Here is a 144,179-nt window from a genome sequence, read left to right as displayed (position 1 = left end):
CCTCCAAGGATGTTTGGCTACTAAGAAAATGAGAAAGAAAAGAGAAAAGAAACGTATGAACAAAAGCTCTTATAACTTATAAAGTTACAGGTTACAAGATTCGATGATCCTTGTCTGAGGCTCTTCACCTCTATTTAAAGACAATAACAAGCTAAATTACAAGAGCTATTACAAAAGCAACCTATTCATTGGTTGATTACAAGGGTAAAATAGGTATTTACAAAGCTAAAAATCAAGCAAAATATCTTGGAGAACCGGTAGTGGAATAACATCAACAATGTCTCAAAACAGGGGATTCAAAGGAATTTCGCAATGTGCCTAAATCCTCATTGCGAAATTTTCGCAATGTGAAATTCACATTGCGAAATGGCAAAATTTCGCACCATGAAGAAAATCCCCTTGCGAAATTTTCGCAATGTGAAATTCACATTGCGAAATGGCAAAATTTCGCACCATGAAGAAAATCTCCTTGCGAAATTGGTCATTTGACATGATGCAGTTTCCTTCCAAAGGCCATATCTTCCTCATTTCAGCTCCAAATCATACACGGTTTGAAGTGTTGGATTCTTGACTTCCTAAGCTTTCAAATGGTATATAGCATGCAAAAAATGGACTTCGGGAAGTGCTCCAAAAGTTCAAAGGAAGACTGCAGCTGTTTTCTTCACTCTGTTTTCTTCACTCTATTTTCCTCTTCTCCATTGCTTGTGCTCGTGTTTCCACTTGAAATTCAAGCCTATAAATGTACAAAATCCTTGCTTAACTCGCCCAAGTAGCTCCTCCATCAATTGGCATGCTTGAATCGATTCATAAGCTGATAAAAATATGTAAACTTGCCACAAAATGGTTAAAACCAATTACTAAGGACCTTAATGAATTAATTGGGTTAAATGAATATGATTACTACTCAAAGGTGCTTAAAACCATTATTATTAGGTCTACAAAATAGCACTTTTTGGTAGTAATCAAAAACCTAGTGATGTCCGTTTTAATGGCCCCAAGGGTGTAACTATGGATGATAAAGAGAACGTGTATGTTGCTGACTCCTCAAATCTGGCCATCAGAAAGATAGGAGATTCAGGTGTGACAACAATTGTAGGTGGGAAATCAAATGTTGCAAGGTACGGAAATGGACCCCGTGAGGATGCAAAGTTCTCAAGAGATTTTGATGTAGTGTATGTTCGGCCTACCTGTTCTTTATTAGTTGTTGACAGAGGAAATGCTGCACTTCGATAAATCTCTCTCAACCAGGAGGATTGCGATTGCCAGAACAGTTCTATTTCTGCCGTAGATATTTTTATGGTTATTGGTGCTGTCATGGTAGGATGTGCTTCATGCTTGCTTCAGAAAGGATTTGAGCCTTCCGCTTTCTCAAAGACACAGCACTCAGAGAGCGAATTCGAAGACCAACTGATCAAGGAGTACTATCTGTGGGGATGTTTCTCTCAGAACAGAGAGGTGGTTTCAGTGAAGGTTATCCAAAATAAGCAAACTGGCCAATGTGAGGGTTATGGCTTTATTGAATTGGCTACTCGTGCCGCAGTAGAAAGGATTCTGCAAACTTCCAATGGCACATTGATGCCAAATCCTGAACAGAACTTCCGACTGAACTGGGCCACTCTTGGTGCTGGCTCTTACATTCTCTGGATGCTGGTGATGGCTTCGGCGGGTTCGGCAGTGACCGGGCTGGCACGGCTGATCATGATTGTTTGACTCTCCATCTTTCTGAATCATGGCTTGATGAACGGATGCAGACAAAGCTAGTGGAACTCCATCAACAGTGAAAGTGAGAAACTGGATTATAGGCGCATGAGGGTCCTTGGTCTTACCTTGCTATTCTCATTGGTGTAGCTCTTGATAAAGCGTTGAGAACCACCGCACTGAGGAATCCCGAGACCCATTCTCTCCCAGGCAGCTATGCATGACCACATTTTGGGCCACATGTCCTTTATTCATTTATCTGTTTATCTATTTATTTCTTTATCTTCAATTCTAAAATAATTCCCAAATTTCCCGTTTCCAAATAGTTTCTAATTTCTCGATTTTCAAATAGTTTTAACTTTTTCAAATCTTCATCCTTAGTTTTAGTTTTATTAGGCCTCAAAATATCAATTTTAATAAAATTTGCTTCCACTTTCTATTCGGCAAGCAATTTTCAAATCTTTCACGATTTTTTAAAATGTTTTAAAAATAAGCAAAGAATTAAATTCCGTAATTCCGAATAATGGTTTTATTGGAATTAATTCATGCAAAATAAAACGGGCTTTGGTGGGGGCCCCACATAGGTGATTTTATAATTGATTATTTGATTGATTGATTTAATCGCCATTCATATCTAATTTATTTTGTTCCTTGACATGCGTATAAGTATATGTACATATTCATTTGTTCACTGATCTTGCTTTCATGATAGCGCATTTGTCACTGGAGGTCCAGGTACGCACTCATTCTCATTTTGGTTATTCTCTATGCATGCTCTTATTTTCATATGTGCAAGTTTGATTTAAGTATCCGCTGATTTCCTCATTGATTGCCACGTCAGCTTCAGTCTATTAGTAGAGACCCGTCTTTAAGGGCTTAAAGGGGTGCCACAGTTTTTACCGTACCTTCCCGATAAGTAACCTGACCCCCGAACCCGATCCGGTTTTTCACAGACCACCTTTTCCAAAACTAGGAGTCACACTTAGGGTTTTTCTTTCTTATTTTGTTTACCCTTTAAAAATAAAACAAAAATAAGTGGCGACTCCAAGTCATTTTCTTAACAAATAAAAATCATTTTTCAATCTAAATCAAAATCGAGCTCGCCATCGAGTGGGAAACGCATTGAGATAGATCGAAATGCGGGGTCCACAAAATGGCGACTCCGCTTGGGATCCTTTAGAGGATCAAGCTTGAACTTAGAGTGAAGCAAACGTGACATTCGATTGGACGATCAGTGGATGCCCTTTTCTTGATTGCACATTGAGGATATTTGATGCATGCTCGGATTTTATATCCACTTGAGACTTTGACACGTCGATCGTGTTGATTGATTTATATTGATTGAGGATTCTGATGCCATGATTTCTTCTGTGTTTCATTGATATATTCGTTTGAGACTTTGACATGCTAGATTATTGATGATTGATCTTATTGCTTTGCTTAGCACATTGACTCTGATTTTGCCATGATTGTTCTGATCACTTCACATGCATACACTCACTACTATATATCACTTGACTTGACATGCTAATCCACTTGTTGGTATATTATTTTGATCATCCTTGAGCGTGTTGTCTTTGTATCTCTATCCATATGATTGTTGTATTCTCGCTTATCTTGTGTGTGTACATTGATGATATATTTGAGATCTGCTTGACTGTGTGATGCATGTCTGTCCTCCCTCTGCATGATTGCATGTCGCTTGTCTATGTGGGTCGCACTTCTATCCCCCTACCTCCAACTCTCATGGTTTCGGTCATTCCTTTCATCTCGGTTCTCACTATTGCAAGTGTGAGACCTTTTGTGTGCTTGCTCTCTGACCGAGCCAGAGATTAGGAGTAGGGTCTAGCGACGGGCTATACCGATGTATGGGAGCATTTTGGAGGCGAGCGGCACATTATTGTCGATTGGAGTCCGATCATTGAAGACCTGTATAGCCTTGAGCTAGGTTTCATGGATATTTGTGCGACCAGTGTGTTTCATCTTCTGCTTTAGCTTCTTAGGGTTTCGGATGCACCCACACCGATCACTATGCACTCTAGTTGACTATTGAGCGTTGAGAGTTTGAGAGGATTCACCATAGGAAACCCCTTGGGATGTCGAGGTAGTGCATGTGTGGATGCGATGTCCACCTTGCATGGAAGCGCCCCGTCTTTTTTTGAGGCGTGCAGAGGGTTGCGTACCGCTGGAGGGTATGATCGCTTCTGCTAGGGATATTTTAAAGTCCACCCATATCCATTTAAAGCCACCTTGACCTCATAGGTTGAGCCGTAGATCCTTCAATTAGGACTCCCTCCCTACACGTGGGTGCATCTGAGGGCCTTCAGAGCCTCTTTAGTTACAGTTCGGATCCAGTATTCCCTCTTTTTAGTCTCCAGTTGAGAGTGCTCGGAGATCGGTATGAGTTTGAGTATCGGTTGGATCACCTTTCGTCTCGTCGCTCTAGATTATGCTTTTTGCTTTACGAGTTTAGCATGTTTTCTCCCTAGGGTTTTCGTTCTCATTTCTTGGCTCGACACACCCCTTCACTTTGTTATCACTCACTCGATGCTTTGGGATATGTTCATTGATCATCTTTTTACACTGTATGCTTATCACGGGCTCAGTACCTCATCATTTATTTGATACTTGATTCAATTTTCAACCCAATGCTCATATTTTCACTACGGAAAGGTGAAAGGCGCATTTTCACATCCACACTTTTTTCGAGGGATTCGCCTTGATCACCCTATCATTTTTTCTCTTATGGAGCTCAGGTTGAAAGTTGAGTTAAAGATATATGTTTATAGACGGAGTACTGATCTCGTGATAAGGTGTTTTTCACACCTCTTTTATCTTGTATTATTGATGGGAATTCTCTAGTCACATTTGTAGCCATCACGCAGTGGACACCTTTATGACTCTAGAGTTTTCGTCATGTATCCAGATTTTGGATTGCCATCTCAGGACCATGTGTTTGCATGTTGTATTGTCATATTTTAGGTTTTCATCTCGTGTCCTTCATTCATTTTGTTTGCATTGTAGGGAGTCAGTTTAGGAGTCAGTTGAGTCTGGAGTCACCTTCTTGGAGGAGAGTTGGAGGTCGATTGATCAGATCAGATTCATATTCGAGTTCAGACAGTTCAGTTGAGATGTCGGACGAGCTAGCTTCCACACTTGCTTCCATCCAGGAGTTCATGGCTGGAGTCAGTTGACGCTTGGATCAGATAGAGAGTTCTCGCCAGGATCCCCAGCTGGTTGGCATGGTCATTGATGAGACAGTTCCTCATGCATCTCAGACAGCACAGGCTATTCCACCTAGGGTTTCACTCGGTACTCCATTCCATCTAACAGATCATTATGAGACCATTCCACCGCCTACTATCACAGTGCCGCCTCCCATGGTTTCTACTATTGAGGATACTCGATTGGCCGAGCAGGAGGCCAAGGTTGAGAGGCTTGAGTCCATGATGAGACAGATCAGATTGCAGGACGGAGGTTTGGCTTGGGATGACAGAGATGGCATACCGGCGGCTAGCTTGCCCGCCAAGTTTCGCATGCCAGACATTGAGCGTTACAATGGGATTGGTTGTCCCAAGATCCACTTGAGGCTATACAGCACGGTCATGAGAGCACATGGGATAGATGATGCGCAGTTGGTGGCCCTCTTCCCTATGTCACTTAGTGGGGCAGCTCAGAGGTGGTTTGCTTCAGTTGAGCCTTCGAGACTTCGCACCTGGGAGGACGTGGCTCGTGAGTTCCTGACTCAGTTCGCTTTCAGTGCTGATATTGATGTATCCAGACGAGAGTTGGAGGCCACTAGACAGAGGCCATAGGAGTCTATTTCTTCCTTTGTCACTCGTTGGAGGGCAAAGGTGGCTGGTATGATAGATCGGCCTAAGGAGCAGGATCAGATTGATATGGTTCTTCGGAACCTACAGCCGAGGTTCGCGAAACGTCTTGTGGGCATCCCATTTCAGGAGCTCAGGAGTTTGGTTCAGACAGCTTTCAGTGTTGAGGAGGCCATTGCTCGAGGATTATGGACAAATACTACTCCTTCCCCTGACAGTAAGGAGAAGAAGCTGATTGGACCATTCAGTAGATCTGGAGAGGTTGGTGCTATTAGCAATCAGCACCGGAGGCCTACGCATCACTCAGCTTATAGGCCTCCTACAGTCAGAGCTCCTTTCTTTCTTCCACAGTATCAGTATTAGCTGGATTATGCTCAGGAGCCTTACATTGCTCAGATTAGCGTGCAGCCACGACCACCACATCCGAGAGCCGCTACTCACCCACCGCCTAGACCATATGCACAGAGGCCCGCAAGACAGTTCACTCCGTTGGGTATGACTTTGACTAGAGCTTTTGAGAAGCTTAGAGACACTGGAGTGATAGTTCCTTTGGCACCGAGGCCTTTGCCCCATCCTATTCCTCTTCATTTTCGTTTACATGAGCACTACTTGTATCATCAGATTCCGGGGCACAATACTGAGCATTGTTCAGCACTCCATCATGCGATACAAGATTTGATCGATTCAGGGGTGGTTGACTTGGCTAGGCCAAGTGTGACCACCAATCCCCTGCCTACACATTCTACGCATGCAGTTCCTCCTCCTCCTGGTCTTCAGTAGATTGATTTGGATATTGAGGGTACTGATGGCGTATGGTGTTCTGGGACCTTCCAGGATGAGGACTTGGGTCAGTCGGCATGGGTACATTCACTTGGTAGCAGTTCAGTTCAGAGCATTTCTCATTTTGATTATGGTCATCATCAGACTCATTTCCATTTTGTTGAGTCCAGTTTTCAGTTCATCAGAGTTGTTTTTGTTTTGTTGAGTCCTGTTTTCGGTTTAGGGTCATTGTTTTTAGTTTCATGTTGAGAGTCCAGTTGTTTGTAGTCCTTTACCATTTCACACATGATGTACTCGTTGGTTCATTTAGTGATATGATATTTTATCTGAGTATTGTGGCATTTTTCTCGTGAGTGTGTTTTACACATCTTGTGTTGATGTGTGTTATGCTTTCGATATGATACATCTTTCACTTACATCACGATCACTTTGGCCTGACCTATCATGGAGGATATTGAGCCTTTTGACCTAGGATCAGGAGATCGACCTAGGGAGTTCGAGACTGTGACTCATCTCACCTTCTGATTAGAGTAGTACCATATCCATATCCACACCTTGACTCTGTGGACTTGATGACTTACCCATTTTGAGCTTGACATGACACCATCCCTTGGTACCGTTACACGACCTTACCATTCCTATTCGCCTTCGTATATTACAGTACCCTTGCCTATTTCCATCATTTCCTTGATTTGACCAGGCAGAGTCCGAGATGGCTAGACCTGAGATGAGCTCTAGACGATGATATATGGATCATGATGAGAGAGTGGTTTGACTACTTGACGATGTTGTTGAGTCATTGCACATGACTTCAGAGAGTCAGGATGATTAGAGATGATGTTTTTTTTATGAGACGATGGTGAGTGGATTATGATGATAGAGTGAGGTGATTATCAAAGGACATTGATGGTTATCATAGAGCATCAGTGGGAGCTTTCGCACGATTTCAGAGGAGTCGCCGTGACTATGTTGGATGGATGCCAGTCTTTAGTATTGACCATGTGTGATCTCGAAAGCACGATGTTCGAGGTTTTGGTCAAAGGATGGGTGGTCATCATTTCATGAGCCTATTTACTTTATCACCCTCACATATAGAGTTACCCGTTGCTAGCCCTTTGAGCCTCACATGAGCACATAGCCTTTTCTTTCATCACTTCATTTACCTATTACACCGGGTTAGGGACCCTGTAGTGCTTGCATGCTATGATTGGATACGTCATGAGTTCCAGACCTGACATATATATTTAGACATCATTCCTCACTCTTCATTGTGATATTTTCCACTTGGGCATCATTTCATCACTATTTTTCTTATATCACATATCACCACTTGTGATATTCGTTCTCTGCCTTTTCTTTCATTATTGCCTACTTGACATTATCCGTGTTTCACCTTGAGTGGTGGTTTTTCACACATCACTGCATGGAGGATTGTCACATTCTTTCCTATCATTCACCTTATGGGCAGTGGTTCAGAGATGTTATTTTAAAAGGTTGTCTTGTTGGTGAGGATTCATGTTACATCAGTACATGGGGAGAGTTTATTCATTTAGCTATGTATTTCATGGGATATCATTCACTATTGATCAGAGTATGCGCAAAAAAAAAAAAAAAAAAAAAAAAAAAAAAAAAAAAAACCAAAAACAAAGAAAAAGAAGAAAAAAAAATATAGCGCATTGTTCATTTTATCGTTCTTCATTGGGCATGTGTATGGACGTGCCGGGTTGCTTCATTGAGTTTATGTGTTAGAGAGAGTTCGTATGAGAGCTTCTTTCTGAGATTCTATCTTGGTATATTTTGGGTGAGAGTATGATTTGCCCATTCGTTTTTGTGAGAGAGACGAGCGACCTTTCTTTTGTATCTCTGGATCATTACTCTATCCATCATTCCATCTATTTCAAATGTGACCATTTTCCATGCTTTGATGCGAGTTGACCATCACTCATTTTTCTATCTTCGCGCCTTCTTTTATCCTTATTTTATTCCTCCATTTGACCTTACCTCATCGGATTTCATTATTTTCTCATCCTGCTCGATGTTCGACATGGGTTCAACATCCACACTTTATTCTTGTTTACTCGATGTGACCATTCATTTATCACCATTTTTCGTGTGGGGACCCCTAGATTCGGGACTCATGACATTTTCTATGCATTGCATTTCATGCACGAGGGGTATGGGGATTATATCATTGGGATCTTTGAGCCTAGTTTCCTTTCATTTCTTTGACCCTATAACCTTAGCCTACGTTACGTCCCGTGTCTGAAGACCACCCTGAGGCCATTACTTTACATCGTGTTTGGCAGCTCCCACGTGGGCAATACTCGAGCTTGGTTAGAGATCATTTCTCAGAGCATGATGGATGGGGAGTTGAGATGATGATTTACACTGGGTCATACCCCTCTTATTAGTGATGGATTTTCAGAGGCGACATTATCTACATTGGGGCATACCCCGCTCATCGATGACGGTTTCTTTCGGGATGGTGCCTTGCACTGAGGCATAGTCAGTTCGCTTCTTCACTTGGATTACGAGGGATTAGGAGTTGTGGGATGACCCTACACTGGGGCATAGCCATTTCAGAGGGCGTTTTTATTGGAGATACAGTCGCTCTACTCGATACTCTGCATTGGGACACACTCTACTCATCGATGGTTGGTTTTTGAGATGACGATTTATTTTGAGGCATAGCTGTCTCATTGGCGATGGACTATGGTTTATCTTGGAGCATAGTTGCCTCAGATGGTTTATACTGGGGCATAGCCAGGATGGAGAGCATTTTTCATTGGAGCATAGCCACCCTATTTGGATCCTTTACACTGGGACATGTCCATCTTTTGGAGGGAGATCAGATTGGTTCTTGACATTGGAGCACCTGACGAGTGATATGGAGATCATTGGATTATTTCATGTTGTCCTCATTGCATACTAGAGCATAGCCGCCTAGTTGGATATTTTGACATCGAGATTTGACTTTCTGTTTGTGATTACCGCTTTCGATGGGTTTTGGAGTTATCGATACCTCGGGTTTAGTCTTCTCGACATACTTGGATGATCTCGGATATCTCCCTACCTTTCATTTCATACTCAGATATTTCACCCTTGATACTTTCATACCTTCTGTCATACCGGAGCCTGACCATCACCTTCTTTTATCCTTCACATCTTACCATGGCACATGACCTCACCCCTTTCTCGATTATGAGGAGATGTAGATCAGTCCTCGTTCACCTTGGTTGTGCTTTCATATATCTTTTGGACTTTAGGTTCAACATCTTCCATGATGGCAGGGCCTGACAGATTGCTGACTTATTAGTGTTGATGCTTTCATTTTGACAGTCGGCATGTTGAGTGTTGATTTGCTTGTTTTTCGCATTTCAGGCATTGGTCATCATTGTTTTTATTCGTTAGTCATTTCTGTTTAGTCAGCATAGTATCACAATACATAGTCCTGTTTGGCATTACTTATTTGAGGTTGGACATTTTCATTACATGATGGATGGGCATATTGTGGACCCCGTATTTTTAATGATGCGTTCCCACTCGATCGGCGAGACTCGCTTTTCGTTTATTTAGGTGAAAAATATGATTTTTAGAAAAGACTTGGAGTCGCCACTTACTTTTATTTATTTTTGAAGGGGAAAACAAGTAAGAATAAAACCCCTAAATGGACTCCTGATTTTTTTGGAAAAGCTGTCTGCGAAAAACCTGAGTCTGGGTTCGGGGATCAGGTTACTTATTGGGAAGGTACGATAAAGACCGTAGCACCCCTCTAAGCCCCTAAAAAAAATGGGTCTCTACTAAATAAGGTGAACCAGACATGACAATTAACTAGAAGATCAACGGATACCAAAACGATCATAGTTCAAAAATAAGTCATGATGACGAAATGATAAACGAAGTGAGAGTGAGAGTGTACCTTAGTAGTAGGTAATAAAGCGTTGTCATGAAAACAAGGTTAGTGTACAATGACAAGTGTAAAAAAAATCTCACTCAAAACCAAATCAAAATCAAACAAAATGGAGAGCACAACTTACTTGAATTATTTTCGAAGAAAATGTTATGAATGTCGGGCCCCCACCAAAGCCCAATTTATTTTTGCTATGAATTAATTCTCATAAATTCCATTATTTTGGAATTATGAAAACTTATTCATTTCTAAATAAAAAAAATTTGAAAAAAGCAATTTTGAAAATTAAATTTGAAATTTCGGAAGTGTGGAATTTTATTTTATAAAAAAAATGAGTTTGAAAATTTTGGAAATCTCTTTGAGAATGGTATTTCAAAATAAATAAATAAATAAATAATTTAAAATAAAATTAAATAAAAAAAATGAATAAATAAATAAATTTTGAATTTTGGAAAATGGAAATTTTGAGAATGGAATTTTGAAAAATTAAATTAAAAAAAAATTGAAAATTTGGAAGGATTATTTTTTAAAAATGAAATTTCGGAAAATTAAACTTAAAAAATGAAATTTTGGAAAATAGAAATTTTTGGAAAATTGGAATTTTTGAAAATCGAAACGTGAAGATCGAAGTTTTGAAAATTATATTTTTGATGTATGAGAATAAAAAAAAAATAATGAATAAAAAGATGGTACGTAGTCGGTGGGACTCGCATCCCGAAAGTGGCCATGCAAAACGTGGTCCTGGGATGGAATATCTTATGACATAATAATAATAATAATAATAATAATAATAAAACAATCTCAACCTCACATACTTTAATACTGTTTACACATGAAATATTGAAAACTAACAACTGAATATCAGAACATGATAAAATTAATTAAGGGAAACTAATTTTGAAATAAACTTACATTATTAAAATGAAATCTAGGCTTCAAAAACAACTAAACATTAATTAAAGCCAATCTAAACTTAAATTCTTAACACACATGCTCAATTATTTTAACAAACTAAAATTTTACCTTAACCACAAATTAAATTAAAAAAAAACTATCTGAGACTAAATTTCTAACCTACAAAATTAAACTCATGATCAAATGGATAAGTTGATGACACAAACAAATAAATATGCATGCAATAACATATGAATGAAACGAAATACGAACTCAAGGAATTAAATAATTTTTATTTTTATTTTATTTTATTTTTTATTTTTTAATAAACTTACGTTAGTAAAATAAATTTGAGCTTAACAAATATTTTTATCACTAATCAAGGCAAGTTTGAGATATAATACTTAACACATAAAAATCAATCATTTCGACAAACTATAATTTTAACTAAACCTAAAGCCAATTCAAACCACCTTCAATAGATTTTTTTTTTATTTATTTATTATTTTAAACTAAATTTTTAACCCATAGGTTCAATCTCATAAATGAATAAATAAATAAATAAGTTACAAAGCATTAAATTAATAGCAAATAACTAAATAAACAATTAATAATTAAATGGATCAAAACTAAATTAAATAAAAATCAAACCATATATTTTTTTTTAAAAGTAAAACTACATAAAAAAATTATATTTTCCGAATTTAATATAATAAACCAAAAACTAACCCTAAACACAATTCTCATATTGTCATATTAAAATGAAACAAGTATATGCCGGCACTGGTAATAAAATTCAATCCACTTACCTATTATAATAATAATTCCATTAAAGAAAAATATCCAAACTTGCATTATTACATAAACCTAAATAACAATTCTAGTTTGTTTTTTTTTTTAAAACTCATGCTACTATATTCAAAATCAACACGTGCCAGAACTTGTAAAAGTCAAACCACTTACCTTTATAATAACATTTCCACTTAAAAAAATATCCACTTGCACTGTTATATGAAACACATGCTGCCTTTTATATCTAAGATCTTGTTTAGTGCTTCACTTTGCGTCCAGTCTCAAGACTGATGCTGCAACCTCAATCGAGCAATTTCTCCTTCTAGAGTCGAAATTGTTTGCTCAAGCTCCTGCTTTTCTTGCTCAGGAACAACAGTCACATCAGTATAGAGGGTCGGAACAGGAACAGTAACCGGATCGCATAATTTAGTACCCGTCGGAAAGCCATTAAGGGAATCCGGGTATGATCCTGCTGGGGAAGTTGACTTAAATGACTCCCCTACATTTTCCAAAGGCAGCGAGATCTATTCTTTCTCAGGAGAAACGAACATCTCTCAGCTACCGAACAAACCAAAACCACGAACCCCTTTACAGAGACTTTAAAATTCATGCACAAAGAACACTCCTTATACACCCAAAAATCCAAAATGAAGTAGGAATCAAGCTAAATCTGCTCTACCAAAAAAATAAAATAAAGAAATAACAACAACTGCAGATCACAACAAACAACGAGCAGAGATTTAACAGAATATCACCACTCTGAAATCTCTCATTTCCTACTAAAAACTCAATGTTACTCGAACCAACCAACCTATAAAACAAACCCTTTCAAGAAACCCCAAGATTTACACGCAAACAACACTCTTTACCCAGAAAAAAGCAATGTTCAAACTTGCCAACCAAAGCCTCACCAATTCTCTAAGCAACAGCCAATTTCTGGAAAATGGAAAATCCTCAAACTCGGATAAAGCAACAAATGAAAATCTAAAAGAATCCAATGCTAGAACCATTAATTCTCCCAGACATAAAAAAAAAACAGAGGACTCCCTCAAGAAAGTATACAGAGAGCCAGAGAGCAAAGACACAAGCAGAGTAAAAAAACAGAGGAAGACCAACAAAATATCAAGCTAATGTTAAATGTATGAAACCTCATTTCATATATTCTCCATAGGCTTGAGACAGGTAAGGAGACCTTAAGCTAGATTTACACAATATATATGAAACAGAGTCACACTAGCACCGAGCCAGTCCTCAAGAATGACAGTGAGATCAACAACAACTAAATGTAAAAAATAATCCATAAATCAACCAAGTTCAGCATGTAACCCATCTTACCCGCACCCAAATCAACAAGCAATGCAAAGCAAATAAATGAGAAAAAGAGGACAAGTATATTAATCAAAGTAAGTATGAAAACTCACGATCAGCTTACCTACGGCCGCTCATTTTCTTTGTTATGCTTTCTCCTATCCCTTGTTTTTCTGCTGGTTTTTTCTGTCTTCTCTTCCTTTGCAACTCATCCCCTCCAAGCATCGACCACTGACCCTCTTAACTCCCCATTTTTCTTTTCTAGCCGATCATTTCTTCCTCTTCAAGACTTCCCTTCTCTGCATTTTCCCGTGCCAAACTCTTCGAAAACTCCCCCTCACCGTTTTCCCAAGCTCCTCTTCATTCCATGCAGCCTGCTAACCCTTCCTTTTTTTTTTTTTTCCACCATTTTATTATTATTATTATTATTATTATTTTATGTGGCTACCCCAACTCCCAGACCTTTCCATTTGCTTATTATTATTATTATTATTATTATTATTATTATTATTTTTTAGTTAATAAAATAAGAAAATAAAAATAAAGATAAATAAAGATAAATAAAGATAAAAAAAATGAAGCTAAAATAAGATGAATAACATAATGATAAAAAGAACATACAATAGATGAATACTAATAATAATAATAAAGATAATGATACTAACAATAATCATAATACTAATAATAACAATAATAATACTAATAATATTAGTAATAATAATAATAATAATATAAGATCCCCAATCACCTGCAATTTTTTTATTTTTTTTATTTTTAGAATAAATAAGTAAATGGATAAGTGAATAAAGCAAGAAAAATAAATAAGTGCCCAAGGCACGCAACAATAATCTAAACATTAAACTATAACACAGATAAAAATAAAAAATAAAAATAGAAATGAAAATAGACAAGATGTCAAATTGACACAATCAAAATAATTGAAAATTCAACTCAAGCAATCCAAAAAATAAAAAATAAAAAAATAAAAATGTGCTAAGTGACCTAGGAGTGTACCTACCGGGCCAGGTGTATCTAAATGGGCCTAGGGTGCAAAAGTGGGCCTAAGGTGGTGCCCAATGGGTCATCAGAGAATTATTATAAAGTATCAAACGAACACGTAATAGAACATGTGCTAGTAGGACAAAATAGAGGGTCTACAAATATGCCCCTCTTCGGTAGAGATCATGAGTGTAAGGAATATGAGGGGAAACACGAGTAATGAGTGGAACGAAATGAACTATACCGAAGAACTAAGAAAGACCAGAAATTTTGTCTTAGCACATGATGCAATAAATCCCAAGATAAACCATATGCAAGGAAAGAAATACCCTGAATAAGAGGTTTATAGAAAGTGACTTTGAACGCCTATGCAAATGGTGGCTCTGAACGCCTATGAAAATGATGGCTCTGAACGCCTATGAAAATGATGGCTCTGAACGCCTATGAAAATGATGGTGGCTCTGAACGCCTATGAAAGTGGTGGCTTTGAACGCTTATGAAAGTGATGGCTCTGAACGCCTATGAAAGTGATGGCTTTGAACGCCTATGAAAATGGTGGCTCTGAACGCTTATGAAAGTGATGGCTCTGAACGCCTATGAAAATGATGGCTCTGAACGCCTATGAAAGTGGTGATGGCTCTGAACGCCTATAAAAATGATGGTGGCTCTGAACGCCTATGAAAGTGATGGCTCTGAACGCCTATGAAAATAGTGGCTCTGAACGCCTATGAAAGTGGTGATGGCTCTGAACGCCTATGAAAATGATGGTGGCTCTGAAGGCCTATGAAAGTGATGGCTCTGAACGCCTATGAAAATAGTGGCTCTGAACGCCTATGAAAGTGGTGATGGCTCTGAACACCTATGAAAATGATGGCTCTGAACACCTATGAAAATAGTGGCTCTGAACGCCTATGAAAGTGGTGATGGCTTTGAACGCCTATGAAAATGATGGCTCTGAACGCCTATGAAAGTAATGGCTCTGAACGCCTATGAAAGTGATGGCTCTGAACGCCTATGAAAATGATGGCTCTGAACGCCTATGAAAATGATGGTGGCTCTGAACGCCTATGAAAGTGGTGGCTTTGAACGCCTATGAAAGTGATGGCTCTGAACGCCTATGAAAGTGATGGCTTTGAACGCCTATGAAAATGGTGGCTCTGAACGCCTATGAAAGTGATGACTCTGAACGCCTATGAAAGTGATGGCTCTGAACGCCTATGAAAATGATGGCTCTGAACGCCTATGAAAGTGGTGATGGCTCTGAACGCCTATGAAAATGATGGTGGCTCTGAACGCCTATGAAAGTGATGGCTCTGAACGCCTATGAAAATAGTGGCTCTAAACGCCTATGAAAGTGGTGATGGCTCTGAACGCCTATGAAAATGATGGCTCTGAACGCCTATGAAAGTGATGGCTCTGAATGCCTATGAAAATAGTGGCTCTAAACGCCTATGAAAGTGGTGATGGCTCTGAACGCCTATGAAAATGATGGCTCTGAACGCCTATGAAAGTGATGGCTCTGAACGCCTATGAAAATAGTGGCTCTGAACGCCTATGAAAGTGGTGATGGCTTTGAACGCCTATGAAAATGATGACTCTGAACGCCTATGAAAATGATGGCTCTGAACGCCTATGAAAATAGTGGCTCTGAATGCCTATGAAAGTGGTGATAGCTCTGAACGCCTATAAAAATGATGGCTCTGAACGCCTATGAAAGTAATGGCTCTGAACGCCTATGAAAGTGATGGCTCTGAACGCCTATGAAAAAAATGGCTCTAAACGCCTATGAAAGTGATGGCTCTGAACGCCTATGAAAATGATGAAGAAAATTGGATAACTTCTACACAGGGGATATGCCCCAGTATAACAACCTATATAAAAAAATCAAAACCTAAGCTTGATAATCTCAAAGAAGAGGGTATGCCCCAGTATCACGGTTGCATCAAGCTGCTAAAATGTCCAATGAAACAAGCAACTGCAAACATCATAATAAGAAAGAAGCAACACCTCATGTCAAAGGTCTCGAGAAGTATATACAAGTTTCTTTATATCTCAAATAAATTCCTTGTCAACTGATCTCAAAGATAAAGCTCAACAAATGCACATCATAATTTGACAAAAGAACTACTATGGCGAAAACAAATCATCTCATAAACTCTTGACAAGGGAGTCCATTGATACTTTTTGGGTGAAATCTGGTGGGGTCCATCTCAATATCAAGCAATGTCGTATGTAGCCAATCACAATATCACAAATTATAAAACTGAAGAATGTGCTCATATAAGGAGATAAACTGGCTACGAAATCAAAAACTGATCATAGAGACATCAATCTCCCATGTAGAGTAGAGAATCATAAATACAAGGCACAAAGCCATCCATCTCATCAAAGCGAGAAATATACTCCAGTGTAACAGATGATCCTTACGTGAAGTAAGTAATTAATACAAACCATCCACCCATGCATTACTACTCCAATCAGTTCACCTCAACAAGAAAGGGATATGCCCTAGTATGACATTTGATGATCAAGTCTCAAGATAATCGAACAACATTGATTATCCCCTTTATGCACCCAACATTCAAACAAATCTTAGCATCCCAAGAGAAAAATAACACGCTCATATGATGATAACCCAAGGTACTGGGCCAAGGTGTACCAAAGTAGATGCGTAGCGTATGACAAGGGTCTATCATTACCAGTCAAGCATCTCTATAAATCATGGATGTGGGAGTCGTACAATCCAATCACAACTAGGAAAATCCCATGATGAGGGTAATATGCCCCAGTATAGGCATCTGGTGTGTCAAAGAAACAGGACTGATATCACCAGTTAAACACTATCTTCATACTCAGGTTCTGCCAAACATCATCAGACTAAGCATAAGAGGAACCAAATGTCACTCGAAGCATCTTCCATAAGGGAAAGCATAACAACACCCATATTTCAACCAATTGTTAAGACCTGCCCAACTGGAGACTGTCAAAGATAACGTTTAATCTCATGGCCTCAGGGTGGTCTTATGACACGGACCGTAATGTAGGCTTAGGTTATAGGGTAAAAGAAATGGAAGGAAACTAGGCTCAAGTATGCAATGATCAAACCCAATACCCTCGTGTGTAAGATATGATGTACAGGGTAATCTCGTGAGCCAACTAACTCGATAGCGAACAATGGAAGTGTCAATGACGAACTATAAGAGAAAATGGAAGTGGTCTTCAATGCGATGTAATGGATATGAAGAGGCTACTAAAACGAAGACATGTATCAATGGAAGAAAAGAATAAATATGGAATAATCACCATGAAAAGAGATGATCGAAAATGAATGAGAGAAGCGAGAAGATACAAGGATGATGACTAACTCATATTAGTGCAGCCAAAGAAAATCATATCACCAAAGATGGAATGGAAGTGAAGACAGTGATCTGGAGATCCTAGTGATGGGTTACCCAATCCTCACACCCAATGTATACCAACCCTGATCCATGAAGCGAAGGATCTCACAAAACTCTCACCAAACTGCTGTTACTCAGAAAACATGAGTAACGCAAGGAACGGGATGCTCTCAGATAGGCTCACATACGAGCTCAATGATAGATAACTCAATGAACAACCCTCAAACATCCATGAATGCCCAGTGGAATATGGTACCATAAACAAACTTATTGTCACAACCTTTTTTTTTTTTTTTTTTTTTTTTGCTTTTTTTTGTTTTTGTTTTTGTTTTTTTTTGTTTTTTTGTTTTTTTGTTTTTCTTTTGTTTTTTTTTGTTTTTTGTTTTTTTGCTTTTTGTGAACACTAGTATCAATAAACTAAAACCCCATTGAGCAAAGAATAGAAATGAATAAACTCTCTTCAATCCCCAATGAAAATATGAATCATACACAAACCTCCAAAAGTATGTCAACTCCGATCACTGACATGTATATAAAACCCCCACCCTAAGGTCACCTCTCAAGCTAAGGTATCCAGATCAAAGTCAATAGATGGAATGAAGGGTGTGACATGACTACCTTGATACACCAAAAAATGTGAAAAGTCATCAACTAGAGAAAATAAAGAGGATGAGACGAAGCAAGGAAAGACAAAACACGAAAGTAGATGGAAAATGAACAATAATGAAACATGATAGAAGTAGAATAGTAAAGGATGATGACAAGAAAAAAAATGAAAATAGATCATATAGTTGAAACTCACGAGACTAACCAAGTAAAACATTCATACACAACCAAGGGCCCCTATCCAGGTGATGAAAGGTAAGCAGAGCTATAAGAATGAAAGGCTTTAATGTACTCATGGGGCTCAAGGGGCTAGCAACGGGATGTATGTGAAATGGGTGCGATAAGGTATAAGGCTAATTGAAATGATGGCCACCCATCCTTTGACCATGATCTTAGACGTAATACTTTTTCAGTTAATCCACATTGGTTGGTTCCAAAAATTGGTTTCCATCTAGGTCAGTCAACATGCAGCCCCTTCTGGAGTCAGCTCTCGAATAACGTAAGGTCCACTCCAATTAGGTCTGAACTTCCCCCTAGGGTCTCCAATCAAACCTCTGAGCATCCTCAAAACCAAATCCCCCTTATGTAGTGGTCTAGGCTTGACCCTTTTCCTGAAGGCACGAGCCATTTTTCTCTGATAGGCCTGAACATGATCCGCTGCTCTCAATCTCCTCTCATCTAAAAGGTTAAGCTGATCAAATCGAGCCTGGGCCCACTCTGTCTCTGAAATCTGCTGCTCAAGAGCCACTCTTAAAGAACCCATCTCTGTCTTGATTGGCAAAACAGCCTCCATACCATACACCAAGGAGTAAGGTGTAGCTCCTGTAGGAGTGCGAAAAGAAGTACGATATGCCCATAAGGCAAAAGGAAGCTTTTCTGACCAATCCTGAGAAGTCTCGACCATCTTTCTCAGAATTCTCTTAATGTTCTTATTTGCAGCCTCTACAGCTCCATTAGTTTGTGGCCTGTATGCAGACGATCTGTGGTGTTGGATGCCATACTTCTGTAACAAAGTTTCGACTTCAGCTCTAAAGTGTGCACCCCTATCTGAAATCAACTCATGTGGAACTCCGTAGCGACAAATGATATGTGACCTGATGAAACTGGCAACTCTAGTAGATGTCAACTTCGCATATGATGCAGCTTCCACTCACTTGGTAAAATAATCAATGGCTACTAAGATGAACTCATGGCCATTGGAAGATTTCGGCGAGATCTTTCCAATGATATCAATACCCCATACTGAGAATGGCCATGGTGATGTCAAAGTATGCAACTCTGAGGGTGGTACATGAATAAGATCCCCATGCATCTGACACTCTGGGCATCTCTGAACAAACTGGCAACAATCTGTCTCCATGGTCAACCAGAAATAGCCAGCCCTCATGATCTTACGGGTTAACATGTGTCCACCCATATGCGGACCACAAACTCCTGCATGAACCTCTCTCATCACTCGATCTGCAGAGGCTCGATCCAAACATAATAGTAATATTCCATCAACTGATCGTCTGTATAAGGTCTCTCCACATATCACAAATCTAGTGGCTAACTGCCTCAATGCTCTCCGATCCTTGGCTGTCGCAGCTTCAGGGTATGTGCCAAATCTAAGAAACTGACGAATGTCATGAAACCATGGTAGGTCATCTTGGACCTCTGTTTCATCAATCAAATGACAATATGCAGGCGCAGATCTAGTCTCAATCAGTAGAGGACGAACTACCACATTAGTTGGAATATCAACTGTAGAAGCTAAGGTAGCCAAAGCATTAACAAACTGATTATGTGCTCTAAGGAGATGAATGTATTTCAACTCTTCAAATTTCTCAATCAATAACTCCAAGTAGGCATGGTATGGCTTCAACTTCGCGTCTCTGGTCTTCCAGTCACCCCGAACCTGTCTGAGCACTAGATTGGAATCACCAAGTTCATCCATCTGTGTGATGCCAAGCTCTAATGCAATCTCTAAACCGAGGATACATGCCTCATACTCAACAATGTTATTTGTGGTGGGATAGTAATCAGGGAATGTTAAACGAATAGATCTCGGGATGTGATCACCCTGGGGAGATACCAACAAAACACCTATCCCATACCCTGAATGATTAGCTGCTCCATCGAAGTACATGCGCCATCCTGATAATCTAGTCATAGCGACAAACTCCTCATCTGGAAAATCATCATCAATTGGCCTACTCTCGATTATTGGTAATGACGCTAAATGATCCGCAACAACGCTTCCCTTAATGGATTTCTGAGAGACATAATGAATATCAAATTCTGTAAGAAGCACTAACCATCTCATCAGTCTACCAACCAAAGCAGGTCTATCAAACAAGTATCTCAATGGATCAAGACGGGAAATCAAGTGTACTGAATACTCTGTCATGTAATGCCTCAACCTCCTAGTAGCCCATACTAGCGCTAAGCAAAAGCGCTCAATCATAACACATCTCATCTCATATTCCAGCATTCTCTTACTCAGATAGTAGATAGCTCGCTCCTTTCCTGAGTCATCCAGCTGAGCTAGCATACACCCCAAGGCCATGTCTGAAACTGACAAATATAAAAGAAGTGGACGCCCTGGCATAGGAGGCACTAAAACAGGAGGAGAAAACAAATACTCCTTAATCCTTTCAAACGCAAGTTGACAATCATCACTCCAAACTGTAGGCTGGTTCTTTCTCAATAGACGAAAAATAGGCTCACATATGTCTGTCAATCTGGCTATGAATCGACTGATGTACTGTAACCTACCCAGAAAACCCCTGATCTCTTTCTCAGTCCTTGGCACAGGCATGTCAAGTATGGCTTTGATCTTATCTGGGTCAACCTCTATGCCTCGCTCACTGACCATATGCCCTAACAATTTCCCAGAAGTTACTCCAAAAGTGCACTTCTTGGGATTTAGCCTCAATCTGAATTTTCGAATCCTCTCAAAAAATCTCTCTAGAGTCGCTAGGTGATCTGCTCTGCCTCGGGATTTCACAATCATATCATCGACATACACCTCAACATCCCTATGCATCATGTCATGAAATAAAGCAGTAGTTGCTCGCTGATAAGTGGCTCCGACATTCTTCAACCCAAATGGCATAACCCTGTAACAGTAAGTACCCCACTCAGTAATAAAGGCTGTCTTTTCCATATCCTCTGAAGCCATCAAAATCTGATTATACCCTGAAAACCCATCCATGAATGACAACATCGAATGGCCTGCGGTGCCGTCGACCAACAGATCAATGTGTGGGAGAGGAAAGTCATCTTTAGGGCTGGCTTTATTGAGGTCTCTAAAATCAACACAAACCCTGACTTTGCCGTCCTTTTTTGGAACAGGGACAACGTTAGACAACCACTCTGGATACTTAACCACTGATATAAATCCAACATTGAGTTGTTTTTGAATCTCTTCTTTCACCTGCAAACTCCAACGTGGGTGTAATCGCCTCAATTTCTGCTTAACTGGTCTGGCATGTGGCAAGATAGGCAGATGATGCTGAACTATAGAGGGATCAAGGCCTGGCATGTCCTCATATGACCATGCAAAGACATCCAAGTATGATCTGAGTAAATGAATAAGTCTATTCCTTTCATCTGTGGAGAAGGGTAAACCAATCTTCAGTTCTCTAGGCTGATCATCTATGCCAAAATCAACAATCTCAACATCCACTGTAGCGGGTGAAACTCTCTCATCTATGGGATCAGAGTCGTGATCAAAAGAGTCTCTACCTGAATCGGGCAGTGCAATTCCATCATTTATATCAAATATCTGTGAAGTGAGTGGATAAGGTGCAAATAACGAAACATCATCACAAGAGACAGACGAATACTCGTAAATGCTCAAATCCATAACTGAATCATTAGAAACATAGTCAAAGCGGGTGACAAATCCCGATAGAATGTCAAATGAAAGAGGTGGGTCCACAGAGTCGGACGCTCCCTCAATTGGGCCAACAGTGCCCTCATACATATCAATAGTAGGAATAACAAAAGCAGAAAGCTCAAGAGCAGGAACAGTCTGATCCTCCTCAGCAATCTCGATGACAGATACTCCAAAAAGCTCCAATGGCGAGAAAGGCTCACGCTGAACTATATCAAGGAACTGACTGATACCCAACATGTCCATCTCATCATGATACTCATCACGAGGAACTACTCCATCAGTCATATCTTCGGGCTCAATGATTACCTCATAATCAGTAACCTTATTCGGGAAGCACAAGGAGAATAAGCTGGCTCGATCTGGAGATGGTGGAAGGATCATCACAGAAGCTGACATGTCAGGGGTCGCATCATCCAACTGCATCTGATGAAACACATGTTGAAGCTCACCTAATGTACTATCATCAACACCTATCTCCTCAACACGAGGTTGAACTTCTGATCCCTTAACAAAGTAATCGGCCAAGCTGAAAGTGTAAGGACGAACAGGATAATCAAATGGGATGCCAAACAAACGAGCCCGCACCCTGTCCCTACGTAGTCGTGCCATATAACAAACATCATCCTCGGAAGGGGTAAATCCAAGTCCATAAGGAGTTTCATGATCAATAGAAGTCACAAACTCACTAGATCCATGTTGGCGTCGTCCTAACCCAAAACCAGGTAGAAATGACATGCCTCTCATCATATCAAGAACAAGGGTACTACTATGCTGGTCAAATGACATGGCCACGAAATCTCTGCAAAAATCCTGAATCTCAAGGGTCTGTACCTCATCAAATGTGAATCCCGTTAGAAAAAAATCATCATCACTATGACTGATTTGCAATACTGGCTCAGAGGATGAAATCATGTCTCTAGTAGACTGCACTGTAATAACCCGTCCGTCATGGACAAACTTCATCTTCTGATGAAGGGAAGATGGAATAGCTCCAGCCTGGTGAATCCAAGGTCGGCCCAAAAGCAGGTTAAAGGAAGCAGGAATCCTCAAAACCTGGAATAATATAGAGAATGTGGTCGGGCCGATGAGCAAATCTATAGTCAAGGTGCCCATGACCTCTCTCTGAGTGCTGTCATAAGCCCTCACTGTCTGTGTGGAGGGACCAAAATCTGAGGGTGCAAAACCGAGGGCTATAGCAGTGGCTAATGGGCAAACATTCAGGGCAGAGCCATTGTCTAACAAGACGGATGGGACTCTGTGGCCTGAACAAACAACTGTAATATAGAGAGGGCGAGTATGGTCAGAACCCTCCGGTGGTAGATCATCAGCAGAAAACACAATGCAAGTGGCCCTATCAACTGTCATCATATGAATCAATCCCTCTGGAGTAGTAGATGTCTCAACACGTATCTGACTCAAAGCTCGAATAAGTGCATCTCTATGGATGCTAGAAGTAGCCAACAAACTCCAAATGGATATCCGAGCCTGGGTGCTCTACAACTGTCTCAATATCTCATCATCCTCCCTCCTGACCTCCTCACGAGAGTCCGTACCATCAGATGGTCTGGTAACTAGAGGTGCAGCCTGGGCTATCCTCCCACTACGGATCATAACCTGTACATCAACATCCTCAGGCCATAGAATAAACGGAGCAAACATGTCCCTATGCCCAACATATGATGGTGTAAAAGGAATCAACTGTAACGGTGCTCTATCCGGGATCAAGCTGAATGGTGCAGGGATCGAAGAATCTGATGTAGCTCCTACAATCTCATAGCCATCATCTGGAACAATCATCTCAGGCAATCCATCATCCCAACTCAGCATATGTATGACATTGTCCTGAACAAAATCCATGTGATGAATACCACCAGTAGGCGGAGGCACCGAATGAGTGGTGTGAGCAGGTAAAGGGTTCGTGGTCACACTTGGCTGTCCCAAGTTAACCAGACCCTGATCTATCAAGTCCTGAATAGCATGTCTCAGAGCAGAGCAGCGGTCAGTGTCATGTCCTGGACCCTGATGGTAAGCACAGTGAAGGTCCATCCTGAACTGAGGTGGCAAAGGCTGAGGTGGTGGTCTCGGTGCTAGTGCAGTCAACAATCCTCCCTCTATGAGCTTCTGGAAAGCTCTACTCAAAGGCATTCCCAACTGGGAAAACTGTCGCATCGGTCTCGGTGCAGGTGGAGCCCTAGGCTGAGGATAATGAGCAGGTGGCCTCTGTGTGGTCTGAGTAGCATAAACTGGCTGTGGAGCTGAGTGTAGATATGTGGGAGACATAGGTCTAAAAGGAACAGGTGACCTATACTGCACATGGGGTGATGGCGGATAATAAACTCCAAAAGTCTGTCCAACTGTCTGATAATATCTAGGGGGCCTCGATTTGACTGCGCCAATGGCCCTGACGTCCCCTGGTCTCTGTCCAATAGTGGGTTTCTTCCCTTTCGAGTCTGACGGGGAAGAATCAGGCCACAAACCTCTAGCAATACCCTCCTCAATACCATATAATGCCTGCACCAAAGATCCAAAGTCCACGTGTGGGAACCCTATCAAATGTCTAGCAAATCGAGGCTGCAAGCTCTTCATAATCATGCTGATCTGATATCTCTCAGATGACCTATCAATGATCTGGGCAATCTTCTCCCTCCAACGGGAAATGAAAGATGTGACTGTCTCATCGGGCCTCTGCCTCAAGGCCTCTAACTCTCTCCGTGAGACATCTATGACAGTGTTAAATGCAAACTGTCGCAGAAACTCCTAGGCTAAATCATCCCATGTACGACGACGTGATACATCTAAAGAAGCAAACCAACGCTGGGCCGCCCCACTCAAGGACATGGGGAATAGCATAATCATCTGAGCCTCATCCAAGCCGTGGGCCCTCATAACAGTACTATATTGTCTCAAATGAATGCGCGGACATCCAATCCCTGTGTATCGCTCGATCTCTGGCATCCTAAACTTGGCCGGCAGACTGGCCACTGGTAGTCCATCAAAATCATCCCATCTCATACCTCCATCTGATACTCTCATCTGTCTCATCTTCTGCTCAAGCCTGTCCATGCGTGCATGGGTATCCTCCGAGGTCGGAACAGCCACCATGGCAGGCGGTGGGGTAACCTCAGTCTGACTCTGCAAAGTAAATGGTGTAGGCTGTGGAACTGTCTGACCAAGTGGGGGAGGTGGTGGCATCTGAGTGTCCTGTGGAGCTATCTGACTAGGCGGGAGAGGGGGCGGAATAGTGGGATCTGCACACTCTCCTGAACTGGAACCTGTTGGGCCTGCTGCCCATCCATCCTCTGACCAAGGCTAGTTATGGCCTCTTGGATCGAAGCCATAGCAGCAGCAAACTGATCAATTGTAACCACCTGCGAATCCATATCTGTCTGATCTGACTGGTCTAACACTCTAATCAATCTCCCTCTAACTCTGATCCAAGAAGCTGAACCCAGATCGAACGTATCAATATTCCTACAATAGTAGAAATACTAGATAAGATACGGTGTAAAGAAAACTCTACAAGAAACGTCTATCAACTATACAAGAAGGTATCCTGGAAGTACTCAGACTAATATCCAATTCTAAATGAATATAGAAGAGACTACTACGAAGGTAACTAAACCTATTTCTACTAACACGGCTTTGAAGGACCACAGATGCACCCACGTGTAGGAAGGGAATCATAATGGGGCCTAAGCTTAGCCTAAAAGGACAAGGTGGCTCTAAAAATAACAAGGTGGGTTAAAGGATCCCTAGCAGAAGCGATCATACCCTCCAGCGGTATGCAACCCTCTGCACGCCTCCGAAGAGACGGGGCGCTTCCATGCAAGGTGGTCATCACCTCCACACATGCACTACCTCGACATCCCAGGGGGTTTCCTATGGCTAAAGCTCTCACAACTCTCAGCACTCAATAGTCAACTAAAGTGCACAGTGAGTGGTGTGGGTGCATCCGAAAATCCTATGAACCTAAAATAGAAAACAGAAACACACTGGTCACACAAATATCCATAAATCCTAGCTCTGGGCTATACAGGTCTTCAAAGATCGGACTTCAATTAGTATCAGTGTGTCAGCTTTCTCCAGAATGCTCCCAAACATCGATATAGCCCGTCGCTAGACCCTACTCCTAACCACTAGCTCGGTCAGAGAAACAAACACACACAAGGTCTCACACTTGCAAATGTAAGAACCGAAAGGAAGGAAATGACCGAAACCAGAGGGTTGGAGGTAAGGGGATATATGTGCGACCCACACAGACAAGCAACATGCAATCACACAAGAGAAGAGCAGTCATGCAACAGGCAATCAAGCAAAGCGCAGATACATCATCCATCTCTACATACAAGCTAAACGAGAATATGAAAATCAAGACGAATAGTGACAAAGACAGCATGCTCAAAGATGATTAAGATAATATATAAGCGAGAGAATCAACACATCCAGTCAGAACATATACAACAATGAGTCTACACATATGAGGTGAACAGAACAATCATGGCAAGATCAAAGTCACTATGCTAAGACAGACAAGATAAACAATCAATGTCATCAACACGTTAATGTCCTAAATGAATATGATAGTCAAGCATAGCAAATAATCACATCAAACTCTCAATGTGCTATGAACACTTGATCATAGAAAAACACAAAGAGAAGGTATCCATCAATCGACTAATTAAACGCCATATTTGCCTCAACTTAAGTTCGAGCTTGATCTTCTATGAAACCAGAGATTCTGGGTTCGATCCCCAGCGGAGTCGCCAATTTGTGGACCCCGCATTTTTAATGATGCGTTCCCACTCGATCGGCGAGACTCGCTTTTCGTTTATTTAGGTGAAAAATATGATTTTTAGAAAAGACTTGGAGTCGCCACTTACTTTTATTTATTTTTGAAGGGGAAAACAAGTAAGAATAAAACCCCTAAATGGACTCCTGATTTTTTTGGAAAAGCTGTCTGCGAAAAACCTGAGTCTGGGTTCGGGGATCAGGTTACTTATTGGGAAGGTACGGTAAAGACCATAGCACCCCTCTAAGCCCCTAAAAAAAATGGGTCTCTACTAAATAAGGTGAACCAGACATGGCAATTAACTAGAAGATCAACGGATACCAAAACGATCATAGTTCAAAAATAAGTCATGATGATGAAATGATAAACGAAGTGAAAGTGAGAGTGTACCTTAGTAGTAGGTAATAAAGCGTTGTCATGAAAACAAGGTTAGTGTACAATGACAAGTGTAAAAAAAATCTCACTCAAAACCAAATCAAAATCAAACAAAATGGAGAGCACAACTTACTTGAATTATTTTCGAAGAAAATGTTATGAATGTCGGGCCCCCACCAAAGCCCAATTTATTTTTGCTATGAATTAATTCTCATAAATTCCATTATTTTGGAATTATGAAAACTTATTCATTTCTAAATAAAAAAAATTTGAAAAAAGCAATTTTGAAAATTAAATTTGAAATTTTGGAAGTGTGGAATTTTATTTTATAAAAAAAATGAGTTTGAAAATTTTGGAAATCTCTTTGAGAATGGTATTTCAAAATAAATAAATAAATAAATAATTTAAAATAAAATTAAATAAAAAAACGAATAAATAAATAAATTTTGAATTTTGGAAAATGGAAATTTTGAGAATGGAATTTTGAAAAATTAAATTAAAAAAAATTGAAAATTTGGAAGGATTATTTTTTAAAAATGAAATTTCGGAAAATTAAATTTTACAAATTGGAAATTTGGAAACTTGGGACTTCGAGAATGGAATTTCGGAAAATTAAACTTAAAAAATGAAATTTTGGAAAATTATTTCGAAAATAGAAAATTTTGGAAAATTGGAATTTTTGAAAATCGAAACGTGAAGATCGAAGTTTTGAAAATTATATTTTTGATGTATGAGAATAAAAAAAAAAATGAATAAAAAGATGGTACGTAGTCGGTGGGACTCGCATCCCGAAAGTGGCCATGCAAAACGTGGTCCTGGGATGGAATATCTTATGACATAATAATAATAATAATAATAATAAAACAATCTCAACCTCACATACTTTAATACTATTTACACATGAAATATTGAAAACTAACAACTGAATATCAGAACATGATAAAATTAATTAAGGGAAACTAATTTTGAAATAAACTTACATTATTAAAATGAAATCTAGGTTTCAAAAACAACTAAACATTAATTAAAGTCAATCTAAACTTAAATTCTTAACACACATGCTCAATTATTTTAACAAACTAAAATTTTACCTTAACCACAAATTAAATTAAAAAAAAACTATCTGAGACTAAATTTCTAACCTACAAAATTAAACTCATGATCAAATGGATAAGTTGATGACACAAACAAATAAATATGCATGCAATAACATATGAATGAAACGAAATACGAACTCAAGGAATTAAATAATTTTTATTTTTATTTTATTTTATTTTATTTTTTATTTTTTAATAAACTTACGTTAGTAAAATAAATTTGAGCTTAACAAATATTTTTATCACTAATCAAGGCAAGTTTGAGATATAATACTTAACACATAAAAATCAATCATTTCGACATACTATAATTTTAACTAAACCTAAAGCCAATTCAAACCACCTTCAATAGATTTTTTTTTTTTATTATTTATTTTAAACTAAATTTTTAACCCATAGGTTCAATCTCATAAATGAATAAATAAATAAATAAGTTACAAAGCATTAAATTAATAGCAAATAACTAAATAAACAATTAATAATTAAATGGATCAAAACTAAATAAAATAAAAATCAAACCATATATTTTTTTTTTAAAGTAAAACTACATAAAAAAAATTATATTTTCCGAATTTAATATAATAAACCAAAAACTAACCCTAAACACAATTCTCATATTGTCATATTAAAATGAAACAAGTATATGCCGGCACTAGTAATAAAATTCAATCCACTTACCTATTATAATAATAATTCCATTAAAGAAAAATATCCAAACTTGCATTATTACATAAACCTAAATAACAATTCTAGTTTGTTTTTTTTTTTTAAAACTCATGCTACTATATTCAAAATCAACACGTGCCAGAACTTGTAAAAGTCAAACCACTTACCTTTATAATAACATTTCCACTTAAAAAAATATCCACTTGCACTGTTATATGAAACACATGCTGCTTTTTATATCTAAGATCTTGTTTAGTGCTTCACTTTGCGTCCAGTCTCAAGACTGATGCTGCAACCTCAATCGAGCAATTTCTCCTTCTAGAGTCGAAATTGTTTGCTCAAGCTCCTGCTTTTCTTGCTCAGGAACAACAGTCACATCAGTATAGAGGGCTGGAACAGGAACAGTAACCGGATCGCATAATTTAGTACCCGTCGGAAAGCCATTAAGGGAATCCGGGTATGATCCTGCTGGGGAAGTTGACTTAAATGACTCCCCTACATTTTCTAAAGGCAGCGAGATCTATTCTTTCTCAGGAGAAACGAACATCTCTCAGCTACCGAACAAACCAAAACCACGAACCCCTTTACAGAGACTTTAAAATTCATGCACAAAGAACACTCCTTATACACCCAAAAATCCAAAATGAAGTAGGAATCAAGCTAAATCTGCTCTACCAAAAAAATAAAATAAAGAAATAACAGCAACTGCAGATCACAACAAACAACGAGCAGAGATTTAACAGAATATCACCACTCTGAAATCTCTCATTTCCTACTAAAAACTCAATGTTACTCGAACCAACCAACCTATAAAACAAACCCTTTCAAGAAACCCCAAGATTTACACGCAAACAACACTCTTTACCCAGAAAAAAGCAATGTTCAAACTTGCCAACCAAAGCCTCACCAATTCTCTAAGCAACAGCCAATTTCTGGAAAATGGAAAATCCTCAAACTCGGATAAAGCAACAAATGAAAATCTAAAAGAATCCAATGCTAGAACCATTAATTCTCCCAGACATAAAAAAAAAAACAGAGGACTCCCTCAAGAAAGTATACAGAGATCCAGAGAGTAAAGACACAAGCAGAGTAAAAAAACAGAGGAAGGCCAACAAAATATCAAGCTAATGTTAAATGTATGAAACCTCATTTGATATATTCTCCATAGGCTTGAGACAGGTAAGGAGACCTTAAGTTAGATTTACACAATATATATGAAACAGAGTCACACTAGCACTGAGCCAGTCCTCAAGAATGACAGTGAGATCAACAACAACTAAATGTAAAAAATAATCCATAAATCAACCAAGTTCAGCATGTAACCCATCTTACCCGCACCCAAATCAACAAGCAATGCAAAGCAAATAAATGAGAAAAAGAGGACAAGTATATTAATCAAAGTAAGTATGAAAACTCACGATCAGCTTACCTACGGCCGCTCATTTTCTTTGTTATGCTTTCTCCTATCCCTTGTTTTTCTGCTGGTTTTTTCTGTCTTCTCTTCCTCTGCAACTCATCCCCTCCAAGCATCGACCACTGACCCTCTTAACTCCCCATTTTTCTTTTCTAGCCGATCATTTCTTCCTCTTCAAGACTTCCCTTCTCTGCATTTTCCCGTGCCAAACTCTTCGAAAACTCCCCCTCACCGTTTTCCCAAGCTCCTCTTCATTCCATGCAGCCTGCTAACCTTTTTTTTTTTTTTTTTTTTCACCATTTTATTATTATTATTATTATTATTTTTTATGTGGCTGCCCCAACTCCCAGACCTTTCCATTTGCTTATTATTATTATTATTATTATTATTTCTTTTTTTTTCTTTTTTAGTTAATAAAATAAGAAAATAAAAATAAAGATAAAGATAAATAAAGATAAATAAATATAAAAAAAATGAAGCTAAAATAAGATGAATAACATAATGATAAAAAGAACATACAATAGATGAATACTAATAATAATAATAAAGATAATGATACTAACAATAATTATAATACTAATAATAACAATAATAATACTAATAATATTAGTAATAATAATAATAATAATATAAGATCCCCAATCACCTGCAATTTTTTTATTTTTTTTATTTTTAGAATAAATAAGTAGATGGATAAGTGAATAAAGCAAGAAAAATAAATAAGTGCCCAATGCACGCAACAATAATCTAAACATTAAACTATAACACAGATAAAAATAAAAAATAAAAATAGAAATGAAAATAGACAAGATGTCAAATTGACACAATCAAAATAATTGAAAATTCAACTCAAGCAATCCAAAAAATAAAAAATAAAAAAATAAAAATGTGCTAAGTGACCTAGGAGTGTACCTATCGGGCCAGGTGTATCTAAATGGGCCTAGGGTGCAAAAGTGGGCCTAAGGTGGTGCCCAATGGGTCATCAGAGAATTATTATAAAGTATCAAACGGACACGTAATAGAACATGTGCTAGTAGGACAAAATAGAGGGTCTACACATATCTCAGAGTACAGTAGTTTTGATGCATTTTGCTTCTCTGTCTGTTCATCATTACATATTGGGGCATACCCCATCTCCGAGAGCATTGAACCTTCGACAGGTTTCATTCACTTTTGATCTAGTTGTCGACCCCGAGAGTTGCATACTGGGGCATACCCTCCTTCTCCGAGATCATCGGACCTTTCACAGACTTCATTATCTTTCGACCTAGTTGTCGATCCTTATGAGTTGTCATACTGGGGCATATCCCCTCCCGAGTTTACTTGCATCATTATCTGGGTCATCCTTTGGTTTTGGGTCATTTGATCAGGTCATTCATCATCTTGTCATGTCAGTTTGAGTCGGGGCCGCACCTATATCGATCAGCCATCTCTTTGTCATGTCAGTTCAGTTTCTGGGACTGCACCTATACGATCGGTCATTATCGTGTCAGTTTGAGTCGGGGCCGCACCTATAAGATCGAACATCTCTTTGTCATGTCAGTTCAGTTTCTGGGACCGCACCTATACGATCGGTCATTATCGTGTCAGTTTGAGTCGGGACCGCACCTATACGATCGGTCATTATCGTGTCAGTTTGAGTCGGGGCCGCACCTATACGATCGGCCATCTCTTTGTCATGACAGTTCAGTTTATGGGACCGCACCTATACGATCGGTCATTATCGTGTCAGTTTGAGTCGGGACCGCACCTGTACGATCGACCATCTCTTTGTCATGTCAATTCAGTTTTTGGGACCGCACCTATACGATCGGTCATTATCGTGTCAGTTTGAGTCGAGGCCGCACCTATACGATCGACCATCTCTTTGTCATGTCAGTTCAGTTTCTGGGACCGCACCTATACGATCGGTTATTATCGTGTCAGTTTGAGTCGAGACCGCACCTATACGATCGGTCATCTCTTTGTCATGTCAGTTCAGTTTCTGGGACCGCACCTATACGATCGGTCATTATCGTGTCAGTTTGAGTCGAGGTCGCACCTATACAATCGGCCATCTCTTTGTCATGACAATTCAGTTTCTAGGACCGCACCTATATGATCGGTCATTATCATGTCAGTTTGAGTCAGGGCCGCACCTATATCGATCGGCCATCTCCTGTCATGTCAGTTCAGTTTCTGGGACCGCACCTATACGATCGGTCATTATCGTGTCAGTTTGAGTCGGGATCGCACCTATACGATCAACCATCTCTTTGTCATGTCAGTTCAGTTTCTAGGACCGCACCTATACGATCGGTCATTATCGTGTCAGTTTGAGTCGGGGTCGCACCTATACGATCGGCCATCTCTTTGTCATGCCAGTTCAGTTTCTGGGACCGCACCTATATGATCGGTCATTATCATGTCAGTTTGAGTCGGGGCCGCACCTATATCGATCGGCCATCTTCCTGTCATGTCAGTTCAGTTTCTGGGACCGCACCTATACGATCGGTCATTATCGTGTCAGTTTGAGTCGGGATCGCACCTATACGATCGGTCATCTCTTTGTCATGTCAGTTCAGTTTTTGGGACCGCACCTATACGATCGGTCATTATCGTGTCAGTTTGAGTCGGGGCCGCACCTATATCGATCGGCCATCTTCCTGTCATGTCCGTTCAGTTTCTGGGACCGCACCTATATCGATCGGTCATCTCCTTGTCAGTTCAGTTCGAGTTTGGACTGCACCTATATTGATTGGTCATTCATCGTGTCAGTCGAGTCGGGGCCGCACCTATATCGATCGGCCATCTTCCTATCAGTTTAGTTCGAGTCGGGACCGCACCTATATCAATCGGTCATTGTCTTGTCAATTTGAGTCGGGGCCGCACCCATATCGATCGGCCATTTCCCTATCAGTTTGTGTTTAGTTTGAGTCGGGACCGCACCCATATAGATCAGTCATTCATTCTTCCTATCAGGCCAGTTCGGCGTCCAGGCCTTTGCTTCAGTATGACATTCAGGGTCACATTTCCATTTTGGGCGTTCAGAGTCATTCTCCTCACCTGGTTACTTGATGCTTATCGCCTATTCATCATTGCTCTTCTAGACTTCCACTTCCATTGCACATGACATTAGTTCTTTGATTCTGTGACGCGTATTTTTGTCATGTCATTGGGCACCCTACACCTAGTCTTCTCATGTAGTTCACATAGGGTAGTTTCCTTTGGGCACATTCCTTCTTGTACTCCAGGGTGGTTCGACCGTTACTCATCTTTGACACCGATCTTCGAGTCATTTTTGAAGACGTCTTAGAGGGAGCTTGGATCCTTAGTGTGGCTGCAGAGGCATTTTTTAGACTTCCTTTCCTTTTAGGATTAGAGCCTCATTGTTCATCCGTTAGCCTGAGTGAGTTCGTATCTCACTGGTGTCCCCATGGGGGTCTCCTTGGTTCTTCGGTAGAGTTCACTTCATTGCACTCACTATTCACACTTGCTATTCACTTCAGTGTTCATATTCCTAACACTCGTGAACTCTACCGAAGAGGGGCATATTTGTAAACCCCCTTTTAGGTCATTCCTACCTTGCAGCCCAATTTTACCACGCGGAAGAGCCTTGGTCAGCCACATGTCAGCACCTGAGAAGCCATGAGAGAATCATAATAGTGGTTTGGGGAGCCAATCAGGAGGTGACGCGTACATAGGAATATACTTGCCGTTAGAGGAGCAGATGTTGGCAGCTGGAGGTGAGGTGCTTTTGGAGAGGTTGCCAGCTGCAGGAGAGGTGGTGTCGTCTGGCTTAGTGGAGGGAGGTACCTGGGTTGCTGGCAGGAGCTCTCTGGGCAGGCTGGTTACAGAGGGACACTAGAGAGAGAAAAAAAAAAAAAGCAGAGGGAGCGAGAGAAGAAGAGAGATTCCGAGGAGCTGCAGAGGAGTGGAGTTTAGCTTGAGAGGAGAGAGTGTTAGTCTGAGAGGAGAAAAGGTGATTTTTCTGACCGTTTAGGAGGATATTGTTTTTAGATGAGAGGTGTTCTTGAGTTTTGAGGAAGCAAAGAGGTTCGGACTCTGGAGAGGCAAACAAGTTACAGAGAAAAATCAGAGAGGAGGGGGAGAAACTGGGAATTGCAGGTTGCTTGAAGGAATGTGATTCTTGTGACTGGTGGCTTGAGAGGAAAAACAACTGAAAGCTAAAACAGAAGAAAGAGAGGGAACGTTCTCAAGTACGTTTGCTAGACCATATTTTGATTGCCATTGATGTTTTTTTTGTTGTTGTTGTGACTGTGTTGTAATATATCCGTTCCCTGTTCTTCATGTGAAGTTTGATTTAGAATGAGAATTCATCTTTTGCTCTTCTTTGTGTGTTTGAGTGATATCCTTGAATCTAGTCTCCATTTGGTTTGAATCTCGTTTCCATCTGGTTTCTTTTTCCACCCATACATAAGCCCTATGACTTCAATATAAGACTGGGCTCGGGTCATTGTTTTCCGGGGGGTTCATTTTATACTATGTTTTGGTCCTTGCTTCATTGTTGTTTACTCTCTATTCTCGGTGGTCACTGGTACGCCCGAGGAAAAGACTATTGGCTAGTACTGCTCCTAGTTTGGGTATGGGCACATTTTGTGAATCTGGGAAGATGTCGTTGCATTGCTCATGGAATCGCTGGAATATTCTGCTTAGAATGGGGATTGTCATATTCAGGGAAGCGGTGAGAGCAGAGCACAGTGCCATAACTTGAAAACCCCAATACAAGATGTCTCGGCAGGGATGAGATCATCTTGAAAGTCCAGTCCGGGGTTCTGCTATAGTCTCTTTCTGAAGCTTAGGTTTGGTGGTCTTCCTCCAAAGCACCCTATTTAGGTAATGGTCATGTTATCCAATTTGAAGATGGGTACTTGGTCGAAACTGTTATGGAAGGAAATGAGCTTGGGGTTGTTTCTCACTCAATCTGGGTGTCTGAGGATGGTGAACTCTTTGTTGTAGATGCAGTTAAGAATAACATCGTTCGGATTACTCCTCCATTGTCACAATATAGTAAAGCGAGATTGATTGCTGGTTCATTTCAGGGTCATACGGGACATGTTGATGGAAAACCTAGTGATATCCGTTTTAATGGCCCCAAGGGTGTAACTATGGATGATAAAGAGAACGTGTATGTTGCTGACTCCTCAAATCTGGCCATCAGAAAGATAGGAGATTCAGGTGTGACAATAATTGTAGGTGGGAAATCAAATGTTGCAAGGTACGGAAATGGACCCCGTGAGGATGCAAAGTTCTCAAGAAATTTTGATGTAGTGTATGTTCGGCCTACCTGTACTTTATTAGTTGTTGATAGAGGAAACGCTGCACTTCGATAAATCTCTCTCAACCAGGAGGATTGCGATTGCCAGAACAGTTCTATTTCTGCCGCAGATATTTTTATGGTTATTGGTGCTGTCATGGTAGGATGTGCTTCATGCTTGCTTCAGAAAGGATTTGAGCCTTCCGCTTTCTCAAAGACGCAGCACTCAGAGAGCGAATTCGAAGACCAACTGATCAAGGAGTACTATCTGTGGGGATGTTTCTCTCAGAACAGAGAGGTGGTTTCAGTGAAGGTTATCCAAAATAAGCAAACTGGCCAATGTGAGGGTTATGGCTTTATTGAATTGGCTACTCGTGCCGTAGCAGAAAGGATTCTGCAAACTTCCAATGGCACATTGATGCCAAATCCTGAACAGAACTTCCGACTGAACTGGGCCACTCTTGGTGCTGGCTCTTACATTCTTTGGATGCTGGTGATGGCTCCGGCGGGTTCGGCAGTGACCGGGCTGGCATGGCTGATCATGATTGTTTGACTCTCCATTTTTCTGAATCATGGCTTGATGAACGGATGCAGACAAAGCTAGTGGAACTCCATCAACAGTGAAAGTGAGAAACTGGATTATAGGCGCATGAGGGTCCTTGGTCTTACCTTGCTATTCTCATTGGTGTAGCTCTTGATAAAGCGTTGAGAACCACCGCACTGAGGAATCCCGAGACCCATTCTCTCCCTGGCAGCTATGCATGACCACCTTTTGGGCCACGTGTCATTTATTCATTTATCTGTTTATCTATTTATTTCTTTATCTTCAATTCTCAAATAATTCCCAAATTTCCCGTTTCCAAATAGTTTCTAATTTCTCGATTTTCAAATAGTTTTAACCTTTTCAAATCTTCATCCTTAGTTTTAGTTTTATTAGGCCTCAAAATATCAATTTTAATAAAATTTGCTTCCACTTTCTATTCGGCAAGCAATTTTCAAATCTTTCACGATCTTTTAAAATGTTTTAAAAATAAGCAAAGAATTAAATTCCGTAATTCCGAATAATGGTTTTATTGGAATTAATTCATGCAAAATAAAACGGGCTTTGGTGGGGGCCCCACATAGGTGATTTTATAATTGATTATTTGATTGATTGATTTAATCGCCATTCATATCTGATTTATTTTGTTCCTTGACATGCGTATAAGTATATGTACATATTCATTTGTTCACTGATCCTGCTTTCATGATAGCGCATTTGTCACTGGAGGTCCAGGTACGCACTCATTCTCATTTTGGTTATTCTCTATGCATGCTCTTATTTTCATATGTGCAAGTTTGATTTAAGTATCCACTGATTTCCTCATTGATTGCCACGTCAGCTTCAGTCTATTAGTAGAGACTCGTCTTTAGGGGCTTAGTGGGGTGCCACGGTCTTTACCGTACCTTCCCGATAAGTAACCTGACCCCCGAACCCGATCCGGTTTTTCACAGACCACCTTTTCCAAAACTAGGAGTCACACTTAGGGTTTTTCTTTCTTATTTTTTTTACCCTTTAAAAATAAAACAAAAATAAGTGGCGACTCCAAGTCATTTTCTTAACAAATAAAAATCATTTTTCAATCTTAATCAAAATCGAGCTCGCCATCGAGTGGGAAACGCATTGAGATAGATATTTTTTATTTGGTAACTATTTTCGAAAACAATTTTGAAAAATAATTTTTGAGTACAATTTTTAAAAACTGTTTTCTAATTTTTGTAGAACAAAAGTTTGCTTAGAAACTTAAAATGTTTTTAACCTATTTTTAATATTTTTAAATATTTTTAAAAAGTAATTTTTATATGTAATGTTTTATTTTTAATTATTCTACATGTTTGTATAATTATTTTTTAAAAATAGTTTTAAGAAAACAAGTAAAAACAATAGAAAACAACTAAAAGATATTATCTGAAAATACTCTATTTTTTGTTCTTAAGAACAAAAAATAAAAAATAGCTTTTGATTGTCAAACATGTTTCCTATATTTTTTGTTTTGGAGAATATAAAACTGTTCTAAAAAAACAGTTCCCAAACTGGTCTTTAATATTTAAAAATTGTTCTTGGTATGATTTTGTTTTTGAAAATTATTTCTAAATTATAAGGCCCAACCATTGCTATGAATTTTAAAAAAGAAAAAGAAAATGTTTTTAAATCAAATGGTTTTTCTTATATGACTTATTTGATGATTTATGTAGAAGTTAAAAAGAAGAAAAAAAAATAAGTGGTAGGAATGTATTTCTTTAAATAGTGGTCATTTTAAGGAAAATAATGAGGAAAATCCTTGAATATTTTTTTTTATAAAAAATTATGACGTCTAAATTTTTTTTTTTTAAAAAAATCATTTTTTACAATTTTGGTTAGGATATACGTCCTATTTTTGTTTTTCAAAATAGAAAATAATTAATAATAACTCTAATATAAAATATATCAATTCTTATACAATATTGACTTACCAAAATTTTTAATACCTTAATTTCTTAAAGCAATTTTTAAGTCATTATCTTTTAAGGTAACACTCAAAGAATTCTTGCAATTAATATAGAAATTACCAGTATTGTTTTAAAAACAAAAAAATAAGAACCAATAAGCATTTCAGGTTGTGTTTGGTTTGGAAAACATTTTCTAGTTTAAAATAAAATATATTAATTATTATATAACAATATAGACTTACCAAAATTTTTAATACCTTAAAATTTTAAAGCAATTTTAAAAGTCTGTCTTTTTAAGGTAAGTTGGGAGAGTTCTTGCATTTCATACATAAATTACCATCGTTTTCTGTTTTAAAAATAGAAAACAAGAACGATATCCAAATAAGCATTTAAGGCTGGGTTTAGAAAACATTTTCTAGTTTAAAGTAAAATAAATTAATTCTTATATAACAATATGAACTCACCAAAATTTTTAATACCTTAATTTTTTAAAGTAACTTTTAAAAGTCAATACCTTTTTAAGGTAAGACTTAGAGAGTTATTGCATTTCACATAGGAATTACCATCATTTTCTATTTTTAAAATAAAAAACAAGAATGATATATGAATTAACATTTGAGGTTGTGTTTGATTTGGAAAACATTTTCTAGTTTAAAATAAAATATATTAATTATTATATAACGATATAGACTTACAAAAAATTTTAATACCTTAAATTTTAAAAGTCGTTATCTTTTTAAGGTAAGTTCAGAAAGTTCTTGCATTTCATACAAAAATTACTTCATTTTCTGTTTTAAAAATAGAAAACAAGAATGATATCTGAATAAGCATTTAAGGTTGTGTTTGGTTTAGAAAACATTTTCTAGTTTAAAGTAAAATAAATTAATTCTTATATAATAATATAAACTCACCAAAATTTTTAATACCTTAATTTTTTAAAGCAAATTTTAAAAGTCATTATCTTTTTAAGGTAAGACTTAGAGAGTTCTTGCATTTCTTTTTTTTTTTTTCTTGAAAATGCATTGGATTGTGAAAACTGTTTTGAGAAAATTAAATTTGCAAAATCTTGTTTCATTTTGAATTTTCACTAATGTGAACAATGGCGAAAAAAGATAATTAATTTTTTTTTATATAATACACATGTTATGAGATATATTATTATAAAAAGCAAAGGTCAAGGATGGAGCACCAAACTCAATGAGGCATAAAGTCTTCTAGCAATTCTACTAAATGGATGTCTCTCTTATAACCAATTTATTACCTTGCTAATTTGCTACTCTAGCTTCCAAATGACTAATTGGGTGGTCAAAACCTCTGGTGAAACCCAAAATCCTTCTTATCCAAGGTCATATAATCCTCTCCATTCATTATCTATCAGGTCTCTTCTTGTTTATGTACCTTCCTATGTAGTCAATATCTAAGGTCAAACACTCTAAGATACATCAACCTTTATGTTGGCATCTTAGATCTAAGTTGGGTATGGTCATTGTTGAAAAGGTTTCTCATTGTTGAAACAAAGTTTCAAACTATAACCTTTAATTACAGTCTTAGTCATATAAGTTTCAACCTATCCATCTACTCCCGTGTCCCTTTTATAGACCAACTTATACCTTTATCCCTTCAAGTGCTTTTATAGGAACCCAAACTATATTTGTTAGAATACAAAGATTATAACTATCCCTTCATAGCTCCTTGCCAAAAATAAGCATAAAAACCACTTACCACTTCATCATAATTTGTGGGATATAGACTTCCTTATATGATGAGGTACTGATGTACTAGAAATCATAGAAATTGTATGTTTTTAACCCTTTGGATCTACAGTATCCTATGCAATGTGTGACTATCTTTTAGTGTATTCCAATCTATATCACTGTTTGCCTCATTCCTTATCTTATAATTTTCATCATAAATCTGGCATTTATATCAACAAACACCATTTGATGATCCTAACTATAAATGTAATGATCCTTAAAGTCCTCTTAGATATCTCATAAACTGATATACCTTTTAAGAAAAAGAGGTATTACAAAGTCTGTAAGACATATCCCTAAAAGAATCTAGGAAAAGATGAGAAACCTACCCATGATCTCACTATGTCCATTAAAGTTTGATATATTCTTTCCACCTCTCCATCATGCAATGAAGACTTGGTGCACATAACTGGGATATAATCCTATGCTCCTATGGAAAGAATCAAACTTATTAGAGATACTATTTCAATTAAATTGAAGTGACTTGATATGTACAACTATACTTTCCATGCATAAACACAAAAAGGTTCATACACATCAGTATGAACTAACTCTAAACATTCTTTAGCTCTAGTCCTTTTGACTTCATGGAAAGTGTCTCATATAGTTTCTATGATTAAGAAGTCACAAATCTAACTCTTTAAATGGTTTGTAAATTAGAGTTTAAATGAGGAAACTATGATAAATTGAAACAAACTACACATAGGGAAGTAACCCAATTCAAAATTTAAAAGAGAGTTCTTAATGGTTTTTAGCCTTTTGAAACTTAAGGAAATGCAAAAGACATAAAAGGTAATGGCTAAGTTCGAACCCTACACCCATTTTGGAACAAAGGAACCTGATTTTAAACCCAAAATATGATGGAAATAAGATAGATAGTGGTTGAGTTCGAAATGGTTAGGCAATTTTGAACTCAATTACATAATTTTGAACTTAGCATATATGGAGACATCAAGGCCACTTATGAGTTGGAAATGCATTTTGAACTCACCTCAATTTCAAAATTAGGGTTTGGTTGATGAGTTTTGACTTCAAAATCAAATTGAAATGAGTTTTAAATTCATCAATTCAATTGAAATTGAGAAAAGATAATTTAGAACTTGTAATTTTTCATATTTTTTGGACATTTACGATTTAATTTTGGAATAAGTAGCAAATTAGAAGGTGTCACATGTTCTAATGTTAGACTATGTATATTTGCTTTGTTTAAGGTTTAAAGAGTATTTCGAGGGGGAAAATGAGGGGTTAGAGACTCTATAGACCCTCCATTTTGTTCTCATAACACATGCCTTTGATCATAGTTGTTACACTTTGCCTTGTGCCTTCATGTAGTATACGAATAGGATTCTCCTTTTGCTTAGCCATTCATTGCGTTCCTTAGTGGTTTGTAAGTTACTCAACTTTGACACTAACTCTTAGGCTACTTTTGGAGACCTTTTGGAGGGAGTTCTTAGATTTGCAACATGAATTGAGTGTCATCCTAGGTTTTCCCAAAATATTAACACATTTGGAGCTTGTACGTGCTTCTTTTGGTGACCCCGAGGCCCTTTTTTTTTTTCCTTAAGCAGTCTAGGGGACTGGTTTAGCCGGTTGCAATCGGTTGAACTGATAGTTTGATTGGTTCATCATATTTTTCCTTTTTCTCCTCGTTTTAAACCTTTATTGAGTCTCGTCTCCCTTTTTTTTTAGGATTCCTAAGTGTGTTTTTAAAGAGTTTTTTAGAGCTTTAACTTGAGTTGTTGTCTCTTAGGGTTTAGGTTTAGCTTAAGAGAGTTTTAAGTGAATTTGAGCTTTAGTGGAGATGATGACAAGTGTCCAAATCTCTACCATTCCTTACCCTATAAAAGGGGGTATTCGAGGCTCATTTGAGGGGACTTCTCTCTTGGTTTTCAAGGGGAAACTATGCCTATTTTTTCAGAGGAGGAGAAGTTCTTAGAGATTTGAAGAAACCTTGCTAGGAGGAGAGGTTTTAGCTTGCTATAAGCTAAGTTCTTGCACTTATAAAGAGATTTCTTGGTAAGTATAGTTTGATTTCATTTTCTTCTTCTTATTTCAATTTTCTTTCATTCTCTTTTGCTTCTTGAGATGATATGTGTATTGGATGTGAATATTAAAGGCCACACACATTGTTGAATATTTGTTCTTCTTCTATGGAGTTTCTTCTTGTTTTCTTCACTTTGTTCATCTTGATTGCTTGATGAGATTCTTGGTCTCTTGGTTATATTGTTACTTAGTAGTTTTTCAAATTTTATTTGATTTGATTTTGATCTCTTTTGGGTATTTTTACCCTTTTTAATGCCCACTGATTAAATCTTGATATGTGTCTTATTTGGATTTAAAATCCTTGTTTTCTTTTGATTTCACTTTTGGGGATTACATTTTCTTCTTTCATTGTAATGGTTTTTTGAAAGCTTTTGTGACTGATTTTAAAATAAAATTAGGTAGCCATAAAGTGTTTGTTTATTTTCCAAATAGATTTTCTCTAGAAAATGCCCTTAGGAGCCTATTTTTACCTTTGGGTTTTTTTTTTTTGCAAATCAGATTTAAAACCCTTTTTCAAACCCCCTTTTGTTGAATTTCAAGCATTTTTCAATAGCCAATTTTATGGCCCAAATTCAAGGTTCCTTCCATGACCTTTGGTCTTACAATCATGCTTGAGAAAAATGATAGTTGCTCAATTTTATGGTCATTTTATGATTAATAATTATTGTCACTAGTTTTTGACATACATGGCTTGATTTCACAAAGGAAACGTACCTCTCCTTGCATGTTTTCATGTGCATTCAACATTTTTTTTTTCCAAACTTAAGTGTTATTTTTTTTCCATACTAATTTAAGGATTGTGAAAGAGTGAATGCCTTATAGTTGATCTATGACTCACTTCTACTTCTCATTTTTCTAAACTTGTGAATTTCATATTTTCTTGATTTTGAAAATATGAATTAATCTTACAAATCTTAATTTAATGTGATTATCTCTAGCCTTTATGAGCCTTTTCCATGTTTATTAGAGGGTTGGGATGTTGATTAAACCATGAAAATTTATTTGGTGTAATGGCAAAGGCCATATTCTTTAATTTCCAAAATTTGCTTGCTTTCTATCCCGTTTTTTACTTTCAATATGTTTTTGTAAATCTGGAATTTTCGACTTGTTCTATAATATATTTGAAGCTTGTATTATGTTCTAAAATTCTTAAATGTATCAAGGAATTTTAGTTTTTTTTTATCAAAAATGCCCTCTACAAGCTTGTTAAATAAATCAATTTTTTCAAATGTCTAGATTCTATCATATTTTTTACATTTGAAATGTTTTTGCAAATAAGTCCTAATACATGGACTTTTAATTATTATTTTTTTATATTTTTCTTGTTCTAAAATAAGTTTGTGGGCTTTAGCCTTGCTCAAAATCATTTATTAAGCTTGCGAATTAATTCTACCTTTTTATGCTTATTATGCTAACTTGATCTAGAGTCATGAAATATTCTTTGGAATCTGGACTATTTGGTGAATTTTTAGGAAATTTGGGGTTTTTAATTGTATTTTAGACATCTTGAACATGTTGTAGATTTTTTTTTTTTTTTTTTAATTTTATATCATTTCAAACCATTTTATTTAGATTTATTTTATAAATGCTTGTCGCCTATCCTGTTTTTATATCATTTGAATAACTTGTTAATTTAATTCCTTTTAGCATGCTTTTAGCCTTCTTTGACCATTGATTTGCACCATAGACATTTTATACATGTTATAAAAACCTTCCTTTGTATCATATCTCTCATTTAGTTATTTTATTTGGATTTATTTTATAACTACATGTGTTGTTGTCCAATTCTGATTTCCCTACATGTTTAGTGTACATTAATCCACTTTAATACTAGTTTAGCCATCTTTGATTCTTGATTTTGATCGTGTACATCTTGTATACATTAGGTGACTCTTGTTTTGATTCTATATCCCTTATTTTGTTTATAAACTAACCCTCTTTTCTATATGAGCTCATTGCCTTATTTTGGGGCATTTTTTAGGTAAACTTTTTTCTTACTTTGATTTATTTGTTTTCCTTGATATGCATGCTTTGATTTGAATGCTCTATTCTTCATCACCATTGCCTTTTTGTATATATATGATTTTGTTACTTGATATCCACGATCTATTAGTCAATTGTCTTAATTCTCTTTACTTGTTTAGTAGATCTCTTTAAGGCATAGAGAGGTACTACTTTATATTATCTTCTCAATAAGTAACCTGATCTCTAGACTTGGACTCAATTTTCATAGACATACTTTATTTTATTTTATTTCTTTTAAAAAAGGAGTCATTTAGGGTTTTATTTTTTATTTTTTTCCTTTAAAAAAATAAACAAAAATAAATAGTAACTTTAACCTTTTCAAAAATCAGTTTTTCATAATAAATAATCAGTCTTGTTGTAGAGTGGGGACACATGTGAAAAATGTGGGTTTACATTCTTGTTTCAATTCTTTCTTCAATAAAGTTTGTTTTTCTTCTGTTTTTCCTATTTCTATTCTATTTTCTTGGAAATGAAATATGGGGTATGAGGAGAAATCCTTCATCATGTTTAGTTAATTTTATATGATCCAGAGATTAACTTGAAGGTGAAGAACCTAAAGGATTAGTAAGAACATGGGTAAAGTTTTGATTGGTTTGATTTTGTCTTCGAGTTAAATCAATAGTACTAGATCCTCTATGTCATCACCTTAAATAAGACGTAGATAATTCGAATTGAGGTACTAGTGATTCTTGGGAATGCCTTGATCATTAGTTAACTCAGTTTGATCTTACTATTAACAAGTTAATGATCGAATATAAAGGATGAATATGAACCATTGATTAGATCAACTAAAAACTAAATTAATCAACACATTTAATAAGCTTAAGAAATCCATTTTCCTAAGTTAAATCCCAGTTTTAGGTGTGAATTTGTCTTAAGACTCAAATTTGATATCAAGTAGATTTCATCCAAAACCCTAGATTACATATGCCCTCACACTCTCTTGATGGATTTGACATAAGATTGTGAAACTTTATAGAACCTTTTCTTTTTCTTTTTTCTTTCTATTTTTTTGTTACATATTTTATGAAATATTTATTTATCTTTTCATCGATGTAAGCAAATAATTAATCTCTTTAACTTAAAACAATTAAACATATTATTGCTGGTTTTAGAGGATGACAGTCCTGATACTATAATTGGTGGTAATCGTATCTCTGACATTTCTCGATCAAGATTATCATTAATTTATATTTTTATTACAACATAGATTTATAATTAGTCGGATGTGCAAAAGTAGAGGTAATGTGTGGGGAAACAAAATGGGAAATTTAGGAGAAAGCATTTTCAAGCATTGTATTAACCATATAATTTTTCTTTTGGCCAACTATTTTGTTGTGCTGAATAAGATGTTGTGCATTTAAGTATTATACCATGATTTTTCACAAAAATAATCAAAATCATTCGAAAAGTATTCACCAGCTACTTCTGTAGCTCCTACAAATGACATCACTGCTGAGTAAGAACTCCCCTTTTTCCTTCCATTGGTCGCAGTTGGTGCCATCAAAGCAATCCTATTTTGACGTGTTTCGTGTCATACCATTCAAAGAAGTAATCTCTAATGTCATTATCGGAAGAGTCATTACGCGTAATAGCTATCAGAAAGTGTGAGAAAAAGGGGTGATAAAAGCTAGAAATATTGGGAATCAATGAACTTTTAGACTATAAGACAATTTAAAAGATTTACCAAGTTCGCAAACAAGCAGCAAAATCATTTAGTTCCAATGCCAAACAAATTTATTTCATATTTGAAGTAGTAATGTTCTTCACTTGTGCACATATTCCTGATGAATTAATATCCCTCTTGGTGGACATATATTGAAAAAACGTCCTTAAATTTGCAATCATCCCAAAAGGATGTGGAGGGAAGATTTTAAAGCTGAGAAAACTGCATCCCAACCTGCTTGTGTAGGGTGCACACTATCCCAAAAGAATGCTGAATTGGGTTTCTTGCAGACAACGTATTTGTAAGCCCCATTCTTGTCTACATCACCGCACGAGTATGCACTGTTTACACCTCTACAACACTGCTTCAGTGGATCCTTAAACTTTGAAGTCCCTAAAAAAAGAACAAGATGAACTCATTCATTCATTCATATAGATATATCAACAATAAAATGCTTTGTATTGAGGTTTAAGTTATTGAAATAATAATGTTTATACCACCAATTATGATTCTCACCTAGAAAAGATTTAGGTTAGCTTATGCCTTAAAATCATCAATCAATTTGTGTCGTGTTAATAAAGTTTTAATATAAACATGTTAATGCAATAACACAAAAATTAAATAGTCTATACATAAAGGTATACGAGATTTTAATATGATTAGATTAATCATGCCTATATTTATGATCGAGAGAGAATATTCTATTATACCATAAAGAATATTATAAAAGATAGAAAGTATACGAACCCATCTTTATCTTGTAAATTTTTCCTCTTATGAAATAAAAATTTAATATATATATATTATCATTCTCACCTAAAAAAGATTTAGGTTAGCTTATGCCTTAAAATCATCAAGCAATTTGTATTGTGTTAACAAAGTTTTAATATAAACATGTTAATGCAATAACACAAAAATTAAATAGTTTATATATAAAGGTAAGATTTTAACGTGATTAGATCAATTATACCTATATTTACACTTGAGAGAATATTTCACTATACTAGAATATTATAAAAGATAGAAAGTCCATAAACCCATCTTTTACCTTGTAAATTTTTTTCCTTGACATAAAACTTTTAACACACACATATATATATATATCCCAGACATGAATTAAGAACATTAGTGGGCACCTGGATGGTGTTCTTGACTCTTCATTGCAGCCGTAAAAGCGCTATAGATATCCACTTTTATATACACAGAATCCTTGGTTTCCTTGTTCAACTTCTGCACTGATTTCTCCAGTATTTGGTTGTGAAACTTTGAGATTGAGTTCCCAGTTACACTGCAGTTCGGATAGGAAGTTAAGGCAGATACTTGAGGCAAACATCCCAGAGGCTGTATCGCCATTATTGCCACTTTTCGCACTCCCATGCCATGAATATGTTTCATATTCAAGCTAAGCTGTCTAATAAGAGATGTGGTGAATGCTGGCAAACTCTGACATGTGCAAAAATACATATAACATCAGTGATGTCCAAATCATAGCGTACGTTGAATAGCTTATCATGACCAAGTAAATCGGGTTGAATAAAATATATGCCTCATCAAGCAGTTAGAACAATTAATCCCCACTAGGGTGAAAGTATATAGATGAAGTTCATCAAAAGTCAATTTAATATCAATGGTACTTCGGACAATCCCCACTAGGGTGAAAAAGTTCATCAAAAGTCGATTTGATATCAATGGTTTTCATATATTCGTTCAAATATATGCCAAGCATTACTTCCAACAAAAGCCACTTGATTGGTCATATCAATTCTGACCTCGTACAAAAATCATTTTAAAATGTCTATAAATAAATAAAAATAGAATTCAAATTAAACACCTACGACTTTTTAATGATTATTGATCCATATTTTAAGTTAAATATAAAAGGTTTTTATTTTTTTTCTCAAAATAGTAGTGTTTGGTAAGTTGATTTTAAAAACTGTTTTCAATGAAAAGAAAACCAAAAAAAAAAAAAAAAAATTGTTTGAACAAGTAAATTTTAGTTGTTTTTAAGAATATAAATTATTTTTATTTTATAAAAAATTCATAAATTTAATTTATGTTAATAATAAAAAAATAATAATTTTATTACCACCTTTGAATTAGAGATGATCAGGTTTTGGTAAAATATGAATATTAATGTCACAAGAAAATCATAAATATTTTTGTTAAAAAAGACATAATTTTAATAGGTAAAATATAGACATTAACATCATAATGAAAATATCTTTGTATTTGTTTTACTAAAAATGAATAATAATATTTAAAAAATAAATAAATAATAACCTTTTATATCAAACCAAGGAAAAAAAAATGGAAATCTCACTTTTAAAAATAAGTCAAAGTTTTCATTATATGTACTTGTTGAATATCCAATACCAACAGTGTTTATGATGATTACTTTTAGTTCAAGTATAAAAATAAATATAGTTAGGTGATGAGGAAAAATAGTATGGTTATTTTAGACATATTTTGGTTTATTATTATTATTATTATTATTTTTAGTATTGATTGAATCTATCTTTAATTTTAAAATTATTAGATTCCTTAATGAATCCAATAATTATGTCTCGATTTCGAGTTCATTTATCTAGACAATGAATAACTAGCATTAATTATATTGTTTTTAGTTCTAAATTATTTTTTGAAGATTAACAGACTTCATATAAATTCAACTTATCAACTCTCCCTTGATTTCAAGTCAATTGATTAATTAAGAAAATTGAAAAAATATAATTATATAAAGAGGAGAAACAATAAAGTCATTAATTAGTTTAGTATTGGAATTTTAAACTATTCTAAAAAATTTTAGGTTAATTAACAAATTCAATAAATCAAATTTCACTTAATTTGAAGTACATTTGCCTAGTGAGAAATTTAGAAAGTATAGTTATATAAAAAGCAAAAATCAATAAAGTCATTCGGGATCAATTTTGGTGTGCGAATTTCATGTGTCCACAAATTTTATGCATTAAGTCTTACTTGATTTATGATTCATTTAATTAATGTGATAATTGATAGAATTTAGAGTAAGCTCGCAATACATTTTCAAAGATAATTGAGAGGAAAATTCCTTTAATATTTTGTTCTTTTTCATTCCCAAAATCAATTACAGCTTTGAAATTTCAATTTATTAAATTAGACTATCGTATACCACTCACCTGGATGGTGCCATTTCCAGCAAGGTATGCAGCATAATCATTGCCAGCCAAGGATACCAGAGCAATGGATGACTTAAGGTCTCGTTTGGTATGGAGTTTCTCCTCAAGGACCTGTTGAAAAAGGTTGATTTGAGTAGTCATGTTTGGCGCCTTGACCAGTGTGTCAAAGACGCCGGTCCCTCCATACGCAAAATTCATTCCATGTCCTTGCACTTTTTTGCCCATTTTTCTCCATCGGTAAGGAATGGGAGACCGTATACCCATCCATGAAGCTATGATCGATTCATTTGGTCCAAACAAATAAAATAAAAATTAATTGCACGAAATAAAAATGGTAAACAACAGACGTATAAATTGTTCGAAAACCAATTTTTGAAAAAATTGGTCGAAACCAAGTTTTGTAAAAGATTAAACTATTAGGTTTTGTCACGTTGCACCTCCTCATAGACATACCCGGCGTGAGTCCCTAGGCAAACAAATCATAAACAACCTAGATACATAAACCCATAAGCAAACAAGCCACGAAAAAGCAAACAAACCCAGCATAAGGTAAGAAATGAAAATGGATTGAGAGAGAGAGAGAGAGAGAGGGAGATGAACCTATGTAATCAGTGAAGACACGGCCGTCTGAGTAGCGGCCAGTCGGCTTCCCAGGAAAAATGATCCCATATGGTTTCTTCCACGAAGTAGCTTGCCTCCCGCCGTTGCCAGTGTCGACATACGAGTCCCCGAAATCGAAAAGCTTGGTGAACCCTCCACCGGGAACATGAGCTTCTGTAAAAATTAAAGGTAGCGCCAGAAATAAGGAAAATATCAACTTCTCCATATATCTCTGTAGGAGAAGTAATAAGAACTCGAGTCTCTAAATATTATATCTATACCAGTAGAACGAGTGGAAAGAGTTAATGAAGCAAAGGAAGAGACAAAAGTAGATGAAGTGAGGTTGGTTCTCCATTAAATAGATGATTGAAAATATAGAGAAATTTAGGGTAACAGATGATCAAAGCATTTTTGGAAATATTGGAGGAGAAAGGCAACGGTGCATTGATGGTCACCTCCTCCTTGTATGGGTGGTTTGTATTTCATAGATCTAATACTAGAAAGTATTCTTAATTTCCAGTAATTAACATACACATACATTTTAGACTTAGATGATTAATATAACAAATAACTTCCATTTGATATATATAGATATATATTGAAAAAAAAATGGTTTGGCTTTAATAGGTTTAAATTCAACTCTTACATCTTTGCACTGGATTGAATAAAAACTCAGTGGATGACCATTAAATGGAGCAATGTGAAATGTGACAAGTCATGAAGTAATTAACGTTTTTCTTGTTGGACAACTTACTTTATGAAAAAAGTAGTTTCCACTTGGCCTTTGGCTTGCTAATAGTGCTAGCCGTCCCAATCCAATTAACCGCAACTAAGTGGACTAGTGGCTCATAGTTGCTAAAATTGCAACCATTTTTTCTATTGTGCAATATTTCTTATCCTTTTTGGAGTTGAATCATTGCCCTCATGTAAAAGTCTTTGTTGGAACTATACCTTATCTAAAAGTATTTATAACAACACTAAATTCAATACTTGAATCTCATTTATTTTAAAGGTTTTTACGTTTGCTAATAGTGCTAGCCGTCCCAATCCAATTAACCACAACTAAGTGGACTAGTGGCTCATAGTTGCTAAAATTGCAACCATTTTTTCTATTGTGCAATATTTCTTATCCTTTTTGGAGTTGAATCATTGCCCTCATGTAAAAGTCTTTGTTGGAACTATACCTTATCTAAAAGTATTTATAACAACACTAAATTCAATACTTGAATCTCATTTATTTTAAAGGTTTTTACATGCAAACAATGTTGTTGCCCATACAAAAAAGAAAGAAGAAGAAGAAGAAGAAGAAGAAGAAGAAGAAGAAAGTCTATTGTTTTAATGAAAGAGGTGTAACCCTAATAACCAATCTGTCGTGATTCTTCATGATAACAAAAAATCAAGAGTATGTAAGGGGGACACTTGCTACCTATCTACTCATATATATATATTTTTTTAATATTTATGAAAATTGTTTTTAAAATAAAAAATAATATTTAAGAAGAAGAAGAAGAAGAAGAAGAAGAAGAAAGTCTATTGTTTTAATGAAAGAGGTGTAACCCTAATAACCAATCTGTCATGATTCTTCATGATAACAAAAAATCAAGAGTATGTAAGGGGGACACTTGCTACCTATCTACTCATATATATATATATATATATTTTAATATTTATGAAAATTGTTTTTAAAATAAAAAATAATATTTAAGAAGAAGAAGAAGAAGAAGAAGAAAGTCTATTGTTTTAATGAAAGAGGTGTAACCCTAATAACCAATCTGTCGTGATTCTTTATGATAACAAAAAATCAAGAGTATGTAAGGGGGACACTTGCTACCTATCTACTCATATATATATTTTTAAATATTTATGAAAATTGTTTTTAAAATAAAAAATAATATTTAAAAATTATTAGACTCGTCAATAGATCTAATGCATTAAGTCTTACTTGATTTCAAGTCTACTTTCCTTGTAAAAAACATTTGGGGCCTGAAAAAAAGATTGATGTAATTGGAGTAAAGAATATGAAAGATATTGCACCCCATGAACCCATGAGTTCAATTTAAATTATTTATGAGAATATTTGACCTTTGACCATAAAAAAATTAATTAAAAAAACCCAAAATTATCATTTTTTTAATCTTTTTCTACCATTTCATATTTCTTTTTTGTAATTTTCTTTTCTTCCATTTTGTTGTTGTTGTTATTGTTATTATTATTTTCTTAATATAAATATGTCAAGGGAGCTTCCCCATTTTGGAGAAGGGATCAGCAGTTGGACTCTCTTTTCCTAGAACTTATACTAAGGGTGTAATACCTAGCATTAATGAATTAAATAGGCAATAATGATTATCTTAGTACTTAACTTTAAATGTGCTTAATTAGATGTTAAAACTAGTTTAGTGTTAATCTTGTTTAATTATGAATTAAGTGGAATTAGTTAATGACTTAAGTATGATTATTACGTTCTTAGGGGTTGATTAGAGTTATGAAAATCTAAAGGACTAATGGGCAGCTGTAGGTTTATTAGCATGATTATGAGGAGCTTGCAGCTTTGATTTGCTAGGCATTTGATGGGATTCCCACACGTGGAGTTTGGATCTTTGGTGTAGGCTATGGTATTAAGGAGGGTATTGCTAGAGGATTGTGGCTTAAGTCTTCCCATTCAAACTCGAAGGGGAAGAAAACAACTATTGGACAGAGATTAGGGGACGTAAGTGCCATCAGTGCCACCAGACCGAGGCCCCCTAGATATTATCAAATAGTTGGGCAGACTTCTGGAGTTTATTACCTATCATCACCCTATATGCAGTATAGGCCACTTGTTCCTTCTAGACCTATGTCTCCCACATATCTTCACCTAGATCCACGCCCAGTTTATGCTACTCATGCCACACAGAGGCCACCCACTCATTATCCCCAGCCTAGGGCTCCACCTGCATAAAGATAGATGTGGCAGTTTTCCCAATTGGGAATGCCTTTGAATCGATCTTTCCAAAAGCTCGTAAAGAGAGGATTGTTGATTGCATTAGCACTGAGACCACCACCTCAGCCTATGCTACCTCAGTTCAGGATGGACCTTCACTATGCTTACCATCAAGATCCAGGACATGACACTGATCGCTGCTCTGCTCTGAGACATGCTATGCAAGACTTGATAGATCAGGGTCTAGTTAACTTAGGGCAATCAAGTGTGACCACAAACCCTTTACCTGCTCACACCACACATTCAATGTTTTCGCCTACTGGTGGTATTCATCACATGGATTTTGTTCAGGATGACGTCATACACATGGTGAGTTGGGATGATGGATTGCCTGAGATGATTGTTTCAGACGATGGCTATGAGATTGTAGGAGTTACATAAGATTTTTTTATCCCTGCACCATTCAGTTTGATCCCGGATAGAATGCCATTATAATTGATTCCTTCTATGCCATCAGAAGTCGGGCATGGGAACACGTTTGCTCCGTTTATTCTATGACCTAAGGATGTTGATGTGGATGTATAGGTTATGACTTGTAGTAGGAGGATAGCTCGGGCTACACCTCCAGTTACTAGACCATTTGGTGGTACGAACTCTCGCGAGGAGGTCAGGAAGAAGGATGATGAGATCTTGATACAACTGCAGAGCACCCAGGCTCGGATATCCATTTGGAGTTTATTGGCCACTTCTAGTACCCATAGAGATGCACTTATTCGAGCCTTAAGTCAGATACATGTTGAGACCTCTACTAATCTAGAAGGATTGATTCATATGATGATAGACGATAAGGTCACCTACATTGTGTTTTCTACTGATGATTTACCACTAGAGGGTTCTGACCATACTCGTCATCTCTATATTTCAGTTGTTTGTTCAGGCCACAGAGTCTCGTTTGTGCTGTTGGACAATGGCTTTGCCTTGAATGTTTGTCCATTAGCCACTGTTATAGTCATTGGCTTTGCACCCTTAGATTTTGGTCCATCCATAAAGATAGTGAGAGCTTATGAAAGCACTTAGAGGAAGGTCACGGGCACCTTAACTATAGATTTTTTGATCGATCCAACCATATTCTCTATATTAATCCAGGTTTTGAGGGTTCCTGCATCCTTTAACCTGCTTTTGGGACAACCTTGGATTCACCAGGCTGGAGCTATTCCATCTTCCCTTCATCAGAAGGTGAAATTTATCCATGATGGGCAGATTATTACAGTGTAGTCTACTAGATACATGATTTCATCTTCTGAGCCGGTATTGTACATTAGTCATAGTGATGATGATCTTCTTTTGATAGGATTCACATTCGATGAGGTACAGACCCTTAAGATTCAAGATTTTTGTAGAGATTTCGTAGCCATGTCATTTGACCAACATAGTAGTACCCTTGTTCTTGATATGATGAAAGACATGTCCTTTCTATTTGGCTTTGGGTTAGGACAACGCCAGCATGGATTTAGTGAGTTTGTGACTACTATTGATCATGATACTCCTTTTGGACTTAGATTCACCCCTTTAGAGGATGATGTTCGTTATATGGCACGACTACGTAGGAATAAGGTGAGGGCTTGATTGTCTGACATCCCATTTTATTATCCTGTTCGCCCTTACACTTTCAATTTGGTCGATTACTTTGTTAAGGGATCAGAGATTCAGCCTCGTGTCGAGGAGATAGGTGTTAAGGATAGTATATTTGATGAGCTTCAACATATGCTCCTTCAGATGCAAATGGGTGATGAGACCCTTGGCGTGTCAGCTTTTATGACGATCGCTCCACCATCTCCGGATCGAGCCAGCTTATTCTCCTTGTGCTTCCCAGATGAGACTACTGATTATGGGGTAGTCATTGAGCTTGCATATATGATTGATGGAGTAGTTCCTCATGATGAGCATCGTGATGAGATGGATATGTTGGGTATCAGTCAGTTCCTTGATGTAGTTCAGTGCCAGCCTTTCTTGCCATTAGAGCTTTTTGGAGTATCTGTCATCAAGATTGCTAAAGAGGATCAGACTGTTCCTACTCCTAAGCTTCCCGCTTTTATTATTCCTACTATTGATATGTATGAGGGCACTATTGGCCTAGTTGAGCGAGCGTCCAACTCTATGGACTCACCTCTTTCATTTGATATTCTATCGGGATTTGTCACCCGTTCTGACTATGTTTCTGATGATTTGGTTATGGATTTAAGCATTTACGAGTATTCATCTTTCTTTTGTGATGATATTTTGTTACTTGCACTTTATTTCCGGCTAATGTGATAGTTCGTTCCTTGCTGACTGAGACTAGATCTGCGCCTGCTTAACGTCACTGGATTGATGAGACAGAAGTCCAGGATGACCTACCATGGTTTCATGACATTCATTAGTTTCTCAAATCTGGCACATACCCTGAGGTTATGACAACCAAGGATCGGAGAGCATTGAGTCAATTAGCCACTAGATTTTTTATATGTGGAAAGACTTTATACAAATGATCGGTTGATGGTATGCTTCTCTTATGTGTTGGATTGAGCCTCTACAGATCGAGTGATAAGAGAGGTTCATGCAGGAGTTTGTGGTCTGCATATGGGTGGACACATGTTAACGCGTAAGATTATGAGATTGGGATACTTCTGGTTGACTATGGAGACTGATTGTTGTCAATATGTTCAGAAATGCCTAATGTCAGATGCATGGAGATCTTATTCATGTACCACCCTTAGAGTTGCATGCTTTGACATCGCTATGGCCATTCTCAGTATGGGGTATTGATATCATTAGAAAGATCTCACCGAAATCTTCCAATGGCCATGAGTTCATCTTAGTAGCCATAGATTATTTTACTAAGTGGGTAGAGGCTGCATCATATGCAAAGTTGACATCTGCTAGAGTTGTCAATTTCATCAGGTCACATATTATATGTCATTATGGAGCTCCTCATGAGTTGATTTCAGATAGGGGAGCACACTTTAGAGCTGAAATTGAAACTTTGTTGCATAAATATGACATTCAACATCATAAATCATCTGCATACAGGCTGCAGACTAATGGAGCGGTAGAGGCTGCAAATAATAATATAAAAAGGATTATGGGAAAGATGGTTTAGACTTCTCGAGATTGGTCAGAGAAGCTTCATTTTGCTTTATGGGCATACCATACTTCTTTTCGCACTTCTACAAGAGCTACACCTTACTCTTTAGTGTACGGTATGAAGGTTCTTTGCCCGTTGAGATAGAAATGGGTTCATTGAGAGTGGCCCTTGAGTAGCAGGTTTCTGAGACAGAGTGGGCTTAAGCTCGATTTGATCAGTTTAACCTTTTGGACGAAAGAAGGTTGAGAGTTGCAGACCATATTTAGGCTTACCATAGGAAGATGGCTTGTGCTTTCAAGAAACAAGTTAGGCCTAGACCATTACAGAAAAGAGATTTGGTTTTGAGGATTCTTAGAGGTCTGATTAGAGACCCTAGGGGGAAGTTTAGGCCTAGTTAAAGTGGACCTTATGTTATTCAAGAGCTGACTCTAAAATGGGCTCCATGGTTGATTGATCTAAATGGAAACCAATTTTTAAAGCCAACCAACGTGGATCAGCTGAAGAATATTACATTTAAGTTAGCCTATATTTTATCACACCCATTTCATGTACAACCCGTTGCTAACTCCTTAAGCCTCATGAGTAAATTATAATTTTTCTTTCTTATAGCTTTACTTACCTTTCATCACCAGGGTAGGGGTCCTTGGTTGTGTATGCATGTTTTACTTGGATAGTCTCGTGAATTTCAACTCTTTGATCTATTTTCTTTTGCTTGTTACCATCCTCTTACTATTCCACTTTTTTTATGTTTTATTATTGTTCATTTTCCTTATATTTTCATGTTTTGTCTTCTTTTGCTCTGTCTCACTCTCCTTATTTCCTCTAATCGATGACTTTTCACATTTTTAGTGCATCAAGGTAGTCATGTCACACCCTTCATTCCACCCATTGACTTTGATCTGGATACCTTAGCTTGAGAGGTGACCTCAGGGTTGGGGCTTTATATACATGTCAGTGATTAGAGTCGGCATACTTCTAGGGTTTACGTATGATTCATATTTTCATTGGTGATTGAGGAAATTTTATTCATTTCTATTCTTTGCTTAATGGAGTTTCGGTTCGTTGGTACTAGTGTTTTGATAAATAAATAAAAAAAAGTGCAATGATAAGTTTGTTTATAGTAGTGTATTCCACTGAGCATTCATTGATATTTGAGGGTTGTTCATTAGGTTATCTATCATTGAGCTCATATGTGAGCCTTTTGAGAGCATCCCACTCCTTGTGATACTTATGTTTTTAGAGTGACAACAGTTTAGTGAGAGTTTTATGAGATTCTTCGCTTCATGGATCAGGGTTGATATACATTGGATGTGAGGATTGAGTAACCCATCACTAAGGCTTTGGATCACTATTTTCACTACCTGGTGATATGATTTTCTTTGGTTGCACTAATATGAGTTGGTCATCATTCTCTGCACCTTCTTGTTTCTCTCATTCGTTTGCCATCATCTCTTTTCATGCTGGTTATTCCATATTTATTTCTTTCTTACATTGATACAAGTCTTTGATTTATTAGCCTCTACATATCCATTGCATATTGCATTGACAACCTAACCACTTCTTTTTTCTATTATATTTTATCATTGACATTTTCATTGTTTGCTATCGAGTTTGTTGGCTCACGAGATTATTCTGCACATTACATCTTATACACGAGGGTATTGGGTTTGATCATTGGGTACTTGAACTTAGTTTCTCTTCATTTCTTTCACCCTATTACCTTAAGCCTACATTACGGTCCGTGTCATAAGACCACCCTAAGGCCATGAGATTAGATGTTATCTTCAACGGTCTTCAGTTGGGCAGGTCTTAGCAATTGGTTGAAATATGGGTGTTGTGTTTTCCCTTATGGAAGATGCTTTGAGTGACATTTGGTTCCTCTTCTGCTTAGTCTGATGATGTTTGGCTGAACCTGAGTATGGAGATAGTATTCAATTGGTGATATTAGTTCCATCTCTTTGACACACCAGATGCCTATACTGGGGCATATTACCCTCATCATGGGATTTTCTTAGTTGTCATTGGTTTGTACGACTCCCACATCCATGATTTGTGGGGATGCTTGATTGGTAATGATAGACCTTTGTCATATGCTATGCATCTACTCTGTTACACCTTGGCCCAATACTTTGGGTCATCATTATATGGGCGTGTTATCTTTCCCTTGGGATGCTATGATTTATTTGACTGTTAGATGCACAAATGGATAATCGATGTTGTTCGTTCCTCCTGAGATTTTCACATTAGGTGCCATATTGGGGCATATCCCTCTCTCATTGAGGATATATAATTGGGTCAGTAGTGCATGGGCGGATGGTCAATATTGATTACTTCATGTGAAAATCATTTGCTATGCTAGGGCATATTTCTCTCCTTGACGAGATGAATAGTTTTATGCCTTGCATTTATGATTCCCTATTCTAACCATGATCATTTATTACTTTCGTAGCTAGTTCACCTCTTGATTTGAGCATACTCTTCAGGATTATCATCATTTGTGATGTCATAATCAGCTTCATATGATTTTGCTTCAGACTATACAGATCACATCAGGTTCCATGCAGAAAGCGTTGATGGATTCATTAGATGAGTATTTCTAAGATGATTTGTTTTCGCAATAGTCGTTCTTTTGTCAAACTGTGATGTACATTTGTTGAGCTTAATGTTTGAGATTAGTTGACAAGGAATTTATTTGAGATATAAAGAGATTTATGTTTATACTTCTTGAGACCTTTATCATGATGTGTTGTTTCTTTCTCATTACGATATTTGTAGTTGCTTGTTTCATTTGACATTTTAGCAGCTTGATGCACCTTTGATATTGGGGCATACCCCCTTCTTTGAGATTATCAAGCTTAGGTTAGAATATGTTATTACCAAGTTTAGGTTTTGATTTTTATAGGTCATCACACTGGGTCATATCCCTAGTGTAGAGATTATCAAATTTTTCTTCACCACTCTCATAAGCGTTTAGAGCCACCACTTCCATAGGCGTTTAGAGCCACCACTTCCATAGGCGTTCAGAGCCACCGGTTGCATAGGCATTCAGAGCCACCATTTCCATAGGCGTTCAGAGCCCCCATTTCATAGTCATTCAGAGCCATCATTTCAATAAGCATTCAAAGCCACCATTTCCATAGGCGTTTAGAGTCATCATTTGCATAGGCGTTCAGAGCCACCACTTCCATAGGCATTCAGAGCCACCACTTCCATAGGAGTTTAGAGCCACCACTTCCATAGGCGTTTAGAGCCATCATTTCCATAGGCGTTCAAAGCCATTATTTTCATAGGCATTCAGAGCCACCATTTCCATAGGCGTTCAAAGCCATTATTTTCGTAGGCATTCAGAGCCATCATTTCCATAGGCGTTTAGAGCCATCATTTCCATAGGTGTTCAGACCCACCATTTGCATAGGCGTTTAGAGCCACCATTTGCATAAGCGTTCAGAGCCATCCTTTCCATAGGCATTCAGATCCACCACTCCCATTGGCATTCAAAGCCACCACTCCTATTGGCATTCAGAGCCACCATTTTCATAGGCGTTCAGAGCCATCACTCTCATAAGCGCTCAGAGCCACTTTCTCTGTTAGGCTTTCAAACCATTCTTTTTCTCATTCTTAGCATTCAAACTCATAGTTTCCTAGTGTTTAAATATGATAGTCTTCATTCTTTGTCATCATCATTCCATTGCATTTGTCATGTTGGTCAGCCCATTACTTTGGTTTCCTATAAACTCTTATTTAGGGTATTTCTTTCCTTGTGATTGGTCTATCTTGCGACTTATCATGTCATGTGGTTAGAAGTTCTTCAGTATAGTTCACTTCATTCCACTCATTACTCGTATTTCTACTCGCATTCCTTACACTCATGATCTCTAACGAAGATGGGCATATTTGTAGACCCTTCATTTTGTCCTCTTGGCACATACCTTGATTAAGTACTCTTTCTATACTTTATAGCAGTTCTTGGAAGCCTATTGTTACTCACATATCTTACCTCTTTAAGTCATTTTGGATACTAGATACACATTTATGACAATTTGTTTAGACTTATTTAGGCCCATTAGGCACACTTGGCCCATTTAGCTACGCCTAGTTGGTTATGGCTTGCTCCAGCACCCCTAAGTCATTTGTATGGCTTACATGGCTTATGTGGCTTGCATGGCTTACGTAGCTTGCATGATCTTCTTTGTGAATATGTGTCACGTACTTATATTTATTTATTCATTTTCTTATTTACTTTTTTTTAGTCATTATTTATTTTTGTTATTATCACTATTAGGATTGCTTTTGTTGTTGTTGTTATTATTATTATTATTATTACTTTTTTTAATTTTATTTTCATTCTTTTTTAAAAATGTTTTTATTTTAGTATTTACTTATTTATTTAGGTAAAAATAAAATAAAAATCGTGCATCATGGATTCACTATTAGAACTACACCTTAGTTAGGCCTCACCAATTGCCTAAGTTCTTTTGGGGTCCCACCTTTGCATGGCCATGCATGACCATTTGGGTGTAGATCATCTTCTCCATATGCATGCAATCAACTAGGCATGGGCGCTAGAATTTGAAAGATGATGAAAGAGAAAGGGAAATAGAGAATTAGAAAAGGATATGTTGGGACTTGGGGAAATGAAAAGGGATTTGAACTACATAGGAAAAGGGGGAGGTCAGATTTTCAAAGGGTTTCTGCATGGGGAAAAGATGGGATTTTAAAAAGAAAGAAAAAAAAATAAAGGATGGGCTAGTTTTAGGGAATGAAGATTTAGATTTGAGGAAAGAAAAAAAATGCAAAAGGATTTTTTTTTTTTTTTTTTTTATAGTGGAAGAAGATGTTTGAAGAAAGAAAAATGGATTCTCTGGTTGGAAATAGAGAAAAAAACTAGAGGTAGAGAAGCAAAAGAGATGAAGCTTGACCGATTTTGCTAATTTTTGGAGAAGGTGGGTCTCACTTGAAGTCAAGCTAACACTGCTTGGGAGGAGAATCTCCAGGTTCTTTTGAGAAGGCGTGTGAGTTAGGGAATTGGAGATTTAGAAAACTGGTGGCATGTTGAGAGATCAACAACATCACCACTCTTAAAGAGCAGTCATTTCCATATAAGTGGAAGGCGAACACACCTTGCTCTGGGAGGAGCTTTCCAAGTAAGATTACTCTGAGTTTCATTTCTTCCTTGTTTTCAATACCATTTTATTTCATTTTCTTCATATTTATGAGTTTTATCTTATTGATTTGGTGTGGACATCAAGAGTTGTTTGGTTGCTTTGACTAAATCTAATTGTCTACATACATGCTTTGTTCTGGTCACATTTTGGATTCTTTGATTTCCCTTGTAAATATTTGGATTTATCTTTAGGTTTGGTATTTGATAATCATATTATTGCTCTCAGTTTATATACCCATTCTTGATCTGTTGTTTAGGCATGAAATATAACTTTTGTTAGTCCATTTTGTTTTACCCATTTCTGCCCTGTTTTTGTTGCTCTCCTCTACTTCTAGTTCATGCCATTGGGCCTACCAAGTGTTACATCTAGTCAAAATCTAGTTTTCATAGAGAAAGGGAACTGCAAAACTGTACATGAGTTAGTGAAGGAGTTGGAGAAGTAAGCTCAACTTGTTGAAGTCAATATTGATACCAAAGATATTCCTCTTGTGTCTGTGGGAAATAAAAAGTTCATTGGGTTCAAGATTGTTGATGTAATTGATTGAGCTGAGCTAGACGGTCTCCTGTTTGTTGAGTCATCCTTCTTTCTTGAAATAATTGTTGATGTTAAAGATGGAACAAAGATTGATTAAAGATATACCTTCCCATTGTTTGTTACAAACCCTGAGAAACTGATTGTTTAACTTGAGAATGCAAGAGTGTTGGACATAAATCAAAATATTTCAATGATAAAGAGCTCAATTCTTTTGTTAGAAAAGAATACTGAGAGATCCTCTGTTTATGATTGCTAAAGATGTCACTGGAGAAACTTTAGCCATTCTTGAAGTGAACAAGCAGCGGGAAAAGTGGTGCTATTATCCATTATGGGCACACAACAGCTCTAAATGGTAAAACCTTTGAGGATGGAGATGTGGCATTGCTTGACATGGGAGCTATATATCATTTTCATGGCTCACAACACTGTAATATCTATAATGAAGCCTAGAGTTAATTAGACAAATATGTACAAAGCTACAACAGATGAGGGAGCCACTAGCTTTTCTAGTTCAAGACATGCTGGTGATGATTTGCTCCCAAAATGAGAGCCAATACAGTGGCACAAGTAGTGGCCTTCAAGACTGGACTGGTTACACTTATTGTAGATTTACAATTGCGATGGAATGGTTGCGGGGTGGAGAAGTCTGAGTATTTCCTTGGCCTATGTTTCTAAAATCTGAAGAAGTGAAGGGATCTACTACTCTTGGAAACTCGAAATTATTGTTTAGGCATGCCAGTCATACTCGTAGTTGTTGAGCTTCTTACTCTCAATTCATGTGGTTGGATTTTGACAACCCACAAAGCCTATATTTCTCCACATAAATTCTATTGGAAAATGGAATGAGAAGATGGAGATTGTCAAAACTGACATAGCGACACGACATATGGTTGGGCGACAATACTTCTATCAATTGAAGCAACAAAATACATCATTATCATTGATATTTGATTTTCAGGTTGTAATTTTGTTGAGTTAAAGCTTGAACAGTCCTTGCTACTCAAAGGGACTAGGGAATTGCATGCATTGAATGTCCAAATCTTCCTTAAGACTCACTGAATTGATTATGCACTAGAGCTTTAACTAACGCACCAATAGATCTCCACCATGATTGCATCCATGGATTTTACACAGTAGGCTGCCACTCAAAAAGCCCCTCCATGCACAGATTTTTGCACCACCAGATTTTGTGAGAAATATCCACCACGCACTACTAGGATGAGAATAAGGCTACCACTTTGAACCTCCACTACACATTGGTTTATTTTTTTTTTTTCTAGAAAAAAAAAGGTTGTCACTTTAAAAATATGGCACCACTAGATTTTGTGAAAGACATCCACATGTTTTGATGGAATTTGGAGGACAACCATACCATGAAAAGAAGATGATTGCACCGAGATTGAGGGGGTCACTTTCAGAGATCCAAGAAGCTCAAACTCTACCAATTTCGAGCATGACACTATCTGCTCGTGTTTCCAATTCAACTTATTCGATTGGCTCTAGTGATCATTTAGTTGTGGGAGCTACATTGCTTGATGGGTCAATGCTCGAGAATTCACCTCAAATTTTGGCGCCATAAGCTTGAAAATGGCTCACGTGCATGAAGTTCCTGCATGTGCAACTTTCCCATCCAAGGATACGTGGCCCTTTTGTGTCCTTGCCTACTGTTGGGAGCCATGTGGTTTACTTTCCTCAAGGTCATAGTAAGCAAGTTGCTGCCACAACTAACAAAGAGGTCGATGGGCACATACCTAATTATCTAAGCTTGCCACTGTAGTTGATCTACCAATTTCACAATGTCACAATGCATGCAGATGTGAAAACGGATGAAGTGTATGCACAAATGACTTTGCAGCCATTTACACCATAAGAGCAAAATGGCACATTTCTTCCTATGGAGTTGGGTATCCCAAGCAAGCAACCCACCAATTACTTTTGCAAGACTCTCACAACAAGTAATACTAGTACCCACGAAGGGTTCTCTATTCCTCGTCGCACAGTTGAGAAAGTCTTCCCTCCATTGGATTTCTCTCAGCATCCTCTCCACTCCGGGTCCATATGCGCATGGCCATATGGCCACCCCCAGAGTATTACCCTAAAGGGCCATGTGTTTGGTCATCTTAATCCTTTATCTTTTAATGTTAAAATTTTAATTTTTATAACAATTATATTCTTAAATTTTTTTCCAAAATTCCAATTTTTAAATTTAATTTTCAAAACTTCCATTTTCAAATAATTTCCCAAAATTCCAATTTTCAAATTTAATTTTAAAAAATTCCATTCTCAAATAATTTTTCAAATTTCCCATTTTCAAATTTAATTTCCAAAACTTCCATTTTCAAATAATTGTCCAAAATTCCGATTTTCAAAACTTCCATTATCAAATAATTCTTTAAAATTCCAATTTTCAAATAATTTTCAAAACTTCAATTTCCAAATTTAATCTTCAAAACTTCAAAACTTCAATTTCCAAATTTAATCTTCGAAGCTTCAATTTTTAAATAATTTTCAAAACTCCAATTTCTAAATTTTCAAAACTCCAATTTTCAAATAATTTTCAAAACTCCAATTGATCAAATAATTTTAATTCCACTCCAATTTTCAAATATTTTTTAATCCTATCACTTTTCATCTTTCATTGGGGTTTTAAGTAACTAAAAATTCTATTTTTAAATAAACTTGCTACATTTCCTTTCAAGTAAGCACTTTCACAAATTTTCTTTAATTTTAAAATAATTTTTCGCTTTCCTTGATTTTTAATAAGCATGAAGGCAATTTTCAGAATTCCAAAATAATGGAATTTGAGGGATTAATTCATGCAAAATAAATTGGGCTTTGATGGGGGCCTAACATTCATAATTTTTTCTTTAGAAAATAATTCAAGTGAATTTCATGATTGATATTATTCGATTTTGATTGGTTTTATGCGAGATGTTTTACACTTATCATTATGCACTAACCTCATTTCATTGATAGTGCATATTTACTTGCTGCTAAGGTACGATCTCACTTCCACTTTACTTATTGTCATGCATGATTCCTTTTATTATTTGGTATCTATTGATTTTCTTATCAATTGCCACACTTGCTTCATCTTATTTAGTAGAGACCCGTTTTTAGGGACTTAAAGGGGTGCTACGGTCTTATATCGTACATTCTCAATAAGTAACCTGACCCCTAAACTCGACTTTGGTTTTTCATTGACTGTCTTTTCCAAATAAGGAGTCACACTTAGGATTTTTTTTCTTATTTTGTTTTCCCTTAAAAATAAAACAAAAATAAGTTGTGACTCCAAGTCTTTTCTAAAAATCAAATTTTCACCAAACAAATAAAAAACGAGTCTTGTCGTCGAGGAGGAACTCAGGTGAAAAATACGGGTCCACATGTACCATTAAGGCATGTTACACCAAAAAATGCAGTCAATGACCAAAAGAAAACAAAAGAAGAGGAATTACTAGATGACAAATACTAAGAATCGACATTGGTATCATAAAAGAGCTTGGCGTGGAGACTGAGAATGGTGGCGACAAGTTGTAGAGGGCAGCGACAGAGGTCGCGATGGTGATTTTAGCAAAAAGCTTAAAGAGCTCGAGCTTGGAAGGGAAAAAGTTTTCGGGTGGTTCCATTAAGGCATTGAGCGAAAAAGAAGAAGAAGAAGAATAAGAAGAAGAAGAAAGAAAGTGTGTGGATTTGAAGTATCATTTTGCCCGCTTTCTTAGGGTGGAAGCCATCGATGATGGTTGGTGTTGGATGGATCTATCTGGAAGAAAAAACAAACAACAAAGTACAATTAGAATCCCTCGTGTGTGTATATTATATATATAATATACTTACTTACAAATTAAATCAAAATAAAAACAGAAACATAGAATTGAGCATCCGCCAAAATCATTAGATTACAAATAGAACAACAGGTCACTTTCCTTTTCAAACTACAATAAAGGAAAAGCTTCAGGGACGCCCTCACCCACTTTTTTCCTTTTTTTTTTTTTTTTTTTTCAAATTTCATTTGAATCATATTATGGACTTGAAATTTTGCTCCATGCGTTCCCACTCGATGGCATGACTAGTTTTTTTATTTATTTGGTGAAAATTTGATTTTTTTTAAAAAAAAAGACTTGGAGTCACCACTTAGTTTTGTTTTATTTTTTTAAGGGAAAACAAAATAAGAAAGAAAACCCTAAGTGTGACTCCTAATTTAGAAAAGACAATATGTGGAAAACCAAAGTTGGGTCTAGGAGTCAAGTTACGTATGAAGAAGATACGGTGGTGAGTCGTAGCACCCCTCTAAGCCCTATAATAAGGTCTCTACCAAATAAGGTGAGGCAAGTGTGACAATTGATAAGGAAATCAATAGATACTAATGAAATGATCAAATAATAAAACAAATCAAACATGAGAATGAATGAATAAATAAAATAGGAGTGGGAGTGTACCTTAGCAGCAAATAAGAATGTGCTATCATAGAAATAAGGTTAACTTATAATGATAAAAATTAGCATATGCATGTCAAAGAGTAGGATAAAGATTAAACAATATTCATTAAGTATAGCAGTTGACAATTAGAAGAGAAAACTCATATGTAGGGCTCCCACCAAAGCCCAATTTATTTTATTATGAATTAATTCCCATAAATTTCATTATTTTGCAATTATGAAAATTTATTTATGCTTATTAAAAATCGAGAAAATCGAAAAAAATATACTTGAAAATCAAATAAAATTTGTAAATGTGCATGCCAGAAGGAGAATGGTAGCAACTTTATTAAATTCGAGATTTTTGGTGACCTAAAACCTTAATGAAGGATGAAAAGTTGTAAAATTAAAAATATTTGAAATTTGGAGTAGAATTAAAATTATTTGAAAAAAAAAATTAGAGTTTTGAAAATTATTTGAAAATTGAAATCTTGAAAATTAAATTTAAAAATTGGAATTTTGAAAAATTATTTGAAAATGGGAGTTTCGAAAATTAAATTTGAGAATTGGAATTTTGAAAAATTATTTGAAAATGGAAGTTTTGAAAATTGGAATTTTGAAGAATTATTTGAGAATGGAATTTTTTAAAATTAAATTTGAAAATTGAAATTTTGGGAAAATATTTGAAAATGGAAGTTTGAAAATTGGAATTTTGAAGAATTATTTGAGAATGGAATTTTAAAAAATTAAATTTGAAAATTGAAATTTTGGAAAATTATTTGAAAATGGAAGTTTTGGATATTAAAATTGAAAATAGAAATTTTGGAAAAATCTTTGAAAATGGAAGTTTGAAAATTAAATTCGAAAATTGGAATTTTGAAGAATTATTTGAGAATGGAATTTTAAAAAAATTAAATTTGAAATTTGGAATTTTAGAAAATTATTTGAAAATGGAAGTTTTGAAAATTAAATTTGAAATTTGGAATTTTGAAGAATTATTTGAGAATGGAATTTTAAAAATTAAATTTGAAGATTGGAATTTTGGAAAATTATTTGAAAATTGAAGTTTTGAAAATTAAATTTGAATTTTGGAATTTTGGAAAATTATTCAAGAATGAATTTTTGAAAAAAAAAAAAATTTTAACATCAAAAGATGAAGAATTAAGAGGACCAACACTTGGCCCTTTGGGGTAGTACACTGGGGGTGGACAGAAGCTTCACTGATTGTAGCCATTATGCTGGTGGTTACATACTGAGCAAGTGGGGTCCCTTTTGCTTTTACGAATTCACCTTTGCTAGGCATGACCACAATTAAACCATCTTCTGTAGCCCTCCAAATTGACAGCTACTACACACATAGGGATGAGGATATGCTCCTATGTTTTCATGCGCGTGGGTTGGTGCCAATGGCAGTGAAGAAGTGATCTGGATTGGTTGGAGCTAGGAACCGAAGATGCCTAGCTTTTGCACGACCCCACTGATCACGTTCATATGTCCTTGCCCATGCAAGAGTGTTCCTAGTCATTGGTCTGATAGTTACCAAAAGAACCAAATCTGTATTGGCTACATCCTTTTCTACATATGCACGTGGAATCTGCACACCTCCATTTTGTCTGCATGCAAAATATCCACTTAACCATAGACTCTCTTTTATAAGTTCAACAACCAAGGTTCTTCTAAATCAATCTACCGGCCGCCTTAAAGTCTTACAAAGGCGGTGCCTTTTGTCTTCCAGAGGAGCTCGCCAAGCTTGACAATGTCACCAACATTCTGACAATCTTTGTCAAGAGAATGACCAACAACATCATGATTTAGATAAATTCTGATTGGTTCTTTCACATCCTCTTGCACCTCTGAAAATTTAGAAACGCTAAGCAATACCCTCTCTTTTTCCATGAAAGGGTTTTGAGATACTAGATTCCTTATAAACCTATCAGGTAACATAATACACTTTCTAGCTTGCCGCCTCTTTTGTTCCAATATCTGGTCATGGATACAGGAATGAGACACAACATTTCTACTTCCCTTATCCACTTATGCTTGTAGTTGGTGTTCTTAGGATTTTGCATTAGCAACTTCAAACCATGCCAATATCAATACAAGCTTGAAAAAAATAGTGAATCGAAGCCTACTCTAAAATTTCGTTCTTGAAGAAACGACACATGAACTACACTTAAACTTCACGTCCATGAAATAAAGTGCTTGATGAGAACACAAACGATGCTAATTTCATCAAATAGCCGACAAATTTCCAATCAGGTCCAAGACCTAGAAAGATCGCAGGTTGTTCTCTAAGCCATTCAGATGTGTCCCAAGTGACAATGAATGACCCATCAGTTTGGGATTCCCATACACACTGCTCATCATCGTTGTGCTTGGTGGTGACGATGACCTTCTCGACAACTAGGTAGGCTGAGTAAAACCCAACACCAAACTGCCCAATCTTGCTCACATCAACATCAATAGTTAAAGCTTGCATGAAATCCTTAGTCTCAGACCTTGCAATGGTATCAAGATTGTTCACCAGGTCAGCCTTAGTCATTCTAAATCCACTATCAATGATAGTGAGCGGGTTGTTGGTCTTTTCTGGGAGAGGGTGATGACTCTATGAGTTGTGTGGGCTGTGACAGGATAATGGGGGTTGATAGCTAGTTGGGTATGAAGAATAGGGGTATGATGGGTTTGGGGATGTGGGGTAGGCTAATGGGTATGAAGATTGAAGAAATGGTGGGTTTGCACATAGGAGTTCACGCATGGAATTACTTGGCTTAATATTTAGGTTTATTAGGGGCTTTGAAGAGAGTTTGAGTGGCCATGCATAGCCATGCAAAAATGGGAAGGACGATGACAAGGCTTTGGTAATGCTGAGGCTAAGAAATGGATTTGGTGTAATTTCATAGAGAGTAGAGAGACTTCCTTTTTCATATCTCATTTGTTTTCCTTTGGGTTGATGACTTCCGTACTTTTATGCCCAAACCACCCATTGATAGATTTGGTGCACAAATTCTTGACCACATGATATATTACTATGGTCTTTAGTAGGATTAGGAACTTCAACGGATGTGCGAACACTTGGCTGCGCAGTCATACCATCTTAACAAGATTCCAAATGGTCAATGGTTTTTTGTTCTCCACATTCTCACATGCGTGTCTTGGGGTGAATGGAAATGAGTTGATAAGAATGCATAATTAGGTACTCAATGCGTGGAGTTTGCATCTATGGAGGAAAGCTTCTAACAAACTCTTGATATTCCAAAACTAGCAAACTGGATCAATGAGATTTTCTACTCGAAAATACACCAAAACATGCTCCAAAAGGTCAAGTTTCCATACACCAAATAGCAAAATAATAGGACAACAGTCTTCTATTGGTGAGATTGAATGTAAGAAGGCTCCCGAGAGTGTCTCGACGATTGAAAATAAGGTCAGAACCTGTGCTTTGGCCCACTATTTTCCTTCTTCATCACCTCATTGCAGATGGATGAACTAGGTTGCAGCTGCTTGCAATCCCAACTAGTGTTTTTGATTCAATTATTGACGAGATAATCGAATGCCTAAATGAGAACACGATTTGCATAGTAGGCACAGAGGATACTCCATCCATTAAGTTCACTTCCCCTATAGCCTCATTGCTCCAGTCCCAACAGCTTAGCCATTGATGATATCATCCCACCATCAATAAGAAACAGAGTAAGAAATAGAAAGAAACAAAAAAAACGTAAAAACAAAGTATGAACTTAGCTCTATGTCATGGACTGTCAAAGAGCTAGGAGCACGTGAAATCCAAAGGAAACAAGAGCATCATTTTGACGTATCAAATTCAAGGAAGGAGTAGTGCATCAGATATTTACAAGACAAAATAGAAAAAATCCAAAATAAACCAAAACAAAGCATGCATGCATAAAGTCAAACCCGATAAAGCAAATTAATGGCCCTTGATGTCCACGCCAATCAACAAAGCAATGCTTAGAAAAAGTAGCTGGAAATGGAAATGAAATAGTGTAAAAATCATAAGCAAGAAGCTTGCAGTGGCTTTACGTGGAATGCTCACTCATAAACCCTAGAGTTGTCTCGCTTCCAGCTCCTTTTTCTCCTTCTTGAACCCACTAGATCTCCTCCTTTTTGCTTATTCGGTTCTCTTTTCTCACATTCCCTCAAAAACCTTCCTTGCTAAAAACCTCATCCATCTTGTTTTTCTTTCTCCATCTCGTTTTCTTCTCTTGCAAGCCCCCACTAGTTCTACTTCTCCTTGCTCAGAGATGTCTCCATCCTAACCACCACCACGGCAAGGTGGTAGTGTCTTTTTCCACACGTCCCATGTAGCTTACTCACCTATGGAAGTCGTCCCCTACTCCCAAATGAAATGCCTAGCTCATTCTCGATCTCGAGTGGCCAACAAGTGGATGAGAGGAAATAACCAAAATAAAATGAAAAAAAAAACAATGAATAATAAAAATCCAAAGTCTCTCAGTCCAAAGAGGGGTCTACACATACTTTAATTAAAAAAATGAGATGAATAGAATTCAACACCATCTTTGAGTTTGGAAAGTAGACAAATTCTATTAAACTTGACACATTTTTTGTTATAACTAAGATTTGGAGTTTTCATGGTAATGATTTGGAAATGAGTTAAATTCGATTCACTTATATATATTTTCTTATAAAAATATGAGTATTTAAGATATATTTGGTTACAAAAAAGTATTAAAAAAAACTACAAGGAAAACAATTTGTTTATATTTGATTATAATTTTTTTTAAAATTTATATATTTTCAAATTATTTAATATAAAATAATTTATTAACTTCAAATCTACTTTTTATATTCCTTTTTTTTTTTTTTTTTACTTTTTCTCTTTATTTTTAGATTTTATCTCAATTTTTTTTGGGAATGAGGGATATAGTAAACTAACTTGATAATCTAAAGTGACTTAATAACTTATTTGGTAAATTAAGTATGAGTTAAGTATGTTTGGTAAAATAACTTAATAATCTGAGTTAAAGTCAAAAATAAATTTAAGTAATAAGAAAAAATAATTAACTTATTCTTAAATCCAAATTTTCATTCTATTTTTTTACCATCATTTACCCTAATTATTTTAACGATTTCCTTTACTACTCCACAACCTCTATTATTACTCAACTTCCTTTACCCTAATTATAATTTATGAGGGTAAATATGTTAATTTAATAAATTAGAATTAGCTTTGAGTTAATTTTATTAAATAACTTTAATACTTAAAGTAAAAATTAAGTAATAAGTTTTAAATCAATAACTTAAGTATAATTTAACTTAAAGTTCACTTAAGTTATTAAGTATTAAGTATTAAATTTTACCAGACGCCTATAGCCTTAAAAAATTACTTTTAATATTTAAAAAAAATTATTTAAGATGATTTTTGGATAATGACATGAATTTTATAAAAATCACCTTTTTTTTTTTTTTTACTATCAAAACATTTTTTTTACCTCATATCCCAACATTAAGCAATTTTCTTGAAAAACATTAATAATAAAAACACTATAGATGAAAGTGTTTTGCCAAAAATTACTTTCAAATATACTTTTAACAAGATTAGTTATGTTTTATAAAATTCAAATAAAATTATTTCAAAATATCATTTGTTTGAGATATTAAAAAAATTTATTACCTCAAATTTTAAAATTTTAAAAATGATTTTCTAAATATATCCAAGTACTCCATATATTTTACCAAAAAGTTACTTTTTATGTAGAAAGTTCAATTATTTTTTATTTTAAAAATAGAAAAAAAAATATCTAAATAAGCATTGACCCTTATTAAGTCACTAAATTGATTTATCAAGTAGCTCGGTTTACTTTATCAAACTTATTTAATAAAACATCCTTCAATTTTAGAACCTTTAAAAGTGATTTTTAAAAACAAAATTGTTTTATTCTATGTAGAAGTTTCTGGTTTTGAAAACAAAAACAGGTAGACTTACCTTGCTAAGTAATCCAGGAATTAATAAATTATATTTGGGAGAGCGGCACGTGCAATTAACACGTGACAAGTAATCAGCATTGGGAAGGGACGAAGGGTAGCAGTGGCCTGTGGGCGCGTTTTGTTCTCTACCTGTATCCGGAAAGACCTGCTTCAGTCCGACGAGATCGACGGAATCTAGATCTTAGATCCTCAAAACGCTGCATTTCAATGCATCTTTCACCGGTACGCCTCCAACTTAATTAACCCTTCTTCTTCTTCTTCTTCTTGTTCTTCTTCTTTTATTTTTATTTATTTTTAATATTTTTTCTATCCTGTTTTGGTTTCAATTAATGCTCTGTTTGGTTGCCGAGAAAATGGTTGCAGATACAAAAGTGAATTTGAAAATTTCGAGTCCGACATTTAGTTTTTTTTTTCTCCCAATTATTTCAAATCACGCAAACTGAGGAAACTGCTAACTTCAGATTTGAAATCTCTTATTATTTTCTTTTTGTTTATTTTCCTTGGTTTTATTGGGAATCGTATGGAGGGATAGGTTGAAGAGCATGTTCAATGTTCAATGGTTTTTGTGCTTTCTCCTTCGGATCTGCTTATGTTAGGGCTTGTGAAGTTTTTTTCTTTTCGTGAACTTAATGCGTTTTAGTGTTGGCTGCATTGAAAGATTGCAAGTGCTGGTATGGAGACAGTTGAGGAAGTTCTAGGATTCTTGGTTTGAGATTTTGGACTTAAAAATTAAGGAATTTAAGCCCAGATTCTCTGGTCTTGTTGGAAAAACAAAAAATGATGCAGAAGAGAAAATTGATCTCAATACTGTCGATTCTGATTTAAAGACTTCATTTGGGGGACATGCATGTCTCCCGACTTACCCTGGAAGTACCAGAACTCTCGAAAATTTCCCAAGCTTCTGGAAAGTTTCACTTCATCAAGGAGTTTTCTTAGCGTGATAGGCCACAACACGTGAGGTAACAACTCAACCAACATTCATTGCTCTTGCCTAACCATCTCTTTAGATAGTCTAGAATTGTCCCCTCAGATGGAAAGGTTTCATTTTATTTTTTATTATTCTTCTGGCCACCCTGAGAAGGAGCCGTTCTCGGGCAGCCAAAGAAGATAGAAGGTGACGGAAGAACAGTTAGTGTGTGGGCTGCTCTAGGCGGCCATAGTGGGAATGAGCTATTTTTGGGTGGCTAGACGGGATGGAAAGTAGGAAGAGAAGCAACTGATGGGTGAGTTGTTTAAAAAAGGGGAGACATAGCTGGGCAAAGAGGAGACATAACTGAACAGAAATGGAGGCTGCTGGAGAGGAACGGGTGGCTGAGACAAAGGGAGCATGTCTGTTACTGAGAGAGTGAGGAGCATTTTTGGGACTCGAGGGAAAATGGCCTGAGCTTAGGGGAGACAGAGGGGAGATGGCTAAAGATTGTTTGAGAGGGATAACCAGAGAGTGAGAGAGGGAGAGAGGGGGGTTCATTAGTTTTCGTTGGCTTTGGAGGAGGAGGGAGGGCATTTAAGGCTAAACGGGACTTTACTGGAGAAGGGCACTCTCAGGTATGGATGCAACAGATTTATTGTTTGATTTGGATTTTTATTACTCCTCTATGTTTCTTGTTGATGTTTGAATGTTTGTAGATGTGTTTGGGGTGGATAAGGAAGGCCACTTGATTGCTTGTTGAAATATGATTCAGAATTCCCATTTGCCGAAAATCTTAGCTTGCTTTGCCTCTATTGTGAAATACCCAAGGATTATACCCATGGTTGCATTTGATGTGGTTTTTCTCACCTAATCAGAAGGCTCACTGATAACTCATGAAGTGAAGCCTCTGAATTTTTTTTTTATTTGTTTTCTTTTGTGTTGTTTTTTCCCATCTTCCCTTGTTTTCGGTACCTATTCATGGAATGCATCATTTTTTCTCATCTCTGCCCATGGGAGCAAGGAATTACAGAGGACATATTCTCGGTAGGTGAATGTCTAGTGATTATCTAAACACAAAAGTGACATATTCATCACGGTAAGAGGATTCTGAGTATGCAATTACTGGGTTGGTGCACTGTTTGAGACTGTTGTCATGTAATACAAGAAAAGTTATCTCATCATTTGAAGGAAACCTTGCTGGGTAAAGGAGTTTGCATGCTTTTGAGCCTGGTGTCACATGATGCTTCAAATGAGCCTCCCCATGGGCTTATATAGAGCCCAGGAAGCTTCTGGAGACTCCTAGAGTCATCTACACTAAGCCATTGGTAGAAAGAGTGTGGAAGGTTCTAGAAATGCCTAGAGATGTCCACACATCTCTACACTATGGTGGAAGGCATGAGAGGAGTCCAAGGCTTTCTAGAAAATTCTAGGAATCTCTTGATTATTCTTGTACATAGGTTTGTACCTAGAATTGTGTAAGGTATTCTAGAATTTTCTTGATTTATAAGGAGCCCTCCAAAGTTCCAAAGAGTTCCATTGGTGCCTATAAATAGGTGAGACCCTCATTTGGCTAAGACACCACCCAAGAACCTAACCAACCAAGCAAGTGAGCTTCCAAGCATTGTATAGACTCCTTTGAAAGCAATAAAGCTTTCATTCTTTAAGAGTCACCTACTACGCCTTCTAAAACTCTCGAGTCGCGAGCGCCTTAGTGGAACAAGCTAAGCATTGGAAGTAAGGCTGACTTAACAAGATCAAGTGTCTTGACTTGTCCAAGTGTCGTACGAGCTTAGGAAAAGACTAAGTCCATGACAAGTGGCATCAAAGCGTGGCTACGAAGTGGGCATAGTAAAGGAAGCACCATTTACAAGGGTCTCTACATACATTAGCCATTTGCTTAGAGGCGTCTTAGGCACCGACTTGGCCTTGAGAGCATTTAGGAGTTGTAACGATCCCACATGAGCATCACCCTCCTTCTCATTTTCCTCTATCATAACATTTAGGGCTTTCCTCTTGGGGCAGTCTCACGTTTAATGTGGCGCATCGCATAGGAAGCAATTAGTCATGGGCGTGAACTCCTTTCTTTTATCTTTGTCCTTACCCTCCTTGCCACTAGTAGTCCTACTTGATCATTCTTTAGGGGTGTACCCCCTTGATCCCTTGTCTTCCCCACCTTTAGCATGATTACCCTTGGACTGTGGCTTGGGCTTGGAAGAATCTCCCCTTTTATATTCCACCAAGGACTCTACTACTCCATGGTCGTGGCTAGGTTTGGACACCACGTCTCCTCAACTCTTGCTCGCCCTAGCTTTGCAAGTTGTCCATGAAATTGAATAGTAGCTCCTCCTTGGACATGTTAGGTATCTCAAGCATAAGTGTAGAGAACTCTTTGACATACTCATAGATCAAGCTTGTGTGCTTGAGACGCTTCATATTCTTCATCGCTAGGTAAGCCACATCTTCAGGATATAATTGTCTTTTGATTTCTTGCTTAAAGGCATCCCATGTGTCTATGATGCACGTCCCTTTTTCTATATCGACAAACATCCGACACCACCATAGAGTAACATTATCAGTGAGGTAAAGGATCGCAGTGCGTACCTTAGTGGCTTCATTCGTTAGTGCAATAGCCTTAAAGTAGCGCTCCATGTGCCATAAGAAATTATCTAGTTCCTTGTCATCCTTCTTACCACTGAACGTATGTGGCTTGGACACCTCCACCCTTGGTGCCTCATGAGTGGCCATGACTCGCGCTGATACGACAGTCTTATAAATGGTCAACTCTTGTCGAACCTCTTGGTCTTGGGCATCCATGTGCGCAACCAAGGCCTCCACCCTTGACTCTACACTAGCAAACATGTTCATGACCTTGTCTTGGAAGGACATGAACTCCTCGTGTGACATCGGCTGAACTTGTGAGCCTAGGACCCCCTCACGAAGGTCTTGGATATGCTCCCTTAAATCCTCTAAGACCTTTTCCATGTCTTGCTCGATCAAGTCCACCCCTTCCTAAATGTCTACCATGGCTAGTTCCACATTGGATAGCCTTGCCTCCATGTTGGCTATGGCATCAGGAGATTTATCCTTCTTGTCGTCTTGTGTAGTAGGCTCGATCTCCCTTCCATGGGTTTCCTCGTTAGTCTACTCAACGTTGGAGCCCAGCATGCTTCCTTTACTATGCTTGCTTCGTACACTTGATCTTACTAAGTTAGCCTTACTCTCAATGCTTAGCTTGTTAGGCTAAGATGCTCACGACTCGAAAGTTTTAGAAGGCGTAGTAGGCGACACTTAAATAATGGAAGCTTTTATTGCTCAAATGAAGCTTTACAAGTGTTTTTGGGGACTCACTTGCTTGGTGCCCTAGCTAAATGAAGTCCTTACCTATTTATAGGCACCAATGGAACTCTTTGGAACCTTGGAGGGTTCCTTACAAATCAAGAAGATTCTAGAACACCCTACACCATTCTATGTACAAGTCTATGTACAAAAGACCTCTAGAATTCTCTAGAAAGCCTTAGACTCCTCTCATGCCTTCCACCATAATGTAGAGATGTGTAGACTTCTCTAGGCATCTCTAGAAGCTTCTACACTCTTCCCACTAATGGATAAGTGTAGGAGTCTCCAGAAGCTTCCTAGGCTCTATATAAACCCATGGGAAGGATCATTTGAAGCATCTTGTGACATTAAGCACCCTTTGCTTCACTAGTTTTGCAACTTCATCTGGACTCTAGAGACCCAACATGGAGGCAAGGTTAGCTATGGTGGAGCTAGCCATGGTGGACACTCGGGAGGGGTTGGACTTGATCAAGTAAGGCATGGAGAATGGCTTAGAGGATCTAAGGAAGCAAATCCAAGACCTTTGTGAGGGGGTGCTAGTCTCATAGGTTCAGCTAGTGTCACACGAGGGGTTTGTGTCCTTCCAAGAAAAGGTCTTGAGTATGCTTGCTAGCATGGAGTCAAGAATAGAGACCTTGGCCACTCAAATGGAGTCCTGAGACCAGGAAGTTAGGCAGGAGTTGGCCATCTACAAGGCTGTTATGTCGGCACGAGTTAGGGCCACCCAGGAGGCATCTAGGGTGGAAGTACCGAAGCCACAAGGGTTTAGTGGCAAGTGTGATGCCAAGGAGTTGGACAACTTCTTATGGCATATGGAGTGATACTTTGAGGCTATCGCATTGACTAATAAGATGACTAAGGTAAGGACTGCAACCTTCTACCTTACTGGCACAACTACTCTATGGTGGCGTCAGAGGTTTGCCGATATGGAGAAAGGCATTTGCACCATAGAGACATGGGAAGACTTCAAGAAGGAGATCAAGAGGCAGTTCTACCCAGAGGACGTGGCTTACCTGGCTAGGAAAAACATGAGGTGTCTCAAGCATACATGCTCGATACAAGACTATGTTAAGGAATTCTCTTCACTCATGCTTGAGATTCCTAACATGACTGAGGATGAGTTGCCTCCAAAGTTGAGTCTTTGGAGGATAGCCACGCCACGGGTGGGGGAGACGAGGTTTCAAGAGACCACAGTGCTCTTAGAATGAGATCAGGCAAGACGCCTAACGTCAGGAAAGGAAGGGGTAAGGTGGAAAGGAAGAACTTTACGCCTAAAATCAAATGCTTCCTGTGTGACGGTCCATATTGGGCACGGGATTGTTCAAAGAGGAAGGCGCTCAGTGCCATGATCGAGAAAATGGAGCAGGAGTGTGAAGCACATATGAGCTCGATGCAGCTGCTAGGTGCCTTCTAAGTCAACCCAAAGCCTAGTACGCCTAATACCTCCTCACTATCAGAGGTGCAAGTAAATGAGGAAAAAGGGGAGCTGGCTGAGGTAGCTCGTACACACATCGACAAGGTCACTAGGGGAAATGTGAACTCAATGGGTAAGAGGAAGCAACACTCTAAGCATCGAAAGTGCAGGGATCTGCATCCATAAGAGGCTTCACGGGAGAAAGAGGTGAAAAATATTTTGGCTGAACGGGTCACCAGGAGGTAAGGAGTCCCTCCTATGATAGAGTATCTAGTCCGATGGAAAGGACTACCTAAGAGGCAGGCAAGCTGGGAACATGCAAATTCCTTGAGATGGTTCTGGAAACACATTGAGAGGTTCCAAAAAGAAGCAACGACGAGGACGTCGATAGCATAGGTGGGGGAGAGTGTCACAGGATGCTTCAAATGAACCTCCCCATAGGCTTATATAGAGCCCAAGAAACTTCTGGAAACTCCTGGAGCCATCTACACTAAGCCATTGGTAGGAAGAGTGTGGAAGGTTCTAGAGATGCCTAGAGATATCCACACATCTCTACACTATGGTGGAAGACATGAGAGGAGTCCAAGGCTTTCTAGAGAATTCTAGGAATCTCTTGATTATTCTTGTACATAGGTTTATACATAGAATTGTGTAGGGTATTCTAGAATCTTCTTGATTTGTAAGGAACCCTCCAAGGTTTCAGAGAGTTCCATTGGTGCCTATAAATAGGTGAGACCCTCATTTGGCCAAGGCACCACCCAAGAACCTAACCAACCAAGCAAGTGAGCTTCCAAGCATTTTATAGTTTCCTTTGAAAGCAATAAAGCTTCCATTGTTTAAGAGTTGCCTAGTACGCCTTCTGAAACTCCCGAGTTGCTAGCGTCTTAGCGAAACAAGCTAAGCATTGGAAGTAAGGCTAACTTAGCAAGATCAAGTGTCTTGACTTGTCTAAATGCCGCACGAGCTTAGGAAAAGAATAAGTCTGTGGCACTGGGTTGTTTAAACACCCTATAGGGTTTAATCTCATCATCAAGAAGTTAAAGAACCTTGTGCCACTTTTAATCAATTGTTTTCATGAGTTCCTTCCATTGGTTCGTGACTGTGTAATATCAAGATGTCTCATTTGTGGTATTGAAGAAGATGGAAGCGGGGATATTCAAAGCTTATGAGTAGGTCACCCTTTAAACTCTTTGAGCGAGCTATGCTTGTGGTGGTGGTGGATATAGAGTGTTAAAAGAAACAAAGCCAACAACTCACTCTACCAATCATGTCCTTCATACCCATTTTTCTCTCACTACCTGTGGCTATACTTCACACCCATCCCATGCGCATGGTCACTTTCATGCCCACCATGCCCATTTCCAGCTCATGCACACACCAGAATCATGCTTCCATCACTATACCCATCACCGTTCACTTCTCACACTACCCACTTCACCCATGATGTCTACACTCCTCATGCCCACCATATCCAAAATCACTCATATCTATCATCTTTCACACCCATGCAATGCTCATCATACTCATCTTTCCCCACCAAACACCCTTCATACCTATTTTCCAATACCCATTAAACCCATTCCTCCCACCATTGCATGGCCACACAAACCTTTGCAAATGTCTCCATCATTCCTCTCCATCCCTCATATTCCATTATGCCCATCACCATGCTCATAACCATACCCACACCCACACCCAAGCTCACCACCTCATCCTTCCTAACATTCCATGCATATCACCAGTTCTTTAATACTCTTTAACCCACTTCATCCTTCATCTCTCATCCATCCTACCTTCCATCAAACCCATCGTTTCACACCCACCGAACTCTTCATACCCGTTTTCTCTCTCTACATTATCACTTATACCCATTAAACTCGTTTTCCTCCCACGTCCCTCTCGCTCAATTTCTCATTCATTCCCTCATATATTTCCTTTCCTATTCATCCTCATCATGCATGAACTCCTACGTGGGCCATTCCTTTAGCCACTCTCTATACCCATTTCTCTCACGGTACCACCCATTTCAACCTACTATCATCTTCATTATTGAGGATGACGCCTTTTGAGCCAGCACTAGACAACAGACCACTAAGAAATGGCCCATCTTCAGTCACATCCAATCACAGCACGCATCTTGGTGTTCTCACTACAACTTGGTATGCAGTCTCTATATATGCAAATTTCATGAGGTGGTCTGGATCGAAATGGAGATACCTCAAGGTTCAGTGGGATGAAACTTCTTCTATTCTTCATCTAGAGCGCGTTTTCTTCCTGGGACATGGGAGTTGCCTTGACGCCTCTTGCTCTGAATCTACTTCCAACTTCATGACACTAGGTTGATTGATTGATGGACTAGATGTGCAGTCATGATCACATAGCCTCTGCTACCCGTGGAGTCATATATTAAAACATGAGAGACATCGTATATGAGTTCTAATTTGGTTCCTCTCATGTGCTCATCCCTACTGATCTATTGGCCCTTGGTGTTGATGTTTGGCAAATCTCTATTGTGGTGCGCCAAGTCTTTATTAGAAAGACCATTAATAATATGCTTTATCGGTTCATGCATGAGACAGAATAACATAGTGGTATTAGTGAGCTTCTAGGGATTCTTGGGAGTATGATAAATAGGTTTTCGTTGCCCATGAGAAAGTGAGTATGGGGAAGCTTCTAAGCATCGAACCTTTGGAACGTAAGTTCCCTTTCGAACTGAAGAAGCAGATCTCTTGTTCTCTTCAATTACCGAATAAGATCGAGAACCATGTAGTTTTCAAGGTGAAAACAATGAATTCGAAGAAGTATCATGTTCATCTGAATACCAGAATTGTCTTGCCTCGGTCTACATGTGATGTCATAGTTACCATGCGAGCACAGAAGGAGGCTCCTTCTAATCTGCACTACAAAGACAAGTTTCTCATTCGAAGTGCAGTTCTCATTGCTGGCATGAGCCAAACGGATATTACTGTAGATATGCTTAATAAGGATTCGGGTCATATTGTTAAGGAATGCAAGTTGAAAGTGGTTTATGTTTCTCCCCCTCAACCACCATCACCAGTTCCTGAAGGATGAGAAGAGGGTCATTCGCCAAAGGGCCCTTCAATAGACAATGGTAACGGACATGGAAATGGTCCTAAAGGGAAGATTCTGTTCTATTGAGGTCCCTGTTGATGGTGAGACGACCTCCATTGCCGCTTTGGTGAGTCAACTTGCTATTCATCCCAAAGAGTTTATGGATCAGAATTCTATGGGACCAGCTATAGTGCATCCTCCTGAAATTGCCATAAAAAGGCCTAAGCCCACTTTTGCAAGGTTTGTATGGCCTCAATTTCATTTTCATCATCTTTGGTTTTAAAATAATCTCCTAATTTCCAGTTTTAAAATAGTTTTCCAATTTCTAGTTTTTAAATTTTTTTAATTTTTCAAATCTTCATCCTTAGTTTTTTATTCTAGGTCCCAAAAATCCATTTTTCAATAAAATTTGCCGTCATTTTCTTCCCAGCGAGCAATTTTCACATTTTCTTTGATTTTTTTAAATGTTTTAAAAATAAGAAAGAATTAAATTTCGTAATTCCAAGTGATGGAATTTATTAAATTAATTAATGCAAAAATAAATTGGGCTAGGGTGGGGGCCCAACATCAGTGAATGTTTCCTTTAAGAATAAAGTTGAGTGAAGTGTGATATATGCTGATTTCTTACTCGATTTAGTGGCATGTGTGACATAGTTTGTGTTCATTAATTGTACACTAACCACATTTCTTGATAGCGCATTATAGCTCGCTGCCAAGGTACGCACCCGCTCTCACTTTGGCCATTCTTTATGTATGTTTTGATTCCCATATGTGCATGATCGTTCTGGGTATTCATTGATCTCCTTACCAATTGTCATGATTGCTTCATTTTATTAGTAAAGACCCGTTTTTAGCGACTTAGAGGGGTGCTACAGTCTTTACCGTATATTCCCAATAAGTAACCTGATCCTCGAGCCCATACTCGATTTTTCACAGGCCACCTTTTCCAAATAAGGAGTCACACTTAGGGTTTTCTTTCTTATTTTGTTTACCTTTTAAAAATAAAACAAAAATAAGTGGCAACTCCAAGTCTTTTTTATTTTTTAAAAAAATCAATTTTTCACAAATAAATAAAAGCTAGTTTCGTCATCGAGTGGAAACGCATCATGTGCGAAATACGGGGTCCACAAAATGGCGAATCCGTTGGGGAGGTCACTAGAGGGTCAAGCTTGAACTTAAGATGAAGCAAATATGGCGTTTGATTGGTCGATTAGTGGGTACTCACCTTTCTTTGAGCTTCAATTTGCTCGATTGTTGATTGCACATTGAGAGCTCTTGATATCATGGGATGCATGCTTGGTTATTGTATCCACTTGGGAGATTGATATGTTGATTGTGTTGATTCACTTGATTGATTGTCTTGCTTGTTTTTGCTTGTCTTAGCATAGTGACTCTGATTTTGCCATGTTTGTTCTTCTCACCTCACATGTATAGATTCACTATTGTATATTGTTTGACTTGATGGGTTGATTCACTTACTTGTATATTATCCTGATCATCTTCGAGCATGCTGTCTCTGTCACCATTCATCTTGATTGTCATGGCTTTTATGTGGACATGAGTGATATATCTGTACTTTGCTTGACTGTATGTTGCATGACTGTCATCCTCTATGTGATCGTATGTCGCTTTTCTGTGTGGGTCACACATCTATCCCATTACCTCCAACCCTTTGGTTTCAGTCATTTCTTTCATTTCAGTTTTTACTTTTGCAAGTGTGAGGCCTTGTGTGTGTTTGTTCCTCCAACCAAGCTGGAGGTTAGGAATAAGGTATAGTGATGGGCTATATCGATGTTTGAGAGCGTTCTGGAGGAAACTGACACATCGACGCTGATTGGAGTCCAATCATTGAAGACCTGTATAGCCTAGAGCTAGGTTTCATGGATGTTTGTGAGACCAGTATGTTTCATCTTCTGCTTTAGCTTCATAGGATTTTCAGATGCACCTACACCACTCACTATGCACTGGAGTTGACCACTAAGTGTTGAGAGTTTTGAGAGATTTCTCCATAGGAAACCCCCTAGGATGTCGAGGTAGTGCATGTGTGGAGGTGATGACCACCTTGCATAGAAGCGCCCCGTCTCTTCGGAGACATGCAGAGGGTTGCACATTGTCGAAGGGTATGATCGTTTCTGCTAGGGATCCTATAAAGTCCACTCCTCTTCTTTTTAGAGCCACCTTGACCTTATAGGTTGAGCCTTAGATATTTCAATCAGGATTTCATTTCCTAACACGTGGGTGCATCTGTGAGCCTTTAGAGTCGATTCAATAGCGATAGGTTTAATTACCTTCGTAGTAGTCTTTTATATATCTGCTTAGGATTGAATGTTGGTTCGATTACTTCCGGGTTACCTTTGGGCATATTTGATAAACATTCATCGTGAAGTTTCCCTTACCCCGTGTCTTATCTAGTAGTTCCACTATTATAAGGGTATTGATTAATTCGGTCTGGGTTCGACTTCTTGGATCAGAGTTGAGGGCAGATTGATTATAGCATCAGACAAGTCAGACCAGATATCAGATCAAAGAGATATAAACTCACAGATAGTTACCGTTGACCAATTTGCTGCGACCATGGCTTCGATTCAGGAGGCTATAGCTAGCCTCAGTCGAAGGATAGATGGGCAGTAGGCCCAGCAGGTCCTACCTCAAGATGGCGCCCAGTATGACCCTATAGTGCCACCACCCCCTCCACCCAATCAGTCAGCACCACAGGCTATACATTTCACCCTGCATAGTCGGACCGAGGTTGCTCCACCTCCTGTCACTGCGCCTACCCCGACCTCAGAGGACCCACATGCTCATATGGATAGGCTTGAGTAGAGGTTGAGACAATTGATGACTTCAGACAGAGTTGTTACTTTGGAGGATTTTGATGGAACACCAGTGGTCAGTTTATCAGCCAAGTTTAGGATGCCCGAGATTGAGAGCTACACGAGCATTAGTTGTCCTCGCATCCATTTGGGGCTTTACAGTATAATCATGAGGGCCCATGGATTGGATGAGGCCCAGATGATTATGTTTTTCCTTATGTCCCTGAGTGGTGTGGCACAACGGTAGTTTGCTTCATTGGATGTATCACGCGGTTGGACTTAGGATAATTTGGCCTAGGAGTTTTTGAGACAGTTCGCATTTAATACTGTCATCGACATCTTGAGAAGAGAGTTAAAGACATTGAGATAGAGGCCAAAGGAGTCAGTCACCTCATTTATCTCTCGTTAGAGGGAGAATATTTCACAGGTTATTGATAGACCATCTGAGAGGGATCATATCATCATGATTATGAGGAGTTTGCAACCTTGATTTGCTTAGCACTTGATGGGTTTTCCTCATCCGGATTTTGGATCTTTGGTACAAGCCTTATATGGTATAGAGGAGGGCATAGCTAGAGGGTTATGGCCCGAGTCTTCTCCTTCTGATTTCGAAAGGAAAGAAGCCTTTAGGATGACAGAGACCAGGAGATGTGGGTGCTATCAATTTAGTAGGTTTGAGACCTCCTAGACGCTATCAGACAGTTGGGCAGACTTCCGGACTCTACTACCCACCATCGCCTCGTGTGCAGTATAAGCCACAGGCACCTCATCAGCCATATGATCAGGCCTACATGCTTCCCACATTAACATTGCCTTACCACATGGCACAAAGAAGCCTTTTGTTTCATATTCTGCCATAGGGCAGCCATGCTATGCAGCATAGTTTGCCGCAAGACCTACAACATCCTATCTTAGACCCAGAGCCCAACAGACCTCTACTCCTTTTGCTTTGAGGACCCAGAGGCAGTTTTCACAATTGGGTATGCCGTTGAGCCAAGCTTTTCAGAAGCTCACAGAGGCTGGGTTATTGACGGCTCTCACTCCCAGACCATTGCCTCAGCCTGTCCCGCCTCAGTTCAGGATGGATCTATACTGTGCATATCATCATAGGCCAGGACACAAGACTGACCGTTGTACTGATATGAGACATGCTATCTAGGATCTGATTGATCAAGGTTTGGTTCACTTGGGTCAGCCAAGTGTAACCATAAACCCATTACCGGCTCACACTACACACACGGTTCCCTCTCCGGTCGATGGCATACACTCCATTGACTTTGTCGAGCTTGACGATCACATCCACATGCTAAGTTAGGATGAGTCAAAGCCAGAGCCAGAGCCCATAGTATCAAACGAGATTTATGAGATAGGTAGAGTAACTTTGGGCCCTCGGATGTCCACACCATTTAGATTGGTCCCTAAGGCGGTATCAATACAGACGACCACTATCGAGCTATTGACTTTCCCACATTACAGTGTTCAGACGCCATTCGTCTTGATTCCAGATGTTGATGAGGTTCAGACTCCATATGTTGACGATGTTCACACTTCGGATGTACAGTATGTTATCCACGGGGGTAGGGTGGTACGACAACAGCCCTCCACAACCGCTAGACCCTTATAGGGGACATCTGGTCCCGAGGAGGTCATGAAAGAGGATGATGAGATTCTGAGGCAGTTACAGAGCACCTAGGCTCGTATTTTTATTTGAAGCTTGTTGGCATCTTCCAGCACTCATAGAGACACATTGATTCGAGCCTTGAGCTAGATTAGAGTCTAGACTACCACCACCTCGAAGGGGTTGATCCATATGGTGACGGATGGTAGAGTCACTTGCATAGTATTCTCTGATGACGACTTGCCACCGGAGGGTTTGGACCATACACGTCCACTGTATATCTCAGTCGGTTGTTCAAGCCACCGAGTCCCATCTATCTTTTGGAAAATGGCTCAACCTTGAACGTATGCCCTCTGGCCACTGCCATCGCCCTTGGCTATGCGCCATCTGACTTTGGTCTCTCCACTTAGACAGTTCGAGCCTATAATAGCACTAAGAGGAAGGTTATGGGCACTTTGGAGATTGAACTATTGATAGGTCCGACCACTTTTCCCACATTGTTCTAGGTTTTGAGGATTCCTACATCCTTTAACCTGCTTTTGGGTCGACCTTGGATTCACAAAGCGGGAGCTATTCCTTCTTCCTTTCATCAGAAGGTGAAGTTCATTCACGATGGGCAGGTTATCACAGTGTAGTCTGTAGGAGATATGTTTATTTTTTCTAAGCCAGTACTTTAGATTAGTCATAGTGATGATGACCTATTTCTAACTGGGTTCACATTCAATGAAGTGCAGACCCTGGAGATGGAGGATTTTTACCGAGACTTCGTGGCTATGTCATTCGACCAGCACGACAACACAGTGGTGCTCAACATGATGAGGAACATGTCTTATTTACCTGGCATAGGGTATGGGCGACGTCAGCACGGGCCTAGTGAGTTCATGGCTATCCCAAATCACAATGTACCGTTTGGACTTGGGTTCATCCCCACTGAGGCCGATTATCGATATATGGCGCAATTATGCAAGGAGAAGGTGAGGGCCCAATTGACTCACACACCTTTTGATTATCCTGTTCGCCCATACACCATGATTTTGGCGGACTACTTCGTGAGGGCGTCGGAGTCACAGATGCCTTTAGATGGGATCATTGGGGGACTTTGCACTGTTCAGGAGCCCGAGCTTCAATGTCTTTTCCATCAGCTACAGTTGAGTGATGGAGCTCTGGCCACTTCGACATCTACGTTGGTTGCCCCATCATCTCTAGATCATATGAGCCTTATGACGCTCTATTTCCTGGATGAGATTGATGAGCACGGGACATTCGTCGAGATCGAAAACATAGTGGATGGAGTTGTTCCACATGACGAGTACATTGATGAGATGCTCGCGATGAGTATGAGCCAGATCATGAAGATGGTTCAGCCTAAGCTGGCTTCGCCATTTGATCTCTTTGGGGTGTATGCGATCAATATTGCCGAGGAGATCCTGACTGTTCTTGCTCCGAAGTCTACAGAGGATGTTTTAGTAGTTGATGATTTGTTTGAGGGCACTATTGGCCCAATTGAGGGAGCGTCCGACTTTGTGGACCTACCTCTTTCATTTGATGTTTTATCGGGATTTGTCTCCCATTCTGACGATGTTCACGACTCTTCATTTATGGATTTGAGCATTTATGAGTATATGTCTCTCTTATGATATCACTTTATTTGCATCATTTTCACCCACATCACAGATATTTGATATAGATTATGAGATTGCACAACACGATTCAGATGAGAACTCTTTTTCTGTTTCTGATTCGAGTCTTGGTGATCAGAGAGTTTCACTTGCCAAATGAGATACCGAGATTGTTGATTTTGGTACAGTAGACCAACCGAGGAAGCTGAGGATTGTATTGGATTTGTCTACAGATGAGAGGGATGGCCTCGCCCGGTTGCTCGAATTGTATTTGGATGTTTTTGCATGGTTCTATGAGGACATGTCGGGCATTGACCCATCCATTGTCCATCATTGTTTACCACTTTTGCCCCATGCCAGATCGGTTAAGCAGAAGTTAAGATGATTGCACCATCGCTAAAGCTTGCAGGTGAATGAAAAGATTAGAAGCAAGTCAATGTGGGATTTTTATCAATGGTCGAGTATCCCAAGTGGTTGGCCAATGTCGTCCCTGTTCCCAAGAAAGACGGCAATGTGAGAGTTTGTGTTGATTTCTAAGATCTCAACAAGGCCAGTCCTAAGGATGATTTCCCTCTCCCACACATTGACATGTTGGTTGATAGTACAATAGGTCATTCGATGTTGTCCTTTATGGACGGATTTTTCGGGTATAGTCAGATCCTGATGGCTCCAGAGGACATGGAGAAGATGTCATTCATCATCGAGTGGGATACTTATTGCTACATAGTGATGTTGTTTGGTTTGAAGAATGTAGGAGCTACTTATCAGAGAGCAACGACTACTCTATTCCATGACATGATGCATTGGGATGTCGAGGTTTATGTAGACAACATGACAGTGAAATCCCGAGATAGATCAAACCACCTAGCAGCTTTGGAGAGGTTTTTTTAAGAGGATCATGCAATTCAGATTGAGACTGAATCCCAAGAAGTACACTTTTTGAGTGACTTCTGGGAAGCTCCTAGGATACATGGTCAGTGAGAGAGGCATAGAGGCAGATTCGAATAAGATCAGAGCCATCCTTGACATGCCTGCGCCGATGACCAAGATAGAGATCAAGGGCTTCTTAGGTAGACTTCAATACATCAGTAGATTCATTGCCAAATTGATAAGACATTTGTGAGCCCATTTTTCGACTCTTGAGGAATAGTCAACCTGCTGTTTGGGATGATCAGTGTTAGCATGCATTTGAGAGGATTAGAGAGTACTTGTTGTCATCTCCAGTCTTGGTGCCCCCTACGTTAGGCCGTCCTCTACTCCTATACCTGTTAGTCTCAGATGTAGCATTGGGATGCATGTTAGCTCAGCTCGATGATTTGGGCAAGGAGCGAGCTATTTATTATTTGAGTAAGAGGATGTTAGATTATGAGACAAGATATGTCATGATTGAGCATTATTGCTTGGCATTGGTTTGGGCTACTCGGAGACTGAGACATTACATGACTGAGTATTCAATACACTTGATATCCCGCCTGGATCCTCTAAGATATTTGTTTGACAAACCCGCTTTGGTCAAACGACTCATGAGATGGTTGGTACTTCTGACTGAGTTTGACATTCATTATATCACTCAGAAGTCTATCAGAGGGAGCATTGTTGCATATCACTTAGCCTCATTACCGGTTTTTGATGGTAGAACTATTGATGATGATTTCCCAGATGAGGATGTTGCTACTATGACTAGTCTGTCAGGTTGGCGCATGTACTTCGATGGTGCGGCCAACCATTTTAGATATGGGATAGGTGTCTTGTTGATATCCCCTCATGGTGATCACATTCCTAGATCTGTTCATTTGGCATTCTTGGATCGACATCCTGCCACGAACAAAATTATTGAGTATGAGGCCTGCATTTTGGGATTAGAGACGACTTTTGAGCTTGGGATTAGATAGGTAGAGGTGTTTGGTGACTCCAATATGGTATTGAGATAGATTCAAGGCGAGTGGAATACTAGAGATGTGAAGCTTAGGCCTTACCATGCATACTTGGAGCTACTGGTTGGGAGATTTGATGATTTGAGATATACACATTTGCCTAAAGTGCAGAACCAGTTTGTTGATGCCTTAGCTACTCTTGCTTCCATGATTGATATTCTTGTTGATGTTGTTGTTCACCCTTTACTGATTGAGTCGAGATCTGTTCGTGCCTACTGTTTTCTGATTGATGGGGCATAGTTAGATAACGGCTTGCCATGGTACCATGACATATATCATTTTTTGAGACTTGGCGTTATATCCTGAGGCCGCCACGGCCAAGGATAAGAGAGCATTGAGACAGTTGGGCACCCGATTTGTGATTTGTGGAGAGACACTATACAGACGATTAGCTGATGGGATGTTATTTTATGCTTAGACTGCGCCTCTGCCGATCAAGTGATGAGGGAGGTTCATGCGAGAGTCTGTGGACAACATATGGGATGGCACATGTTAGCCTGTAACATTATGAGGACTGAATATTTCTGGTTGACAATGGAAACAGACTGTTGCTAGTTTATTCAGAGATGTCCAGAGTGCCAGATTCATAGGGACCTTATTCACGTACCCCCTTCAAAGTTACATGCACTAACTTCGCCATGACCATTTTCAGTATAGGGCATAGACATTATTGGGAAGATTTCGCTGCAATCTTCTAGTGGTCATGAGTTCATCTTGGTCACCATTGATTACTTCACCAAGTGGGTGGAAGCTGCTTCGTATGCGAGATTGACATCATCTGGGGTCACTAGTTTCATCATATCACACATTATCTGTCATTATAGAGTCCCTCATGAGCTAATTTCGAACAGAGGAGTGCATTTTAGAGCAGATGTTGACACTTTATTACAGAGGTATGGTATCCAGCATCATAGATCATCTGTGTACAGGCCACAAACTAATGGAGCTGTAGAGACCGCAAATAAGAATATTAAGAGGATCTTGCGGAGGATGGTTGAGACTTCTCGGGATTAGTCAAAGAAGCTCACTTTCGCATTATGGGCTTATCAGACTTTTTTTTGCACCTCTATAAGAGCCACACCCTACTCCTTAGTGTATGCTATGGAGACAATGCTACCAGTTGAGATTGAAATGGGTACATTGGGAGTGGCATTGGAATAGCAGATTCCAGAGGCAGATTGGGCTCAGGCTCGATTAGACCAACTCAATCTCCTAGATGAGAGGAGATTGAGGGCAACAAACCATGTTTGTGCTTATCAGAGGAAGATGGCTTGTGCTTTTAAGAAGCAGGTTAAGCCTAGGCCGCTACAGAGAAGTGACTTAGTTCTGAAGGTCACCAGGGGATTAATCAAAGATCCTAGAAGGAAGTTCAGACCCAATTGGAGCGAGCCTTATTTCATTAGAGAGCTGACCCTAGAGGGAGCTGTATAGTTGATGGATTTAGATGGAAACTGATTCTCGGAGCCAACCAACGTGGATCAGCTAAAGTGGTACTATGTTTGAGACCATGGTGGCAAGATGGGTGGCCATCATTTCGGTTAGCCATATACATTTTCACTATTTTGATATATAGACCGTTGCTAGCCCATTGGGCCTCGCATGTGCATTACAACTTTTCTTTCTTATTGTCTTGCTCACTTTTTTACACCGAGATAGGGGCCCTTTAGTGTATGTATGCATTGTTTAGGAGTCTCATGAGTCTTGGACCTACAAGCGCATCTTTCTCTCATTATTTTTCCTACCATTACATTACTGCATTCCATCGTATCTCATTGGTTGTGTTCTTCATCTCTTCTTCTTTATTCTACCTATTACTTGTTTTGCTTCATATTCTCTCCACCCTAAGTGGTGATCCTCCTCAATTCATTACATGGAGGATAGTCACATCATTTCCACTATCTATCCCATGGGCACTAGTTCAGGGATTCTTAATTTGAGAAGGTCATCTTGTCAGAAAGAGTTTTTGTTACCTTAGCACTTAAGAGTGTGCCTATCCATTATTAATATCATCTTTGAGGCTTATTTTGTTCATGTTTAGGGTGTGTACATTTGTATATATGTAAAAAAAAAAAAAAAAAATGAAAAGATAAAAAAATAAAAATAAAAATGAAATGAATGAAAAGAAAAGAAAAATAAGCACATGTGTGTATGTGCATAGTATTCTCCATTGTTGGGCGTGTATGTTGATATTTGAGGGCCATTTTATCAAGTATGTTTGTTGCCGAGAGTTCATATGTGAGCTTTCTGAGATCATTTTTTTTCTTTGTATTCACTTTGTCATGTATTTTGAGAGTGAGATGAGTGACCTTGTCTTAAGAGCTCTGGGTCATTGTCCTTTCCATCATTACATTCATTGCTAATGTGACTTCACTTCATGTTGGATTTGAGCAGATCATCACTCCTCTTTGTGTTCTTCGCTTCACCATCATCCTCGTTTTTGCTTTTGATTCATCATCCTCATCTCACCCCTTGTCCTTTTCTTACAGCGACCCATTTCCAGGTTTGACACTTTCTTCGCATCATCAGCAAGCCTCTCCCCCCAACCGACATATTGCTAGTCCCTTAGCAATGAATGAGAGAAAAAAAAAATGGACAGTAAAATAATTTACAAAATCATGTTGATCACTCTAAAAATTTTTCAAGTGGCATGATATAGAGCATACTCTCTTATGGGACATTAAAGAAGCAAAACTCAACCTTCAACAAGAGTCATCAAATCTCTTGCCTAATCACAATGTATAAAGAGTAGGCATTATGCAAATTTAAGCATCAAAAGAATTTCCACTCCCAAAGGTCCAAACCATACTCTTCCATAAAAATCTAAGTGTTATTTATTAGTTTCCGATATAGTATGTCGAACTATACTCTCCTCCCAACCTAGTTCTCAAATCTTAGCAAACGGATCAACCTCCAATAGGCTAAGAACACACCTCTTTTATTTCACAATTTTTTTCATTGTAGGAGTACAATGTTAAAGGTATTGTTTTCTAAAGTGTCCATGTAACGGGGATCCATCGATGACTCCCAACCAATGAAGGATTAGAGCATCAAGTTTTAAGGATCTTTCGACCACTAACTCCTCGGATTTTACCCCGGACTTTTGAGAATGAAATTTAATACCCAAGCACCTACAATATGTTAAACTTCACCTATTCACCCTTGTAACGAGCATTGAGGTTTGTGACTCCCAACCAATCAAGGCTTAGGGCATCGGGTTTTAAAGATTTTCGCCATATACCCCTCGGACCTTACTCGGGTTTCAAAGCAAGTATAACACTTCGTTCTTTCTTATTTTTTCAAAGGCTCATTAGCCTTTTATAAGGTGTCCCAACACTATTAAAACGAGGTCGAAAGTACTAAGTCTAAATTTTCCTAACTTCAGGGGGTGAGATAGATTTTCATTTTATAAACGGAACCTAAAGTGCACAGTGTGTGGTAAGATTAAAGTGGAAGAAATAAGATTGAAATCAATAGGGGTTTCAATAATTCATCAACCTTGATAAGCATAATACAAACTCTAATATTTAAGTAAAAATACAAGAATTCAATTTCTCTTATTTCATTTTGAGAATTTTTCCTTAATAACTATGGAGAGTAGAGTAAAAATAATTAAAATTAAGTAAAAAGTAATTAAATTAACAAAATAACTTAGCATTATTAACAATACTTACTTCCTCAACTCTCCCCCCAATCAAGATCAACATTGTCCTCAATGTGTCAAGATTGATTGAAAATATAAGGAGGAAGTGGTACCTCCTGAGTGACATGGAGTCTGAGTCGTATAAGAGAAACCACATGAGTCAAAAAAAAAAAAAAAAACAAAACAGTTATGAGAATAAGAAATAGAAAAATACTAAGTATAACAAAAAATGATGTTTATATATTAATTTGAGAAAGTATAATATGAGATATGATCAGGTAATACATCTAATCCCAGTTTATAAAGCATCAAAATAATGAACAATCTCTAATAATATAATATGGAAATATAATAAGATAAAGAGATGTCCTATGATTAAGTAGCGGGGGCCTCTGGTGGAGATGATGCGTCTTCAAATGGGGCGTCGCAAGGTGGCGGAGGGATTCGCAAGGAGCAGATGGGTTTGCGAAATGAATACAGGGCTTGGATGCCTTTAAATAGAGGTTTAAGCTGGTTTGCGAAATTTTCGCAAGGTGAATTTGGGGTTGCAAAATTTTCGCAAGGTGATTTCACAAGCCAAATTTTCACAAGGCACTTTCGCAAGCCAAATTTTCGCACACGAATTTCGCATGCCGTGCGATTTTATTTTTTTTCAGAGTGTGCAAAAAATTCACAGGGGTGCGAACTGATTTCGCATGTGTGCAAACTGTCCAGTTTTCTCCTCTGTTTGAAATTTCCTTGCTTGAAATCCCCCTGCAATCGATCATCAAAAAATCTAAGTTAAATCAAACCAAAGCAAAATTAAAGCGAGAAATCAAAATCAAAGCAATTTAAAAATAAAACAAAAAGATATGAACTTGCTAGTCTTTAGAAAGACTAAGTCCATCAAAAAATTGGTCTTGTCAAGCTTGTTGTGGATTAAGGAGGGTGAATTCTTCCTTTTACATTTGTTGGGGATGGCAACTTGACAATACAACCTTTACTTCGTCTTCTTCCTGGTATGCATATTTCATCTCTGGAGGTAGCGGGTTAAGAATAAGCTTTGGGGGCTCCTCCTTAGCATGTCTCTGTATCTCCACCTCATTGAGTAAGGGTTGCATTTCTTTTCTCCTCGTCCAATGGGACAAAGTAGCAAGCAAATCCAAGGGTTCAGTTAACCCTTCATCATGCTTTGGCTTGAATGTGGGCTGATCAACCATAACTGCTTTGATTTTCCTTACCATTGAAGTTTCTCCCTTTTTAGCCTCCACTTTATGGATACCCTTGGGAATTTGATAAGGTTGAGAAGGAAAGTTTCCTTTTTCTCGCACTATGTTGAGGTTAGTAAGCCTTGAGATTGAGTATTGGAGATTGTCTATCTTCTGAGATAGATCATTTTGCATCCCATCCATCATTTTGTTTACACTGTCAATTTCTTGCCTGACTTGAGCATTAATGGCCTTCTAAGCTGCTACAAAGTCTTCCACAACCTTGCTAAGATTCAGAATGGCTTGTTCAAGATTTGAGCCTTGTTGTGGTGCTTGAGCAAGTTGTGTGTACTGACGTGGTTGTGGTTCCCAAGAGAAATTTGGATGAGTCCTATAATTTGAATTGTAGGTGTTGTAATCACCAAACATCTCTCTCACCGCTGGAATGGTAAGACACTTCTGATTACTACTCAAAAAGTGCTATTTGATAGCTTGTAATTAACTCTTTAAAACACTTTTGAGTAGTAGTTATTGCCTTTTAACCCAATTAACATGTTAAGGACCCTTGCAATCATTTCTAATCAAATTGTGTAAGTTTTGGTGTTTTTGTTAGTAATTTGATCACCAAAACAATCCAAGATTGAGGAGAGTTATTTGGAATCCATGGCAAAGCAATGAAGAGCTCAAATTCATGAAGAACCAAGCTTTGGAGCTCCATAGCCCTTTGCCAAAGTCGTTCAAAGTATGCAAGGAGAGAAGCAAGGAGAGAGGAAAAACAGAGTGAAGAAAATAGAGGACAGCAGCTGCAGTCTTCTTTTGCACTTTTGGAGCACTTCCTGAAGTCCATTTTCTACATGCTATATACCATTTCAAAGCTCAGGAAGTCAAGAATCCAACGCTTCAAACCGTGTACGATTTGGAGCTGAAATGAGGAAGTTACAGCCTTTGGAAGATGACTGCTCCAAGTTGAAGGAAGGATTCAGCAAAGTGTTGCGAAATCACCCTTTTGTTGCTGAATGATTTCGCAGCCTTTTTGCACAGTGCTTTGGATTTCCCTTGAAGTTTCACGCCGTGATGGAAGCCAAACACCACAAGATGAAAGCCAACTTCGCAGTGGTGCGGAACCAGCCTTTTGCTGCGAAGTAATTTCGCAGCCCTTCTTGAGTGTCTGCGAAATCTCGCAAACACCATTTTCTCTTGCGAAATGGTTCCTAGAGCATCCCGATATTTGTGACCGACACTTTGGGATATTTTTGTATAAATTTCCATTTTCTCCTTGTATTCAACCACTCATGTAATTCCTTAGCTAGGAAGTATCCAAGGAAGGGTAAATTACCTTCCTATATAAACTCTCTTGCATCCACTGTAAAAAGGGGGCATGTAATATAGAAAAAGATAGATAAATATATAGAATATACAGAACCTTGCTTTGTTTTTCCTTCTCTTTCATTTTTCATTTCTTTTTATTTCTAGCCAACCAAACTCTGAGGATTTTTCCTTAGAGGATGAGAGGCTAAGCTTTTTGTCTCTTGGAGTGAGGAAAGCCGGGTAAGTTTCCACATGCATAATTTGGAAGTTTTGTTGTTTTAGTTTTTAATGAAGAGAAAGTGTGACCCGTTAATGGTTTTTATCTTTTTAGTTAATTTAAAACGCCTTTAAATCACCTGGGCCAACACTTGGTAAGGCAAGTGATCTCTGTCCATGGAGATGCACTAGTTTACCCCTTGCGAGCCTCTGGGAGGTGACTTGAAGGTAGGATTTTCTAGAATAGCCAACACTTGGTAAGCTTTTGGACTCCAAGGAGACATCCATTAGTTATCTCTTGCAAGCTTTTGATGGGTAATCCAAGGTTAAAGATCACTTTGAATGGCAAATGCTAGGTGAGAGGTATGAGCCATTGCAAAGTGCATCAGTGAGAGGGATTTAGTGTTTGAATCCATTAATGGGAAGCATCTGTACAACACCGGTTGGAGAAGGAACTATATGTTAATTCTCTAATGCGAGGAAAAGAAACAAGTGACCAGAACTCCCTTTTTGTATGAGGAATTTGAGCCTAGTGATCTGAAACTCCAAGAAACATTTTTCTTTGTAAGTAAAATCAGTTACTATTTGTGGTTAGTTTAAAACCAAACCTTTTTCATTCCACACATGATATTAGTTTAAAGAATTGGATTGGTGCTTTTTCTTTTATAAGTTAGCTTTAAAAGAAGACATAATGATGGTTGAAAAAGGTTTGGTTTTAAGCTAACAAAAAATAGTAACATATTTTAATTACAAAGAAAAGGCTTCTTGGAGTTTCAGGTCACTAGGTTCAGGTTCCTTATACAAAATGGGAGATTCCAGATCTTTTTCTCGCATTGGGGATTTAACCTATAGTTATCCTCCCAACCGGTGTGTTACAGCTACTTCCCATTAATGGTTTCAACGTTAAATCCCTCTCACTAATCATCTTGCAATGGCTCGTACCTCTCACCTAGTATTTACCATTCAAGGTGACTCTTAACCTTGGATTACCCTTCAAAAGCTTGTAGGAGATAACTAATGGAGGTCTCCAGGGAGTCCAAAAGCTTACCAAGTGTTGGCTATCCTAGGTAATCCTACCTTCAAACCACCTCCTAGAGGCTCGCAAGAGATAACTAATGGATTTCTATGGACTGAGTCTGAAAAGATTACCAAGTGTTGGCCCAAATGATTATAAGGGATTTTAAGTTAACTAAAAATATAAAAACCATTAACAGGTCACAACTTTCTCTTCATTAAAAACTGAAACAAGGAAAACTCCCACCTTTGTATCCGGATCCTTTACCTAGCTTCCTTTAATCTAAGAAACAAAAAGTCTAGCCACTCATCCAATGAGGCCTCAGAGAATGTTTGGCTAGAAATAAAATGAAAACAAAAATTCGAAGAAAAGGCAGAGCAAGTGCTCTATAGATATATTTCTCACTACGATCCTTTTTTTTTTTTTTTACAAGATATCAGAGATATATATAGAAGATATTTTCTAAGAAATATCTAAAGAAATATTTTTAAGCTCCCTTTAGATATCCTAAATATCCCAAAAATATTTGTAGCTGATTATAAGAAGAAAATAGGTAATTACACAAAATATCTTGAGATAAAATCTAACTGAGTCGGTGAAGATTATAGAGGAAGATTTCGCAAGGTTGCGAAAAATTTCGCAAGGCAAAAAAGGGGTTGCAAATTTCTTTAGTTTCGTAAGGGGTAGATGGGCTTGCAAAAATTTCACAAGGATGAAAAGGGGTTGCGAAATTCTTCAGTTTTGCAAAGGGTAGATGGGCTTGCGAAAATTTCGCAAAGCTGAAAAGGGGTTGTGAAATTTATTTTCAGCTTGGTGCAGTTGTCTTCAAAGGGCCATAACTTCTTTATTTCAGTTTCGATTTACACATCGTTTAAAGCGTTGGACTCCTGACTTCCTGAGCTTTGAAATGATATATAGTATATATAAAATGGACTCTCGGAAGTGCTCTAAATTTGTTCTAAATTTGTCCTGCAGCTACTCTCCTTTTTAATTTCGCATAGCATGCGAAGATTTCGCATAGCCATGCGAAATTGCTTCATGTTGGATTTCTCTCTTTGTTTTTCTTCCTTGCATTTCTTGATTGGCTTGGAAACCTATTGCCAAGGGTTGCACAAAATTCTCCCTCATTCTTGGCTTGTTTCAATGATAAAAAAGCTACCAAAAACACCAAAACTTGCCAAAAACTGATTAGTAACACTTGCAAGGGTCCTTAATGTGCCAATTGAGTTAAAATATATTAATTACTACTAAAAAGTGTTTAAAATAGTTTATAACAAGCTATAAAAGAGCACTTGTTGAGTATTAATCAATTACACACCTCATTATCAGTTCGATTGTCTTCACTACCTCGTTATTGTTATCATATTCACATTGGGCATCTTTAGGTCCATGGCTCATGATTTTCTATACATGTTGCATTTCATACATGAGGGCATGAGTTTTGATCATTGGGTATTTAAGCCTAGTTTTCCTTCATTTATGTTACCCTATCACCCTAGCCTGCGTTACATCTTGTGTCTTAAGACCACCCTAAGGTCATGGGATCAGATGTTGTCTTCAATAGCCCCTAATTGGACAAGTATTTGAGATTTGGTTGATATTTAGATATCATCATGCCTTTTCTTCTGGGAGACACATCTTTGATGTTTAGACCCGATTCAGTTGTGCATATGGATGATTGGGATTACACATTTGATGATAGATGATTTGAGGTCATCTGATTTTCCAATCTACCATACATTTATGCCATACTAGGGCATATTTCCCTTTTCGATCGAGATTTACAGATCTTTGTGGAGTCGCATGATCGTCCTCACTTATGAGATACACTTCGAGACGATGGTTTGCTTGTTATCTTATCATGATCTCCCAGGGAAGCCTCTCTTGAGCCATTCAGTCAGACCCACACCTTTTAGCACTTGGATGTCATCATGTTTTTCCTTCTTGGAGACACTTCTTTGATCTGTTGATCTAATTCAGTTATGGACATGGATGACTAGGATTACACACTTGGTGATGGATGATTTGGTGCCATCTGGTTTTCTAACCTAGCACACATTTGATTCCATATTGGGGCATATTCCCCTTTTGGTCGAGATTTGTAGATCCCCATTGATTTGCATGATCATTCCCAGTTACGAGATACGCATCGGGTTAATGATTCAATTTTATTTTGTCATGATACTCCGGGGAAGCCTTTCTTAAGTCATTCAGTCAAGCTCATACTTTTTTATATTGTTGTGATTCTTAGATAGAGTTATCGCAGGTTCCCACATCACCATTTCAGTGGAGTACATGTTAGATCTTTTATACTTATCCATTGAGTTATTCTTGAGTCATCAGGATAGATCAAATGCACCAATTCTTATACTAGGGCATATTTCCCTCCTCCAGCTGTAGAGATGATGTTTTTCTCATAGACCTGTTACAGTCTTCACTGCTCCGCAAAGAGATTTATTTGTATTACTGGTCTCTATTCCTGTGATTTTTGTTGAGACGAGCCTTCAGCGGCGCATGCCATTCGAGTTTTGACTACCTCACAATCCATGACTCTTCAGCAGATTGTTGCGTTGAGATTGTGGTGGTTACCCCAACAGACTATTCTCTTGAGACTCCCTAGTGGATCATTCATTTGAGACGACTATGGATTCCTCCAGTAGAGCATTTCGAGTTAGAGGAGTTCGACTTATTGTGACACTTCGTCAGACCTTGTGATCTAGTCGAATGGGTTGTGAGACTATGTTTGTAGTCGATTTGATCATTCTGACATGCTAGTAGAGCATCTTTTGAGACTCATGGAGTCTCTTTCAGACCCTTCCAATGGATTGAGAGTTGTGGCGGCATGCTACACTGGGGCATATTTCTTCCTCATCATATCCTCGTATTCTCAGTTACGACGTTCAGAGTCATCTTTCTCAGTTCGGAACTCAGAGATGTCAATTCTTAGTAATGGCGTTCAGAGCCACAATCTTCTTACAACTTGGCATTCAAAGCCATCATCGCTTCTCAGTTTGACATTCAGAGATGTCAGTTCTTAGTTATGACATTCAAAGCCACCATCTCCTTGCAACTCGACGTTCAGAGTCACCATTCCTTTTTAATTATGGTGTTCAGAGCCATTATCGCTTCTTAGTTACGACGTTCAGAGTCATCCTTCTCAATTTGACATTCAGAGATGTCAGTTTTTAATCATGGTGTTCAGAGCCGATATCTCCTTACAGTTCGACGTCCAGAGCCATCATCGTTTCTCAGTTACAACATTCAGAGTCGTTCTTCTCAATTTGACATTTAAATATGTCAATTCTTAGTTATGACATTCAAAGCCACCATTTCCTTGCAACTTAGCATTCAGAGCCACCATTCCTTTTTAGTTATGGTGTTCGAGCCATCATCGCTTCTTAGTTACGATGTTCATAGTCGGCCTTCTCAGTTTGACATTCGGAGATGTTAGTTCTTAGTTATAACATTTAGAGCCACCATCTTCTTGCAGTTCGGCGTTCAGAGCCACAATTCCTTTTTAGTTATGGCGTTCGGAGCCATCATCGCTTCTTAGTTACAATGTTCAAAGTCGTCCTTCTCAGTTTGACATTCAGAGATGTTAGTTCTTAGTTATTACGTTCAGAGCCACCATCTCCTTACAGCTCAGCGTTCAGAGCCACCATTCCTTTTTAGTTATGGTGTTCAGATCCATCATCGCTTTTTCGTTACAACATTCAGAGTCATCTTTCTCAGTTTGACATTCAGAGATGTCAGTTCTCAGTTATGGCATTCAGAGCCTTCATCTTCTTCAGCTTAGCGTTCAGAGTCGACATAATTCTCAGTTTGGCTTTTAGAGCCATGTTTTCAGTTTGGAGTTTAGAGTTGCATATCCAGTTTGACATTTAGAGTCGTCATGTCTTTCTTCAGTTTGGCATTCAAAGCCACCATCCTATCACGATCGGGCATTCATTGCCACCTTTTCGACGTTCAGAGCTACATTCCTAGAGTTTAGAGATGTCAATTTAGTTTGGGCATTCAGAGCTTCGTCTTTAGTATTTAGTGTTATAAGTTTTTTTTTTAGTTCAGCGTCCAGGGCCACGTCTTCAGTTCAGCATTCAGAGTCATCATTTTCTTCAGTTCAACGTTCAAAGCTACCATCTCTTTTCAGTTCGGCGTTCAAAGCCGCATCTCCAGTTTGGCATTCAAAGTCGTTATTCCTTTCCGATTCGGCATTCAGAGCCACCATCTTTTTTCAGCCTAGCATTCATAGCCACCATTTCCTTACGGTTCAACATTTAGATTCACCATATCTTCAGTTTGGCTTTCAGAGCCATGGTTTTAGTTTGGCATTATGAGCCGCATTTTCACTTCGGCGTTCAGAGCCACATCTTCAGTTTCAACGTTCGGATCCATCATTTGTCCTTAGTTCGACATTCATAGCCATCATACCTCATTTTTCGTTTAACGTTCAAAGTCGTATTTTTATTTTGGCATTCAAAGCCATTGTTCGTTTCTAGTTCGATATTCAAATCCATCATGTCTCTTTTAAGCTTGGCATTCAAAGTCACATCTTCAATTCGACGTTCAGAGCCGTCATTTGTCCTTAGTTCGACATTCAAAGCTATCATGTCTCTTTTCCGTTTGACGTTCAGAGTCGTATTTTTATTTTGGCATTCAAAGCTGCATTCTCAGTTTCAACATTCGGATCCATCATTTGTCCTTAGTTCAACATTCAGAGCTATCATGTATTTTTTTCGTTTAACCTTCAGAGTTGCATTTTCATTTTGGCATTCAAAGCTGCATTCTCAGTTTCAGCTTTCAGAGCCATCATCGCTTCTTAGTTTTGGCGTTCAAAGCCATCATTGCTTCTTAGTTTCGACATTCAGAGCCATCATCGCTTCTTAGTTTCTGCATTCAGAGCCATCATCGCTTCTCAGTTTCAGCATTCAGAGCCATCACCGCTTCTTAGTTTCGACATTCAAAGTTATCATCACTTCTCAGTTTGACATTCAAAGATGTCAGTTCTTAGTTATAACGTTTGGAGCCACCATTTCCTTACAGTTCGACATTTAGATTCACCATATCTTCATTCAGGCGTTCAGAGCCATTATTCACATTCAAGCGTTCAGAGCCATCGTCTCTTTACACTCAAGCGTTCAAAGCCATCATCTCTTTACACTCAAGCGTTCAGAGCCACCATTCACATTCAAGCATTCAGATCCATCATCTCTCTACAGTTTGCCGTTCAGAGTCATTGTTTGTCCTTAGTTCGACATTCAGAGTCGACATCATCTCTCCGTAGTTTGGCGTTCAAAGCCATCGTTCACATTCAGGCGTTCAGAACCATCACATTTCCATAGTTTGGCATTTAGATTCCATTGTTTGCAGTCAAGCATTCAGAGCCATTATTCATATTCAGGCGTTTAGAGCCATCATCTCTCTACAGTTTGGCATTTAGAGTCGCATCTACAGTTTGGCGTTAGGAGCCATCGTGCTCACATTCAGGCGTTCAAAGTCATCATCTCTCCAGAGTTTGACGTCCAGAGCCACCACCATTTCTCTACAGTTTGGCATTCAGAGTCGTTGCTCATAGTTTGGCATTCAGGGCCATCATACACAATTTGGCATTCAGAGCCATTATCTCTCCGCAGTTTGGCACTCAGAGCCATTACTTAGCCTGGCATTCAGAGCCACCATTTTCCTCCAGTTCGGCGTTCAGAGCCATATTCCTAGCATTTAAAGTTCCTATCATTTAAGGTTGTCTTTCTCTTTTAGTTCAATGTTCAGAGCCACATTACTAGCATTTAGGGTTGTCATTTTATTTTAGTTTAGCATTCAAAGTCATTCTTACCATTCAGAGCCACTTTCATGAGTTTTAGGCGTTCAGAGGCATGTCTTTAGTTTGCCCTTTAAAACCACCATCTTCTTCAGTTTGTCGTTCAGAGTCGTGTCTTCATTTTGGCATTCAGAGCCATTGTCTAGCTTGGCATTCGGTGCCACCATCTTTCCTCCTTTTTGGCGTTTAGGGTCATTTTCCTCAGCCTTGTCATTCAGAGTCATGGCTCCCAACATTCATATTCACTGGCATTGCACATCTTACCTTCACGATTTTGCATCCATCCTCGGTTTTCTTCACCTCGTCACCTTGTGCTTATCACTTATTCATCATGCTCTTCTAGGCTTCCTCTTTTCCTGCACGTGACATAGTCTTTTGAGTTCGCGGCACATATTTCAGTCATGTTGTTGGGCATTCTACGTTTAACATTCTCATGTAGTGCACATACAGTCATTCCCTTTAGGCACATTCTTCCCTATACTCTAGGGTGGTTCGACGTTACTCATCTTCGACGTTGGTTTTTCGAGTCACTTGTGGAGACGTCTTAGAGGGAGTCTGGGTTCTTGGTGCAACTTTAGAAGCATATTGTGATATGCTTTCCTTTTATGATTAAATCCCTTTTGTTTGGTTTGAGCAGATTTGTGTTCTGTTGGTGTACCTTTTGGGGGTCTTTATTTTCGCTCTAGTGTTCATATTCCTTACACTCGTGAACTTTACCGAAGAGGGGCATATTTGTAAACCCCCTCAGATGGAGGGATTTTCTTAGCGTGATAGGCCACAACACATAAGGTAACAACTCAACCAACATTCATTGTTCCTGCCTAACCATCTCTTTAGATAGTATAGAATTATCTTATTGGAGATTTTTACATGCTCATTTCCTTATGGGTATCTGTAGACCCCCTCAGATGGAGGGGTTTCATTTTATTTTTTATTATTTTTCTGGCCACCCTGTGAAGGAGCCATTTTTCGGCAGCCAAACAAGATGGAAGGTGAAGGAAGAATAGCTGGTGTGTGGGCTGTTCTAGGCGGCCAGAGAAGATTGGGAATGAGCTGTTTTTGGGTGGCTAAACAGGATGGAAAGTAAGAAGAAAAGTAACTGATGGGTGAGTTGTTTCAAAAAGGGGAGACATAGTCAGGCAAAGATGTGATATAACTGAACAGAAAAGGAGGCTGCTAGAGAGGAACGGGTGGCTGAGACAGAGGGAGCATGTCTATTACTAAGAGAGTGAGAAGCGTTTTTAGGACTCGAAGGAAAAAAGCCTAAGCTTAGGGGGGACAGAGGGGAGATGGCTAGAGATTTTTGAAAGGGATAACCAAAGAGTGAGAGAGGAAGAGAGGGGGGAGGGGGTTCATTAGTTTTCATTGGCTTTGGAGGAGGATGGAGGGCTTTGAGGCTAAACGGGACTTTACTGGAGAATGGCACTCTTAGGTATGGATGCAACAGATTTATTGTTTGATTTGGATTTTTATTACTCCTCTACGTTTCCTATTGATGTTTGAATGTTTGTAGATTTGTTTGGGGTGGATAAGAAAGACCACTTGATTGCTTGTTGAAATATGATTCAGAATTCCCATTTGCCGAAAATCTTAGCTTGATTTGCCTCTATTGTGAAATACCCAAGGATTATACCCATGGTTGCATTTGATGTGGTTTTTCTCACCTAATCAGAAGGCTCGTTGATAACTCATGAAGTGAAGCCTCTAAAGTTTTTATTTATTTGTTTTCTTTATGTTCTGTTTTTCCATCTTCCTCTGTTTCCGGTACCTATTCATGGAATGCATCATTTTTTTCTCATCTCTGCCCATGGGAGCAAGGAATTACAGAGGACATATTCTCGGTAGGTTAATGTTTGGTGATTATCTAAACACAAAAGTGACCTATTCGTCACGGTAAGAGGATTATGAGTATGCAGTTACTGGGTTGGTGCACTGTTTGAGATTGTTGCCATGTAATACAAGAAAAGCTATCTCATCATTTGAAGGGAACCTTGCTGGGTAAAGGAGTTTGCATGCTTTTGAGCCTAGGTTGTCTAAAGACCCTGTAGGGTTTGATCTCATCATCAAGAAGTTAAAGAACCTTGTGTCACTTTTAATCAATTGTTTTCATGAGTTTCTTCCATTGGTTTGTGCCACCATGCATCTTGATGTTTAATCTTTTGTCTATATGCTATATACACTTCAGAGCATGGGTCTCGCAATCAAGTTCTTTGACTATGGGACCGGCGAGTCTCGACCAAGGTTATGCTCATCTATACACCTTTATGAAAGACCTGTGACTGTGTAATATCAAGATGTCTCACCTGTGGTATTGAAGAAGCTGGAAGCGGGGATATTCAAAGCTTATGAGTAGGTCACCCTTTAAACTCTTTGAGCGAGCCATGCTTGTGGTGTTGGTGGATACAGAGTGCTAAAAGAAACAAAGCCAACAACTCACTCTACCAATAATGTCCTTCATACCCATTTTTCTCTCACTACCCGTGGCTATACTTCACACCCATCCCATGCGCATGGTCACCTTCATGCCCACCATGCCCATTTTCAGCTCATGCACACACCAGAATCATGTTTCCATCACTATACCCATCACTGTTCACTTCTCACACTACCCACTTCACCCATGATGGCCACACTCTTCATGCCCACCATATCCAAAATCACTCATATCTATCATCTTTCACACCCATGCAATGCCCACCATACTCATCTTTCCCCACCAAGCACCCTTCATACCTATTTTCCAATACCCATTAAACCCATTCCTCCCACCATTGCATGGCCATGCATGGCCACACAAACCTTTGCAAATGTCTCCACCATTCCCCTCCATCCCTCATAGTCCATTTTGCCCATCACCATGCCCATAACCATACCCACACCCAAGCTCACCACCTTATCCTTCCTAACCTTCTATGTCTATCACCATTTCTTTAATACTCTCTAACCCACTTCATCCTTCATCTCTCATCCATCATACCCTCCATCAAACCCATCGCTTCACACCTATTGAACTCTTCATACCCACTTTCTCTCTCTACATTATCACCTATACCCATTAAACTCATTTTCATCCCACGTCCCTTCCGCTCAATTTCCCATTCATTCCCTCGTATATTTCCTTTCCTATTCATCCTCATCATGCATGAACTCCTATGTGGGCCATTCCGCTAGCCACTCTCTATACCCATTTCTCTCACGGTACCACCCATTTCAACCTACTGTCATCTTCATTGTTGAGGATGACGCCTTTTGAGCCAGCGCCAGACAACATACCACTAAGCAATGGCCCATCTTCAGTCCCATCCAATCACATCACGCATCTTGGTGTTCTCACTACAGCTTGGCATGCAGTCTCTATAGATGCAAATTTCATGAGGTGGTTTGGACCGAAATGGAGATACCTTAAGGTTCAATGTGATGAAACTTCTTCTATTCTTGATCTAGAGTGCGCTTTCTTCCTGGGACATGGGAGTTGCCTTGACGCCTCTTGCTCTTAATCTACTTCAAACTTCACGACACTAGGTTGATTGATTGATGGACGGGATGCGCAGTCATGATCACATAGCCTCTACCACCTGTGGAATCATGTATTAAAACATGAGAGACATCATCGTATACAAGTTCTAATTTAGTTCCTCTCGTGTGCTCATCCATACTGATCTATTGGCCCGTGGTGTTGATGTTCAGCAAGTCTCTATTGTGGTGTGCCAACCCTTTATTAGAAAGGCCATTAATAATATGCTTTATCGGTTCATGCATGAGACAGAACGACACAGTGGTATTGGTAAGCTTCTAGGGATTCTTGGGAGTATGATAAATAGGTTTGCATTGCCCATGAGAAAGTGAGCACAGGGAAGCTTCTCAGCATCGAACCTCTGGAACCTAAGTTTCCTTTCGAACTGAAGAAGCAGATCTCTTGTTCTCTTCAATTACTGAATAAGACCGAGAACCATGTAGTTTTCAAGGTGAAAACAACAAATCTAAAGAAGTATCGTGTTCATCCAAATACCAGAATTGTCTTGCCTCGGTCTACATGTGACGTCATAGTTACCATGCGAGCATAGAAGGAGGCTTCTTCTTATTTGCACTGCAAAGACAAGTTTCTCCTTCGGAGTGTAGTTGTCATTACTGACACGAGCCAAACAGATATTACTGCAGATATGTTTAATAAGGATTCGGGTCATATTGTTGAGGAATGCAAGTTGAAAGTGGTTTATATTTCTCACCCTCAACCACCATCACCAGTTTCTGATGGATCTGAAGAGGGTCCTTCGCCAAAGGGCCCTTCAACAGACAATGGTAATAGGCATGCAAATGGTCTTAAAGGGAAGATTATGTTCTATGTGGTGAGGTCCCTGTTGATGGTGAGACGACCTCCACTACCGCTTTGGTGAGTCAACCTGCTATTCATCCCAAAGAGTTTATGGATCAGAATTCTATGGGACCAACTACAGTGCATCCTCTTGAAACTGCCATAAAAGGCCCAAGCCCACTTCTGCATGGTTTGCATGGCCTCTTTGGGGCCACATGTCACTTTCATTTTCATCATCTTTGATTTTAAAATAATCTCCCAATTTCCAGTTTTCAAATAGTTTTCCAATTTCTAGTTTTTAAATATTTTTAATTTTTCAAATCTTCATCCTTAGTTTTTTTTTCTAGGTCCCAAAAATCCATTTTCCAATAAAATTTGACGTCATTTTCTTCCCAACGAGCAATTTTCACATTTTCTTTGATTTTTTTTAAATGTTTTAAAAATAAGCAAGAATTAAATTTCATAATTCCAAGTGATGAAATTTATGAAATTAATTTATGCAAAAATAAATTGGGCTAGGGTGGGGGCCCAACATCAGTGAATGTTTCCTTTAAGAATAAAGTTGAGTGAAGTGTGATATATGTTGATTTCTTACTCGGTTTAGTGGTATGTGTGACATAGTTTGTGTTCATTAATTGTACACTAACTCCATTTCTTGATAACGCATTATAGCTCGCTGCCAAGGTATGCACCCACTCTCACTCTGGCATTCTTTATGCGTGTTTTGATTCCCTTATGTGTATGATCGTTCTGGGTATTCATTGATCTCCTTACCAATTGTTATTATTGCTTCATTTTATTAGTAAAGACTCGTTTTTAGGGACTTAGAGGGGTGTTATGGTTTTTATCGTACCTTTCTAATAAGTAACCTAACCCCCGGGCCCATACTCGGTTTTTCACAGGCCACCTTTTCCAAATAAGGAGTCACACTTAGAGTTTTCTTTCTTATTTTGTTTATACTTTAAAAATAAAATAAAAATAAGTGACGACTCCAAGTCTTTTTTTTAAAAAAAAATAATAATAATAATTTTTTCACAAATAAATAAAAGCAAGTTTCGCCATCGAGTGGGAACGCATCATGCACGAAATGCGGGGTCCACAGTATCACAGTGAAAAAAATGTCTTTTGATTTCATAAAGATGCGAATTGCTCTAAGTCATTGTTGAACTAAAGTCCACTGTTGAAACGATTGGCTTTAGGATTTCAAATCGCCATATGTTATGTTTCCAAATTAAGAGTCTAACCTCCTATTCCTTAATTCAGATGTATAGTTTTTCCTCTATCTATTTGGTAAAATAAACTGTTGTGACAAGGAGAAATGCTTTTGGTAATAGCCCATGGTAATGGTCCAACTATATCAATTTTTTATTGGGCAAGTGAAGTTCTCTTTGTCCACTCTTTCAAAAACTCCATCTTGTTCAAATATTTTCGCCCTAATATCTAAAATACCAAATGCCACTTTGAATTATTATCCATTTTAGCTTCAATTTTTTTAAAAAAAATAAAATAAAATTGAAATGACATAATTTTTATATTTATGTGCTTACTTTTTTTGAATTTAATTGATAAATTATATATTCCAAAAATTCCCTTTCTATTTTATTTTGTTTTGCTTTAATTTTTGTTATCCTTTTAATCGGTTGGATACTGTTCTAAAACTATGTTTAGTAACCATAAAAACAAAAGATTGTTTTTTGAATACAATTAAAACATATTTTAATTATTTTTAATTGTTTTTCTGATACGTATATGAAGAATAATTGAGAATAAAACATTACATATAAAATTTATTTTTAAAAAATATTTAGAAACATAAAAAATAAAGTGAAGAATCATTTTACATTTTTAAACAAACTTTTGTTCTTGAAAATATTAGAGAAGTATGTGTTTGATAAAAAATGTTCCCAAATAAATCCTTAATTTTTGGTTATTTGATTTAAACTTCTATAGATGGGTTGAATTATTTTATTTTCTTGGAAAACTAATCAAACTCATTATTTCCTTTATATTTTTAATCTTATTACAAGAAAAAAAAATCATTGTATAATTAAACAAAAAAAAAACATTTTTAAGTGCTATTGCATCAAAAATCATTTTAATAAAACAATTTTAACAAAAAGGAAATATGAAAATTACATTGAAAGAAAAATAAGTATAAATTATAATGGTTTATAGCTTTTTAAACATGAAGAATAAATGGTTTTTAAAAAATATAAATTAAAAATAATTTTTTTATTTACTTTTTTCATTTAAATTAAACAACAAAATTTTAGATTATTTATTATTTTCAAGAAGAATTTTCATAGCTTCATGTTTTTAGTTTTAGTTGGAAATTAAAATTAAAATTATAATTTTTAAAGATAATATTGATATTTTAAAAAATTTATTAAATATGAATTTTTTTAATATAAATTAAAATAAAGTTTTTAAATGAGTTTAAAAAAACATATAAAAATAATTTTTTAATTTTAAATTTATTTAAATTTTTTTTTTTTTCCTATTTTCTTTCGTGGTTCAAATTTTCCTTGAACTAGGCATAAGCCTAATAGTTTGAGATTGATTAAATTCATTATTTCTTTTAAATTTATGAAAATGATAAAATAAGGGTGTTTTAATAATTATTTTAAAATACTACTTAAATAGGGTTCAAAAATTTTAAAATTGGTCATAATTCTAATTTTTATTCGACATCTTATCTTAAATTTACCACAGTAAAAGCTAAAAAACAGAAAATCATTTCCAACATTACGAAAGGAAAATCGAACACAAGTCTCCCCTGGAGCGTCTTCTCGCTGCAATCTCTCTCGCGCCTTTTTGTCTCTCTGGAGTTGGTACCATGAACGAAGAACAACGGTCACTCCTCCTCAAATCCTCTTCTCGTTTCCCACCCCCACAAGGTCAGCCTTACCTGCAATGCAAAACCCATTTTTTTTTTCTCCTCCTTCTTTCATGTAATTTGGAAATGTTTGCATTGATGTTTTTGTTTGGTCTTTTGATGATTCTCAGGAGTGAAGCTCTCCTATGGCACTGCTGGGTTCAGAGCGGACGCGTCGATTCTAGAATCCACGGTGTACAGAGTTGGGATATTGGCGGCTCTGAGGTCGCTCAAGACCAAATCGGTGATTGGGTTGATGATCACTGCTTCCCACAACAAGGTCTCTGACAATGGAGTGAAAATCGCGGACCCCAGTGGTGGGATGCTGACCCAAAACTGGGAGCCTTTCGCCGATGCCCTCGCTAATGCCTCTGACCCTGGAGATCTTGTTCGGGTTGCTTTCTATATCTCTGTATCTGCGTGTGTTGCGTGTGCTTTTTGTTCCTTTTTTGTTTTTGTTTTGTTTTGAAATATTGCTAATGAGTTGGAGAGGGAGAAATTGTTGTGATTTTAGGTGTCTTTGATTGGTGAGAAAAGTGTAGGAAAAGAATGAGCTTGTTCGGGTCACTATCTAAAATTGTCTCTAGCTTTGTGGATATCTGTACGTGTGTGAGTTTTTCTTGGTTTGTTCGAATGTTGGTGGTGAATTGAAGAGGGAGAAACCCTTTTGATTGTTGTGATTTTATGCGTGTTCAATAGATGGGAAAAGGAGGGCAAAGAAAGGAAATTTGAATTATGAACCTATTCCTCGTAGTCCTTCCATCTTCAAAAGTTCTACATCCCTTGCCCTCCCTCTTTTTAATCTACCCAAGTTCTTCACCCTACACCCCTTCTCCCTTATCACACTGCCTACCTGAAGTATTGGACATAGGGCACAATGATCAAGATACAGTCCCTTCTGTTTTGCTTCCTAACCTCAGTACCACCTGAGACTTTTTAAGTCTAACTAATGGCAATATAACACAAACGGGGGGAGGGTGGATTGGCTAATAATTGATTTTTGCAAATAAAGCAAAATAATGTGTAACAAAGGATTTAATTGCTGAAATTTAAAGAGAGTCAAGAGATCCATGCCAACCTAACAGAGTTTCTTACGGTGGAATACATCTCCCAACAAACCTCGAAAAGAGAGAACAAAAGCTCTTACAACACCCTCATCTTACCACAATGCAAAAGGATGTGATCGATAGATTCCTCATGAATTTGATATAGAAAGCATTTATTGGCCAAAGACCAACCTCTTCTTTGTAGTTAGTCAAGAGTCGAAGCTCTCCCCCAAGTCACCTCCCAAGCTAAAAAGCACACCTTGGGTGGAACCCACATGTTCCTCACAACACCTGTTGGGAATGACACTGATCTTCCTGCCTCAAGGCTAGCGTAAAGGGATTTAATAGAGAAGGTAGCACTCTTTGTCCCCACCCAACACACCTTAACGTCTCGTCCCTCAACTACCACCTTATCTTGTAGCCTTGCCAAAAAGCACTTCACAATATCAATCTCTCAATCGTTGAGATGCCTCGAAAAGTTAGGAATCCAAACACCCCTTTCATTAGAATGTAACGACAAGGTTGCTACCCATGCCTCTTTGGAGCTAGCTAAGGCAAATAAGGAGGGAAAAGAAACACTTAAAGGCTCATCACCACACTATTTATCTTTCCAAAACTTAATCCTTCTCCCATTGCCCACCAAGAAGGACATTCTACAGTTAACTAACTTCCACAACTTCCTTATGGCCTTCCATGGCTCAATGCAATAGCCACCTCTTACTTTTTTGGAGCATCAACCCCCTTTCATTTCTCCATATTTACCATAGATAATTTGTCTCCAAAAGACCTTCATTTTCTGTCGCAAAGTGCCAAATCCACTTACAAAGGAGAGCCTTGTTGAGCGAATGAAGGCGCCTAACCCCTAGACGCCCCCTTCCTCCTGTCTGAACAAGCAATAACCCACTTCACTAAATGAGGCTTACTCTCTAAGCTCCCACCTCCCCATAGAAAATCTCTTTGAATTTTTTTCAACCAAAGTAGATTGGCAAGCTAGCTAGCATACTACTAATCAACATTGGTCTCCCTCCTTTGGAAATATATTGTCTTTTCCATATTGCCAATCTTTTATGAAACCTTTTTTCCACCTCATCTAGGCGCCCCAAATAAGTAGTTGGGAGCACACCCACTTTGCATCCTACTTCAAAAGCCAACTCCTCCAAGTCTTCCACCCTTCCAACTGGAATGAGCTTACTCTTGGTTAGGTTAATTTTCATACTTGAAATGACCTTACACCACATAAGCGATCAACTTAAGTAGGTCATTTGGGCATTAGAGGCCTCACAAAACATCAATGTATCATCGACAAACAACAAATGAGAGACCTCCAATCCCTCTCCATCTCTAGCGTTCATTTTGAAACTAGCTAAAAAACCACCCTCATTTGCCCTTTTAAGAAAGCAACTAAGTGCTTCCATGGCTAGCACAAACAAATATGGTGAAAGTGGATCCCCCTACCTTAATGCCTTGAGCTCTGAAAAAACCTCGATGGGGTACCACTGACTATAATCGAGAACCTTGTGAAGAAATATACCATTTAATCCAATTGATTCGCCTTTGCCTAAAACCCATTTTTTTTCAAAACCTCAAGTAAAAATCCCAATTAACATGGTCATATGCCTTCTCAATATCAAGCTTGCATAGCACCTCGGAATTGTTACTCTTCAGCTTCAAGTCAATTGTTTCATTTGCTATAAGCACGACATCAAGGATTTACCTACCTTCCACAAAGGCCTTCTGAAATTTGGATACCACTTTACTCGCCACCTTTTGGAGCCTATTAGCCAACACTTTAGCCAATAACTTAGAAAGGCTACCTTTCAAACTTATAGGCTTGAAATCCTTAAGGTCTTGAGCCCCTCCTTTCTTTGGCATCAACACCAAAAATGTTGCATTGAGGCTCTTTACAAATCTACCCTGTTCATGAAATTCCCTAAAGAATCTCATTACTTTTTCTTGGACAAAGTCCCAATAACATTGCTAGAAAGCCATTGAAAAATCGTCCAAACCTGGAGTTTTATCCCATTCAGATTTGACAATGCATTGAACACTTCTTCCTCTAAAAAAGGTTTGTCCAACTTTGTTGCATCTTGACTATTTAAAACACCGAAGTACACGTCCCTTATATTGGGGTGCCACTCCCTTGGTTTCATCAAAAGCAATTGGAAGGCTTGAACAACCCCCACCTTAAATGTTAGCCTCTGTTAAAGAAACCCCATTAATCTTTACCTTAACCAAAGTATTTGTCCTTCTATGAGCATTTGCCATTTTGTGAAAGAAACTAGTATTTCTATCACCCTCCTTCAACCAAACCTCCCTTGACTCCTGTCTCCAACTTCTTCTAGAAGAACCCATTTACAAAATTCTGCCCTTGCTGCCTCCTTAGCAGCCACCTCCTTGATAGATAAGGTCCCCATCCTCTCTTTAGAATCCCAAAAACCCACCTGTGATAGTGGATACACAAGTTGAAGCACTAGGTATGAATCCTTGCTTGATGGGAAAACTATAGGGAAAGAAAGATCTTTTTTGGATCCTATCTAAAAATGGTATCTTTGTATGGTACGTGCGTGTGTGTGTGTGTGTGTGCATGTGCTTTTTTGTTTGTTCAAATGTTGATGTTGAGTTGAAGAGAAACCTTTTTGATTATTGGGATTTTAGGTTTGTTTAGTAGATTGCAAAAGGTGGGGCAAAGAGAGAAAACTGAAATTCTGAAGCCTTGGTTCCCTTTAAAGTGATAAGGGCAAATACATGTGGAAAGTTGTCATTTCTGGTTAGTTTTCAGTTGTTAGGGCTCGGTAAATCTTTGAAAACATCAGAAAACAATAACATGGGCCTCGTAAATCTCTGAAAACATCAGAAAACAATAACATAATGCTTCAAATATTCAGGAAATTTTTTGGGAACAAATTTTAGGAAATGCCTATAGAAGCATTATTTCATATTTAACAGCTATACTCAAACTGGCCCTTTGATTTTTCATTTGTTGGATCCTGAGAAACCAAGAACCTTCACAACTGGTTCACTATCAAGTAAACTACTTTGAGCCATAGTTCAATTAATATTTTGATATTTCCTGAGGATTTTCCTAAGAATGTATGTCTTCTGGCCTTTTTTAGTGCCTATACTGGAAAAAAATGATTTTATATGTGGTTTGTCAAACAGTTGATAATTGAATTTGTAAAGAAGGAAAACATCCCTTTTGAAGGAGTGTGTCCAGCTGAAGTTTTGTTGGGGAGGGACACAAGGTCCAGTGGCAGATCTCTCCTTGAAGCTGCAAAACAGGTATTGCTGCCTCCTGATTGCTGTGAATTTTGTCTCATCTGTTATTTGGTTCTTTTTATAATTAAATTGTGTATAGTTTATTGTTTTTCATGTTTGATTGAAGGGAGTCAGTTCGATTGTTGGAGCAATTGCCCTTGACATGGGGGTTTTAACAACTCCGCAACTACATTGGATGGTTCGGGCTAGGAATAAGAGCATGAAAGCTTCTGAAGTTGACTACTTTGAACAGCTCTCAAGCCCCTTCAGGTCAATTTGTGTATTTAGTGGGTACATTTGTTAGAAGTGGATGATGTTTCTAAAAATTTCATGTAAGGTCTTTATGCAATTGGGTAGGTGCTTGATGGATTTGATCCCCGAAGGAAGTAAGATCAATGAGATGGATGACAAATTGATTGTGGATGGGGCTAATGGTGTGGGTGGAGAAAAACTAGCAGGTCTAAAGAAAATGTTCAACAGTCTGGTTATTGATGTTCGTAATTCTGGAAAAGAGGGAGGTGTACTTAATGAAGGAGTTGGTGCTGATTATGTGCAGAAAGAGAAGGTTGTTCCCTGTGGTTTTGGACCCAGTGATGTTGGTTTAAGGTTTGCCATCTCTTTTCATTCATTTTGTATATTGAATCTTGGTTTTAAACTACAAACAGGACCTCCATCTTCTTTGAAAATTGCTGACTAGCTACATGGTGGCATCATATAAATTTGTTTAAGGATTCTGTATACCATTTTTTGAAAAGTAGCTTTCATGTCAATTGCTTAATGATGCAAACTAGATTATTCATATAATAATACATATGGAATGCATTATGGTTCTGTTGGTACATTGATGGTAATTGATGTTTATGGCATCATTTGTAGCACCTGTACTGGTGTTCTTTCCTACATTATAATTAAAGAAAATCACCACTTGGATGCTTTTAACCGGGTCATTTAGTTGTCTTGAACTGATAAAAATGACTGTTGGCTGGTCATAGGAGATGATTGTCAACAAGTTCATGAGTTAATTCTTTATTGGGATAAAAAGTCAGTTGACAAAGTTGGCCACATGTCAAAATAAACTTGCAATTGTTTGTTTTTGCTTAAATGATGTTATATATTTGATGCTGAGTTTTATAGTGGTTAGTGGTAAGTAGAGACTAATTGCGTGGATGGTTCTAGTGTTTTAGGTGTGCAAGCTTGGATGGAGATGCTGATCGTCTTGTATATTTCCTTGTGCTACCAAAAGACAACAACATTGATCTTATTGATGGGGACAAGATATTGTCTCTATTTGCCCTTTTCGTGAAGGAACAACTAGCTATTCTCAACACCAACGGGAATGAAAAAATAAATAACTATTATCATGCACGTCTTGGTGTTGTGCAGACAGCTTATGCAAATGGGGCATCCACAGATTACCTCAAAAAGCAGGGCCTAGAAGTTTTGTTTACTCCAACAGGAGTGAAGTATTTGCATGAGAAAGCTGCTGAGTTTGACATTGGGATATATTTTGAGGCAAATGGACATGGAACCATCTTGTTCTCAGAAGAATTTTTGTGTTGGTTGGAGGCTAGAGATAATGAACTTTCTTCCATGTCTAAAGGTTATTGCTGATATGATCTCTTCCTTGGGAGGATTGATATTATTGTTAAGTATGAAAGTTCAGGAATAATTTGGTTTATTTCAGGTTCTGAACAGAAAAAGGCAGCTTTGAGACTATTGGCAGTCAGCAAGTTGATCAATCAAGCAGTGGGAGATGCTTTAAGTGGGTTGCTTTTGGTAGAGGCTATCTTGCGACATATGGGTTGGTCCATCCATATATGGAATGCACTTTACCAGGATCTACCCAGTAGGCAACTTAAGGTCAGCGCTTCCTTGATAATATTCTGTGTTTTTTTTTTCTTTGATAGGGTATTCTACTTTGTAAGATGAAGATTTCTTATGCTATCATGTGCAGCTCGATGAACCTTCTCATTTTATGCACTATATTTGAGATATTTATATATGTTACAAGTTTCTGAATTTAAAGAAGCTTTAACTACAAAATTAGTTTCAAAGATCCTAAATTCAGGGTCCACTAAGACATCTGTGAAACACCAGGTCAGAAATTTTTGGTTTTGAAACTATCTGTCAGTTGCTTAGGCCGAGTATGCCTTTATTTTCTGGATTTGGAATGCAAACCTTTTCCTTAAAAATATTGTATCATAGTATAATCAATCAAGCATATTTATTATGAAGGATATCATGCAGTTATGTGCTTGCAAGCACAATAATTGCACTTGAACTTTCATCTGTGATGATTTAAGTGAGACCTTTTTATTCCACATGATTAATGGTAAAAAATTATTGTAGTTTGGCCAGGTGAGTACTATGTCAAATAAAGGTTTTGTAAAGTTGTGGACACATTAAGATTGTTTTGATTTTTTGGTAGGAAATGATTTTTTTTTTTTTGTTTAGAATCGATCCATTAATTTTTTACTGTTGGAATAAAGACTCCATAAGGTTATCCCTTTGGATGTCAATTTTACAGGCTGTTCACCTACTGAAAGCTGTTCTAGATGCTTTAGTGATAAAACAAAAATGAAAACTTTGGGAAGTAGTTTAGAAAAGAAAAAGAAAGAAAAATCTTTGATGAGCTTTATGCTGGAATACTTGAATAGGTTACCGACAACATTTCTACTATTTATTATAAAAAGAAGAACATCCTAATATTTTGTTAGATATCAAACCAAGGGGAAAATTTCATAGGCTACCCATGCTTTATGATACCAACTATTAGGCATTTGAGAGAAAACCTGTTGGTAAGATGAATTGCTGAAAGAAGAATGTTCTGATGTAATGATACCAAATTCTACACCATAAAAGGATGAAAGCAATGTGAAAGGCGATTAACATCACCAATTAATCACCACTGGTGTGGGATGCATGGGTGGCTGGGGATTCTCCACACTAGTTACTAGGGTCTACTTTTGGGAGCCCCTTTCAAATCATCATGGGTGTGGGATGTGATGGAGGAAAGATTTCTAAACAGGCTTGCTATGTGGAAGAGGAAGTACCTATCAAAAGGAGTAAGACTAACTTTGATTAAAAGTACTTTGTCTAGGTTGTCAATCTATTTTATGTCTCTATTTATCATCCTTAGAAAGGTGATCCTAAAGTTGAAGAAGATCCAAAAGGATTTCTTTTGGGGGAAGGAACGCTTAAGAAAAAAAATGCATTTGTTAAATTGGTTGACTGTTTACATGGACAACAAGAATGGGAGCCTTAGTATTAGAAGACTAAATGAAGAGTTTTCCGTTGGAGATTTGCTAAGGAAGAATTTTCCTTTGGAAGCAAGTGATTGTAAGGAAGTTTGGGGAAGAAGAGAGGGTATGTCACTTACAGGACATGAAGAGGATATGTGGTGGGATTGCATAAGGCAATTAGAACCGGGCATGGGGTTTTTAATAGTAGAACAAGTTTTATAGTGGACAATGGACAGATGGTTAAGTTTTAGAAGATTATGTGGTGTGGTGTGGTGACTCATTGTTAGGATAGTCTTTTCATATGTTGTTTTCTATAGCCACCACCAAAGACGCATCAGTGGTAGAAGTGTGAGAGTATTCTGGGGAGGAGGGCTTTTTGAAACCCTTGATTCTCAAGATAGATCCATGACTAGGAGCTAGATGTGGTAGAGGCTTTTTGTAGAAGGTTGCAAGATGGGATGAAGAGGATAGAATGGTTTGGTTGGAAATGATGTGTGGTAAATTCCTAGTTAAATCTTTCGACTTCTCTTTCCCTATAGGAAGAGTAGAGTCTTTCCTTACAAGCACTATTTGAAACCCTTCAGTTGACTACTTCGCATTGGAGGTAGTCCGAGAGAGGATTTTAATGTTAGACTAGCTCAAAAGGAGGGGATGGATGTTTCTGAACAGATATGATGTGTAAAGGAGAAGAAGAAACCGTTGATCATATTCTCCTTCATCACAGCAAAGCGGTAATCTTGTGATGGTTGATTTATTCTTTGTTTGCTATAATTGGGGTGTCATACATTATTGAGTAAGAGGAGTTCTTCTAAGTTGGGATGTCTCCTTTGTTGGGAAGAAGACGAAGAAAACTTAGAGAGCTACTTCTTTGTGCTTATTTTGGACCATATAGAAGGAAAAAACAAGAGGTCATTTGAAAATATTGGACAGACTGATCAAACAGTCGAATTGTCCTCTGTATAATTTTTTGGAGTGTGTTAAGAGTGCATATGGGAATTTCTTAACGTCCATAGTAGGCTTTATTGACTGTCTAAGCTCTAAATAAGAGAGGGAGCTTTTTTTTCTTTTTTTCCCCTCTCCCTTTTGTTTGCCTTTTGGTGTCTTTGTATATGTCATGTATACTTGGTCGCTTTGATGCTCTGAATATGACTTATGTGAGTCTGTCATGTGGTTTTCTGTGGGCTGTTTTACACATTTTTTTAATAGGAAAACAGGAATTTAGATTAAGAGCGCCTAACAAAAGAAGCAGCGCAACCTAGTATAGTGGGGTTGGGACTAACAAAATGTGCTTCCTACCAACTCCAAAAACATGTAACAAAAAAATTATTTGCATTCTGCTCCCTCCCTCCCTCCCTCTCTCTCTCTCTCTCTCTCTCTCTCAATGTTTAGGATGAAGAAAGGAGAAAAAGAAAATATAGAAGAGGCTTAGGTTTTTCCCTGGGATATCTTAATGCTAACTATGGCAGCTTGAGAAGTAAAACCCAGGGGTGTATAGATATACATTTGTTTTTTCAACTAGAAAAAGGGTCTGCGTGATTATTTATTTTGAAATTAATGCTTCAATTGCTATTTTCTTTTGTTTTATTGCCAGGTTAAAGTTGTAGACAGAACTGCTGTTGTTACAGAAAATGCAGAAACTGTGGTTGTGAAGCCCCCTGGCCTTCGAGAAGCCATCAATGCTGAAATTGGTAACTGCAGTTGAAACCTGATTTCTTGAATTTGCTTACCACATACCAATCTTTGCTCATACAAAATTTCCAGACATGTGATGAACTTGATCATCAATTTGATCTACCCATTTGTTTGCCCAGTTCTCTTAAACTAATTACCCATCTGAATTTTGTTACAAAATCTAATTCGATTTTCCTTAAAGAAGAGAGTGATAGTACAATGGCCTGTGGTAGTGACACTGTATGCATGTAATTTTCACACATTAAAAACATGTATAAATATGGATCTGGATGCTCTTGTTTTCTTTTTTTTTTATTTTTTTCTTCTCTCTTTAGGAGTAGGTATGCCTAATTTGCTAATCCCAGGATCATTTTATTTTACAATGCAGCAAAATACCCTCAAGGCCGATCTTTTGTACGACCATCAGGCACAGAGGATATAATACGTGTATATGCTGAGGCATCAACACAGGATGCTGCAGACAGCCTTGGAAATTCGGTGGCACGACTAGTGGATAAATTCCTTGGATTCAGCAGCTCTTCATAATCATTTACCCTTAGGATGACAGGTTCAAGGCAGTATGCGCGAGCCACTTGATTTACGAGCATAGCTGATCAACCATATTGAAACAATACTTCTGATTTATCTTCTAAATTTGAATTTGGTAAACTGAAATCTTCTTTGTTATTGAGGGCTTTTTTGAATAGGCAAAATGAGTAATAATCCGGAGACAGATATATTCTATTGTATTTAAATGAGCAATGTGAAAGGAGCTGATTTTTCATTTCATTAAATCTTGTGGCATGAGTGATGAAAATGATACTTTTATTCTTCAGTGTAGCATGGGTTGATGTTATAGATTTACTTGGAGATGGCGATGGGCACCTTTTGAGAGCTCTCAGAGCAACAAAATAAGAAGTCTGCGTAAAGTGACTGTGAAGTAATGTTGGTATTTATGGTCAAAAGCATCATAGATGAATGCTGGTATGATGTGGCTTTGGTATTGAAACAAGCATGGCAAGAAACCAATTCGGATTAAGGCTGTTCGATGACCTTCATGGAATTTCTCCCAAGCTGCCTTATGGGTCTTCCAGGGAGGAAACCCAGGCTCTTGCCAAGGCTCACTGGATCTCCAGAATATGGATGTTGGTAATACTCTTTGAAGCAATGCTTCCTAAACCTAGTTGTTTAATCATGCAGCTCTTTATGAGGTAATGTTGCAATAATTTTAGTTTCTGCAATTTTTTTTTCAATGATATAACCTATAGCTTTAAAAATAACATAATACATGCCTATGTTATACCAACAAAAACTAGGGATTAATCCTCAAGCTGAAATATCAATTGAAAATGCAGACAAAAACACGACTCTTCGAATTAGAAGCTATTGGCAATTTTAAAATATGAGGCTGCCACAGTGCCCATGCATCGAGCAGCTCTTAAATCCAAATTTTGTGATTAAATTGTGCATATGAGAGCATACATCTCTATCTAACCTATAAATCGCATTTTTCACTTGGATGACATCGTGGAGCTATAGTAAGTTGATTATTTGAGAAAGGTTCATAGGAAAATATTATCAACTTAACTTGTTGTAACACTATTGCCAAGATTGCAGGAAGCTTCTCTACTTAGCAATAAAACTACTAACACTCTCAGAAAGGGGTGCAGATAAACTTCCATCATCAAGAAAATAACCAGGAGGCCATACATTGATATGTGAAGAAATATTTCTACCAAGATTGCTATCTGATTTCTCTTTCTATTCAAGATAAGTCTACCTACATACATGATTCCTCTTTTGTCATTCCACTCTAACATGAGCATATATATATATATATATAATTGGATCAAAGGCTACACATTTTTTAAGCTAGACTTTCAGGTTCTATTTGGCGTTTCCCTTATCTTCCTAATGGTTTTGAACCTGAACGATCACTCCTTATAGATGTTATCATGGATTTTTCATTTAACATGACTAATCATCAAGTTTCTTTCATCCTGCTCCTAATTGATGTTACCTCTGCCTTCACCTAAACGACTGATTTCTAATTCCCCCCCCCCCCCCCCCCCCTCTCTCTCTCTCTCTCTCTCTCTCTTCCCACTACAAAGTTCCAATTTCCAACCTAATAATTATCCCCAACTGTGCATTCTTCAAGAAAATCTCCCGTGTCAACAAAAAAACACATCTCTTGTTGTAAAAAAAGTCTCTCTCTCTCTTTTCCCACTACAAAGTTCAATTTCAAACCTAATAATTATCCCCAACTGTGTATTCTTCAAGAAAATCTCCCTTGTCAACAAAAAAACATATCTCTTGTTGGAAAAAAGGAGAGAGAAACAGGTTTCTATTAGTAAATCATCCATTTTTTATATGCATCTCCTTTCCAAACCCACCATACCACCTCTATAAGGACCATCACATGCTGTCTCAGTCAACAAATATCATATGACAGTTTCCATCTTCTCTGTAAAAATCTAAACCTTATGAAAAAACAGCTTTCATTGGGCCAACCCCTGGCATGATCCCAGCAGGGTTTTTCCCCCAAGATGGACAGAACCTCATCGAAGCTTGGTCCATAAATAAGCTATTGATGATAGCATAAGCTTATGAGTAAGGCCGTTTTCCTATCTTCTAGAATCTTGACAAACTAATTTTTATGATACTACTCTACCCAAGTTTCTCAGTATGACACATTTGAGATCACCATTGTTGGTGTAATTACAGCCATCTCCTGCAATCTAATATATGGGCACTAGTATATATGATTTAATCATCCCCTAATCACCAAGCAAGTCAGATCCTTCAACCTCAAAGTCTGCCATACAACCAACAGATTTTCCAAGCTGAACTAGCAATAAAGAATCTTCCTGATTTCAAAATAAAATGAACTAAGATAGCATAATATAGTTGGAGAAATGACTACTAAAATTTCAGTTTGGGTACTTAAACATATCATTATGAATAACTGAAACAGCAAGAAACAAACATTTATATTCATACGGTAAATCAAAACTATTAAAGGGTGCAAAACCAATTTATTACTAAAAGAACATTGAACCGATCATAGTTGTTTATACTATAATTCGTGACATCTCTGCAATCAATAAATGGGCTTAAACCCTGAATCAACAAAGAGAAAAAGAAGGTAGTTGTCTTCCTAATTTCCAAAAATGAGAACTCGGCAAACAAGAATCAGTACACCTATCACCTCTTCAACACAGTTACTCCTCAGCAGCAGCTTGGGGTTCCGAAAATCCTTTTTTAATTCAGAAAATCTCTTCATACAAGCCGCTTTTGACCTTCCCGGAACTGCAGCTGCAATCTTCTCCCACCTCATCGGCACATCCTTGGGAAACGCTTTCAAAGCATTGAGCAAAGCAATGTCTTCTCCACTACTCCATCCCTCCTTCTTTTCACCGTTTTCCATTGCCATTGCATCTTCAACGCGCTTATCCACGGGCTTTCGATCCTTCAAGAACCGATTAAACGAATCCGAATCGCTCAATTTCTTCTCCCCCAATGATTTCGCCTTCCGGATCACGCTCTCCACCCCGTGCCGGCCCTGGAACGCTTCAGCCACCGCCTCCCACCGACCCGGCATCCCCACAGGGTGCTTCAGCAGCTGCTTCTTCAAAATCTCCACGTCCCCATCGACCCAGTCTCTCTCCTCAGCCGCAACCTCCGATCTCTTCTCCACTCTCGCTAACCCATTATCCCCCTCAACCGATGTTGCCACCGGTGATCTAAACGTCGCCGTTTCGACCTTCCGCAACCTGGGTCTCCGATTGGAGGGTGGTGGGCTCATCCGAATCCTGCTCTTGAGAGGAAAATTTCGAGGATTGGGCCACGGCCGACGCGAATGTCGCCGGTGGTCAGATGGGGGGGGGGGGGGGGGGGCAAAGGGGCCGAGGAGTAGAGAGAGGGCGAACTGGAGGAGGAGAGATTTGAGGGGTTCAGATTGGAGGAAGAAGAGGGAGAGGGAAATGAGGATGGAGGAGAGGGAGACAGAGATGAATGAGTGGTTTGTTAAGGGGTTGGGGATGAAGATGCGTGGATGCTGGAGAATGGTTTGAGCCTGATTGGAACACAAATCTTGGTCTGCTTTCTTCATCTAAGAACTCCATTTTCGTGTATTGGTGTCAACTGTCAAGAGTCGAATGAGACGGGGAGTTGTGCACTTTCTAGTCTCTGTTTGGCTGTTGACAAAAAAGTAGAAAAGAAAAAAAATGGGGAGGCGATTTCAAAGTGCAATTATTATCCTTACACTACTAATTGCACTCAGCCTACCTTTTCTTTTTCTTTCGAGTTTCACGCATGTTTCATGCAGGCACGGTCCAATTTACATGGAAGCATGATCCAATATGGTAGGGGTGCCCAAAACATGGATTGATCCAATAGAACCCATTGAATTGGATCAAATCGCCTTCCATATACAACTTGTTTAAACCAATAATAATAGATATAAAATTTGTTGAATTCTTTCAGGACTTATATAATTGAATCTTGACAGATAATTTGTATATTCATGTATAGTTAGTATCTTCATATCTCAAAGGTACTTCAATAAAAGCAATAATAATAATAATTTGTTTGATATATGTATATCTAATTTACTATTATAAATTGAAGTGACAACAATCAATTTTGATTAAGGAAGTAAATGTTTATTTAATAAATTTTTTATTATATATATTTTTGAGTTTGTATTAATATAATTTTTTTCATTATTTTTTAATTAGTAATTAACTTGTATTTGATTTAAAAATAATTAATAAATTTGTGTAAGTCTGAAAAAGTTAACTCATACAAATTTAGACATTAGAAAAGAATAAAATTAATTATGGTAAATTGACATTATAAAAATTATAAATATATTCCATAAATTGATTATCATATAGTTGATCGATAGAATAAGAATTTAAATTTTGATGTGACAAGTTTAATGTTGCTGAAATCTAGACCGTTTATTTTCTAATCTCATCTCTACCATTCATTTCAAAGAACCCTAAGAGATCACATTTTTTATTTTGGGAAAGTTTGGTTATTATCCTATATGAAAATATTATTAAAATCAAAACCTAACTATTCTTATTTCAAATTAACAACTTTATTCCCAAAAATATTTGGGTCTTCATGCACTCTTGGGTGATGTGTTTTTTAATGTAAAAAATGTCATCCCTTTGTCACGCAAGACTCTAGCTAACCTGCCTACATGAGAAAAAAAAAAGGGCAAAAAACTCCAACGTTCTTTTTTCTTCATTTTATCCATTGAGCACTGAACCAAACAAAAAAAATTCTCCATCTCCTATTCTCCCTATCAGAAACCCAACTTCGTGAAACCTTAACCTCTTCTCGTAGAGATCGGAGGTCTCAGCTTTGTCAACGCCGCTTTCTGTCTTGAGCTCGCTTGTAGAGGTGTGCATCAAGTTTACGCGATTGATTTTCAGAGCACTTTGTCTTGGTCTGATGATCTTAAGATATAAGAACAAATGAGTCCACCACATTTGAGGTGATTCTTTGATTTAGAGCTAGTGTGGTATTTGATTTAGGCGATTGATTTTTTTTTTTCCTCTTTGGGTTTGGTGTGATTATTATAGTAAAGAGAAAGAAACTCAGTGTCTAATGGAGGGGATTGAGATTGGTTTATGTTCACAATTGAGATAATTTGAGCAATTTAGGTTAGCCCCAAACTCTATTATTTCTCAAAGATGGTGATCCATCCTAAATGTGAAAGTCAATTTTTCTTGATTTTGTGTAGAAGCATGTTGAAGGAAAATAGCTTATGATGCTAAGTAGAATGCTTCCTGATGGTTCTTTATAGTTTTCTTATGATTTTTTCAACTAAAATTTCAGCATGCTTTGGACTGTTTGATTTTTCCTCTAATATAAACAGATGATTTTATCAGAATTTGGTTGTAGATGCACGCAAAAATGGTAGGAAATTATGAGTGATATATCACCTTGACTATAAGGTCCCACATGATCACACTCCACCCATTTACTTGTGAACCCACCAACTAAAACAACCAACCCTCAAGTCTCCACCTGACCTGTCATACAATTCTAAGTTTTCATTCGTTTTCTTAATACATTCTTAGTAATAAAATGGAAAATTAAACTGATAAAAGGAATCTGCTTTTGCGAATTCCAATTATAAAAGTCAATGAAGAAAGCTTATTTCCATTAGAGACAATTTAAATGACAAAATAAATATATTTAAATGGAGTATTCTTTCAACTGTGGCTTAACCTTTTTTTTTTTCCTATGAAAATTGAACTTATTTTTTAGAAAATAAAAAAAAGTTAAATATTATTTTTTACATTTTCAAAGATGACAACCTTCAAATATTGATAATTCTTAGAAAAAGAGATTTTTTAGATTGTTTTTTCTTTTTTTTTTTCAAAATGCCTATCTTTCTTCTCCAGACAAACTCCTTTGCAATATAATAGGTTTCACGGAGGAGCAAGAAGCTTTGGTGGTGAAGTCATGGAATTCAATGAAGAAGAATGCCGGAGAGTTGGGTCTAAAATTATTTTTGAAGTAAGTCAAATTCTCCTTATTCTTCTCTACACATTGATAATTATCTTATTTCTCGATGATATAGAAAAATTGAATAAAGCTTTGGTTTTTGATTGGGAAGTGTTGGATTCAATTTTTGTAGAATATTTGAGATTGTTTCATCAGCTAAAAAACTATTCTCATTCCTAAAAGACTCAAAGGTTTCTCTAGAGAAGAACCCAAAGCTCAAGTCCCATGCCATGACTTTTTTTTAATCCCCCCCACACACACACCTCCAAATGGGTTATTAAAGATGACCATATACAAAATTTGAGGATTATGGACATTACAATAATTGGAAAAAAAACATTTATTCTAATCATCTATAGGTGTGAACCTTTATAGCTCAAAATATAGGTGAGTTTTTGAACCAAACCCCACCAAGATAGAATATGTGAATTATATTCCTATTGGATCTTATATTATAAATTTATAATGTTCTTACAAAAAATGAAAGGTGCCCTCCAATAATTTTCTAGTGGTTTAACATGCCTCCCTTGCAACCGTCTAAAGACTACATTATTGATCATCCTTAACTATCTTTTCCTTCGTCTCTTCTAATTTGAAAATCACAAAGTAGTCAACATGATCATACAAAATTTACCTAGTTTATAAGAGGGTTAATCTTTGAAAATATTTTTCAAACAAATCTTCTTATTTTTCCCATCCAACCAACTTCAACCATGAAAAATACATGTCTGTATATCAAAATATTAAATTACAAGTTACAAGCTTTAGCAAATTTTCCATATTTGATTCTTTTTGTAACTTTGTGCAGGCTTGTGAATCAGTTGTTCAACATCGAAAAGGTGGCAAAGTGACAGTGAGAGACTCTACCTTAAAGAAATTAGGTGTTGATCACTACAAATCCGGTGTCCTTGACAAACGCTATGAGGTATATTTAGTTATTATAAAGTATATGAAAATTTCAAGATGCTGCAACTCTTTCTATTTGATGATTTACAAACAATTTTTGAACACGAAAAATAAATTATTCAGATCAAATAGGTTATAAAGTTTGCATTGTTGGAAACAATAAAAGAAGTAGTTCCTAAAATGTGGTCACCAACAAGCTAATGATTAGTCAGTTGTTGCTATCAAATCAGAGATGAAGTTGTCCTCTTACACATATGTGATCGAATCATCTATAAAATAAGACAAAATGAATGTATTGATACACAGGAGCTTGTTTGTTTTGGTTGTGTTTTTGGTTTATTCATTAGGTGTGTGCTGGGATAAATCTTTGAAAAGGTCTTAGTTTGAGAAAAGAGCTACTTTTTCTATTGTGTTTTGTTTGGTTGAAAGAAAAGAAAATTTTAAGATTTTGTTATACCTTTTTGCATATTCTTCAATCTTCCTTGTAGAAAAATGGATGGTAGGAAAAGATTAAGGGCTAGACTAAAGTGATCTTGGAATCTAGAAGATGAAGCCATAAAAGAATGTTGGTAAAATAACATTTCCCATGCCACCAAAATTAAAAAACTAGATGTTACTGAGGCATCATCATCAATTTTTCGCAAAAATAAATAACCCCATTTTTTAAGGAATAGGGATTTCATTTCTTGCAAAACAAATAGGATTTCATTTTTTGGGTTCATATTTGTTCTTTGTCCATCGTCCATTGTAAGGTTAACCAACTATCAAGACAACCTATTTTTTCTTATTCAATCATGCTCAACAACTTTTTGAACATAATGAAAGCATGGAATATAACTCAAAAAATGTAGAACATGTTGCCTAATGTTTTTTTTTTTTTTTACACATATATAGGATGAGAATTGAAAAACATATAATTCTAAAAATTGATAAAAATTTTTCAAGTAAACTACTAGTGATTTGAACATAAATTTTTTATAATAATTATTCAAATCTAACTTCCAAGAATTTAGAGATAAGCTAAAGGTAGAAGTGCAGATTGTGCTAAATAATGGATTCCCTTGCAAACTGATCGAATCTTACTATATTTTCAATTTGGGCGGGTTATTCATCTATCAATATGTCTAATTCGAGAGTGGGTTAGGAATTCTTAACTATGCCAAGCGGGGTTATCAAACAAAATAATTATTTTAGAGTCTATACTATAGAAAATAGTATACTAAATGTTACCCATGAGTGCTTCTTGCATTTGCACTGATCATTTCCCTTGGATGAACTCGAATTACAATAATAAGAATAAAGCAGTTAAGATATATCCATCGTTCCACTACAAGGAAAAAGATATATGGTGACATTTATAATAAGTCACCATAAACATAGGGTGTCACTACAACATAGCGTCACCTTATCCACTGACACCATAAAGGGTATCAATTGGTGACGTATTTGGAAGCGACACCAAAGCAGATAAATGGTGACACATTCAGAAGAGACACCATATATTTTTAGTGATGCTTAATTTGATATAGAGTTGTATGAGATATATAATGTGTCATATTAAATCATCATCTTTGAGTTATGGTGTCACGTTAAATGTATCACCTTTAATTTATGGTGTCACATCATTGTAAATGATTATGGAAGATATGGTTGTTTTTTATTGATTAGTTTGTAGATTTTTGTAATGCTTATTAATAAATAAGACTAACCTGTGTAAATTGTCCATAAATATAATAATCGTATTACATTTAACTTATATTTTCATAATGCTTATGAATTAATTTGTAACATATTACGTCATCTAATAATATTTGTATATCAAATGTTCACAAAATGATAGTACATCAAACACATCAAACCCACCAAAACTAAAAAAGAAAAGTGAATACACATTAAAACATGATTTAGAAATGTTAAGCTTCCCAACATTCATGTATGACATAAGAGTCATATCTAAAAACCTAAATCTTGTTGCCTCTTTCTCCTTTCTTTTTATTCTTCATATTGTCCTCCCAAGAGTGTATACCTGCATTTCATAGTTTAATGAGTTTCAGAGTTCTTATTGAAAATAAAAATGTGATGTTATAAACAATAAACAAATCTAAGTACTAATGTTTTCTTTTTCTTTTTCCTTTTTCTCATTTTGGTATAAAAATAGTTCGTAAAGAATAAGTAATGTTATACAATATCAATGGAAAATTCAATCATATAACAACTAAGGGACTTACCATGAATGATCACGATACATCAATATGATTCATGATTAGTTATAACACAAAAGTAATCTATTCTTCTCTAATTTCATCAAATTCTACTTGAGAATATGTTTTATTTGTCATCAAACTGAAATCAAATGAGAATAACATTAATATCACAATAATTGAAAGTATGAAAGTATGAAATTATGTACAATTTATTAAACGAATAAAACCTTTGATGCAATAACTGTAAAATCAACAATTATTTCTTTAATGAATCTCATAACAAAGTAGTCATATTTGAACTCAGTATTATTTTTTTACTCTTAAATTATTTTTAAACAAAATAAAAATTATTAATATATTGGTTCATTTTTAAATACTTTCACAAGAATATATTTTAACTACAAGTTATTTCAATTTATCAATAGATTTTTAGGAAATGAGCTATTATCCATTTATTATTTTCTTATTTTTCAAAAAATATTTTCAGTCATTTCATACACGTTTTCAACTACTAAAATTATTGTTTTTATAGAATAAACAAAGAAGCATACACTTCTTCTCCACTCACTAAGTCAACTATTATAATCACCATAATATTTTATTCACCTACCAATATCTCATTCCATTTAGATAACTCTCTCAACAAAATCATTTCTACAATACTTTTTACCCTCCTATGATATTGAATATTTTATTCCATTTAGGTGACTCTCAACACAAAGAAAAGTAGGAATGTCTTCTTAGGTTAACTAAACAAAGACTTTTTTTTTTTTACTTTACAATATGTATAAAAAACAATTATTTATTACAAGGAATGTGCTAGAAAGGTCATTTTATTTTTAAAGAATTTTTTAGAATTTCTTAAACATTTACAAAAAATAGAATCTAACAATTTTATTTCTAAAAAAATTGATCAATTCAAAAAAGAAAGAAGAATGTTATTTTTTAAGAAAAGTTAATAAACCACTTTATTCTTGAATTATCTAAACAAAACTTACTAAAAAATATTTTATCCCAAATTTATTTTCAAAACTTTCTTATTGAAAACTATCTCATATATAAATTATTTTATTATATAGAGAAATTCTTATTTTATTCCTTTTTTAGAGAAAAATTCACTTGTTTATTAAATATCAAAGAAGTCTATTTTTATGTCTATTATATATATATATATATATATATATATAAATTCTCTTATTTTCATACAAGAAATTTCCATTTATGCCTAAAATACTTTTAGAAAAATAATTGCCAACAAAATCTTATTTTTAAAATTATTTTCAACATTCTTATTTAAAAAAATTATCATTGGATTATTCTCAAAAAAGACAATCCTAAAAAAATTAACCATTTATAACCCAATTTAAACTCAAAAATTATCCTCAATATTATTTTATATTCCTAAATTATTTTCAAACAAAATAACAATTATTAATATTTTGATTCATTTTTAAATACTTTCACAGAAATATATTTTAACCACATATTATTTTAATTTATCAAAATATTTTTAGGAAATGAGCTATTTTTCATTTATTACTATCCTATTTTTCAAAACATATTTTCAGGCATTTCATTCACATTTTAAAATTTCAAATACTAAAATTATTGTTTTTATAAAAACAACAAAGCATGTAAATTTCAACTACTAAAATTATTGTTTTTATAGAATAAACAAAGCAACATACACTTATCTTCCATTTACTAATTCAACTATTACAATCACTCCAATATTTTGTTCACCTACCAATAATTCATTCCATGTAGGTGACTCTAAAAAAAAAGATCATATTTATAATACCCTTTACCACTCTGATACCCAATATTCTATTCTATTTAGGTGACTCAATACAAAGAAAGTGGGAATGTTTTCTTAGGTTAACCGAAGAAAACCCTAAATAACTTAAGTGCTTTTGGATTAATTGAGCATCATCTTGTCGTAGATGTCAATCTCTATTGTTAGACTTCACCAAAAAGCTCCTATCACGGTGGAAAAAAGTATCAAATATAGTCAAGTCTTCAATAAAATATTTTCACATATGAAAAATTACAACCAATACACTATATAGTCAAGTCTTCAATAAAATATTATTTCATGCGAAAAATTACTACAAACTAGTGTATCTCTCATTCTCAATTAGACAAAAATTTTAAAAATAATTCATTTTTCTTGTTTTCATTTGTTTTGGGGCTTATTAGCAATGAAACAAAAAATATGTTAGAATGTTAAACCTAGTTTTTACTTCCCTGGAACTCGATAAAAAACATCATTTACAAAACCCACATCATAGATATACTAAATCAAGAGATATAAAACAATTATACTAACAAAGTTTTTTGCATTAATAAAAAAAATGAAGATGATAGATAAGAGATTTTGACTTACCCAAGATTTTACGAAGCAAAGAATATCAATTATGGGTGTGCCGACCATGGGTGTGAGAAGAATGAGAAGAAAACGATGGTTAGGGTTAAGTAATAAGATCTTTTATATTAGTTAATGTATATATGGAAACAATGGACTTTTCATAAATTGTTCCTACTCACTATTTTTAAAAAGGGCCCATTGAGTTATAAAATTTAAAACTTTTTATTTCATATGGTGTCACTTCCAAAAAATGACACCATAAATCTGAAATTAGCATCATCTAACTATCCTAATTGAAGATTTTTTATATGATGTGTCACCTTTATAAATTTTAAGTTCAATGGTGTCATTATTTTAAATGCGACACCATAAATAGTGACATCATAAATTATTTTTGTAGTAGTGTTCTAACTTGTTTTTCCACAAGGAAATTTTTTTTTTATGTTATGTGAACCAATACATAAGCTTATTGGAACAATCCATTATCCCTCAACAAACAAACTAGATAACATAACCTAAGACTGCACAACCCAAGCAATACATCAAATGCATCAATTTATAAGTACATATAATGGAAAAACTATAGAAAAAACATGTTTGGATTTTACAGAAATAACAGGATATTCTTTTTGCTTTATCCAGGTGTCAATAATTGATTTCACTTGAACAGCAGATTCTTCTAAAAGAATACACCACGAATCTTTTGTCTTTGCATTTTTGCTGCCCTTATGGACCTTTGCTTCCCTTATGGATTCGTGCTTCAGAAAGTAACTAAAAGGTAAAAATGAACAAAAAAAAAAGTTATCTATCAATCATCACAAAATAAAATAGTCTAATTTAGGAAGTGTGGATCAGGATGACTACAGAGTAAATGACATACTCTTGATGACTAACAATATTGTGTTGTAGAGGAATGCACCATAGACGTATGTGATGTAGAGAAATAAATACTTGTGAACATTTCATTAGTTCCTCCTTTAAGGGGGAAGACATAAGTTTGCATACCACCACAACCAAACAGTCCAGAAGTTTATTCCCAATAGTATGACCATCATTGCAGTTGTAGGGTATGAAAATGAAATTTGCATAAAATTTTCAATTGACTCCTAGAGTAAACATCATCTACTTTAAGAAGAACGCAAACAAGACCATAAGCATAATGCTAGAGAGTTGTGAAGAACAATATCTTTAAGATAATTAAAAACTAGGTAAAAAAATAAATTATATGCAAGTAGAAATCAAGTATAGTAGCCAATTTACAACAAAAAAGCAAGGCATTCTGTGTGGGGTTAGAGTGTGAGTGATGTAGAACAAAGCCTATATAACTGCAATCATAATTAAAATTGTAGTAACTATGGTATTTTCCACAATCATAATTAAATACTTAAACATTTTCTCAATTGATCTTGAAACCATGGATTGTATCATCATTGAATACCAAAGATAGGTCTTCTGGTGGACAAAGGAACTACCTAAGGTTCACAAATGAGGTACATATGGTGCACAAAGGTAATACCTAAGGTGTTAGCTGAACACGTTCACCACGTCCTCTAACACTTCATGATGTGGTCTAGCACTTTGGCCACGTCCTCCACCATCCTTCTTCCGTTGCGGTTAAGGAGTACGTTCCAGCAATTGCTCATGCATGGTGGCAAGAGCAACGTGGTATGATGGAAGCCACAGTTATAAAGATATGAAAAATGGTCCCGAACTCGTCTGCTACATTTTATTATCTTCAGAAAAAACATCATCTAAAAAAATGAGATAGAGTTTGGAAATCTGGGTTTTTGAGACCGACTACAATGGCTGGAGGTAAGTAGACTATTCTTAGTCTTTTCAATTTTGATTCATGTTGCAAATCCATTGGAATCAAATATAGCATGTAAAACTTCATTCACATTTGGTATCAGAGCTTGTAAATCTTGCCTCTACTTTGTATAGTTTCTGAATGAAAAATGTTGTTTTATGATCTCTTGATAATTATTTAAACGATTGCTGCTGGAGATCCATATATAGTTGGCATCATTCATTCATAAAAAACGCCATTACAGGCGTTCAAAAGATGCCATTTTCAGGTGCTCTAGCGGCGCTGTTAAGGCGCCAATTTTCAGGTGCCAGTCAGGTGCTTCAAAAACTCCATTAAAGCGCCATTGGAAGTTAATTTTTGGGGCTGCAACCAACGCCATTTCAGGCGCCATACCAGCCCCGTTTAGGCACCACTTGTAGCACCATTGGAAGTGCATTTTTGGGGCTGAAACCAGTGCCATTTTAGGCGCCATACCAGCCCTGTTCAAGCACCACTTGCAAAGCCATTGGAAGTGCCATTTTTGGGGCTGTAACCAATGCCATTTCAGGAGCCATACCAGCCCCGTTCAGGCACCGCTTGCAGAGCCATTGGAAGTGCCATTTTTTGGGCTACAACCAGTGCCATTTCAAGTGCTATACCAGCACCGTTTCAGGCCTCTTTTCACACCGACAAGAAGTGCCCTTTGGGAGCCCCGTTCAGGCGCTGTTCGCAGTGGCTGGAAGTCACCAGTGAGGCCTTACTTGTTGGTGATGCTGGTAGCCGGAGGGCACCCGTGAGGCTCGTTCTGCCTCTGATGTAGGCGACTTCATCCAACAAGGGTGTAGTCCGCGTGGATGGCGGCAAGAACGTTGCTGCAGGTGTTGAAAAAGTCCATGTGGTGGCAAGAAAAATTAAATGTTGGGCCATGAGGGAGAAGTCAAAGCCTAATTTGCTATTGAAATAAGGGAAGCAAAGGCCCATTGGGCCCATTAGGTTCAAAGCATGGGCAGTGGCCCATTTTGCAAAAATAAAAGGCATTAAATTAAGGCATTAAATTGGGCCATGTATAAATGTAAAAAATTGGGCAAGTTTAAGCCCTTTTTGGCCCGATTTGAATTTTTATTTTAATGTTATTGGGCATGGAATTGATTTATTTGTATTTAGGCACTCATTCATAATATGAAACCTTTAAAATTATTTTTTTAAATTATCATGTAAATTTTATACATGCAAAATAAATAATTATATACTGCTTTATATGTTTGTAGCCTAAATTAAAGCTGTGGCTTTTAATGCATGCAATTGTTGCCTAAAATTTAGTTAGATATATTAAAATTATATCATATAGTTTTAATGTCTAGCGAATCCATATGATTTTTTTAAATAATTAAGGAATAGCCACAACATCCTTAATTATATAAAAATTATATATTAAGTAAATAAGGATCACATTATGGACATTAATTGTAATTAACTATATAAATATGATGATTTTACCCCACAGGGTTTTCATTATGTTTATATAATTAATTAGGATAAAATATTAAAATTAATTTTTCCTAATTTACCCATAGGAGTTAGGAAGAATTAATTTAATAGGTTTATCATAAAGATTATAGATAGAAAATATCAAACTATATTCATAATAAATTTCATAATTCAATAAAACAGTTTGATAAAGTCTATCATAAAGATAATTAATCTGATTGAATTAAAGATTTAGCCTACAGGCAATTTTTAATAAAATTAGATTAAATTTTAAGCATGTTCTACATTGGTAAAGCATGAATTTATATTAAAGCCTCAAAATTTTTAATAAGCTTGTAATCCTTTTGTGCAGTTTTACCTAGCATATCTGATATTCATTGTGAGGTTCTCGAACTTAGAGGAGATAACTTTAAGATATGGAAGAAGAGAATTCTTCTTCAATTAGGGTGCATGGACATAAACTATGCCATAAGGAAAGATGAACCACATAAGATCACTAATACTAGCACACCTGAAGAAATACTATTATACGAACGTTGGGAGAAATCTAATCAGCTCAGCGTGATGTACATTAAGACAAAAATTAGTGCTGGTATACATGGTTCGATCGAGCAACATGAGAATGTTCGCGAATTGCTCAAGGCTATTGACGAGCAATTCATCACTTCAGACAAAGCCTTGGCAAGCACCCTGATTATGAAGTTCACATCCCTGAAGCTCACCGGTATAAGAGGTGTACACGAACACAGCATGGAGATGAGGGACATAGTGGCTCAATTGAAGAAGCTCAAGGTAGAAATGTTTGAATCCTTCTTGGTGCACTTTATCCTTAACACTCTTCCGCCTCAGTATGGACCTTTCAAAATCTCTTACAACACACATAAGGATAAGTGGTCTATCAATGAATTGATGATCACGTGTGTTCAAGAGGAAGGAAGGTTATTGATGGAATAGGGAGAAAGTGCCATGCTGGTGATGCAAAGGAAAGAAAGGAAAATCTCAAGCCAGTCAGAAAGGAAAACAACAAATTCCTCCCAAATCTGACATTAAGAAAGACGAAAAGTGTTTTTTCTGTAAAAAGAAAAGACACATGAAGAAGAAATGTCTGAAATTTCAGAAATGGCTTGAGAAGAAGGGTAACCCTACCTCATTTGTTTGTTATGAATTTAATATGGTTAATGTAAATACCAACACATGGTGGATTGATTCTGGATCTACAATCCACATTTCAAATTCCTTGTAGGGTATGCAAAACCTAAGGAAGCCAATGACAAGTGAGCAATTCATCTTATCCGAAAACAAGATGGGCTCGCATGTGGAAGCAATAGGGACATGTTATTTAACTTTAAATGGTGGTTTTGTTTTAGAATTTCAAAAGACCTTTTATGTACCAAGTTTCTCACGAAACTTGATTTCAGTTTCTAGACTTGTACCGTTTTGATATTCCTTTCATTTTTTAGAAACATCTTTTAGTTTGATTTATAAATTTGATTGTGTTAGGAATGGTATTTTGTTTGATGGTCTTTATTACATATTCTTACAAAATGATACCACTCATAATTCATTACATGTCCAAACTGGCATTAAAAGATGTGTTGTTAATGAGGATTCCTCTACATTGTGGCACCGAAGATTAGGTCATATCTCCATAGATAGAATCAAAATATTGGTGAATGATGGGGTACTTAGTACTCTAGATTTTACTGACTTTGAGACTTGTGTGGATTGCATTTAGGGAAAGCATACCAACAAGTCAAAGAAATGTGCTACTAGGAATTCTACCATACTAGAGATCATACATACTGATATATGTAGTCTTGACATGGACTCTCATGATCAGAAATACTTTATCTCTTTCATAGATGATTTCTCATGATACATGTATCTCTACATACTTCATAACAAAAATGAAGCTTTAGAAGCCTTTAAAGTTTTCAAGGCAGAAGTAGAGAAACAATGTGGTAAACAAATTAAGATCGTGAGATCAGATAGAGGTGGAGAATATTATGGTAGATACTTGGAAGATGGACAATCACCTGGGTCATTTGTGAAGTTTCTTCAAGAACATGGGATTATTGCCCAATACACCATGCTTGGTTTTCTAGACCAAAATGGTGTAGCAGAAAAAAGAAACCGAACTTTATTGGACATGGTGAGAAGTATGCTTAGCATCTCAAAACTTCCTAAATTCTTGTGGACTGAAGCACTTAAGACAACAGTGTATATATTAAACTGAGTTCCAACCAAGGCTATCCCAAAGACCCATTTGAGTTATTGAAAGATTGGAAACCGAGTTTGCGACATATGAGCATTTGGGGATGCTTGTCTAAAGTGAGAATTTATAATCCACAAGAGAAGAAACTGGACCTAAGGACTATTAGTGGGTATTTCATTGGATATGCTAAAAAGTCTAAGGGGTACAGATTTTACTGTTCATCTCACAACACTAGGATTGTGGAATCGAGAAATGCTAAATTTCTTGAATATGACTTGGTCAGTGGGAGCGATCAATTTAGAAACATAGTTTTTGATATTGATCATACAGAGTCTCAACCTTCCACTTCAAGTGATAGATTGTTTATTATTCATAACACCCCTCAAGTACAATCGGGTGTAGAACGAACAATCGCTGAAGTTCAACCAGTCGTTGAAGTTCCACAAGATGTTGACAACATTCTAGTAGATTAAGTTGATTAGGAGTTGCCTGACACTTCTGAACAACAAGTTGAACCTTATACTTCCTTAGAAGATATTGGTGCAACCTTAAGAAGGTCTACTCGAACTAAGAGGTCAGCAATTCCTAATGATTATATAGTGTATCTATAGGAATGTGACTACAATATAGGAGCCGAAAATGATCCCGAATCTTTTTCACAAGCCATGAGTTGTAAAGAATCAAAATTGTGGTACAATGCCATGAAGGATGAGATGAGTTCCATGAAGTGCAACAATGTTTGAGACCTTGTTGAGTTGCCTAATGGTGCAAAAACCATTGGTTGTAAATGGGTTTTTAAGACAAAGAAAGACTCATTAGGCAACATTGAGAGATACAAGGCTAGACTTGTTGCAAAGAAGTTCACTTAGAAAGAAGGAATCGATTACACAAAAACATTTTCTCATGTATCTAAGAAAGATTCCTTGCGCATTATATTGGCATTAGTAGCCCACTTTGATTTGGAATTGCAACAAATGGATGTAAAAACAACATTTCTTAATGGAGAGCTAGAGGAGGAGGTTTACATTAAACAACCTGAAGGATTCCCCTCTAGTGATGGTGAGCAATTGGTTTGTAAGCTTAATAAATCCATATACGGTTTAAAACAAGCATCCTACCAATGGTATTTAAAATTCCATAACATAATTTCTTCATTTGGTTTTGAAGAAAATGTTATGGATCAATGCATATACCTTAAGGTCAGTGGGAGTAAAGTTTGTTTTCTTGTTTTATACATGGATGACATCTTACTTGCAACCAATGATAAGGGTTTTCTTTATGAGGTGAAACAATTCCTCTCTAAAATTTTTGACATGAAGGATATGGGTGAGGCATCTTATGTCATTGACATTAAGATCCATAGAGACAGATTTCAAGGTATCTTAGGTTTGTCTCAAGAAACCTATATCAATAAAGTTTTAGAGAGATTTCAGATGAAGAATTGTTCACCTAGTGTTTCTCCTATAGTGAAGGGTGATAGGTTCAATTTGGACCAATGCCCGAAAAAACCGATCTTGAGAGGGAACAAATGAAGAAAATTCCATATGCTTTTGCAGTCGAAAGTCTGATGTATGCTCAAGTTTGCACAAGGCCTGACATTGCATTTACTGTTGGAATGTTAGGACGATATCAGAGTAACCCAAGTAAGAACCATTGGAAAGCTGCAAAGAAAGTGATGAGATATCTTCAAAGAACCAAAGATTACAAGCTTATGTACAGACGGACAAACAATTTAGAGGTTGTTGGCTACTCAGATTCAGACTTTTCTCGCTGTGTTGATTCACGTAAATCAACATCTGGATACATTTTTATATTGGCCGGTGGAGCTATATCTTGGAGGAGCGTTAAGCAGACCATGACTGCTACTTGTACTATGGAAGCTGAGTTCATATCTTGTTTTGAGGCTACTTCACATGGTGTATGGCTTAAGAGTTTCATTTCCGGGCTTAGAGTTATGGATTCAATATCTAGGTCATTGAGTATATATTGCGACAATTCAACTGCAGTCTTTATGGCTAAGAACAATAAAAGTGGAAGTCGAAGCAAACACATTGACATTAAGTATCTAGCCATAAGAGAACGTGTTAAAGAAAAGAAAGTGGTTATTGAGCACATTAGCAATGAATTGATGATCACTGATCCTTTGACTAAGGGCATGCTACCATTGAAATTCAAGGATCATGTAATGAACATGGGACTTAGTTCCCTTATGTAGTTTGTATTGTACAAACTCTTATTATGATGTTTTCTCATATTGATGTGCACTTTTATTTAATTTTGAGAAAATTCAACTTCATTGGACCAAGAATGAACATAGGGTTTATTCATTAAGTAATATTGCCACATAAAGTATAATGTTAAGAAATGAGTACACTGTAATACATGGAAGGTAACACTCGTTAAATAGAGGACTTATCGTCATGATTCATGTATTTGTTACTTAATGGGATAATTGATGGATTGAGATAGGACATTAGGTTAAAGGTGTGGACCAAGAGGGAGAATGTTAGCTGAACACGTTCACCATGTCGTCCAGCACTTCATGATGTGGTCCAGCACTTTGACCACATCCTCCACCATCCCTCTTCCATTGCGGTTAAGGAGCATGTTCCAACAACTGCTCATGCATGGTGGCAAGAGCAACGTGGTATGATGGAAGCCACAGTTATAAAGATATGAAAAATGGTCTTGAACTCGTCTGCTACATTTTATTATCTTCAGAAAAAACACCATCTAATAAAAAGAGATAGAGTTTGGAAATCTGGGTTTTTGAAACCGACTACAATGGCTGGAGGTAAGTAGACTATTCTTAGTCTTTTCAGTTTTGATTCATGTTGCAAATCCATTGGAATCAAATATAGCATGTAAAACTTCATTCACATAAGGTTCATTAAGGTAGTACACAAGGTTGATTAAAACAGTACTTAAGGTGCATTAAGGTAGTACACAAGGTTGATTAAAGTAGTACCCAAGGTGCATTAAGGTAGTACCTAAGTTTAAGTTCACTTTTGTGCATAAGGGTGTTTTGGTAATCACATAAAATTGAATAAGGATAAGTGAGTGGTATATTTGGACAGGGCTAATTGATTAATTAGGCCTTGTATGGTTAATTAATCAATTAACAACTTTTTTGGGCTAGATTAAGTGACCCAAGCCCATGGTGGGCTTAAGTCACTTAAGCCTAATAAGAAGCCTATAAATACCCCTTTAGGGGTTAGGATTTCCAAGGCTTGCCATTCTCTCATTCAATTTAGAGAGAGAACCTAACCTCCATCATTGAGATTTCCACCATCTTAGTGCCCAGACACAAGGAAGAGCCATTGGACGAAAGGTCATAGTATTTACGAGGTCCATTACGACTTTAGAGTTATCTACATTAATTGGAATCGATCTGGAAACATTCGGATCAAAGGTATGTGGCTTTATTATCTAAATCTATGTTTTATAAGGTATCCTTATTATTTTTGAATACCTGTTTATTCACTACGATGGGTTTAGAGAGCCCTAAGGATAGTTGCATGCAACCTACGAGATCTACGGCATAGGAACGAAGTAATGTAGGGTTCCCAACAACTTGTATCAGAGCCCTAGGGTAGGTTTTAGCATGTTAGATCTGTTCTAGGGTGTGCTAATTCTGTTTTGTAGGGTTGTTTTATTCATCCCATAACCTAAAGGGATGAATGAATGAAATTTTTTTATTTGTTCAATTGAATGAATGTCAATATGATGATTATAATTGTGATTGATTGTTATTTGTTCATTTGTCCTCTTGACCTTATTAACGCGTTTTAGAGCTATAAGAGCCCCTTGGGCTAAAAGTATATAATGTCTACATAATTGAGAGCAAGCTATTATGTATAATTTCTCCACAACTGCTTCTTGAAGAAAAATGCTACTTGATTTTCATGTTTGGTTGATTAAACCATAAATGACACATGTCCTTCCTTAAGTGAAATTCATCATATTTTTTAAACATCTGTTATAAATTTTTTCCTATATGAAATTTAAACAAGCCATTTAAATAATGCATACTTTTTAAATTTGTTTAAATTAGAAGGAATAGTATCTCAAAACTTTGAGCAAAAATAAATTGATTAATTTAATAAAAAAATGCAAAATTTCATGTAAATTAATAAATCATCAATTTGTGAATTGTAGAACAAGTTATAAGTGAAGGAAATGCAATAGGCAAACATAGATACAAAAAGTTTAAGTGAAGGAAAAATCATAATATAATTAAATTCAACTCTAGATGATCCAAGCACTGGATAGATCGATGTCTCGATGCAATTAAGGATGGCGATGGGGTGGGTTTTTTTGGCTACCCACCTTGCCCCACCCCTCATGAGACAAGTTTGAAATTTAAATAAATGGGTTAGAGGCGGGTTTGAGATTGGGGTGGGTTCGGGTAATAATAATACTTTTCAATGAAATAATTAGTTATAAAAATATAATATTTAATTATTTATAAAATATATTTATTTTAATGTAATTACAATTCTCCAAAAATAATTTTTAAAAAATTTTAAATTTTTAAAAAAAAAGTTAAATAAGGCGAGGTAGGGTAGGTATAGTAAATTTTCATGACCACCTCGCCCTGCCTCACTCCATTTAATTTTTTTTAATGGGATGGGAATGAAAATTATTTTGAATAAATGGGGTGGGGTTGGGATGTGGGTGACTTGTCCCGAGCTCGTCTCGTTACCATCCCTAGATGCGATGAGTAATTACACTTGCTATTTTTTATATTCTTAATACTAAGGCATTAGGCATGTGTAACAGCTCAATAGATGCTATTTAACTTTCACACGGTGAATAGACATTTTATTTTAAGTGATGGTTTAACACCATGCTAAAGCTTTGGTTTTAATAAAGAATCATGTTATGCAATTAATTACATTTATTTTCTCCTTTTATTAACCTCAATTCATTGCTTTTGATGGCTTAAAACCTTATAGCATCACTAAAAAGAGGGGTGGAGGTCTTGGAGCAACTTCAAAATTCTTTACATGTTAACAAAGCAACAAGTCCTCAAAATTTAAGATTCATAATTTACAGGTTTATTCCTTTTGTCCTAAACTTTTAACATATTTCATTATAGATGGTTCTTATCATATTGGTTGTAGGATTATTGAGCTTTTGATTGAAATGATGAGGTAATATTTTCTCTTATTCTTTTTAACTAAATGAAGTTGTTGTCATCTAGTTGAATATTTGAAAGAACTTATTGATTGGTTGTATAAAGAGTACCATGGATCATCAACGTGGGAGAAAAAAGAATGGGAATTCTTTAAACTTTGTTTTATTTATTTATTTTATTTTATTTTATTTTTATTTTTATTTTTAATTTATAGGGTTTGATCTTAAAAAAATGTCAATAAAATGTAGGATGTCTCATTATTCTTGAACTTTTTGTACTTGTCAATTTGTTTAATGTATAAAGTTTTGTTTATATTATAGCTTTATATTTGTTTTCAAACCACCAAAAAAATAATAAAAAAAGAAACATTAATTTAAGAAATGCTTCAAAAGAAACGGAATAAAGAATGATATCAAAATATCGAAAACACTTCTTCGACACTTTCAAATAGTCTTTAAGCCTTCTTAAATTTAGGAAATATTATACTTATAATTTATTTGGTAAGTTCAAAGTCGATTTTTTATGCTTAACCTTATTAAAAACAGTTTTGAAATTTTCTCTTGTAATCTCATTTTTTTCTTTAATTATTACATCATTTTTATGAATTTAAAACTTAAGCCTAAAACCTTGGGGATGGTTGGTTGGTTCTATGTTGGAATAGGAATTTACAATATCTACTTTTTAGTGTTTGGTTTACGAAATAACAAGAATTGTATTTCTTGAGAAATTTATGCTAGGTAATACATATGTTTTCTCTAGTTCCTATCAATTAACTAGGAACTCAATCTGTAAAGTATAAAACTAATTCAATTATATATACACACCCCCCTCCCCCCTCCCCACACACACACACACACACACACACACACACACACACACACACATATATATATATATAATTTCAATTATACTTATCGATTGTTACATATATAATTTAGAAGTCTTCTATTCTTCTTTCTTCTATATTTGCTTATAAGTTGTAAAAGAAACCGATTTTGCAAAAAAGAGAAATCATTACATTAAAGGAAGTGATATACGTTGATCTAAAACCATAAAAATTACCTCAATGAACTTATTAGGGGGGTTGAACTAAGTTTTTTTATATCGAAGTTTATCTTAATGGTCATTGTACTATTACTTGTTCATATGTTGAAAGAATTTGAAATTCTTGTTGAAATACTACGAGATAATTAATAAATTTATATGTAATTATTGTATATAAGTAGTTACATTAATTGTTCAAATTAGGTTATTATAGATTAATATTTGGAGGTATTTTAATTAATAAAATCCAATTTGATTTTATGACTTATAGTTAATTTTTTCTTTTATTTTTTGACAAGGGAAATTTTATTATTTTAATGACAAGGTTGAAAAATTATTTTTAATAAAACATGCTCAAGGAAGACACTCTATAAGTGTCATTGTTAATAAAAATCAATTAAGACAACACTTTAGTAAGTGTGAAGACTAGTAATTTTGTAAAAATTATTTCAATAGAAAGTTATCAAAGATGATGCTTCTATAAAGTGTCATTATTAACATTATTCAAAGATGATGCTTCTCCAAGCATCATTGAAAATATTAATCAAAGATAATGCTTCCAATAAGTGTCATTGTTGACGTGAATATACGATGATAGGCTAGAAAATGATACTTTAGACAAGTGTCATCTTATACATTTTTTACACTTAAAAAGTGTCATTGATTCCCCTTTCATTGTAGTGAACTCTTGATTTGTTTTTTTGTTTGCCTCTCAATCATAACTTTTCATTGCTCCAACTTCCCAAAGTCATCATTCTTATGTTTCAAAATATATACCTAGACCACTCTAGAATAATCATCAATTGAGATTAAAATATATCTTCCATTGCCATGTGGTACCAATTTATTGTGATAGGAAGCTTCAATGAAAACATGTTAATGTAAAAACATAAAAATTAAACGATTTGCATACAAAAATTCATAAGGTTTTAACATAGTTTGACTAACCATGTTTACATCCATGAATGAGAGAAATCATTCCATTGTACTAGAGTATTACAAAAGATAGAAACTATATATAACTATTATGTTCCAAAAATCACATCTTTCCCCACTCCTTTTATCGAATACTATGAACCATGAGCCCTCTTACTCCATCAAATCTCTCATTCTTCCTCTCTTCTTTCTCTAACACATAGTCTTCTTAGGCCAATCTCATTCTCATTTTCATCTCATAACTTTTTCCCTCTCATAACCTAAAATATTTATAAAGACATTACTATTAACTTTTCTTATTGTAAAAGAATCTAATTATAATGATATATGAACTTAATAATTATTTTATAATATATATATATATATATATATATATATATATTTACAGAAAAATGTAATTGATATCAATTAGGAATTTGAAACACTTCCTAACAATAATAATAATTATTATTATTATTATTCATGCATTTTTTTTTTCAAATTGTAACATGTCTCGGAATGATTCTCCTTCTTGAAGATAAAGAAGAAGATGAAAAATGGGACCAGAGAAATCAGCATCTACAAAAAATGGGACCAGACAGTCAGCATCCGCCGTCCTGGACATGGTTAGTCATAAAGAAATCGAGATACATAGAGGAATAGATATGTATTATCAGCTTCCTTGTCCATACATTCATCATAAAGAAATCGAGAAGGGCCAGCATATGCAACAGGACTGTTGAGTTTGTCGCCTATGGAGTCGCGCATGCATATACGTCTGGCTCGTTCAACACGAGTTTTATCTGTATGGCCTCCCTCACAGCCGTCCTGGACACGCATCTTACCCATCAGAATCCAATTCCTCGAGTACTAGTGTTTACGTTTTTGGCATATTCAATAACTGGCAGCCAAAATTTTCTTTAGGAATTGTCGCACGCTTTGTTTTTGTTTTTTGATTTTTTTTCTTTGTTAAAATTTTAAATTAGTCTTTGTTCACAAGTAAAAAATCTGAACCTTCTCGAATTGAAGAATCAAATCTTAGCTTTCTATCATTGTCACTGCGTTTTATTATGAATTCTTTACTAGTCTTTTCCTTCGGACTTATGACAGAGGGCCACATTCCCGATTGTTAATTTGCTAATTTTTTTTAATTATTATTAAATGATAAAATTTATCTTAATCCTAAATGTACATGTATCACATGCATGTTCTCTAAGTTTATGATACATGTGAAATTAATGTTCATTTGCCTAACAAGTTTATCATAATTTTGTTTGCTAAAATCAAACAAATAAAGAATGAATTAAAGTGTTTTTAGTAGAAGTGTTTTGTTTGAAAACGTTTTAAAAGAATCACCTATGAAATGTTTTTCTAAAAATCACTATAAGTGATTTTTTAATATTATAAATAATTTTTCAAAATTTTAAAAGCGTTTTTTTAAATCTTACCAAATACCTTATATTTTTTAAGCTAAAAACGCTTCTATAATCACTGCAAAATGAACTCTAAATTTGTATTAATTTAAAAAGTGGGAATACCATTTTCAGTCTTCTATACTGATGGTGCTTTTCTTCAATTAAGAAAATGTATCGTTTTCAAAATCTTCTCAACCCTTGTTCTCCTAGCTGTGAGTTTCAAAAATGGTACCACAGCAGGCTTAATAATGTATCTACCATGCTAGGTAGTCTCATGTAACATGAGCTTAGATGTGTTTAATCCTCCAGCCAAAGCTGTAGGTCGAATTAAAATCTGAGTTT

The 144,179-nt window shown here is 36.9% G+C and overlaps 4 protein-coding genes and 1 pseudogene across 6 annotated transcripts; 3 read left to right on the top strand and 2 right to left on the bottom strand.

Moving 5' to 3' along the window:
* LOC100249904 (uncharacterized) overlaps positions 1–1,710 on the top strand; it is an 8,918-nt pseudogene extending 7,208 nt beyond the window's left edge.
* Positions 1,711–45,701: 43,991 nt separating this feature from the next.
* Positions 45,702–49,923, bottom strand: LOC100258446 (GDSL esterase/lipase At5g03610). The gene is made up of 4 exons (XM_002265262.4): positions 49,409–49,923; positions 48,809–49,080; positions 46,790–47,096; positions 45,702–46,046 (listed from the first exon to the last, which is right to left on the bottom strand). Exons 1-4 carry the CDS (start codon positions 49,632–49,634, stop codon positions 45,832–45,834), a joined length of 1,020 nt encoding a protein of 339 aa, XP_002265298.1. The 5' UTR covers positions 49,635–49,923; the 3' UTR covers positions 45,702–45,831.
* Positions 49,924–71,657: 21,734 nt separating this feature from the next.
* LOC100244869 (phosphoacetylglucosamine mutase) lies at positions 71,658–118,622 on the top strand. Of its 3 annotated transcripts, none has more exons than XM_010660462.3 (10): positions 71,658–71,752; positions 108,452–108,636; positions 108,746–109,008; positions 112,820–112,939; positions 113,043–113,185; positions 113,273–113,480; positions 114,092–114,515; positions 114,600–114,775; positions 117,749–117,845; positions 118,217–118,622. In XM_010660462.3, the coding sequence occupies exons 2-10, from the start codon at positions 108,576–108,578 to the stop codon at positions 118,372–118,374; spliced, it is 1,650 nt and encodes a 549-aa protein (XP_010658764.1). In that variant the 5' UTR covers positions 71,658–71,752; positions 108,452–108,575; the 3' UTR covers positions 118,375–118,622. The 3 variants fall into 3 exon arrangements, with proteins under 3 accessions (XP_010658764.1, XP_059597613.1, XP_002264980.2); XM_059741630.1 differs by having other exon boundaries at positions 71,659–71,752; positions 113,273–113,521; positions 114,100–114,515; XM_002264944.5 differs by lacking the exon at positions 71,658–71,752 and having other exon boundaries at positions 108,441–108,636; positions 113,273–113,521; positions 114,100–114,515.
* Positions 79,852–80,262, top strand: LOC109123658 (vesicle-associated protein 1-1-like). The gene has a single exon (XM_059741900.1). It carries the CDS (start codon positions 79,852–79,854, stop codon positions 80,260–80,262), a length of 411 nt encoding a protein of 136 aa, XP_059597883.1.
* Positions 118,623–120,843: 2,221 nt separating the features above from the next.
* Positions 120,844–122,050, bottom strand: LOC100250000 (transcription factor MAMYB). Its single transcript, XM_010660461.3, has one exon. It carries the CDS (start codon positions 121,937–121,939, stop codon positions 120,986–120,988), a length of 954 nt encoding a protein of 317 aa, XP_010658763.2. The 5' UTR covers positions 121,940–122,050; the 3' UTR covers positions 120,844–120,985.
* Between the last annotated feature and the right edge of the window lie 22,129 nt (positions 122,051–144,179).

Source organism: Vitis vinifera, chromosome 13 (assembly GCF_030704535.1).
Source record: "Vitis vinifera cultivar Pinot Noir 40024 chromosome 13, ASM3070453v1".
Classification (NCBI taxonomy): domain Eukaryota; kingdom Viridiplantae; phylum Streptophyta; class Magnoliopsida; order Vitales; family Vitaceae; genus Vitis; species Vitis vinifera.
This window is presented reverse-complemented; position numbering and strand designations above follow the sequence as displayed.

Coding starts and splice junctions, on each gene's coding strand:
- LOC100250000 (XM_010660461.3), bottom strand. CDS start 121,939: ATGAAGAAAGCAGACCAAGATTTGTGTTCCAATCAGGCTCAAACCATT.
- LOC109123658 (XM_059741900.1), top strand. CDS start 79,852: ATGGGGAAGCTTCTAAGCATCGAACCTTTGGAACGTAAGTTCCCTTTC.
- LOC100244869 (XM_059741630.1), top strand. CDS start 108,576: ATGAACGAAGAACAACGGTCACTCCTCCTCAAATCCTCTTCTCGTTTC. Junction 109,009..112,819: donor ACCCTGGAGATCTTGTTCGG/GTTGCTTTCTAT, acceptor TTTGTCAAACAG/TTGATAATTGAATTTGTAAA. Junction 113,186..113,272: donor CAGCTCTCAAGCCCCTTCAG/GTCAATTTGTGT, acceptor GCAATTGGGTAG/GTGCTTGATGGATTTGATCC.
- LOC100258446 (XM_002265262.4), bottom strand. CDS start 49,634: ATGGAGAAGTTGATATTTTCCTTATTTCTGGCGCTACCTTTAATTTTT. Junction 49,081..49,408: donor TGTCTTCACTGATTACATAG/GTTCATCTCCCT, acceptor AATCGATCATAG/CTTCATGGATGGGTATACGG. Junction 47,097..48,808: donor CTGGAAATGGCACCATCCAG/GTGAGTGGTATA, acceptor TGCACATGTCAG/AGTTTGCCAGCATTCACCAC.